Below are 118,489 nucleotides of genomic sequence, written 5' to 3' on the forward strand. Positions count from 1 at the left end.
AGGATACTGTATTCCTTAAAAAAGATTGCTGTACTGATATGTTGCATGAATCGGCTAGAAGATGACCTGCTACTTGAACTTCAATTCAGTTGGGGCATCGAAGTTGAGGCCCTTGCAATAGTTTTTTTTTCCTTCCTGCGGTGACCTCACCGATACAATTGCTTCTTGGAAGGTGACCCTTGGCCATCTATGATTCAAACGGCCAGATGGTCTAAACTGAGCTTGAATCATCTAGAATTAATGCTTTGTAAACGTATCACGTTTAATATCAACATGGTTTTCAATATAGAACTTTGACCACTGCCTTTTTTTTTATAGAAAATGGTAATTAAACGTATCACGTTCATATAGCTAGTCAAAATAGTTTTCTAAATTACTACCCAAAGTATTTAGAATGGATTACTAATAACTAGGACGAGTTGGCAACTTTCAATTGCAATTACAGAGATGACGCATATACATAAGCATCGTCACACTTTCACACCACTGTTGTTAAAGATTAGTGCCCGATAATATATCCGTAATTAAATAGGGGTACCTTTGAGATCAGGGATCGAGTAGGAAACAAGACACACGGTGTATACAGGTTCAGGGTTCCGGTTAGAGTAATACCTTACATCCTGTGTGGATGTTAATGTATATTGATCGTCTCGAGTATAAGCAATGTGGTTAGACCTATTACAATGTGAAAGATTAGATCTCGACTAATCTAGGGTTGGAGTCGTCGAATAACTCCGATTGCTAAGGTCTTGGTCTTGCTTGTGTTGAGATTGTTTCATGGTTCAGCAGAAGTTGTCCTCCGGGGATCAAGGACTCCATCTTATATTGGGGGTTGGGGCACTGCCTTAGTCTCGACTGTAGTCGATAGGGAGTACTTCATCTTGTCAACCAAGGCAAAATAGCAGAATTTGACCTGGATACTAGTCGTACTCTAGTTGGATAACTCAATTAAGACCTTTCTAGTATATGTCTACGAGATCTTCAGGAATATCGGGTCCCGTAGATCCGGATATGTAATATCTGGAATTACCAATCATGCGTACGGTACACCATGTCTGTATACAATGTATTCTTATGTACATATGCCATATAGTTAGATATTCGACAGTAGCTCCCTAACTCTACTCAATGGGGAGGGCTTACATAAGCGCCCACTCGAGTACTGTCAAGTCTGGGTTTGGTCGAGTAAGGTGGATCATTCTTATAGTCGAAAGAATCGAGCAAGAAATGTCATATTCCGAGGAAACGCAATTGGGTCGAGCGCCATGTCGTTGTCCACATTCGAATCTCAAGAAAGGCATGAAAACTCGATTTATTGACACCTGACTATGAGTAGAGTTAAAAAAGAAGTCTCCGAAATTTGAACTGTTGGGTATAGGTGCATTTTAATGGACGTGCAAAGATTCGCACGATGCCATCACCCCGCCTTTCATGCTGAACGAGGCACAACATTAACGGGAGTGGTTATTAAAGAGACAGTAAGTTCTGGCTATTTATCCGTACAAATCGGGATTGTAGCCATTCTTTCATCCTCTCACCATCAGTCTTCTCGAACTAGCTTTTGCTTTTCTCCGCCCAAGCACACGTCGCCGCACAGAAACCTTGCTCCATGTCCTCCAACCCTTTTGTGACCACTGCCGCTCCTTCCTCGCCTGAAAAGAAGTTCGACGCAATGGCTCCCGACACCTCTCACAAGCAATTGGACGAGGTGAAGCTCCTGACAGACGATTGGGTGATTTCGACGATGCAAGAATCGAGGTTCCAGGAACTCAAAGCCAAAGGGATCGGCCCTCCTTGTGAGCTGGCCAACTAGAGACCGACGTCGGGTGAGGAATTCCCCTCTTGCTAGTTTGATCACGAGATTGTGGTGTTTGAGTTGTTTTTTTCAATGCAGTTTTAATGTTCCCCCTTCTAAGTTTCTTGTCAACATACTCGAGTGCTACCAAATTGACCTTCACCACCTGAATCCCAACATGATTACCATGCTTAGTGTGTTTGTTCACCTGTGTGAAGCCTTCCTCGATATAATGCCGAGCCTTAATTTGTTCTAGTATTTTTACTATTTGAAAAGGAATACTGAGAACAAATGTGTCGGAGGCTCTGGCTTTCAACTGCGGAATGGGACAAAGAATTCCTATATCCCAGTTATGCTAACCTCCTCATGGAAGAAATATTGGAAGAAACATTGGTTTCACATCTCTAACCCCGACCCGATCAATTCTCCTTTAGTTTATAGGGGCCTCCATCACCATCCAAACCCGTCTTGATTGAAGAAGCACCACAAATTTGACCACACTGCATATTATGTCAAGAAGATCGGTGAGCTTAGACAGAGTAGTTTAACTGGGTGGCATGTGGCCAAAGACTTCATTAACCAGAGGTCGAGCCCTTTGAAAGTGTGGAATCACTTTGCCTGGGATTATACTGGAGATGATGATAGCTGCCGGGACATGACCGGATGTAAGATTTAGCTAGCATTTTGCTTTTTCTATTGCTTTAGTCGAGCTTTTTCGAGTGACTCTTTCTTCATTTTCTTCATCCTTGTCCATACAAGATACTGCTGGTCGATTGAGCAAACTATTTCCTAAAGAGGTGAATCCATGCTCAATCTAGCCCTACTCCCTCATGAATCCTCGACCATTGGTGAGAATTTTCTTAAGTAAGAAAATAGTGCTGATTATTATTTATTCGACCTGATTTGCCTGTTTGATTTCAAATTCCAGTCTTCCATCAAGACAACAACATCCCCACAGCCAAGGTCCATGTTCTCGAGGATACCTCCTTCTCTGGTGCTAGCGACAAGCAAGGTCCTCACCCTGCAACCAGTGCTGCTGCAAAAGAGACTGAGGCCAAGGGGGAAGCATCAATCAATGGAGAAGCTGAAGGATCTCCTCAATCCAGAAGATTATCTTTACCATCTAATCCGTTGCTCCTCAAGCGCACGTGGAAAAGAAGTCAACTGGTACTGAAATCAAGTCTTCAGGTGATTACTTATCCATCTGCCACTCTGGTTATCGAACATACACTAACTAACACCTGGTCTGTTTGGGTGTTCTTTTCTACAAGAGTCATCCAGAACCATTGCTCGATCGCCTCTTTGAACAACCGTCGCGCTTGACGACTCGGTAAAAGAGATATCTCGATCAAGTTGCCCTCCTTATGTTGGTCATTCTTCTGAGTATTTGCTCGATAGGTACAAAATGATGATGAATCATTGTGGGCTGTTTTTTTTGTAGGCAATGAATGCTTTGGCTTCTTCTGACCCCCTAGGTCATCCCTTCAATACAACTAATCCCAACTACCGGTATGATGAAGAAGAAGATATCGACCAAGAGGAAGAAGTAGAGCATTCTTTCAAGTATTCCAGTCGCCAAAAGGTTTGTTTTGAACATTTGTCTTGACTTGCGGCCTTTCTTTCCCTTCCTTACCCTGTCGATTACAGACCATCACATCCGGAAACATTGAAGGAACGGCTAGTCAACTTGTTCCAGCCTCTCTTGTCATGACACCTCCGCCTCCCCGAGTGGAAAATCCTCCCATGAATGCACCAGAAACAAGCCTGAAGCCCAACATAGCCGAGACCCTTGTATCATCCCTAACTGATGATCCTTGGGTAGTGATAGAAGCTCATATCAAGGCTACAGGTGCCCAGGTAGCAGTTTCCAAAGCTCATTATTCGACGATTGACCATTCTGGCTACCAGAAGGCCCTCAAGGAGAAGGATGTTTTGCTAGCCACTCACCAAGAGAAGATTAACAGTTAGTGTTACACGTAGATCATTTAGTACATGATTCAAACATCGGGCAACTGATGATGAATTGTTTTTGTTCAATTTCCCAACTCTCGAAGCCAACTTGAAGACCAAAAACACTGCTCTAGATGAGGCAATAAAAATTATCACGAAGAAGGATAAATATCTAGAAGACCTCAGGGGAGCTTTGAAGGAAGCAAAAACTGATTGGGACACCATGGCTGCTAGTTGGGACACTACGGTTACAGTGCTTCAAAAGCTAAGGGATAAGACCTTCAACTACATGAACCAATCGGCTTCCATCAGTATTGAGATGATGCTTGGTCTCCTCAAGAGCTACAACCCCAACCTTGACAAATCAGTAGTGATGGAGGGGTTTGAGTGCTCTGCAAAGGAAACATCATACATTATTCAAAGCATTGGGCCTCTGATCCCCGCCTTCGTCGAGTCTAGCACTTAGGTTGCCTGACAAAAACGCAAGTAGTCCTTCTGGCAGATTTTTTTAATTTTTGACTTGGAACATCTTAAACTTGTCTTGTGATTTGGGGATGTCTTTAATATTACTTCTATTTTGCTTGTCTATTATGCTATTGCCTACTATTTTCTTGTCGACAAAATAGAGTTAGCATAAGTAGATGCAATATTAATTATACATGTTATATCCGTCCTTGAAATTGGTTGACTATATATCTGTTGGCACCTGAAAGCTCAACTAGACACACTGTTAAATGCATTGGCTCTCGACTAATCACTCGAGATAACCATAAGAATAAATAAAAGGCTAACACAAAACTAGAAAAAGACAACACGATGGTTTTTGCAAACTTTTACCAACTTGCAAACTTATCCATCATACGAACATGAACTCTATAGAGAACACATATGAGATCGACTATGACTTCAAAACCTTGTGAGTAGTTAAGCATGAGATGTCTAACAATCTCTAGTGTCGTTATGCCTTATGAAGTGTAGTTGTCCGTCACTGATCAAACACATGCCTCTGTTGGTTCTATCCGGTGTAGCCGATAAAATTTTGCAAAAAATATGTGCTCATGAAATATGGTATTATTATGTAGCCCCAGACTCTCTGGTCAAGGAGAAGATTTATTGATCAAAGAGTAAGAAAGAACATACATGTATTGTTGAAAATGCTGATATAGCCCTCGACTCTCTGCTCAATGACTGGGTCAAGTGGAGAGTAAAGCTGTAGCATAGAAAATACGTGATGTAGCCCTTGACTCTCTTCTTGATATGATAAGCCCTTGACTCTCTTCTTGATATGATAATCAAGACAGAGAGGAGAGCTATAGCATTAGAAAAAAAAAATCCAACGTGGCCCCTAACTCTTCGCTCAATGACTGGATCGAATAGAAAGTAGAGCATCAGTGCTAACATTATGCGATGTAGCCCCCGGCTCTCTAGTTGATGTGGCCATAAAAATAGAGAGTAAAGCATAAGCATAGCAATTAAATGATGTAGTCCTCAACTCTCTACTCGATGACTGGATCAAATGGAGAGTAGAGAATAAGCATCAAGTCATTTCCATCAACCATATGCCCGAAGGTGTCAACTCCAGAGCATACGGCTGTAATCATATCATGGTCATCAAGTGAACTCAAATAGTTGGGTAGGTGAACATTAAAAATCCACTCATGTTTGTGCTCGTTTTCACCGTAACTCTTGATTTGATGTTCCATAATGACACAACATCCCACCACACAGTGATTGGACGTGCCATAATATCTTGGCGAGGTCTCAGCTTCCACCTGATGCACCACGCAAACGAGGTGACCTTGAAACTGCAACCGATGCTATATGATCTTGATGGTTCCATTTCCACAGTTTGACTCATTCGCATGACTATAAAGAGAGGGGACCCAAGGACGTCAGTGTTCACCCAAATCTCCTTCTGTTCTTCCCACTCATTGCCCAGTAGTACTCATGAATCTTGAGACCATGGCCTCCACTCCACTGCCATCTCCCAAGCAATGCCCAGAAATCGAAGAAGTAGGATTTCTCTCCCCCAGGTCTCTTGCCATGGTTCCGACGAGAGTCATCATCATCTCCTTCAACGAGGAGTCGAATGAGGGACCTAGGAGGAGAGGATGCAGGATGTCCATCGGTGCTTACATGACACCGATGTCGCAATGCGAGTGACGCAAGAGAAGGGGGCACAAGCTGCACAGGAGGGAGATGAAGACGGGGATGATCTTGATGAGATCATCAACCAAGATATTGATGAGGTCTTCAGTGACAGAGCCCTCGTGTCTCTGGAAGTGAAGAAAGCGCGGTCATCTTCTCTGTCGACAATTGCCATATCGCCTCCGTGTCCCACGGAGGGTACTTTGTCATCGCCAGCGCCAGTCAGCAACTCCAGCAAGGGCAGGGTCTTCACCTCAGTCACTATTCCTAGCATTTACATTGGTTAGCGGCCGGTTCTTAGGGCAATCAGCAGCCACCCTAAGGAGGAGCAGAAAAGGTTCCTCGACTCATTCAAGGGCAAGTAGGACCTTTACTGTTTGCGAGAGCTAGATGAATCCTTTCTATCAACTTTGCACTAGCCACACATGTAAAAAATGTAATAGACTGGTTAGTCTGATTAAATGTAATCGATTTACCTTCAAATTACCTTGTCTATGAATAAAATTGTTGGAGTTGATCGATATTCCACGAGTTTTTGAGTACTTCACCGTTTGGAGTAGATAATCACACTGATCCAGGTCGTGTGACTTTGACTACTATGTTGGATCCTTCCCACTTAGGTTATAACTTATAGCGTAGCCTATTTCTGCACCTTGCATAGGACGAGGTCCTCGATAGTGAGTTTCCGGGGCTAGATCTTCTAATTGTGATATCTACGCAATGCTTGCTGATACCCAGCCACTTGTATGGATGCTCGATCACAATACTCCTTGAGGAGATTGATATCGTCCACTCATAACTACTCTTGCCCTTCTTCTGAGTAATTTTTCATTCGTGGCGACCCAAACTGCAACTCAGTCAGGAGCACTGCCTTGCTCCATAGACTAAAAGGAAAGGGGTTTCACCGTTGTCTCTGTTAGTCGAAGTACGAACAGTCTGTAGTACCAAGGGAAGTTCCTTCACCTAGCGTTTCGAGTAGGCTTTCAACCTGTCAAAGACCCAAGTTTTGATACCCTACAAGACTATACCATTAGCGCGCTCAACTTGACCGTTACTCTGAGGGTGAGCTACTAAAGTGAAACAAGTTTTGATGCCAAATTCTTCACAGAACGCAGTAAAGGTTCCACTTATGAACTGGCTACCGTTGTCTATAATTATTCAATATGGGATGTCATCTCGAGTAATTATGCTCCTTATGAACTTCTTAGCAGCTTCCGCGATTATCTTACTAATAGGTTTGGCCTCGATCTACTTAGTAAACGTGTCGATAGTCACGAATAGGAACTTATAACCACCTTGGGAATGGTCCCAGGATATCTAAGCCCTAGATGGAGAAAGGCCAAGAAAGAGGAATTATTTGCAGAGCTTAAGCTGGCTGAGTGATCTGCCTTTCAAAAAATTGACATCTCTTGTACTTTTTGACCAGCTCGCAAGTATCCTAGAGAGTAGTCGACCAATAAAATCCTTGGCGGAAAGCCTTTTCGACCAAGGTGCGGTAAGACGCATGATTACCACATGTGTCTTCATGGATATCAAGCAATACTTTATTTCCCTCTTCCTGAGTGATGCACTTCATTAAGATTTTGTTACTCACCTTTCGGTAGAGCTTGTCGTCTACCAGAGTGTATAGCTTGGACTTACGAGCAATTTTCTCTATAGACGTATCATCGTCAAGGATCTCTCGACCTTCGCGATAGGCTCAGAATGGCATCATCCAAGTCGGCTCGCATTCGAGTAGTGCAATTTCCATGTTTGCGTGTTCTGCCTCGCTGACCTAACCTGACTGCTGGTTGAGTTGGGCAACATCTGCGCTTGAGGCTACTGAGACAGATAGTTTGAGGAGTTTCTTGATGAAAACTCCCACGGGTGTTGGTGAACAAGACAAAGCGAGCCTGGCAAGTTCGTCGACAGCAGAGTTGTCGTCTCTCCAAATATACGTGAATTTCAGCCCTTCAAACTTTTGCTCAAGCTTTTGTACCTTGCTTAGGTAAGCTACCATGTTGTCGTCCAAGCACTGATACTCCTTTTGCATTTGGTTTACAACTAGTTGTGAGTCCCCTTTCACGAGTAGTCGCCTGATTCCAAGTGACACAGCTATGCGGAGCCCATTTATCAGTCTCTCATATTCTGCAATATTGTTAGAAGATTTAAATTATAATTGAATGATGTATCTAAGTTCGTTGCCCGTTGGAGATTTGAGTACAATGCCAGCCCCGAGCCATGGAGCGTAAGCGATCCATTGAAGAAATGTGTCCAGTGGTCCTCGACCACACTTGGTTTTGTCTTTTCAACATTTGTCCACTTGACGATGAATTCCACTACTAATCCCGACTTCACACTTGTACGCGATGCATAGCCCACGTCAAAATCGTTAAATTCAATTGCCCATTGTACGTTTTTTCTAGTAGCCTCCCTATTATGTATAATATCCTTTAGTGGATATGTCATCACGAAATAATGTCGTAGTCTCCGGAAAGTCATCAGGACTGCGTACAACAACTTCTGCAGCTTCGGGTATCATAACTTGGCATAGTATAGGACTTAGCTCACATAGTAAACCAGTATCTGGACTTTGGCCTTCTTCTCAGGGCATTCCTATTCGACCACTAGGACCATGCTTACAACTTGCGGGGTAGCTGCAATGCACAAAAGAGCTCTCCTTCATCGTTAGGCAGAGTTAGAATTAACGAAGATGATAAATACATTTTCAAATCTTGAAAATCCTTCTTTTCTTCTTCTGTCCACTCGAACTGGTCGTGTTTCTTCAGCAGTTTGAAGAAAGGCATCCCTCGTTCGCCCATCCTGGAGATGAATCGAACGAGGGCTGCTATGCATCGTGTCAACTTCTGGACTTCCTTCAGTGTTCAAGGTGACCGCATTTGATTAAGAGCCTTGATTTTGCTCAGATTAGCCTCAATGCCTCGACTAGACACTAGGAAACCGAGAAGCTTGCCAGATGAAGTGCAGAACATGCACTTCTCAGGGTTAAACATCATGCGATACTTCCTGAGCTTCTGGAATATTCTTTGAGATCGTCAATCAATACGTCTTTGGTCCTAAATTTTACCACAATATCATTGACATAAGCTTCAACATTGTGCCTAATCTGGGGCTGTAAACAATTTTGAATACACCATTGATAAGTGGCACTAACACTCTTTAAACAAAAGACATCTTTACATAGTAAAATACACCAAAATGAGTAATAAAAGCAGTTTTTCTTTCTCATCCTCTATTACCATGCTAATTTGATGATACCCCCGAATAGGTATCTAGAAAATATTGCAAATCACAACCTGCCGTAGAGTTAACAATTTGGTCGATGCGAGGAAGAGAGGAAGGATCCTTAGGACAAGCTTTGTTGAGGTCAAGGAAGTTGACACACATTCTCTACTTGCCATTGGTTTTTTTTGCGAGGATAGGTTTCTCGAGCCATGTAGGATGACGAACCTCTCTAATGAAGAGTTTGTCGACTTCCTCCTGGATGGCTTGCTTTATGTCCTCCATGCATCTTCATTGATTCTGCACCACAGGTTTGGCACCGGGTTGCATGGCTAGTTGATGCTCGATACATCTTGGCTCTCCTAGAGGAAAGTGACAAGCTTGAGTTCCTATTTGGGATCAAGGTCCGCCCGTATCTTGACCGTCTTGGCCGGTTCAGACGGGTGGAGGGGCACAACCTTGACGCCACCACCAACCTTCTTGTCCTTGGCGCTGTCAATGGTCTCATCTTTGATGGCAACGTCAGACTTAGAGGCCACAGCAAAACTCACGAGCTTGGAGACCCTGGCACTGTTTTTGAACTTGGCGGCAGCTTGATGCTTCTGACACTTACACTCTGTATCTACCGAGGTAGTCGCTGCTTAGCAAAAGTGCCTAGTATAGGGCATGCTAGGATCACAATGTACGTTGTCTGATATGCATAATGTACCATATCCATGAACTTGCCTAGCATATGGTGGGCTAGGATCACATTGTACATTGTCTCAAAGTCCGCAACATCGAAGATCAGCTTTCCTATGCGGAAGTTGTTGGGTGCGCAAAACATGACAGGTAACTCGATCTGACCAAGGAGCATGATCGATGAGTTTTGGGTTATACCATGGTGTGAGGGATCGGTGATGTCCTAAGAGGGGGGTGAATTAGGACGTTTAGAATTATTTTGGCTCCAAAAATAATACAAGATAAACCTATATCAATTTCTATCTAAATGTACTCTAGATTTATCTAGTGTGTCTACTCTACCGATCAAAGGACTTGCAACTTATCTAAGAAGGTAAATTGCAAATAAGTAAATGCAGAAACGTAAATAAGATAGAGAGAGCAAACTCGGCACAAGGATTTTTTTCCCGTGGTATCGATGATATAAATGCCACCCCTAGTCCACATTGAAGCTCTACAAAGGATATACTCCGGTCGGCTCCCGGTCACAGCCTTTGAGCTACCGAGTCACAAAGACAAGGTCTCCACCCGGATTAGCCACCAAGCCACCAAGGTAGGTCTCACCACTAGCCTCTCTTTTGGTTCCTCGCTGCCATGATCACTTTGGAGCTTGAGCCACAAAGACAAGGGTCTCTGCGTCCCTGCACAATCGTCTTGCCACCGCTCCACACCAAGTCAGAGGGTCAACAAGCTTGCCGGTGAGTCACCAATACTCCAAGGTGCCAGCGTACCAAGAGGTACACTGTTGGATCACTCATTGATCCACACTCTAGGCAGCAATCACTTAGCAACTCACTCTCTAGGCCTATAAGCACTAATCACTCACTAATATTGTGCTTAATCACCTTGGATGATCACTTTAAGTACTTTGATAGATTGGATGTCTTCTTAGGTGTACATGAACTTCTCTGGACTCCAGCACTCTCAAATGACTGACTGAAGGGGTATTTATAGCCTCAAACTAGCGCACTAGCTGTTAACCCAATGACTCTAAAAATTAACACCGGATGATCCAGTGAGAACAGTAACACCGGATTATTCGGTGAGTACATTCTCATAAACTAGCTGTTGGAACCACACTCAAACCTCTATGCACACCAGATACTCCGGTGTATACTTCATCTTCATCACCGGACTTTCCGGTGAGTATACCTTAGCCATCCGAGCCAACATCTTCTCTGTGTAAATTGCTCCGGTGTATTCTCTTGTGCACATCACTTCATCACTGGACCATCCGGTGCATTATCTTCAGCCTGCCGAGCCAATGCAACCCTCTCTAAAAAATATGCTCTGGTGTACAAATCTTCAAAGCATCGGACCTTCCGGTGAGGTCACTGCATTCTCCCATTTGTCAATAATGCTCCGGTGCATTCCTCCGGTATGTTCAAATCAATCACCGGACTATTTGGTGGGGTCTTCTGCTTCTTTTTCACATTTGCACTATTCATTGTTTGGTGTATTGTCCGGTGTTGCCTTGCTTTGTCACCGGACTATCCGGTGAGGCTTTCATGCCTCTATTTCCCTTTGACAGAGATGCTCCGGTGAGTGCAAATACCTGGAGCACCAGACCTTCTGGTGTAGTCATTTCTCCTGGAACTTTTTCCAATTCAACCAAACTTTGTCCCAGCTTTGGTGGCTTCTTCATGTGTTGCATCCATGAGATCTACTAACATATATTCTTGATAAACATGGTAGTCCCAATGACTATGCTGTCATTAATCACCAAAATCACAATTATAGCCTAATAAGACCATTTTCGCTACACATGGAAAAGCTCAGCTCTTGCCTTGAGCTCTGACCTTTGGATTCTAATCTTGTCTAACGTTTTAGCAAAGATGAGGTTGAGCGAACTACCTCCATCGACCAAGGTTCGATAAACCTTGATACTGAGGACAGTTGGCTGGACCACAACCGGGTATCGACCTGGATGTGGAACCGTGGCTGGGTGGTCAGTTTGATCAAAGGTGATTGGAACCTCCGACCACTTGAGGTATTGGGGAGGCCCAGTCAGAGCCAGGTTAACCTCCCTTTCAGCCGCCTTGAGGGTTTTTTTTTTGCATGTGCCTGCGCTTTAGCACGCTTCATGAACTTGTCAGAAACTCAAAGAATTCTTTGATCGTTTGGATTTTCCGGGTAGCCAGCTTCCCGATCAGATCTCTATCCTTGATGCCTCTCTTGAAGGCAATGATGACCGACCCATCAGAGATATCTGGGATCGTATTACGCCTATTGTTGAACCTTCGAGTGAAGTCCCGAAGAGATTCGTCCTTACCTTAGTTCAACTGATGAAGATCATACTCTGTTCCCGGACGTTCGAATGTGCCTTGGAAGTTAGTGATGAACTAAACCTTCAACTGGGCTCACGACCAGATCGAGTTGGAGGGCAGGTTCAATAACCAGAACCTCGTCATTCCATCGAGAGCGGTTAGTGGGTATTTGGCCATTACATTATTGTCGCCGCTAGCTGCTCGAATAATAATGGTATAAATCTATAACCACTCATTGGGGTTGAGCTTCCTGTCGTATTTCTGGATCAGACCCGCTTTGAATTTCTCAGGCCATCGTATCGATCGGAGCTCAGGTGCAAAGGCTTCGCAACCTCCGTCGAACTCTTTAGGAGGTGATGGGGAAGGGTTATCATGCTTGTTCATATGGATAGGGGAGTCATGTCGACCATCTTGTCCTGGAGATCTATTGTTGTTGTAACGTCGATCGTCTTCTCGGTGCTCCTCACAGCGATTGTTGATCACTTCCGTAAATTGCGCCTGTCGTGAGGGATGCGGTTCCTTAGGTCTTCCTGATTTCTATGCCTATGCTCGAGTTTGATCACCCGAGCTTCTCGCTTGCAATCCCTCGGCTTGGGGGTGTCCGCGTTCGTTGCTCCTCAAACCAGCACCTTGCCAACTGGGGTGCCTAGAGTCGCTATGGTTGTTTACTCGTGCAGCCTGGATCTAAGCCACATCGAGTAGAGTCTTCAGCTGTTGACCATTGGGGTTAAGGGATACGTCAGATTCAACTCGGGGAAGGATCTTAAAATCAGATGAGCACCCTGTATGTTGGCCTCCGGAGTGCTGTGACACCACTGCCAAGGCTTGGATGTGGTTGAGCCGACATCGCCCCGTGATTGCTGTCTCGAGGGAGTTCGTTCCTCGATCTTGGAGTTGTCAGTGGTGGGAGCATCGCCTATCCAAGAGGCATCCCCTCGACAAGTAGTCATTGAATACCAGGGTCTACCTGATTATCCGCACTTCATTGATGATGAGTGGTGTCGGGGATCTGCAAGGCCCCAGTCATGGGCGTCCCTAGCGGTAACTCTCTGGCGACGCCAGTTTCGTGGGTGGTAACCATCGCTACTCGCTCCTTACGAATTCCCACAACGTTGTTTACTATAGTGTTCAAATCTCCCACGTCCTGGTCAACAGGTGTGTTGCCAACTCCTCCGAACATGAATACGAATCGATCTGTGTGACTGCTCTGGCTGTTAATGAAGTTGTCATTGTCACTCTCGTGACCTTCACCGTCGATGTCAGTATCCATGAACTGAAGAACGTTAGGCTTTTGGGGATCCCACTCAAGATGTCTCACTTCGCAGTATGCGTCTAATGGGTTGGACTCGATGATACTAGTGTGGATCAGTCCACCTTGATCGTCTCAACGGTAAACCATAGTTCTGAAGGTGATCTCAGACCCGATAGGAGGTGATGCAAAGATGGTTGCTACCGATTCAAAGTGTTTGTAGAAACCGGTGTCAGAAAATCCGACACGAATGCGCTCTTATGACATGATCGATCCTAAAAAATAGATGAAGGTCTCTACCTAGTGTGTCAGCTGTTGAAAATTAGTGCCTGATAATATATCTGTAATTAAATAGAGGTACCTTCGAGATTATAGATCTAGCAGGAAATAAGACACACAATGTATACAGATTCAGACCTCCAGTTAGAGTAATATCATACATCCTATGTAGATGTTTATGTATATTGATCGTCTCAAGTATATTAGAGGTCTCCGGGGTCAAGGACCCTGCCTTATATTAGGGGTCGGGCACCATCTTAATCTCAACTGAAGTCAATAGAGTCTTTCATTTTGTCAACTAAGACAAATCATCCGAATTCGATCTAGATATTAGTCCTACTTGAGTTAGATAATCTAATCGAGACTTTTCTAACATATGTCTCCGAGATCCCCAAGAATATTAGATCCCGTAAACTCGGATCCGCAATATCCGAAATTACCAAACATGCGTATAGTATAATATACTATATCTATCTATCTATATATATATATATATATAATATTCCCTATACACATATACTAACTCTCCCACTTTCAGCTGACTCCTTTCCATACCTGCTTGCTGCAAATTTAAGACGCCTCTGCAATATCACGAGGACCTGAATCAGTGAGCCGCCGAACGCGAGCGCGGAGTTCATGGCAGACCAGCTCCCAGCTATAGTGCCACCCTGTGAAGTAGAGCTACTAGCCAGCCTACTACGTACGGTACGGACCAGCCGCTCGCGCACCTGGCCGTGGGGCCCGCACGCCAGTCTCCGCAACGCCGGCGACTAGCGCGTGAGATCACGCGCGGCGCGTGAGCTAGCTCTGTTCCGCTCGCTGCAAAAGCCTGAAGGGAGCGGTAGGCCGGTACGCGTCACGGGCACGGGTGATCAGCCGCCTTTTTTCCTTCTTTTTTTCTTCCTTTCAGGGATCCTTTTTAGGTGCTACGCCACAAAGCAAAAGATGCAGAGATGAAGATACTAATATAATGTTTAAATACGTCGACATGGTGCATTGCTTATTTCGAAAATTGGCATCGATTTTAAAGGAGAAAATTTTGAAACGTCCATCATAGAATTCGAACCCGAACATATGTAGATGTTAGATATCCTTATCACCACCAGAGGATCACTGGCCTACTCCCAAAGTTTTCGGTACTAATCATTGTGAAAGGCTTTAGTTTGCTACTCGTATAAGAACTTGCCGCTTGCCGTGACCCACCTTGGTTAGGACGTTGACACGGTATACGAGGTAACATTACTAGCAATTTTAATAAAAATATAATAGCAACTAAATGGATTGTACATTATAAAGTTCTTTTTATGATTAATTTAGCAACCGTACATAATTTTTCTCTATATGTTGATGGTCAAAGCCAACCGGCGAGAATTCTAAAACGGTTTATATTTTAGATTGGAGGGAGAGTACATCCAAGTTGGGAAACATAGCGGATCTCTAGGGCACGGAGGGCAAGCCCTCTAACCTTTGATGTTCTATGAAGAGGAATAAGAGATAGCAGATAGAAAAAATGAGAGAAAGATGAGCCACAATCCATCCAATGTTCTGTCTCTTGTTAAGTTGTTCTGAAATAAAATGACAGTGACACTTAGTTTTATGTCCGACAAATGAAAGGGTACAAGTACAGTACAGCACATGAGTCATGACACGACTCAACACATTTTACGTGTAGACATGCTCCTAACAAGACACTGCACGTATGCGCTGAGGCATATAGCTAATGACAATGCTTAACAAGTGCATATATACGGGCCACACGCATAACAGTGAATTTATGCAATGTGACGCCCCAATTACACGACCAAATTAAGAGGCACGTAGATCATCTTATTACACCACGACATGCTTGCACGCATGCAAACAAGTTCTACGTATGCACACGCGCGCTCCAGCCATGCATGCACCTCAAGGCAAGCTGCCTCCGCCGCGGCCTCCGAACCCGCCGAACGGCCCGGCGCCGGCGACGGCCCCTCCGAACGGGCCGAACCCGGCGACGCCCCCGCCGAGCGGCCCGTGGACGCCGCCGAAGAAGCGGCCGCCGCCGCCGCTATTGCTCCTGGCAAAGACGTCGGTCTTGGCCTCTTCCACGGGGCCGGCGTTGACGTCGTCGTCGCCAGCGGCCAAGAAGGTGGCGGTGTCGCAGTCGTCGCGCGGAACGCCCCTGGCCGCCGCCGCCGCCACGGCGAGGCACAGCAGCAGGGAGGCGATGCACCACCACTTGGCCATTGGCAGTTACGATCGAGTCCCTTCGCGGTAGCTCTGCGAGGTGGCTGAGGTGAGTACGATGGTCGGGGTTCCGGGGAAGAGGGGTGCGAGGATTTAAAGGGGAGGGGAGGAGAGGGACAGGTGGAGAGCAGCAAATAAATGGTGCGCAAGCTAGCAGACGCTCAGGAGGTGTAATAAATCGGAGACGAAGAAGTAGATAGATCGATGAGCAGCAGGGAATATTGTACGGGCAACGAGGTGCTGTAGATAGAATACCAGTAGCCAGCAGTGCTGCTAATATTGCACGGCTGTTGCAGTGGCTTTAATTTGTTGGAAGCATTCGTGACGCTACATTGTAGTTTGGTGGTGCATATGAATCAGGGTGAATCCAAATTTTGCTACTAACAGACTCCTATATACCATATATTGCTTTGAAATTATATAGGTTGCTTGATGTACAATGAATTAGTGTACCGTCATCGTTTTGCCGCTAGCTTTGCCAGTGGCTGGAAGTGTACATGTATATTACTGCATTGTATATCTTATTTGGCCCCTGCTTGAACCCTACATTATGATTTGAGATTTCCTAGTTGTTTGTAAGCGTAATCTAAGTGCCATATATACGATTTTTCCTTTTGAAAATGGACCAGAAGCATAGTAATTTATTAAAGAATAAGATGAGCACCTGAGCCACTCGACCATGTAGGATTCAAACCTGGGTTGTGTAAGGAGGTTAAACAGCTGCCTCGAATCTATCTCGATCGATCGACGAGTAGTTATTGAGGTACAACCAGGGAATATCATATGGGCAATCAGGTGCTGTTGAAGTCTTGAAGGGTATGAATATGAGATGTTATTTGGTTGTAAGAGTGATCTAAGTGCAACATGCATGTATGCTAGCTTTTTTTATTTTTTTTTTGAAAATGTTAGCAATAACCTTGACCAGACCAGTACGGGGTTTTGTGTCTTTGCATGGTCCTGTGTGTTAGTTGCATGTACGTGTAGTAGTACATGCATTTCCGAGTTCTGCATGTATGTAGTTAGCTAATCCAATGCATGTGTTAGTCGTCGGCAGTTGTGTCGTGTGGCTTGTCAACATGACTGGGTCATGGAATGAGTGATAGCTAGCGTATACAACATGGATGCATGCATGATTACTCTATGGGGTTCCATATATAGATCTATCACTGCTAGTTACTTACGAGCTAACAGTGATGAAATATCACTGTTGGTTGGTATCAATGTTCGGCATTAAAAGTCCATTTGAAAAGAACCAGTAGTGATAATTGATTATCACTGTATCCACAGTGATAGTATCACTGTCGATCCTTCTTATAAACCGATAGTGAAACTTAATTATCATTGTTGTTCTAGCCACAAACTAGTATTGATAGTTCATCAAGTACTCAAGTATCATTGTTGGTCCGTGTTACTAACCGAGAGTGATAATGGATAATAGTTTATCTTAAAAAATTATTTTTTTCATACGAAGTCAGATGAGGATAAACTTTATATAAAAATTGTAGCCCTATATGAGATCTACAACTTTGTAGTTGAAAACTTTTCATTTGAAGTTATTTAAATACTTAAATAATTGTTTAAAAATTCAGACATAAGAGATCAAAAGGATTGCAAAAGGTTCCGGGTTTAAGTACTACGAACTGCACACGCGTGAAAATCGTGTGGAAAATCGCACGGGGGTTGCCTAGTCGGGGCAAAAAAAAATTTTGGACCATAAAATGTTGATCAGGGACCGACTATCATTGCCAGCTGAAGCTTTCAGTTAGCAGTGATAACCCCCTTCACTGCTGATCCTCAAGTTGATAGTGATAGTTGGGGACTATCACTGCTCGTTGCTCACTGTCGGCTCTAAAACCGACAGTGAAGGTGATTTTAGAACTGACATTGAAGGTATTTTCTGTAGTACATCAAGTTAGAGGGTCACTTCATACATATAGTGGAGTACTATGCGTGTATTAGTGGCTTACGAATAAGTAGTAGTCATTTATTGCTAGTGCGTTTGAGTCTTAAAATTATGTTTTGCACTATCACAGAAATGATCCACTACTACAGAATGCTTCATTCCAGACAGCTCCAAAACTTTCATGCCAGACGGTTTTCCTTTTGTTTGCTGTGAAGTATTTGTGATGACCCATCCAATGGCAGATGGTTCGGCACCCGTGTGAGATATGTGTCGTCAAAGCAACCAACGACAATAAGAATAGTATGTGATGTCCATATCACAGACAGTTTTTTTGGCAAAACCGTCCATGTTATGTTCATGTCACAAAAGATTTACTCCTAAACCGTTAGTGTTATGTTCATATCACATATGGTGTTTTCCTTAAATTGTTTGTTTTACATCTCATATCACAATCGTTTTAAGCAGAAAACCAATTGTATTTTGTTTTATATGCATTATTAGAATACATATGCATTCATCGCACACGATAGATATGCACATATTTTTATCACATATGTTCATCACGCACAATAGATATACACTTTGCTATTCATCACATTCAAGTCCAAAATGATATAAGCTAGAAATTAAAATAGTCATTCATTCAGTGTGCAATCCTCATTTTGGATTAACTTGTAGCAAATTATTAAAATTATAAGACAAAGGATTACAATGATATTACTTTTCCAATCGGTCTTTGTGGTTCCCGCTTCTCTCCTGCTGCTAGAACTCTTATCACCTGGGGAGAAATCACTTGAGTTGAGAAGGGTTGAATTGAACGCTTCCAAAACATCCACATGATTTACATACCCCATGTAGCAAGCACTCGGGTAACCATGAACCTATTCATAGTATTCTAGCCAAGTTAAGTAAATTCTAGGCTTTCAGCCGTAAAATACGACATAGCAAGCCACTGAAATATGTACATGGGAAATGATCAGGTTTCAATTGATGATATGAAAAGGCAAACATCATTGTCAATAATTAGAAGGGCAAGCTACATCTAGCTATCTAACATGTCATTTTGCAATATGTGACCTCATATCAACGACCCATTTCATAATAATCATATCACCAATATCAAAAAAATTACATAAAAAATATTCAATTGTGCATCAATGGTATTATGGGTAGCGGAGTTCAGGAAATTCACCTAAAAATTAACTAAAATTGGTTAAGAGGCAACTAATCCACTAAAATACTAAAATTCACCTAAAATTTAATCTATAATTGACCTAAAATCATTTTAATTGCACATAAAATAATCTAAAATTATCTAACATCTAACCGTCATTGATCTATGCATCTACTAGCATGGACATCGTCATCCATGCATACCTCAAGGTGGCATGGTGGACGAGGTGACACATTGGCATTGTCATCCATCCATCCTCCTTTCATGCTTCAGTACTCCTCATACTTACGGAATCATCCTTTTCATGTTTACTGAAACCTCTTGCCAGCAGTACTCTCTTTGAATAGTTCATGTCAGTAATAATCACTTTTAGGATTCAATAATACATGTCAGCAAATTGTTCGGTAGTTTCTGGATTCAGTGCTCCTTTTAATACTTTAGTAATCCTCCTTTCTTTTGTATCAGAATTATTTGTTTTCATGATTCAGTCCTCCATGTCAGTAGTCCTCCAGGTCAAAGCATTCGGTAATTCATTTTTTTTTATTCAGTAGTTCATCCTTTAGGGTTCAGTAGTTCGTAATATCAGGATTCAGTAGTTCATGCTATTAGGATTTAGTAGTTCATGCTTTCAGGATTCATTAGTTTGTTATTTGATTTTCAGTACAACTTTCTACTATGCTTCAGTAGTCCTCCTTGAGTGATTTGTTTTTCAGTAGGTCATCTATTCAGAGTTAAGGGTGGGTTCAGATCCTTCATGTATTCGGTAGTTCATCGTTTCGCGGTTCAATAGTTCGACCTGTATTTAGGATTCAGTAATTCTGATGGGATTGAATCACTCAGAGGAGGAGAAGAAGGCAGAGAGTTTCAGTCACGGAAGAGCAGCATGCTTAAACTTTTTACAGGAAGCAAAAAGGTTCCTTTTTATAGATCAAGGAACCGTCAAGAGCACTCTCTTCTAACTATACACGTGTGCTGCTAGAACTTACTACACACTCTGTTTTTCTTACAGCACACAGTACAACACAACATTCTTGAACCATCTTTTAAACAAAGAGGCTTCCAGTACAAGCTTACACAATTGTCTTGGTCAGGATTAAACCAACACTCACCCCCCTAATCCTGACTGAAAAGATTAAGATCCTTGACACCAATCAATTCACGCATTTCTCTAAACTTCACCCTGGGAAGTGCTTTTGTCAGGATATCTGCACATTGTTCTTCACTGCTAACATGCTCCACACTGATTAGTCCTTTTTCAATGCACCCAAGAATGAAATGGAATCGTGTATCAATATGCTTGCTTCTCTCATGAAACACTGGATTCTTCATGAGTGCAATGGTTGATTTATTATCTACTCGCAAGAGTACTGGTCTTGGTTCTTCTCCTGTTGCCTCACTCAGTAAACTTCTCGGCCATATAGCTTGGTAAGCTGCTGCTGTTGCAGCCATGAATTCTGCCTCACATGAAGATAAAGCTACAATTCTTTGCTTCTGAGAACACCAAGTAACAGGTTTACCAGAGTAGTAGAACATCATTCCACTAGTGCTTTTACGATCATCAAGATCTCCGGCAAGATTGCTATCACTGTAGCCTATTAGTTCACCTTCTCCTCCTTTAAGGTATATTAATCCAAACTGGATTGTGCCCTTAACATATCGCAATATTTGTTTGACTGCTTGGAGATGACTTTCCTTGGGGTTTTCCATATATCGACTAACAATTCTCACCGAGTAAGCCAAATCTGGACGTGTATGAGTCAAATACCGCAGACTTCCAATCAAACGGCGATACTTGGTTGAATTTACTGCAGTCCCTTTCTCATCTTTGTTAAGCTGCAACTTTGGTTCCATGGGGTATCTTATAGGATTACACTCAGCCATACCTGACTGTTGCAATATTTTTTTTTTTGGCATAAGCTGACTGTTTCAGGGTGATAGCACCTTCTTTCTGTTCTACCTCAATGCCCAAGATAATATGAGAGTAACCCAAGATCACTCATTTCAAATTCTTTCATCCTTTGTTTCTTGAAATCTACAATTTCCTTTGCACTTGTACCTGTGACAATTAAGTCATCTACATAAACTCCAACAATCAACAACTCACCTTTTTTGCACCTCTTGTATACAGCTTATTCTTGGGGGCACCTATGAAATCCAAGATCCTTTAGAGTTTGATCAAGCCGAGTGTACCATGCTCTTGGTGCTTGTCGTAATCCATACAATGCTTTTGATAGTTTATACACTATCTGCTCATGTCCCTTTATCTCAAAGCCTTCTGGTTGACAGACATACACCTCCTCCTGGAGGTATCCATTAAAAAATGCTGACTTCACATCAAGATAGACTTCCCAACCTTGTTGAGCTGACAAGGCTAACAACAACCTTACAGTTTCAAGCCTTGTAACCGGAGCAAAAACTTCATCAAAGTCTACTCCCTTCTTCTGTACATACCCTTTGGCTACTAACCTTGCCTTGTATTTCTGGACCTGGCCTGTTGCATCCTTCTTTAACTTGTAAACCCATTTGAGACCTATGGGCTTGTGCCCTAGTGGTGGCTCTGTTAATTGCCATGTTTCATTTTTTTTCAATTGACTCTAGTTCCTGTCTCATTGCCTTCTCCCAGTTTGAGTTGCCGGTAGCTTCACGATAAGTAGTTGGCTCATTTGCCGCTATCATGAGTAGGTCTTCGGTATCCACATGAATCTCCTCAGTTTCTGCATAAATCTCTGAAAGAGACCTGTAATTTATCGGGGTACTAGGAGTTGATGGTGTTGTTGTGGGTGTGTCTGGTGCATCTACTGGCATGTTATTATTATTGCCAGGCCCTTGTACTTCATTGTCTGAATTTTGCTCGGGTTGTACACCGTCAACTTCATTTGTAGGTTCTTCTATAGTGATCTCAGTCCACTCTAAACAACTACCGTTGATCTGCTGTTCATCCCAGCTCCACTTCTTATTCTCGTCAAAAACAATATCCCGGCTGACAAATAGTTTCCTCGATTTTGGATCATAGAGGCGGTAAGCCTTACTGCTAGGCTCCACCCCTAAATACATCATTGGCTTGCTCCTGTCATCCAATTTCTTGGTTTGTATTGATGGTATCTTCATATATGCAGTGCACCCAAAAATTTTAAGGTGACCAAGGTGTGGCTTTTTCCCAGTCCAAGCTTCATAGGGTGTGACCCCTGTTAGTGCCTTGGTAGGTACTCGATTTAGTATATAAACTGAGTGCCGTACTGCTTCTCCCCACATCTCTCCAGGAACTTCCATGGACTTTAGCAAGCTTCTTGTCATTGCTAAAACAGTACGATTCCTCCTTTCTACGACACCATTCTGTTGTGGGGTATATGGTGCCGTGAGGTGCCGCTGAATGCCTTCATCTTCACAAAGTGCTGTAAATTGTCTTGACAAGAATTCACCTCCTCGGTCAGTCCGCAACATCTTCACCTTGTGTGCGGTTTCTTTTTCAACCATTGCCTTGAATTTCTTGAATGCTTCAAAAGCTTCATCTTTGGTCTTAATCACATAAACCCACATCATTCTACTGAAGTCATCAACCAAAAGGAAAAAGTACCTGTTGCCGGCAATGGTTTGCGGAGTTATTGGCCCACACGAATCTGCATGCACAAGTTCTAGAGGTTTACTAGCTCGATATTGTGCTTGCAATGGAAATTGCACTTTGTGTTGTTTTGCAACAAGGCATCCTTCACATAACTGTGTGGGATGTTCAATTTTTGGTACTCCCCACACCATCTCCTTAGCCACCATATCTGTCATTGCTTGAAAGTTCAAATGCCCCAACTGGGCATTCCATAGCCATGCTGTTTCATCCAAGCTTGCAGCAAGACAAATTGGTACGGTTGAGTGAAGAACAATTTTGTACAAACGATTACTAGATCGTTGTACTTTCATGAGCAGCCTACCACTCTTGTCATACAGCCAGAGGTATTCACCCAACATCACCATCTTACACCCATCCTCAGTGACCTGTCCCAAGCTCAAAATACTGCTGCATAGATTAGGAATGTAATACACATCAGTGATCAAGCGATGCTCACCGTTTCTGCAGGCTAGCAAAACTGAACCTTTCCCCATGATCGGCATAGTGGAGCCATCACCGAAGCGCACCCTGCCACCAATACATTCATCTAGCTCGGCAAAATAGGAGCACCTTCCAGTCATATGATTACTGGCTCTGTTGTCGAGATACCAAAGTCCTTCATCTTCTTTTGAACTGGTGGCGTACTGGTCCGGCAACACTTTTTCTTCATTGAGCAAAACCATGTCGCGCTTATCCTGTGCACACACGATTAACAAAAGAGCAGGTTCATCTTCGTGGGTACTGGTGAGATTCACTTCTTCATCCCGACGCCTGGTATTGCGACATTTAGAAGCATAGTGCCCAAAAATGCCACAATTAAAACACTTGGCATGGCTCTTGTCCCGGCTGCCGCTGGTTCTGTGAGCACGTTCATGACACGGCGCACTTGAGCTGCCATGGCCACCTCTACCGTAGCCTACAAAGCTTGAGCCGCCGTGGCCTCCTCTGCCGTGGCCACGCCCTCTGTATTGGCCACGTCTGGCTGGAGCCCTGGTGCCGCGTCCCTTCCTGCTCGACGATTCCCCACTACCAATAGCCTTCTGGCGTGCCTGCCACTCAGCATGAGTGAGGAGGAGCTGCCCATCGGTGCAGCTATTACTGTTGTTGGTGCGATGGCGAATACGCTCTTCGTACGCCTTTAACTATCCAATCGCCTCCTCAAACGGCATTGTGTCCAAATTAGAGAACTGCTCGATCGTCGCCACGAGCTGGATGAACTTCTCAGGGACGAAATCAAGCAGCTTCTTGACGAGTGCAGCATCTTCGAGTGTAGCGCTGAGATTACTATATTGGACTACAATCCCGCTCAGTTTTCCGACGAACTCATCAATAGTCTCACTTTCCTTCATGCGCAATGCCTCAAATTCACTCTTCAAAGTCTGCAATCGTGCTTTCTGCACGCGGTCTGCTCCAACATATCGGGTTTTGAGAGCTTCCCATACCTCTTTAGCAGTCTTCTTCTTCGCCACCTGGAGGAGAACATCCTCCGGAAGACATTGGAGAAGAAACACCCTTGCCTTCTTATCCTTCTTCGCCTCCACGGCCACACCGGCCTCCAATTCAATGGCTTCCCAGACTCCCTGGGCGTCCAAAATCGCCTCCACCTTGATCACCCATGCGATGTAGCTGGACGGCGTCAACATCAGATATGGCACACCGCCGGTATCCTTCGCTGCTTGCAGAGGAACAAGCGCCATTGAAGCAAACTAAAACTAAGCACCAGGCTCTGGTACCAGGTGATGGGATTGAATCACTCATAGGAGAAGAAGAAGGCAGAGAGTTTCAGTCACGGAAGAGCAGCAGGAACTAGTTGCAAGCTTTTCCTTTTGCAAAGGCTTAAACTTTTTACAGGAAGCAAAAAAGTTCCTTTTTATAGATCAAGGAACCGTCAAGAGCACTCTCTTCTAACTATACACGTGTGCTGCTAGAACTTACTACACACTCTGTTTTTCTTACAGCACACAGTACAACACAACTTGAACCATCTTTTAAACAAAGGCTTCCAGTACAAGCTTACACAATTGTCTTGGTCAGGATTAAACCAACAAAATCATCAGTAAGAGGGGAATCATCGATGAACATGGGCTTTTCTTCAGTAATTAAAGTTTTTTTCCTCAGTACCATGGTTCTCAACTGTGATGCACTGTGATCCTCTTCCTCAACTGTGATGCCTTGCCGTAGCTGCTGTTGGGATCACGCCAGGAAGCTCCAACCTGCAGCAGGATCTCCGGGATTTGGATCACCACACGTTCAGCAGTTCCTCAGTGACATTGATTTGTGGAGGCTCATAATTGCTCACCTCCAGTGAGGCTCTTTTCAAATAGGTTGCTGGTGGAGCACAAATAGCACATATGCAACCAGATTTTCTGGCCAAATAGCACAAACGAGCTTCACAGGTATGCAACAGTTCAGAGACGGAGGTGAAGGTTGTCGTTGGAGGAGGATTCCACGGATCATGCTGCAGATGGCGCCGTGGCGGCGATTACCAGCGATTTTTGGGCACCGGAGCTGCAGCCGAGGGGCCGATCTTCGCCGTCGCTGCGGTTGGGCAGGCACGAGGACGGCAGGCGCGTCGGGGTCGCGATGGAGGGGCGTGGCCAGTGCTGGGCGCAGCGTGGCCGCGGCGGAGTCGCGCGGGTAGGTGGGCGGTTGCTGAAGGAAGCTCCATTAATTAGTCGCCGCCTCTTTGTTGTCATTGCCGTTGTAGCCCAACTCTTCCTCTTCCTTGAGCTCAGACTTGTCTTGGACTTGGACCTTTCCTCGGGGTCCGAGCCCTCCTCGGCGTATGACTCGTCATCATTGGACAATGGCTTCTCATTGCCATAGCCAAGCTAGATGAAGAGAGTCATCGATCAATTGTTCCTGGCGCCCTCTTTGTCGTAGTGGGAGGAAAACAGCATGTCATAAACACATTTTATTCTAGAGAGTGTAACTTTCTATATAAGATGTAATTAATATTTGATTAGATTTGTTGCACTTACTTGGAAACGAGAAAATGCCATATAATAAATATAGTGTAATATTGTTTAAATGCTCACTATTGTTTTAAAGGTTATGTTTGTCATCACATATTTGGGGAGCAGCAGTTAAATGCAACCATAAACAAAGAAGAAATCCCGCTTCATGTGCACTTTGATAGTTTGGGCATAAGCTACTTCTTTATGTGGATCGTAGTTGTGTTTAGTATTAGAACTTGTATTTTATTTATAAAATTTAGTGGAATTGTCCTTTCAAATACATGATGAATCACTTTGTGATCCTTTTATTCTTCAACAGTAAAAATAATAATATACTGATTTTTCACTCCGATTCTTACTTTGTTCTGAATATATTGTAAAATATATCACTTATATATTATAGGAAAGAGTCTAAATTACTCCTCTGAACTATTCCTTGTGTTTGGATAACCCTCGAACTTTAAAACTATTTATTTAATCCTGAACTTTAGATACCGGCTCACATAACCCCTGAAATAGTTTTTCTCAGTGGTTTTGCTAACGTGACGGTGGTTTCATTGACGTGGTAGCTCACGATGTCATTTTCACTGATATGGCAATGCACGCGTGACAAATAGGTCAATATATCATATTTTTTCTCACTCACCCCTCTCCTGCCAGCCTCTCTCTCCCTCCGATCAACCTATCTCTACCTCTCCTCCCTTCGGTTGGCCTCTCTCTCCCTTTCATTGTCCTCTCTCTCGGACTGGACGACTTAGGGCATATATGACGAGCTCCACCAATATCCAAGCTAATTTGGTTCAAAAACGCACACATGCGAGAGAGATGACGTGGTAGCCACGTCATCAAAATTCCTGTTATAAACCACTCTAGAGGTTATATGATCCAGTATTTAAAGTTCGAGGGTTAAATAAATGGTTTAATGTTAAGGAGATTATTCGGACGCTAAAAATAGTTCAGAGAAGTAATTTAGACTTTTCCTATATTATATAGTCTGACATAACAATATAAGTTTTTTTTTTCCGAACGAGTATAAGTTCCCCTTGACCTCTGATTTTTCCGTCTATGGTGCTTAATTTTTCCTAGTTGTGTCGAAGATATGGTAGTAGGGTGTCACATACTTAACACTACAACTAAAATAATAAATTATAATCCTAGTATTCAGAGAAAGGCAGTGCAATGCGGAGCAAGCGCCCTAGGATTCTTTGGATCAAGAGAGGTACAAAAGGTGGCTCTAGCTGATGCACAAACAGGTTATAGGTTTGCCCCAACTTTAGTCTGCATCTCTTACAATTGAGAAAAAAGGCATATTCACTTGCAGTACTCAAGGACACAAGAAGACTGGTCAAGAAAATAATATATTAATCCAAAGATGAAGAAGGTTCGTCCTTTAAGCGTGGATACAGGTTTTAACCATGAAGCTCCAAACTGCCAAAGGAGCTTGGATTCTCTCCGATGTATGTTTTTTACATATTTTTTTCTCCTCCTCCTCTCTCTTCTTTTCTCGCAAGCGTAGGGTACAACTTTGGGCAGCCAAAGTTGCCCCTCAATGAGGCTCAAAGCAAAGTTTGTTTCCTGAGAATGAAAAGCATAGTAGCTTTTAGGCACTCATGAACTCGATAAGAATCTTTACGATCCCTAAAAACATAGTTTTAGATTATCATCATTTCTCATCAGAGAAAGTTTTGTGTCATGCATGATATGTATTTACAGCTATTGGCACTGAATACCTATAAAGCCCCGACTGGTTATCGGGGAAATGCTCCCGAATAGACGGTCTATAAAGTTGAGCGCACACGTGGGCATAGGTATCCAAATAGTGGTTTATCTCAATGTAAGGCATTATCTCAATGTAAGGCATTAGATATATTCATCTTTTTGAGTAATATGACAATTAATATTACAAAATATATCCTAAGTACATACACATAGAACTTACAAAGCTGATTGATATTCCAAGAGTTTTCAAGGACTTAGTCATCTTTCATTGCCTATACAACCCTGGAGAATTGGATTCAACTACCCTATAAGTACCCTCATACTTTGGAGATAGCTTGTTACTATTTTTCTGACTTTGTACGAGTCGTAGAACCAAATATCTAGGTTGAAAGGATCTTTTTCGGACATTTTGGTCATGGAAGCACCAGAGCATTTGCTGGCATCGTGCCGATCGTGTTAGCACTTGAGTCTTCTTTTCCTCGAAAACACTAAGATCGTCATGTCTTCTCATGATTTTATCCTTATCGGTGTATAGTTCGACGTGGGGAGATTTGATCTTTAGTTTACAGGGTAGCATGGCTTCAGCCCCGTAGACTAGGAAGAAAGATGTTTCACCTATTGCCCTGCTGGAAGTTGTCTAAGTTCCCAAAGTATGTAAGGCAACTCAAATGCCTATGCTTTAGTGTAGGCGGATAAGTGGTTAAACATGTGGGTCTTAATTCCTTGCAGCATGAGACCATTTGCCTGCTCGACTTGTCTGTTGCTTTGTTGATGAGCCGCTAACACAAAGCAGATAGTAGTGCCTAGTCCTTCGCAATAATCAATGAACGTCGCATTTGAGAACTGAGTGTCGTTGTTGGTGATGATCCTACTCGGTACGTCGAATCTTGTCATGATGCTTTGATGATGAACTTCTTGGCTACTGCCAAGGTGATATTTCCAACTAGCTCAGCTTCAATCTACTTAGTAATATATCGATTGCAATAAATAGGAACTTGAAGCCCCTAGGCGCTACCGGGAAAGGCCCCAGAATATCCAGCCCCTAAGTCATGAATGGCCACGACTAGGGAATCGTCTGTAGGGCTTAGGTGGGTTGGTGTATGCGACTGCGGTGGAATTGATAGCTGGAACATGTTTTTACCATCTCGCTCGCATCATGAAGTGTTGTAGAGCAATAGAAATCTTGTCTGAATGCCTTTCCGACTAGGGTTCAGAAGGAAGCATTAGCTTTGCACACCCCTCCATAGATTTCTTTGAGTAGTTCTCTACCCTGCTTCTGATAAATGCACTTCATGAGTACTCTGTGAGCACCTCGTCGATAGAGAACACTGTCCACCAAGGTGTACATCCTGGATTGACGGGATATTTACTCGGATAGTGCATCATCTTCAGCCACCACTCGATCTTGAAGGAACTTACGGATTGGATCCATCCATGAATCTTTGTATTTGATAAGAGCCATGAGTTCCTCCGTGACTCCTTTTAGGGTGTTGATGCCTGGCAAGCCCCCGAGTTGGTTATAGGTCTCGTAGACCTCCACTCCTTTGGTCGTGTCATATGATGATTTCACAGACAGCTTCGAGAGTTTCTCTATGAAAATCCCTGTTTGTCCTAGAAATCGTGAGGAGGCTAAGCGTGCAAGACTATAGGCAAGGCAATTATCCTTCCTAGGGATATACTTGATCTCGAGTTTGATGAATTTCTTTTCTAGCTTCCTCACCTCAGTGAGGTAGTCTGTTATGGTCTTGTCTAAGGTTTGATACTCCTTACTGACTTGCTTGACCACTAACTATGAATCCCCTTTCACAAGAAGATGGTGGATACTAAGAGCAAAAGCTACTCAAAGACTAGCGAGCAGACCCTCATACTCGGCTATGTTATTTGTGGATAGAAAGTCGATCCGCAAAGCATATTGCAGCATTTCTCCTGTGGGAGAGATAAGTATGATTCCAGCCCTTGTGCCTTGGAGCATAAGTGACTCATCAAAGAAAAGAGTCCATATGTCATTATAGCTGTCCTGGGGTTGATCGAGTTCTTTCATTCGGCAACGAAGTCAGCGGGTACTTGCGACTTATTCGCTATCCGAGGTACAAAGTGAACATCGAATTCCCCGAGCTCGACAACCCACTTAGTGATTCGTCCAATGGCATCTCTGTTGTGGAGGATATCTTCAAGTGAGAATATTGATGGTACGATGATCTTATGAGCCTGAAAATAGTGCCTTAGTTTGTGAGATGCCATCAGTATCATGTATAGCATATTCTGCATTTACAGGTAGTGCTCCTTGGGATTGTGGAGTACTTTGCTGACATAATACACCGGTCATTGATTCTTCTCACGCTTGTCGGGCACTTCTGTTTCCACCACCAATAGTCCACTTACGGTACGTGGTCTCGCCGCTATATATAACAAAAGATCTTCATTTGGGTTGGGAGCATCTAGCACAGGGGAAGAAATATACCTCATTAGATTTTTGAACACCTCATCAACCTCTTTGGACCATTCGAATTTGTCATGTTGGCACAATAATTTAAAGAAATGAAGCCATTGATCTCCGAGTTGGGATATGAAATGACTAAGAGCCACTATGCATCCAGTTAGTCTTTGAACTTCTCGTACTGACCTTTGGGGTTGCATTTCTTCGATGGTCTTTATTTTGTCGAGATTAACTTCGATCCCCTAGTATGACACTAGGTATCCAAGTCATTTTTCTGCGTTGACTCCAAACACGCATTTCTCTGGGTTAAGCATGACTCAATTCTTGCATAGATTATTGAAGGTTCCTTGCAGGTCTGAGATGAGATCTTCCTTCTTTTTAGTCTTAACGATGAGATCATCAATGTAGGCCTCGATGTTTCAGTCAATCTAGTCATGGAGAGTTATCTGCATATCTCATTGGTATGTTGCGCTAGCATTCTTCAATCCAAAGGGCATTTTGACATAACAATACACTTCGAAAGGAGTTATGAAGGATGTTTTCTCCTTATCCTCTAGATGCATATTGATCTGGTGATAATCGGAGTAAGCATCAAGAAGGCTTAGATATTCGCACCCGAAGGTGGAGTCGACTATCTAATTTATGCGTAGTAGGGGGAAGGCGTCTTTTGGGCAAGTTTTGTTGAGATTGGTGAATTCCACACACATGTATCACTTGCCGTTTGATTTTTTAACCATGATGGGATTAGCGAGCCACTCGGGATGATCCACCTCTCTGATGAATCATGCCTATAGAAGCCTCTCGATTTCTTCTTTGAACGCTTCATTCTGGTCGGGTGCGAACAACCAGAGCTTCTGTTTGACCGGCTTTGCATCAGGCTAGATAGCTAACTTGTGCTCGACCACCTCCTTGGGGATACCAGGCATGTTGGATAGTTGCCATGCAAACACATCGGTGTTTTCCTAGAGGAAGGTGATGAGCACGAGTTCCAATTTAGGATCCTGGTTAGAGCCAATCCGAATAGTCTTGGATGGCTCCGCCAGGTCCAAAGGAACCATTTTGACTTCACCGTGAGACTTCACGACCGCCTTAGGCCACGAGTTCTTTGTCTCCTTGTCAGGTTGGTGCTACATCGCCATGTTAAGACTCCGCTTGTTGCAACGAATGCCTACCTTTGGGTAGCCCCAAACGATAATGACTTCCTCGAGTCCTGGAATCTTCACGCACTAGTAGGCGTAGTGCGCAACATCCATGAACTTGGCTAGGGTTAGTCATCCTAAGATGGCGTTATACGTCATCTCGAAGTTGATCACGTCAAATAGAATCTTCACTGTTCGAAAGTTGACATGCTTCCTGAAGCTAACAGGGAGCGATATCTAGTCGATGGGCGTGGCTAAAGATCGGGGTACTATTGTATGGAAGGTTTGTTTAACCGGCTTGATGGCAAATTGGGAGATCTATATCGCTTTGAGTGCGCCTACGATAAGGATATCCAAAGAATTTTCTCCATCGATAAGCACACAGGAGACCTTGCAATTATTAATCGTAGGCTCGACCATTATCTAGAAGCGACCTGGCCATACAAAGTTTTCAAGGTATTTATCCTGGCCAAAGGAGATTTTGACATTCGGCCAATTGATGGCCTGACGACCCTTGGTCGATGGTCATCTCTCCTGGCTGGTAGGACATCAAACCCAAGTCATCCTCGCTATTTCTAGAGTTGGAGTCCCTACTCTATGTCATGACCTGGGTCTTCTTTCCCTTGACCTTGTTGATCTAAGCCTTGACCAGTTTCTGCCAAATACGACACTGATGGAGGTTCTAACCATTGATCTGGTGGAAGTTGCACCAGGGCTTGCCATCACGTTCACTAGTGCTCTGCTTGTAAGTCTTGCCCCGAGATGAGCCAGAGCGCTTGTCAGGATGTGTATTTGGAAGATCTGCAAAAACTTCATCAACTTTGTTTTTTTGCCCTTACCCTCCTTGGAGTTCTTCTTGTGCTTGTTCTTTGCCACATCATTGTTCAGTCCGAGCTGAGGGTGTTTGATGCCCTGGTCCCTCTCCTTGATGAACATGAGCACCTCTTCAGCTTTGGGTCGACGATCTTCATGAGTTCCTTGACTGTTTCAGGATCCTTCTTGGTGATGTCTTTGATGCAGTGTTTGCACCTAACCCCTTGAGTAAATGCTTGGATGACATCATAGTTATTTATCATGGGTATGGTGTTCTTGGTATTGCTGAAGCGGCAAATGAACTCATGCAAGGTTTCCTTTTTTGTCTGTTCGCAATGGAAGAGATCATTTTTTGTACCGGGGTTAACGTAGGTACCCTAGAAGTTGGCTCGGAATAGATTGTTGAGCTGCCTCCATGAGTAGATTGTCGGCGGTAGGTTGGTCAGCCAGGTCCTAGCTTCCCCTTCAAGAGTGGTGAGGAGGTAATTTGCCATCACATTTTCATTCCAACCAGTCGCTTGGATAGCCGTAGTATAAATCTAGAGGAACTCAACAGTATTAGTATTCTCGTTCTACTTCATGATTGACCCAGGCCAAAACTGAGCCAGTGATTTCACCTTTTGCAGATTTAGAGTGAAGTCCTGGCACTCGTTGATGGCGGCGCCTTGCGTGGTCCGGGTAGCCACAGGCGTTCTACCAATGAGGGTCGAAGATCTGCCCTATCTTCGACTCAAGTGACATCGAGACATCCTTTGATTAGACTGATGAGGAGCGGTCAATTATTCCTTAGGGGTCTTCGAGTGTCTTTGCCGATTAATGACTTCGCATAGATCATTGATGGGGTGGTCTTTGATCGGCGAGGTCTTGCGGTGGCTAGGCGCTCGGTTGTCTTCCCAGGTCGTCTTGTTCCAAGGATTGTGTTTCTCTGAATCTGAGTCCCCACGAGAAGGGTTAGTGTGTGACTTCCCTCGATTAGAGCTATTCGTGGTAGCGGAAAGATGAGAGTTCTCGGCCTGGAGGATAGCTTCCTTGGTCAGGTTGGTGATCGAGTTGATCAAACCCTTGCCATCGAGGGTGGTCAAATCTGCATTGTGGGGTCGCTTGAGGGCCTCCTGCAGAAGGAGTAGTCTTTACATTGTTGCAGATCTGAAGCGCTAAGCTCCCTGCTGATGGTCAAAAGATTTTAGATCCCAGACTCTGTTAGAATTTGGGATCTAAGGGGCTGTCATCAGTGGAGGTTGGCCATTGTCTCCCGCAGCCAAATCGGTAGGGGCCCATGTGTTTGCGGGATTGTTATCATCATGATCAACTGGACTGGCATCCCTGTCTCCAATGGCAAAGACTTCTTGGGGGTAATCTCCACTAGAGGAGGAGACTAGATCCATTATTGATTTGTCATCGGAGGAATTCTTTAGATAGATACTTCGACAATCCATGTTGTTGAAAGTCGCGGGAGAGGATCCCGACTTGCGGCGATCGTCGCTCTTGCGACTGTCTTGGCAACCGAGCGGTCCGTACACGATGTCATAATCCTTGGTGCACTGGTCCATAAATCTTCTTACCTCATCACTGGAGTCGTCGCCAGTAAGGTCTTCATTGAGGTTCACCAGTCGATCGCTAGCTTGTCGTCGGTCAAGGGGGTGAAGTTTTCATAGAATCCCTCATCCGAGAAGTCGGTCCTTGGTGCAAGTTTTGGTGAAACCATCAGCATGTCGTGTGTAGAAGTTTCAATGCCTTTTGTCATAATACCCATAGATTGCGCTAGCTATCGACGATCAGTGAACCGTCAATCTCACAAACTTATAGAAAGAGTAGAGGATGCTTCTAGTAGACGAATCATAAATCATACACAAAGTTATATACAGGTTCATGCCTTACTTAGGATAATAGCCTTACGTCATGTTGGTCTTGTATTAATATTTGAGACTATTTACAAGGGGTTCTTGACTAGCCTATATATATCTAAACCTAGTCAAAGGGCTCCCTTGTGCATAGTCAAGGAGAGTTGCTAATACAGATCTAAAATACAGAATGCTCGAGGGTTCAAAGCTCCTATAGGATTGAATACTCAATTGATTTCGATGGGCTTGTCCCCCTGCAGGGTTCCCTGGCTCCCTATATATAGAGGCTCATCATATGACTTCAGGAGTTCTTCCTTATCATTCTTAGAGATAAATCTCCCTGTTTACGAGATATCATGGGCATCTGCAGACAGTTTCCATACGTCCAGGAATTCTCTTTTCAGAGATAAAGATATGCCCTGATAATATAGAAAACCCTAGGGTATCCGGGTACGGTAGTTTTATACTACTCATTGTCATATCCATGGTGTACATCCCAACAAGTGGCTGCGAAATTCCTAAACTAATCAGAAGTAACGTCTCAAAGGTCGATGCATGTTTGTTGTTTTTGCACTCATGAAGACTCACATTCATACACAGACATTGTAGTAGAAGTAGGATTTTCATTTAACAAGATTTCAAGCTCTTTTTACATACATGATAAAGAGAATGTACATCCAAAAGAAGCCCTACATTCTAACTCGACGTCGTGTAGAAAGAGAAAGAAAGAGAAGATCAAAAGGGCCCAGAGTAGATGAGGAAGTAGTTGGCTTCTCCGTTGCCGTCATCATCGATGTCGCTTGGGGATGAGGAAGAAGTGGAAGCCTTGGCCCCCTTCTTTTCTCCTCATGCGTCATCATCGCCGAAGTCATCATCACTTGAGGATGAGGATGAAGTGGGAGCTTTTGCCTTCTCCTCAGCAACCGCCTTCTCTTCCTATATCTCTTCCTCCAAGAGATCCTAGTCCACGTCCTCTTGGCTTGGGGACAATTTTGAGCCTCGCTGTCTTGGTCAACCTCGATGGCAGCGGAGCCAGTCGCCACTTCCTCTTCCACCTCCTCATCCTCATCCGAAGAGATGTTGAAAACCTCTATAATGGAGTCGAAATCAGATGGGGAGGGCGATGGAGCTAAAAGGGGACCTTGGTGGCGAAGGCGGAGGACCTATGGTGATGAAATCCTAACCCTAACTTCTCACGAGTTAGATGAGGACAAAGACTCCATGACTAAGTTTGGAGGTTGAAGCAGCAAGAGCTCACCACCCAGGGGTTATAAAGGCCTTCGGGTCATGGGGCGACTGTGGCTCTTTGTCTTAGAGCGTTGAACGGCTGGTGTGGCCGCATAATGGTTCATGGTAAACTAAGTGTTATCCAACCAACAAATCATGTCTTCTCAGCATGCTTGCACAAACAAAGAGGCGGTATCTCATCACATTCAATACTTGGAGTATTCTTTGATGCACGCGGGACAGTTGGAATAGTATCCCAGAAAGAACGAAGCACTACTTCATCATACTCATGCAGTCCCCAAGTGTCATCATGATCTCTTGTCACGTAAAGAATATCTTCACCACCATGCAAAATCTCTACTACAATGGTTCAAATTTTAAATCCTGTCAGAAACAAGTGTTTTCTTCCTGTCCTTTCAAAAGATTGTGACGATATTTATCGGATGAATTGGAATTTCTACCCTAAGGGAATACCTTCTTAGGAGCTCGCTTAAGTACTCAAAAATATTCAGAATCCCAGATAGACGATTTGAGGACTCCAAGAACTCGGTTAGACGTACCATCCTTTCTAGGAACCCGAGTTATAGTCGAGGATGCGGTCGGTTAAAACATTTATCTTTGCTAACTAAGCCTTTGATCCATTGAAGCCTCATTTCACGTAATGGTAGGGGGTTTGACAATAGATAGTATAAAACTACCATACCTGGATACCCTACGGTTTCCTACATTCTCGGGACATATCTCTATCCCTGGGAAGGAAATCCCTGGACGTATAGAAATGCCCGCATATGCTCACGATGTTTGTAAACAGGGAAATTTATCTTTAAGAATGATAAGAAAGGGCTCCTGAAGCCATACAATGACCCCCTATATATACAGAGCTAGGGAACCCTGTGGAGGGCGAGCCCAATCATATCAAGTGAAGTCATTCAAGCTTACAGGAGCTCCGAACCCTCGAGCCTTATGTATTTCAAATTTGTATTAGCAACTCTCTCTGACTACGTACAAGGGAAGGGAGCCCTTCGACTAGGTTTATATCTATCTACGCTAGCTAAAAATCCCGTTGTAAATAGACTCAGAGATTAACACAAGACCAACAGAACGTAGGGCTATTATCATAAAAGAGGCTTGAACTTATATAAAACTCTATATGTGCTATGTGATTCGTCTACTGAAAGCATCCTATACTCTTTCTACAAATTCGTGAGATTGACGATTCACCAACCGTCGACACTTTAGCTCTCCATCTCCACTTTATCTTGTTACTATGCATGATTCGTGCTTGTTTACTGCAGTAAATTTATTGGCTGTTTTTTTTTAGGATGGGGGAAATTGCAAAGCACATATAACTCTTCTGAAAACTAAATATGAAAAAAGAATTGGTATTGATGTTCTTAAGAAATCTGACATGATTTTATCTTTTTTTTTTTGCAGGAAAGATTTTATCTTTTAAAAGCAATCAACGGGCAATTAAGCCTCAACATGTTTTTGTTGCAGTGAAAACGTTATTTGCAAGCGGAGCATGTTAATTGGCAAATCAAAAGCATCTTTAGCAAGTGGGTCTACTTTTCCTTGGTGCTAGGGCACAAACCACAACTAATTTCACATCTCATCACAAGATAAGAAACAAAGCCTGGAAATTATTGGTCACCTTATCTTTACCTGTTCCTCTATAGCAACTTGCAATGTGCTTTCCAAATCAATACAACAAATAGGAGAAAGAAAAAAATGATGAATACTACTACAAACATGTGCAAAGCAAACAAAGGAGCTCTTGCCCACATCTCTGCCCAACCTTTGATGCCTGTTTTTTTGTGAGAAGGAAGCTTTATGACAGTGCTCTCTTTACTCTTTATAAACCACCATCAGTAGAATGACTTTTGTTTTACGACTAAAATCATCTTAAATAGCAGTGCTTAGAACATGACAGGCCACCTTCCCCTAGTTACACAAGCATCCCGGCCAGACCCACCACAAATGCATTCAGCTCCTGTGTTTTTTTGCGTTTCTTCTTGCAACACAATGATCAGATCCACAACAAGTACTTCGGAAACTTCCACTCATCGGGCGCGCGTGCTGCCTATGCTCGGCCTGGTGCTCTTCCTGACTCTCCAGCTCCCCTGGAAGAATGCAGAACTGTGAGCATTTGGAAACAAGAGGAAGAGAAAAATATTGGAACAGCCTGCAAGTGTTGTGTTCAAGGTGACTTATACTTGAGCTTTTGAATAAGTAATAGCTAGTTAACAATGGCCTAGTAGGGTGTACTTTGTTTGACCGCTTCTGATGATTGTTGCCTAACCATTTCAAGTATGATAAGTGCTTGCAGTGTACTCATTAAGAGAGTTGAGTAATAGATCTCTTTTAATGGCTTAGTAGCATACTAGTAGCATCATCATGAGGAACAGGGGAAGTCTTGGTGTAATGAAGACAGATTGTGTGATCATCTCTTTTAATGTTACCATCTCACTATCTTTGTTGCAAACTTATGCTAAAAAAAATTAAATTTAGTTACAACAAAATATATAGTAAACACACTGAAACAGAATAGGCCTGAAATCAGTATTTAAGCAAACTTTTCTTATTGTACGTTATGACTTTTGGTTTAGTCTAAACCAAATACATGACAAAAACAGTAAGGAGCTCTGAATACAGTACTAAGGTCTTCTATACTAAACAAAAGAGTTGCCACAATAAATTATTTCAGTAGACGAGTTAGAAGGATCCATGGAATGGCATGGCAACAGAATTATATATCATCTTGCTTGGCTTTAACGGCATTTGGTGTCAAATGAGAATCTTAATAGATCTGTGAAAGGGCATGACGGTTGAATTGGATTTTGGTATTAAAAAAGATTCTCAAAAGATCCATAGAATGGCATGAAGATATAAGCTTGATTCAAAATGCAAATCATCTCAAGCTCCTCCTATTCAGACCGAATTTGTTGAAACAAAAGAAGAATAAAGAGCAGCACATCTGCACATGCCATGTTTGCATGCAAGAAATGGGAATGGTACCTATTGTGGATTGGATCCGGTCCATTGGGCACCCTCCTCTTGATGCTGCTGAATGTGTCATCATCTCCCAAGTCCTCCAGCGTCCTCTGAGAAGGCAACCTTCCATTGACTCCGATCACCATCTTCCTACCACCTACTGCAGCAAGGCTCACCGGAGATGACACCTTCGCGCTTCTCTCCACCACCAAAGACACCAAAACAAGGCCCCCAAGCAGGATGGCCAATGCCGCCGCCGATGCCCGCCTCGCAGACCCGGCCACCCTGCTCATAATACTACCCTACTTTCACTTGCAATTTTGCACTGCCACTGACACCACCCCTCTATGAGCTGTTCATAGGGTGGTGCAATGCAAGTGCAACGCCACCCTTCAATGTGAGGCCACCAATCTCAGCACAATATATTGTGGAGAGGAAGTGGCATGTAAGTTTCTTGCTGTGTTTTTCTTCAGAGTCTCTTGTTTCTTCAGCAGGTTCTGATGTGCTTTTGAAGGGTCTAATGTTGGGGAGTAGGGCAGAAGCAAAGCAAGCCAGCCATATGTCCTTTACTTTTTGAGCTATGTAATTCCCTTCCTTCTCTTTTGATTTCTTACCTGTTGGATCTTTGAGTGATAGAGAGAATGAACAGGAGTTTAAGGTGGCAAACTGGCAATGCTGTCTGGTCCATGACTATTCCTTGGCTATACTTGAAGTACAACCAAGTTAGAGGATAACCTAGATTACATGAAAGTGTTTAGAATAAAGAACTAAAGGAGAGAACTAATCTTTGAGTAAATCTAGGTGGAGGCATGACAGATGAGAGATTGCACTGGTAAAGTGAGGCCCAAAAGTAGCATCAAAGTGAGAAGCGCCCTCAAGAAATGCACTTCTCCATGCTGCTACTTTCAGGTGATATGTCGCTATCCTCTGTAAAAAAAATGCCACTATCCTTATCTTGACTACATGAATTACACTTTCCTCGTCAGGCCTGAGAAAACATTGTACTGAAAACCCACTGACAGTTGAATTAGTTGAAAAACATTTAGGCTCTAAACTCTTTATAAAGAAGTGATTTATCAACATTTTTTTGCAGCAAACAAAGTTTCTTTAAACAAAAAGCCAAGCTGAGGCAGGAGAGAAAGTGCACATAACTTCTATATTGTGGAAAGGGCCAAAGGAGTTGGTTATTTTTGAGACAGCCTGACACACTGGCTGTCCTGAAATCCACTGTTATGCAAGCCAACAAAATTAAAGTGGAAAATACAGTTGCATTGCTGCCACTGCCAGTCGCAGGGTAGATTCCATTTCTACTGCATCAGTAAATACCAAAAGTTACTTCATCTGCACCTGCAGTAAATTTGACAGTTTCAAAACACAAGAAGAAGAAGCGTCTATCTTTACTACTGTTCACTGCCTGAAAACGCAGATACCGCCTCATTTCATCTTGAAAATTTCTCTAATTATGTACACATCAAGTCTGTATCCTGCTAGTGATGCCCACATTGCATTTTGAAATAAAATGCAGAACAGTCTACGAATCACAGACTTTGCAGCTCTTCCGGCACTGACCAGGCGATCCCTCGCCGCCTACCATGTACACCTGGTTCTTCGCGCACTCGCCGGCTGCAGCCCATTGCGCGCAATTCTCATTCTTGTCGGAGCATCCTTCGGTCCCATCCAGGATCGGCTGATGCTCATAGGACCTGATATGGATCCACTTAGGCGCAGACCATTTTTCGCCTTCGATGACCGGGCAGCTCCCATGGAGGCTGAGTGGGTCCGGAACGCCGTTGACATGAAGGCTGAAGAAGAGCACCGCGTCACCTTTCACCGGCTTCACTGCAACAAGCAATCAACCTTGTAAGTTTCAGACTTCAGAGTCCGATGCCTCAGTTCCTGAGAAGAGGAGCTCAAGCAGACAGACATGTAACAAACTGTGACAATTTGAAAGGTTCCAGATTTTCAGTGTTTCATTGTGAGATGAAACATTACCTGCCAATCCTTTCTGTGCACACTCAGAAAAAGTGTCATCTTTGGGCTGAGACTCCCACCCCTAGATCAGTTTGAACTGGCAATGTCAGCATGTCACAGTAATTCCTAATGCACTTCTAGGGGAGACGCCAAGAACATAAAACCTGCTGGGTACCTTGGCGTTGGGGAACACGGTCTCGCCTCCCTTCTCGACGGTGGACAGATACATGAGCACCGTCGCGTACCGGTGTCCTCCCCGCGCCTGATTGACCTTGTCGTGGAAATAATCGAAGTGCGGGTCATACTTCTGACCGTGCTCATAGCGGAGTATCTGAATGTTCTCAGCGTTCTCTGATGAAACCATCACCGGTTGGTTACATGTCAAAAGGTTGCTCCCTGAACGAACATTCTAAACAGAAGCAAGCGATCTGAATATGCTACTTCACCTTCAGGAAGAAATGTCCATGCTGCAATCCTCTGTTCAATTCTACTTATCACTGGATCCTTCACAAAACAAAATAAAGAAAAGAAGCAATGTATCAATCATCAGTGATCAGAACTGCAGAATCCATTCCATTGTAAAATTCAGGGACAAATTCCTAGCCATTGCTGTTTCCAATGTCTAACTGCTGTCCGCCTGTCCCTACCAAAACTGGTCCTGCCTGCAGCCACTGGGTGCTGTGCCGGGAAGCATCAGTTGCTACAGCCATGGACCATGGATGGCTACTGATCCCTTAGTAACTGCTGTGCAGAGAGGAGAGCAGCCATGACCACTAGTGGTCCAGCGACTGACGCCGGCCTGGATGTTTACGGGTTGCCCCATCAGATTAAGAGCCACTGGTGGTGATCTAAATGTTCAGTAATTGGCACTGCGACCGTGCAACGGTGAGTAGTCGCATTGACCTTGCAATAGCCATGGACACGAGGGAGGTCAGAGAAATTGAAGAGAAGGTTGTTTCTGGAACATGGAAATGTGACCACTGCAGGTAGGAGGCGTCAGAAGTCAGAAGGAAGATGGCGTCCAGGCTTCAGAGATCGTCACAATGGCCCCAGTTTGAACCAAGATAAGGCGAGGTAGAATGGAAAAAGGCTGCAGGGTTACCGATCGAACACATTTAACGATTTGATTTTCTTGCCGAAATGTGACCAAAATTGATTGATTTTTTTTTATTGAGATGCTCGAAATCTCGGCAAAACCTGAAAATATATCAAAAATCGACCAAAGTTCGTCTAAATCCAAATGAATTCAAATTGTTTCGACGGGTGTAACTGTTTTTACGGACCCCGTCGGTCAGGCCACAGGAAATTCATGTCACCGTGTATGTGTGGCTTCATATCTCTATAGTACATTCCAGTCCCTACCTTTACACGTACATAAGTATTCGAATCTCAAATTCAGGTGTTTAATTCGGTAAAAATAATTTGGACACACGAAATATAATCCGGAATTGAACAAAGGTGTTAGAATTCGACTTAAATTCGGAGTATCCGATTTAGAAGAAAAAAATAGACAAGGTGTCCAGCACTCGTGCAGTACCTGGCGCTTGTCGAGGAACATGCCGGAGCTAGTGCGCACCGTGCTCATGACGCTCTTCCCCGACGCGTTGTCCGCCACCATGGACCGCTGCACCTTCTTCTTCCCCTGCTCATCACTCACCACCGGCCACACTATCAGATACATGCGCATGCAACCCCATCGATCGATTACCGGCATATCACCGCCACGGTGCTGAGTTGCTCACCAGCTTCACGAGGTGGTCGCACTCGGCGTCGGAGAGGAACCCCTTGTACACGAAGATCCTGCAGAGCGCACGAAACCACGTCGTCAAGAACCCTGGTACAAGTCCTTCGCTCCTTATATACGTCTCTGGCCTCTACGTACCTTGGCTGCCACGAGACGGCCTTGACACGCGAGGAGTTGAAGGGAGGCGCCGGTGCGACGGCACCGGCGTCATCGTCGTCGGCCGTCAGGAGGAGCACCGCCACGACGCCGGTGGCGGCGAGGACGAGCAGCACGCCACGGAGCTTCATGGCGATAAGAGAAGCAGTAGTGCAACCGTGCATACGCGTGCGACGATCTGACGCGGGCATGCGTGACCGTGATGACTTCGCCTTCTTCGGTCCAGCACGTAAATATACCGACGCTCGAGCCTTGACCGGCGTGCGTTTTCCGGTGGGTTTCTCTTGCGTCGGCGCCGGGGTTTTCGGCTGTCGCGGGAACCGGACGTGGGTTGGGTTGGGTTCACTCGCGCGGTCGCCGGTTGGTGGCCACGGCATGGTGGAACGCGTGCTGGCCTGCTCGCCTGGTCGCCTGGTCGAGGGGCGCGGGCTCGTGGTTTCTGCCCAGACGGCTGGCTAATACCGGAGGCGACAAGGAGGAGCGGTAAAATCAGATCTGCTACTGCTGTACTAACTGTAACATTTTTTTTGACCTATTCACTTTTTTTTTTCCTCTGGCAGCTTGGAGCTGTGCTTTCTCTCCCCTCGCTTCGTTGACTTTTCTATTCGATATTTAATAATTCTGTATGCTTTTAAGTACGTATAGCGTGAAAAAAGACGGTCAAAGTTTGCACAGTAAAGTTAACCGTATACTTTGTGCCTTTGGAGCTATTTTTTTTAGCTACGGTGTTTTCATGTCATCTAAAACTTATGTTACAACTATTGCGTCTTTCTTTTTAGTAAAATCATTGTCATATCGGTCACATATTAGAGTAGAATTGGTTTAGACTTACTGTCTATTTAGTAGAGCTACTAGACTAGTTCTCAGAATTAACCCGTGAAAGTTTTGTCAAATGGCAGTTTACAGTTTTCAACACTTAGAATAATTCTGTAGAAATGATTCTCTAAAATGAACTCGATATCAGAAGCTAAAAAAATAACTTTCTCTGTTTCACTTTTTATACAAAATAATTTTCTACATAGAATTTACCATAGAAAATCACTTTTTATACACATAATCACTTTTCTCATAGAATTAGTTCCCCGAAGAATTTAGATCATGAAAGCTCACCAAATAAACTCATAATAAATAGAATACCTGATATTGATAGTTGAGCGGTGTCAGGTGCCCGATTTTGCAATTAGAGGTTGAAATTAGACTACATAGTTATAGTTGTAATGCAATAATCCTTGTATACACCAAGTGTCTTCCCGCCGAAGTGCCATACTACTTGAAGAATTGCTCAACTGCAAAGCATTGCTGTGCTGGCCCTGGTTTCTTTTCTTTTTCTTTATTTTTTGGGTGGTGGCCTTGGTTTCTTTTCAAGGGAAAGAAGCCGAGAAGGCTCATCACGTCCCATTGCTGCGGCAGTTCGCTTCAGCACTCGCAGACGAAAGATGCAACTCAGTTCCGATATGCGTAACACTTACTTTGTGTGTTTTGAGATTCGTAAACTTAGTAAAATGGTAAAAAATATCATTCCACCTGAACAAACTTATAAACAATTGAAATATTTACATATCATGCAAAATAACTAAAAAGTATGACCATCCCACTAGAAATATACATAAAAATCGAAACATTAGAAAACCAAAAAGTATGACCATCCTACCGAAATAAACACATAGAAAATTAGAATATTTACACATCATTAAAAAAACCAAAAAATTGTAGCTAATAAAACCGTAAAACTACAGCATCCCACCAGAATATGATTGCACCGACATATACATTTACAATTCTACCTTTTTTCAATACTTTTCTTTAGTTTGCTTCAAGATTACACGAAATATGCAGGTCCAGATAACCGGTATGTGCACATCCTGTTTCAAAAATTTCCCTTTGGTCACAGACTCATACACATTGGTGGCGTCATCCCCCAACTCACCACCATCGCTCCTCCCCTCCGTGGTGCTCCACTGCCAACCTCCCCGACCGCTGAACAACTGCTTGCCACCACATCTCCGATCCATCACTATGCACAATGTAGGGTTTTTGCAGCTAACCTAACCACCAGAGCAGAGGAGGGAAGACAAAATCTATCGGCCAAGGCGACATTCAATCCCAGCTCGTATTCCATCGCGCTTGCCTGGAAGTAAGCTAAAAGGAATTGATGACGTCCTAAGAAGGAGGTGAATTAGAACACATAAAATGGATCGGCTCTAAAAACTTCACAAGATAAATCTATATTAATTTCTACCTAAAAATATTCTATGTTTATATAATATGTCTACTCTACCGCTCAAAAGATTTTGCAACTTATAATTAATCCTAGCAAACTACTCTACGAAGGTAAACACGTAAAGGTAATTTACAAGTATGTAAATGTGAAAACATAAAGAAGGTAGAAAGATCAAACTACAAAAGATTTTTATCCTGTGGTATTGATGATATAAACGCCACCCTTAATCCATGTTAGAGCATCCACCTAGGCTATTGCTCTCAATCGATATCCGGTCACGACCCTTGAGCCACCTAAGTTTCAAATAGGTTGAGCCACCAAGCCACAAAGGCAAGGCTCACCATAAGCCTCTCTTTCAGTTACTTGCCGCCGTCTTCACTTCGGAGGTTGAGCCACCAAGCTAAGAGTCTCCGTATCCCCGTATAAACTTCTCACCGCCGCTCCACACGAAGCTGAAGGGTCGACAAGCTTGAGACACCAAGGCTCACGGTGCCGATGAGTCACCAAGACTCCAAGACACCGACATATCACTTGATACAGAGTAGGATCACTCCTTGATCACTCTCTCTAGGCGGCAATACCTAGCAACAACTATATCAAGCCTAAGCACTAATCAGTCCTTAATCTTGTGCTAATTGCATTAGATCATCACTTTTAGCACTTTGGTGACTTGGATGTCTCATCAAGTGTATGTGAGCTTCTCTGGAATTCAGCCTCTTCAAATGACGAGTGTGTGTGTGAGAGGTATATATAGCCTCAACACCGCGAATTAGTCGTTGCTCCAACGGTCACATTTTTCATAAACACCGGATGATCCGACGTGTACCTGTTCCAAACACTGGACCATCCATTGTGGGTCATCCATAGAAACTAGCTGTTATAGCCATAATTACTCCGATGAAGCCTCCTCTATATACGCCGGACTATCCGACGTGTACACATCTATTTTCCAGTGAACACAAGGATATCCCTCTGGACTTTACTCCCGTGAAACCTCCGATGTATTCATCAGACCATCTGACATGTACAACCTTGAACTCCTGTTGAAAGCACTCCAGCGTGTTCAATTGCTTCAGTGCCGGACCATCCAACGTGTAGGGTTTTTCCAAAACTCATCTAATTCATGTTTTTTTAGTTCTATCTTCTCTTCAACTCATCTATATGTTTCTCTAAACTACCTAACGCTAGAATTTCTCAAATGTGCATCTATAAGACCTACTAAAATATATACTTAACAAACATATTAGTTTCATTAACTATATTATCATTAATCACAAAAAATTACATGCATACTAAAAAATCATGTTCGCTACCTAAGCTCTCCTCACCCATCTCCAATTGCACAAATAAACCCGTTCCTCCTTGGATGAGACCGAATCCAGTGAATTGCTTGCCTCGATGGATTGATACTTTTAGGAAATGAAAACCTATTCTAGCCTATGCAGTGTGAGATGCGCGTAGCGGTTTCATTATTACTCCCTCTAGCCACAAATTAGTTTTGTTTTAGGTTATGTGTAGTCAGCCATCTCAAGCTTTGGTTATTTTTTTGAACATATTGAGTTTGTTTTTTGAAAATAATACAGTTAGATTTATCTTGAAAATTACTCGTGGATTTTAGTTCGCATGGCTTGTCCTCCGTATGGCCTAACATGAATCCATGAACCTTGGATTTTGTTGAGGTTTGAATCTGTTATATCGTATATGTGCCTGTTGTTCTTGCAAGAACATCCAACTATTGGCCACTGCAGATCCTGGCCTGATTCAGATTCTGCTATTTCGTCATGTGAAGATCGCCAGCCCATCTTATATTGGTAACAATTTTGCATTCTAATGTTTCTCAACTTCGTAGGTGCACCTTTTCACCACAATTATATTTGCATGTACTGTGTACCCATGCATGTGTTAGATTTAGTCCCACATAGAAAATTAATAATAAAAGAACACGACTTTAAAAGTTAAGGGTCTCTTATCTATCAAGTTAGCCTTTTAGATTGAGTTGATCAGAAACTTAGTCGTGGCTCTAATTGGATCTGTACATATAGCAAGCATATAATATAACGAGCTAGACTAGACTAGGTGAATCCCAGTATCAGGGGTTCAGTCTAGTTTGGTTTGGCCAGAGTATTCCATTAACTGGTTTAGCTTCTGTTTATTCGCGGATGCTGGAGAAGAAAGTCATGTGTAGTTGTTTGTGCCTAATTTCCTGCTGTTTGATTCCAAGTTCTCAACTAGTTTGCAGAGACCGAGCAGCAACAGAAGATCTTCGCATGGCCCCAACAGATTCAGCATTCAGCATCTAATCAGACCGATTAAAAAAAATTGAGAGAAGGGCCCAGTCAGACAACTAAGATCATCAATTCTGTAGTCTGAACACACACAACTGTGTGTATGATAAATAAAATCTCAGATAATCCTTTTATAAACAAGCACCGCCGGTATACCACCCCAACTCACCCATCACAAAATTTCTAGGCCAATTTTTTTTGACGCAGCTATGAATATCTACAGGTATAAAAGAATCCGAAGAACATCGGTCAGGTGTTAGAATCAGCAGCGGAAATGAATCAGCCACCGACCAAAAAGAATGAACGAACCCAGTGACAAGTCCAAAAGAGCGCTCTCCTCCAAATTCGTCCTCAACGTCCCCAGTGATTTCCAGTTGCTCCATAAGCGGAGCTGTGCTTACGAGGTGTTGGCCGTCTCTTTGCTCAGAACAAACAAATAGCCGTGGGTTTTTTCGCCATCGTCATCTCACGTTGCAGCACTGGGCGCTCCCAGACTGCAGTTTCCTCCACAGGCATATCATGTGCTGCGGGGACTGGTAGTGTGCCGTGAAGTAGCCGTTGTAGCAGCCGGACTGGTAGAACCGGATGTCATGTCGGTACACCACGGGATGCCGCGTGTTGTTGAACTTCTCGACCCACATACCCATGCTTACATCCTCCATCTTAAACAGCTGCAAGAAATTGACCACCATTTTGCTATTTTGCTTGTTTGAAAGAATACATGCTAATTAAGTGGCAAGGAAGATATTCTTACCCGAAGTGTCTGATTATCAAATTCAGATACAATGTAGCGTGCAATATCTGCTGAAATTACGTAGCCAGGTCCATTAGCATAGTTTGGATATGCTTCTTCTGGCCACTCCTGCAGAGCAAAAAGATTCATTTTTTGGGATAATATTGCTATCTTTACATAAATTAACTATCTAAAGTTGTCAAGTAGAGCTGCTGTCCACTTATGAAAATAGAAACTAGGATAGAGAGAGGGCTGACAACTAAGATAATACAACTACAGCTGTCACCAGTTTGTGAAATACTGACGACTTGTGAAATAATCTGGATATAACTTGCAAGTCTACTCACTGTTTGTCAAGAAAAAAAATACTTATATAATGCAAGGATTTTTCTTTTGAAGGGATCTAAGCTTAGTGAGAATTGTGCCAGAAAAGGGGAAAATCAGCAAAAGAAAATGTGCCAGTTGGTCAATAGACTTGGTGATTGGCTGACAGCAAAAGAAAACACAGATGCAGGACATCGCATGACCAGAAAACTATTCTTTCCGGTTCCACAATTACACAGGAAACAACAATTTACCTCATAAGTTACGGCCCACTTGCCAGATCTTAATGGTTGATGGAAGTAGTTCATGCTTCCCACATACACACTTTTATCACTCTGAACTTTCTTCAGTTGATCCAGTACTGAATCGATTCTAACAAACGTATCGTCGTCACATTTCATTACATACTTTGCAGGGACGACACGCACCTGCAAACACAAAGAACATTAGCTGAGTATAAATATGAATGAAATTGACCTGTGAAGGAATATAGCAGAGCAGCTAGTATGTAAATATACAATTGCCTGACAAATTGAAATCAATTACCCCATACTCGGCAATGGCAACAGTCTTCAACACAACAAGGTCATAGCTATCAATGAAAGGCACTATAACAATGTCACGGAAGAACTCTGCCTCCTTCTTCAGCTCTGTGTTGACCTCATTTTTTCCATTCTGTTCATTTTCTTAATTCGGTCAGAGTTGTGATATGCAAATGAGTAGTAAAAACATGAGTCAAATGGTAGTTACCAGAGCCACGAAGAACCGAGCTACAATATTGGATGATTTCCTTGTATACATCATCCATGACTTCCTTACCGCCATACGCTCAGCAAAATGGCTGGCTGCTGAAAGAATGCCAATGAAAAGCTCAACAGGTTCAGTTGGCAGTGGTGGGACTCTCCACTGTTCAGACATCTCAAGGTATCTCTCTGGTGCGAAACTAGGATGCGAATTGGGTAAAGAACTAGCAAAAATTGACTCAATATCAATGTCTCCTTTCAGGGACAATCCAGTTGCATCCTCAAGAGTGTAACCCTGTAGAGACAATCAGCTGGCCACAATTAGCTATGCATACCTCTGGAAGCTACTCATGCCACAAAACAAGATGTACAACTCTTTACACAAACTTACAGTGCGGTAAGGAAATGAAGTGACATGCCGCCCATCAACATTGATATGGTAACCTTCCAAACCAGCTGTTAGAGTCATAACAAATAGCTTGCCTTCTGCGAATGGGTAAGGCCAACTGATGTGGACATCTTTTGGTCTACCAATCAAACGTTTCACCCACCATTTCATCTTTGATTCCTCTGACTTCTTGTCATCGTCCCGAATCCATTTCTCACACTTGAGTTGCCCATCAACTGAAACACCAAAGTTACATGTCACATTAAGCATGCCAATTTCGCAAAACAAAGTTTGGAGGCGCATTCTTGAAGTAAAAGAAATCCTAATTTAACTTCAATTTCAAGATTAAGCCTTTTCAGATAAATTGCAAGGAACTGCATTGCTGACTGCTGTAAGGAAAAAAAGAACTTAGGCTCCGAACACCAAAATTTGTCATTGCCGTGGTGCTCGCTACAATGACTCATCAAACATGCTTCACGATTAGTTAGGCGAAAGCTTTAACAGCATAAGATCATCACTAACTAAGACTAGCTGGGCACATGAACTATACAATATGAAAACAAAGGGCACATAACTAAATGAAAATTATTTTTGTTCCCTAAGTCACCCAGTAGTTGGTGCTACCAACCAGGACTCAAACCTTGGTTCTCACAAAAAAAAACGTCTTGCTGTGTCGCTTTCAACGTGGTCCTGAGCGGCCGTGAAGTCGCTTTCAGAGATGCCCCTAGGTGGCCAGCCGCCTTTTCTTGACCTTTAAATGCAATACCATGGTGGGCTGTCTTCCCCCATAGGTCGAGTGTTTTTTAATCAGGAAAGAAAAAGAGAACGAAGCTCAAGTTCCTACTGAGAAGTTACCAAGTCAAACTCTACAGCTCTAAAACGCGGTTGCAGGTCAATGTGTACTTTCAAGCACAGATTTGGAAAATTATTAAACACATCACCATCAGGTCCATCACACCACATTCTCCTAAAACTGAAAAAGAATTCAAACTCCTTTTAGAAATTTCTTGGGCAAAGTTTGTACCTTTTATGCCCGATTCCACCAAGCTACCCTATGTCACGCAATTAAGACCACTGAAGTTGACAGTCTTTAATTTCCTAACTAACGGAACCGAGTCAGAGGTGAACAGTATTATAAACAGTAATTTGCGAGAGAGTAAACAATAATCTCTACTGCTTAAAAAGCACCTAAAGGTTCTTGTTTCGCTCCTATGCGTTCCCGCCCCATCAAACTAGCGTGCTGATTCCACTCCCATCCCCTTCTCTCCTCTCCAGATCACGCAATGCGTCCTATACCATTCCGCTCCGCCTCCCATTCAGCCGGCTGGGCCACATAGTTCCGCGTCCCGCATCTCTCACGCCGTACATCACCGCATCAGCCTCCTCAGCCGAATCCCCAACCCTAGCCCCTTGTCAAGGCCTCCCTTTCCTCGCTGGGGTCCCGCCGCGTGCGCCCTCGCATCCCCTTGGCGCGCCTACACCTTCAGGAGGCGAGGCGGATCGTGCCGGCGAGGAGCGTGGAGCGGAAGAGGAGGATGAGGAGCGCAGCAAGTAGGAGCGGGGGGAGCAAGGCAGGGTGGAGATGCCCCACCGCGCCGCCTATGAGCGCGTCTAGGCTTGCTGGCGGCGGCGGGAGGGTGTGAAGGAGGCGGGATAAAGGGGGCCGATCAAGACATTGTCGTTGGAGAGGGAGGACGACGGGGAGGTGAACGGGGAGCGGCGGCGCGGGAGGTGGTGCGGGGGAGGTGGCGGTGAAGGCGGGGTGGGAGGGGAGAGGTGGGTGAGGAGGGAGCGGAGCGCCGAGTCGCGGTCGGCGAAGGAGGTAAGGCGAAGCGTGCCGGTGAGGAGCGCGGAGCGAAAGAGGAGGATGAGGAGCGCCGCAAGAAGGAGAAAACCTCCCGTCACTGTCCCATGCGGTCACCTCCGCACCTCCGTCGATGGTCGCTTCACCTGCCGTCCCCGGTCGACGCGCGCTTCAATGGCCCCAAAAATGGTTGTGCGACGCAGCTGCACTCGGGAGAGGCGGCGGCTTGCTAGTCCAGCGGGCGTGCGAGGTTGCGGCGACGGCACGGCGGCACCTCGTGGCAGCAACACACCGGATGTGCGGGGAGAAGACAGCAGCTGCGTCCTGGTAGCAGATGGCACGAGCTGGGCGAGTTATCTCTACCGGAGGAGAGAACATGAGGTGCTCGACGAAATGCCTGACGGAAATGTCTGGGTGAGTTTCTGCAGGAGAAAAAGAATTCACCAGTAAGTTTGTCCTCCATAAACTTGCTCGTATATCTGTATCTGTCTGTTAACAGCATAGAAGTAACAAACATCTTGTGGGATGCATATTGCTTTTGATGCTGATTGAAGCATTGCATTGGTTCTCCACTCTGCTGGATCGACGTGTTGAGGTATGCGTGCTTTTTGGACTGCTTAGTAATAAATTTCGACAAGTTTACACAGCTCCTTATGATTTCTTCGTTTAGGATATTTATCAGAAATAGTGGCACCGTGCATTGGTTATGTGAGGCATTACCTGATTGTACGACTACATGTAATGACCAAGATTATCCGTGTATTCCTACAAAAGTGACTCAAGCCAACTGTATGAGTTTCTAAGTCTATCGACAAGTCAACATGCCAAAATTCTAGCGAACTGAAAAATTGCTTACGGTGATCCAGTGGATCCTTAGATTCCTAAGGTGATTTACTGATGTACCGTATCAAGTGCCCTTACACCTTTAACTGCATTTTAATTGAATGCTGATATGGTATGCTATGCAGTTCTGGTGCTATAGTCAACAACATTGATCACTTTGGATGTCATGTAGGTCCCTATTCCGATGATGGCTGGTTTTAGATGAGTCAACAATATTATCGTGTGCAAATTTTTTGACTTACTCCCCTGCGCTGCAACGGGCATTCAACTAGTTTACAGTAAAAGACTGCACACGAGTATTGTAGCGGTAGGCAAAGTCAGGTACTTTTCACCAGGAGCCGGTTCCCTAACTAACATACCACCCATTGCCAATCGTACCAACCTCGATCTATCTCGTTAATTCAGATTCTAAATTAACGAACACGCTAACCAGAACATTGGATGATTAGATCGAATCAAACTAAGCAAAAAAAAAAACGAAATCAAAATTAACCCAACAAATCTGGAGCTCGACTGAGAGGTTGGCAAACTCACCGGTGTCCTCGGCGGGGCGGGACGCGAAGCCCTCGCAGCGCTGCGACTGCCCCCACTGCATCCTGTAGCAGCTGTTCATCTCGATGACAGGCTTGCGGCTGTAGTCCCCGTGGATCCTGGGGTTGAAGTGCAGTATCCTCGGCGGCGCCTCCCCGTCTACCGCCTTGGTCCCCACCAGTTCGATCATGAACTGCGACACCATGAGCGGGGCCTCCCCGTCCTTGCGCTCGGCGATCTTGGGGTCGTACTCGGGCCGCGCAGGCCGGGGCCTGGCCACCACGGTGACGTGGGAGCCCACCGCGAGCCCGCAGGGGAGCTCCATCACCCGCACGCCGTCGAAGGGCAGCTGCTCCCTGTGCACGGAGATCGAGGGGGGGCAGGTCGGCGGCGGCGACGCGGCGGAAGCGGACGCGGAGGTGGGGTCAGAGGCGGCGTCGGAGTGGAGGTCGGCGAGGTGCGGCTTGGCGGCGGCGAAGGCGTCGGCGGCGGTGGCGTCGAAGGGGGTGGCGGTGGCGTTGGGCCGCGGGAGGAGGAGGAGGGAGGAGAAGATCGGGAGAGGGGGAGGGCCCGGGGACGGAGCGGCGGCGGTGGGGAAGGCCCGCCTGGCGGGGCGGGCGGGGGAGAAAGGGGAGGTGAACACCGACGCCTCGAGCTCCCGGCGGCGCGGGTGCTGGATAGGTAGCGCCGCCGCCGACGACGACGACGAAGAGGCGGTTGAGGATAACGAGAGATCGAAGAGGAGCTGGAAGGCGAAGTAGGCGGCGCAAGCCGCGGCGAAGAGGCCCGCGCGGACCATGCGCTTCCTCCTCGGAGCCGGCGGCATCGGCGGCGGCGGCGGCGGAGGGTTCTAGAAGGTGGGGGTGGGAGGAAGCGGAGGAAGGAAGTAGCCGTTTGCCAGGGGGACGGGGACGGGTGGTGGACTGGTGGGTACTAACACCTGATTGGCGTGAGAAAGCTCTGACCGTTGCTGGACGGGGGTGGGGCGGCGCCGCGGCGGTGGCCCAGGGAGGATGGATGCTTTAACGCGGTTTGTTAGGTTGGTTAAAAAAAAAACTCGGTGGTTTTACACTTCTACTGCAGGGTGAAGATACGCTTTGTAGAGGTACAGATTTAAACTGTAGGATGCGCTGGCCAGCTTTGATATTTGGATTACATAATACAATGAGATTTTGTTGGATTGGTTGTGAAAAAATTGAATTTTGATTTAAGAAATATTATGATAGATATTAATGTTTGATACGCTACATCTTATAGTACCAAATATTATTACTATATATACGTGGTGTAAGCGTTGGATTTTGCTTATAGAGAAGAGAATGTAGTTATATAATTAGATGCGAATGTATGTGATGTGGTCAATAGTAATATTTAAATTATACATTGAAATTATTTTTCTCCTCGATGTGTTCTTTTCGTAAGGGAAAAAAGAGATTGGAAAGTGTGTGTATATATATAGAGAGAGAGTAACCGGTAGTATTCACAATAAATCTTTAAAATCTTAAAACCTGATATTCGAAAAGTCCTATAATTTACATGAAAAAAGAAAAAGATCTAAAACACCTCTTTTGATTTAGGGCTGAATTACGACGAAGCATTTATAGTTGCGCAAGGTTTCAAGTGTATTTAAGGAAGGTAAATATATTTTTACTAAAAGTATGTGATACATTTTATGAGATTGGCCGATTCAATTTCATAATATATTGTGATTTGAATTTTATGACATACTGTGATTTGAAGGTCAGTCGGAGTATCGGTGGATGAAATTTGCCCCCTTTAGCTGCATTGTATTTTCTTTTGACGAAATTTTAGCTACGATGTATAGGTAAACTTAGAGCGTATCTGGTTTAACGTCTATACCGCGCCAGGTACGCGTTTGGTTCGATGCCAATCATCGGTGCGCCTGTCGGAGGATTAGCTCCTGTCACAGGGATCCCGAGAGACCCCCTTTTTAGAGATTCGGCCGGGGGGATGATCCTGAATAAGTTCGTCGGAGAAATGAATGAGAGTAAATGCAACAGCCGGTGGTGGGGGACGATTGACCTAGTGCAAAGAGAAATAAATGCACCGGAGTTTTGACAGGTTCGGACCGCACGGGGGCGTAATACCTTACTCCTGTATGGATGCAATAACTGTCCTGAGGGATGTCCCCTGAGGATGTATCTGGTTACAAGAAAAATGATCTATCTAAGAGCTTGAGGCTCCTTGTTCTTCGGCTGGAGCTATGCTCGAGCCTGTTCACAATGTCTCTGTTTGCTTGCTTGGTTCGTCGTGGGGCTCGTCTTCCTTGTCTGTCCCCCTCTGTTCTTCTGGTGTGCCGACTCTTTTATGCACTCGCCGACCACGACATACCCCGAACGGGAAGGAAGGGGTACAAGTTTCAAGACGCCATGACTGAAAAAGGCGTCATCATTTTCTCTGGGTGAAATAACTGGGGCGGTGGGAAAACGCGACGCATGTTCGGTCACTCGTCACTGTGGACGCCCTGGCGACGGGCGCCATTGAGAGGGCCCACCGGGCAGCCATAGAGGCACCCGCGCGTGCCCGTCCTGTCTTGTTCCTCTGCCACGGCAGGGCGGCAGGCGGAACGCCTTGATCCTGGCGATGTTATCCCGAGACACACCGGATGATACGGGACGGGACCCGTGCAATTAATAGCCACATGCCTCTCTGCCAAAGCATGGCAGGGACTGACACTGCGGTGGGAGCAGTTGGGGATGTCAGGCCGCGCACGCTCATTAAATGCGGCCTCGGACCTCTGACTGGTTGACACCTTATCGGCGGGCCCTCGGGGGCCCTTCTGGGTCGTCGGGGCACCGAGTGCTCGGGGGTACTGTTTGCCTCCCTGAGCACCCTCTCCCGAGCACTCTCTCCCGAGCACTTTTGCACTGACCCTCGGGGAACTGGGCGCTCGGGGGCTGCCGCACGCAGCCCCCCAGCACTCTCTCCCGGAACTTAGCTCTTTTGATCATCGGGGGATTAGGGTGCTCGGGGGTGACCGGGCACCTCCCAAAGCACTTTCTTCCTGGTACTTGGACTCTGCGGATCATCGGGGAACTGGGGTGCTCAGGGACCAGAGGCTGTGGCCCCGAGCACCTTCTCCCGGAACTTAGATTTTCCTCATCTCGCGGGAGGGACCTCGCGGGATGGTGACACGTGGTAGACGGCTGGCCTGGCCTCGGACCTCAGGGACCCCCGGTTCCTGATACACCGACAGTGCCCACGGAGCCCTGCCCACGCATAGTTAAAAACGGCGCTCACACCAAGGCGAAATGTGGGCGGACGAACAGGCAATTCCTTGATCACAGAGTTGGCACGCCCTCAAGTTGGCAAGGCTCAGCTAGGCGAAAACCAAACACTTCCTTAAACAAATCAGCTCAGAAGGCGGCAATCGTATGTCACGGCTGTTTGGTGTTGGGGCTGTTCCGTACGACCCGTTGCCGTATCAAGCTAGCACGACGCGCGCGAAGAAATCTACAAGCAGTCAGCCACGCGATGGAGACGGGGAGGGCGAGGCGGTGCGGGCCAGCGGGCTAGCGGCGAGCGGTGTGGTTCCACCATGCTGCCAGATGGTTCGCTGCTGGCGCGTGTCTACCTCGTCAACGTGACCCCTGGCCGGCTGCCCCCCGCCGCGCTCTGCATGGCGGACACGTCTAGACCTGCGGCTCCCGAGGGTGGTGGGCCGCGCACATGCGCGTGTCTCGGCACCAACGGTCGGAAACCCGGGGAGGGGGCGGATCCCGACCCGGCGGCCGTGCGCGTAGGCATTTCCCGTGCGCTTCCAACGGGGCCGTCGCACCCCGTGCTGGCGTGCCCTTTGGTCACATTTGTTGGATTTTATGTGACTTTTAACATTTATTCATAGGTGTATATTGTAATATTTTTCTATTCAACTTAACATGAAAACATTTATTTTAACTTGAGGAATTAATATTTGAGTGTCGAGTATGACTATGCTAGAATACAATACAAGAATTGATTGAAATATACTCCACTAGAATTTATATGATAGAATTGATATGTTTGTTTTGTAAGATCGCAGTCTGTTGACCTATATGATCATATTATAATTAATCTCATATCCAATATAATTATGACATATGATTCACATATATATGCTAGAAACTAATATATAGTAGACTTATATAACTGTTATATCTAATTATGGTTAGAGACATAATTCAGATATCTAACCATTTATCTGAAAAAAAATGTGACAACTAGAAATAAAATCTATAAATAAATCTTTACTCTCTAACCGAGATAAGATAGAGAAACAGAGGATATATCACAGCCAGGTTAACCCTCGTATCTGCGCCGTCGCCGCGAAACGAATTCGCTGCGCAAAAGACTCATCTCTCCACCGCGATAGCGTCCCTCGGGACTCGACGCCGTGATCGCCTGCGTGGGGGTGCAGCGACATGGGCGACAGGGCACACCACGTCACGCGTCGGACTGCCATCACCCGTGGTCTGCCATCACTCGTTCGCGTCGTTTTCGCTCACCAGCGGTGTGCTCCCCTGCCTCTGCCTCGAGATTGTGGACGTGCGGATCGAGGAAAAGAAGGAGCATGTGCTGTGTTGCTGCGTGATCAAGAGACCAACGTGAAGATCGAGGAAGGGAGAGAAGTACTTTGTGCAGCCGCAATTAATTTCCTCGCTTTCTTTACTCATCCGCTGCCACGCTCTCAGAGATCACGGAATGAAATTTCTCACAGATTGAAGGGTACATTTTTTACCCTTCTCTCCATCGCAATGGCATCCAATGATTCAATAGTGTTTTCTCTGAGTTGTTTAGGACTTGCAAATTAGATGGTCTAATTTTACGATTTGAAGAAAAAAAAATTATATTTTTACTTTCTGTTGAGAATATTAATTACGTAGTTGACATGCCTAAACTAGAAAAACCAAATAATAATTCCACTGTATTGAGGAAAAGGTAAGTTATAAAGTAGAATATGAAACTTGGACTAACGATAATAAAAGAGCTCGCATATTTATGTTGGGATCATGGTTGATTCTTTAGCTACTGAGTATGAGGGTTAATGGATTACATGGAAAATTATATGCAATCTAAAAAAGGATTTTTGATGATGTATCTCTCGTAAAAGTATAGTCTTGTTAATTGTTTTGTCTCCACTAAAATGTCTGAATGTGGTTTTATTAATAAGCATGTAAGTAAATTCTGTGTTCTAACAGAGAGATAAAAATTTACAGGCTATCCTTTTCAAGGAGAAGTGAAGTTATAGTTGTTTTGAACTCTTTGTCAAATTCATGCAATTTAAGATTTCTTTGTCATTTTGAGCGTGTACTTAATATGCGTAATTTGAGACATCATCTCCTTATGGAGGAAGATAGAAAACTCTCCGAGGGAAAGAAAGAAACTCAAATAATTTTGAGTTGCACCTGAGAGAGGAAACGTTAAAAAGACTTAGCAAAAGAGGAAGACTAGAAGTGATCTTAGAGATAAGTTTAATACTAGGAAACATGACCTGATGATCGTGGAAATGATAACTCATTTAAGATGAATGATAATAACAAGAAGGATTTTACTTATCACAACTGTTGTCAGATTGGACATTTTAGAGCTGATTGCAGAAAAAAGAAGAAGCATAATGATCAAAAGAAGCAGAACAATCAGCTGGATGATAATAAAGATAATCCTTCGGCTGAAGGTATGCATTATATTTTTTATGTACTGAGTCTTTATTTACTACTACTTTTCAAATTGTTGGGTTGTCAATTCTGGTTTACATCTCATATTGCTAGAAATCATAAGTATTTTACTTCTATGCAATAAATTCCAGGGGGAAATATATATGTACTTAGAAACTAATGCTAAAGCTAATATACTTGGAATTAGAAATTATGTCTTTAAACTCCTTGGTGGAGGAAAATTATTGTTAAAGGATGCATTATACTCGTCTAGTATGAGAAGGAATTTAATCTCTATTTCTCAATTAGAATCAATTGGTTACGATGTACTATTTGGAAAAGGAAGAGCCAAAATATTGTTGAATGGGACATTAGCGCATACTGGAATTCGTCACGATGGTCTTTATTTCCTTGATAATCTATTAGATTGGCAATATTGATTGTTTAGTTGGCGGAGATAATTCCATAGGGAGGAACATTAGTAGTAGAAACACATGCTTGGAATCATATTTATGGTATTTATAACTTGGTCATATATCTAAAAACAAAATTAAGAGCCTTATTAATTCTGGAATTCTAAACTTTAAGTGGGAGGATTATGGTACTTGTGAAGCATGTATAATGGGTAAAATGACTCGTGTGCCTTTTCCTAAGGCGGAAAGATCTAATGAGCCTCTTACTATTATTCATTTTGATATTTGTGGTAAAATATCAATTTCCACTAAAGGTCAAAAGGTTTATTTTATCATATTCATTGATGATTATTCTAGATATGGTTATGTGTATCTTTTTAAATACAAGTTGGAAGGTTTTGATGTGTTCAAGACATTTAAGATTGAAGTGGAAAATTAGTTAAAGAAAAGAATTAAAGTTTTAAGAACTGATCATGGGAGTGAATACAAGTTCAGGAATATTAAATGATTTTTTAAAGAGCATGGAATTATTCATCAGTATACTATGTCATACACTCTGTAACAAAACGGTGTAGCTGAGTGGAGGAATATAACACTCATGGATATGGTTAGGTCTATGATGGCATATTCATATCTCCCTTTGTCTTTTTAGGGTGAAATTTTATATACTGCTGTTTATTTATTGAATCATTCACCATCAAAAGCTATCACAATCACTCCTTATGAGTTGTGGACTGAAAGAAACCCTCACTTTATTATTTAGCTGTTTGAGGTTGTAATGCTCAAATTATAGTGCCAAATCAAAATCGTACTAAATTGCAACCTAAAAACACACTAAAATTTTTTATTGAGTATTCTATGGATTCAAACGGGCATCAGTTCTATGATTCTGAAAATGTCAAATTGGTGAAAAGTACAGATGCAATATTTCTCGATTAGAATGCACCTCGTCGTACTAAATGTGCAAGGGTGGAATTATTGGTAACTCCACAAGAGCCACGGATGGATACATCTGAAATTAACTCAGCTAATGAGGAACATCTAACCCCAGGAGAAAATACAAATAAAACTCCCAACACTAACATGCTTAGAAGAAGTGAGAGGAATACACAAGCACCTTCATATCTAGATAATTATTATGTGTTTCTAGGGAGAGTGCACTCTAAAATTTCAGATTTAGAGGAAGACCCAAAAACTTATAAAGAAATCATTAGTTGTCCTCGATCAAAACTATGGGTGAAAGCAATACGGAAAGAATTAAAATCAATGAGAAAGTATAAAGTTTGGGAACTTGTTACTTTACCACGTAACCGCAAATCTATATGATGTAAATGGATATTTAAAAAGAAATTTAATGCAGTAGGACAAGAGAAAAAATATAAAGCTAGATTTGTTGCTAAAGACTTTACACAAAGGGATGGTTGTGGGTCGCCGGATTGGCTGGTTCTGTGCCGTTGCGTGGTCGGCTTTGGTGGCCTCGCCTCCTTCGGCCCTGTTCCCCACGGAGGGCTGGTCACATGGAGGTCCCGAGCGGGGCGGAGCCAAGCGGCGCGGTCAGAGGGGCAGAGTAGGCGGAGCGCGGTGGTCGGGCGCTTGGAGGAGGGCGTCGAAAAGGAAGCGGCAGCGGCGTGGCGTGGCTTCCAGAATGCACGGGAGAGGCCACTGGCCGCACGATCACCGTCCGACGGATCTCTTTTCCGGTGACGTGGCTTCACGGTCTGAGACCTTTACCCCCGCTCTAGTATAGTGAGATTATGTAGTTCCTGGCGTTTCTCAAACGGGGTCAGTAGTTTCCAGGTAATCAAATTTGTGATGGATCCGACTGCTGCCCCAATATGCCTTGGAACGTTCCTACTACGTTTTCCTCATCTTAAAACAAACAAGCAGTAGAAACAGATCAAAACACACAGACAAGAAAGAAAAGAAAAGAAAACCGGACAAACAGTGTCCGGTAGAGATGTTGTTCCTCGGGCTGTAATACTGTGTCCAATGGATTCCCTTTAGGGGTCAAAATCCCTTCACGACGGGATTTTCGTTCCCTTCAGCGCTCCAACGGATTCCCTTCACGGTTCCTATCGCGAAGGGATTCTCAGGGTCATTCCCTTCAGCACGGGTTTCTCTCTCCATTCCCTTCGCGATTCCCCTCGAAGGGAAGCTGTTGGAGATGAGAGAAAATAAAGGGAATGAAAATGGGGAAGGGAATCGGGAAGGGAATGAAATGAAGGGAATATTGTTAGGAACAGTCTAAGAGCTGCGCGTACGTGTTTAACATGCGCCTCTTCATGTCTCGAATCCCTTGTACCTTCTCCTCTATTAATAAAAAAACTAAGAGACTAGAGAAATAGGATGTCCTAAGTTAATTTCAGATGAGATTTTAAAAAATTAAAAATAAATTATCCATTAATTTTTCTTCTTATTTATTTTTATTAATAATACGGGTTTTATATCTTTAGCTGCTAATAAAAGATAGTAAATTATTTGAATTTTAGAGATTTTTATTAAATAGAAAGGGACTAGTAGGAAAAAGTGATGGAAGAATAACTCATATTTTTTATATAATAAAGATGTACATAATTCTCATATGCATAGGAGAAAAACAAATCATCTACGACGGCCACCTATCCTGCGATACAGAATCACAAGCACTTCATATCACACTACTCACTATACCGTGACACTATGCGCACACAAAAAGAAAAGAAAAAAACGCAAGCTAGTCAGCATGGCATTGGCCAGCCCATTCTTCCTCTTGTTTTTGCCCCTACAAAGTTGCATGGCCAACCCTTGATGAGTTTGTTATAGCACAGGGTGGCAGTGCTCCATCTCCAGCACATTCGCAGACAACAACAACATGTCAGGGTGATTGTTGATTAGCAGAACGGCATGGAATAACAAAACACGGAGGCCATGATTAGATTTGATTGCCGTGGGCGTAAATAGAAAAATAGATAATATATTGACGTATTTACAAATCTAGCATTAGTATTCGGCATCTAAATATCGAAAACCAGATTTCGGAATCTCAAAAACTGAAAACAGGGCGCCCCACCTTTTTCGGCAATTGAGATGCCGAATACGGCACTGATCACCGTATTCGGCAGCTCAGTTGCTGAAATCTCCGTGTATTCAGCAACTGAGCTGTCGAACACTACAAACAGTGCTGTATTCGGCATTACGGAAAGCCGCCAGGCCCACGTGCCATCGTGTCACTGCCGAAAGCCGCTGCCATCTTGTAGCTGCTCAGTCACGTCACGTCGCCCAGTTTCGGTGATGTGAGTTCGCGTGCTGCAATTTTTTTCTTTCGGTCCGTCACGTGGTGATCGTGCATGCTATAAAACGAGGAGAGTAGCAACGCAGCGCAAAGAGAGGAGAGCAGCAGCAGTGCAAAGAGAGAAGAGGAGCAGCAGCACAAAGAGAGGAGAGGAGCAGCAGCACGAGGCGAGGAAAGAAGCAGCAGCGCGAGGCTAGAACCGAGAGGAGCAGCATCAGTGCGAGGCGAGGAGCGAGGAGATGAGCAGCATCAGCACGAGGAGAGGAGCTCCAGTGCTTGTTGAACAATTTAAGAATGTTACCTCCAGTTACAATAAGTACTTAAATTATGTATGTAATTAATACTTAGATTAATAATAGTAATTAGAGTAAGTAGATTATTTAATCTATTTATGTATATTTGTTAAATTATATTAAGTTGGTAAAATAGAGTATTTAGATTATTTGAATAGTTTGATTATATGAATTTCATTAGTCAGTGTAATTAGATTATGTACCTTGTTTAAAAATATGAAATTCATTAGTTAGTGTAATTAGATTATCCCCATGCTATAGTTATATGTATGTCATTAACTAGTATAACTAGATTTTTTACATAATTTAATCAGAATTATTAGAGTTTTTTTATTAATCTTATTAATTAGTGTAATTGTATTTATTTGATTAATACAGGTAATTAGATTAGGATGCTTAGAATAGCGATATCCAGGTCGGGCAACAGTTTCATAATAGGGGGAGGTCATCCACTTTATTAGTAACTATGCTGTCATGATAAGAAGGGACTGTAAGTGCGTTCAGTCTAACCCTACGGAGTATGAAGTCAGGTGTATCAAGCACCTAAATTTTTCTTACTTCGTACGTGCACATAAGCCAAAATATGGGAACTATTTTGTGATTAATAGACACACCCCACATATATACAGCGAAGAGACTATTAGTAATGTGAGCCACGCCGTTAATGCGAGGTTCATAGCCCAACTCCTCATCACCCTTGTTGGCACAAATATTTGTTTGTCCAAAATCGATTATGGGGGAGGTACAGACTAAGTTGGGTATGCTGATCAATTACCGCACCGCATGGCGAGCAAAGTAGAAGGCGTTGAAGATGCTGTTTGGAAGCTTCGAAGAGTCTTACAATTATGCTCCGAGGTTGCTGCAGAAGATTGCCATGACGAATCCAGGGACTCAGTGGGCTATGGCGGATGAGCCGATCAAGCTAGAGGATGGGTCATACAGCACCATGACTGATACCTCATTAGGTTATTCTGGTCCTTTGGACAATGCATCGAAGCTTTCAGACATCACAGGCCGGTTGTATGCATGGATGGCACATTTCTGAGCGGTAAGTACCATGACACCCTTATGACAGCGATGACGGCGAATACAAATAATCAGATCATTCCTGTCACCTTTGCAATGATTGAGAGTGAGAACAATGATAGCAGGCTATGGTTCCTCACCTTGGTGAGGACATGTGTCATGAGCAATAGAGAACGAATTTGCATCATCTCAGACCACAATAAGGGCCTTTTGCATGCATTGGACGTGCTACACGATAGCACAAACTACTCTATAGTATGGTCAGATGTGGAGAGAAGATGGTGTATGCAACACTTGGGAGCGAACCTGTACACAAGGTATCGTGGCAAGTCTCTTGTAAAGAGATTCAAAGGGTTGTGTCTGCAGAACCAGCAGACAAAGTTTAACGAGATATGGAGAGAGTTAAATGAGACCACTCATAAGATAATGGCAAAGCAGCAATCACAGGAGGACAATCTACATACACAAATGGTCAGGGGCCAAACTATCGTTAGCTACTCACGTACTATATTTAGCAAGTGGATAGCAGGGAAGTCGGTGGAGTGTTGGGCCCTAATTCATGACACTCATGGTGCCATGTTAGCACATAGAATTTTAATGATTGTATTTTACCCTTTCTTATGCAAATAGGCCTTCTAAAGTTATTGTATCCCTTGTTAGGTACACAATCATGACAAGTAACATAGTGGAGGAGTTCAACAATATCCTAAAGGAAGTACGGGGCCTCTCGTTGTGTGCTATCATTGAGCTCACATTCTATAGAACTGTGGACTACTACTTTCGAGACTATAGTAGTGCTGCTATAAAGTGTAGCATGCGGTTCGCACCTAGGGTGGAGGAAACCATATCCAAAAGGAGGAGCAAGGCACACTTTCATCGGACGAGGATCCACGACCTGGCCAACAATGACTTTGAGGTCATGTGCCGCTGTAGGTATACATCAGGGTATATTGCAGGGGACACCATGCAACAATGTCAACCTGGGTCTAACGAGGTGAAGTGCACCTGCAATAAGCCAAAACTGCACTATATCCCGTGCTCGCATGTCTTAGCTACTTGCAGGGACATGGGTGACAATGACAGATCACAGTTCGTATCATCGTACTTCACGATTGATGCATTGAGGAGCGCATGGCTTCCAAAGACGCGGTCCTTCAACATCGGAAGAAGCTACTATAGCGAAAATGGCACTATTATGCCATGATTATGATTTTGGTGATTAATGATAACATAGTCAATATGACTAACATGTTTGTCAAGAATATATGTTAGTAGGTCCTATGTATGTAATACATGAAAAAGCTACTGCAGTCGGACAAAGTTGGACTGAATTAGAGATATCCTAGGAAGATTTGCCTCACCGGATGATCCGGTGCTCTGGGTGTTGAACTCACCGGAGCATATTTGACAAAGGGGAGAGAAGCCTAAAGACCTCACTGGAAGGTCCAGTGATCAGAGAAGATACACATTGGAGCATTTTGTCCAGAGAAGCTTGTAACCATTGAAGTTGAAGATCAAAGTACCGGATGATCTGGTGATCAATGTGTTGCACACACTAGACAATGAACAATGCAAAGAGGCAGAATGAAGATCAACGCATCGGATGGTCCGGTGATGAAGGCTGTGCACACCGGAGCATTATTTCTAGAGAGGATTGCATTAGCTCGGTTCACTAAAGTCAACTCACCGGATAATCCGGTGATGATGTAGTGTGCACCAGATGCTTACACCGGAGCAATTTACACCGAGAAGAAGGAAAGGCTCGGATGGTTCAAGATAACTCACCGGATAGTCCGGTGATAGAGATGAAGTATACACCAGAGTGTCCAGTGTTCACAGAGGCTTGAGTGGGGTTCTGACGTCTAATTTTGTGAGAGTGTACTCACCGGATGATCCGGTGCTAGTACTATTATTCTCACCGGATCATCCGGTGTTAAAAACTTTTCTGAGCCATTGGGTTAACGGCTAGTGCGCGGGTTTGAGACTATAAATACCCCCCACTCGGTCATTTGAAGGTGCCGGAGTTCAGAGAAGTTCATGTACACCTAGGAAGACATCCAAGCCATCAAAGTGCTTAAAGTGATTATCTAAGGCGATTAAGCATAAGATTAGTGAGTGATTAGTGTTTATATGCTTAGAGATAGTGTTGCTAGGTGATTGCTGCCTAGAGAGTGGATCAAGGAGTGATCCAACCTTGTACCAAATAGTACGCTAACACCTTGTAGTCTTGGTGACTCGCCGGTAAGCTTGTTGACCCTCCGACTTGGTGTTGAGCGGTGACAAAGTGATTGTGCAGGGACGCAGAGACCCTTGCCTTGGTGGCTCAAGCTGCAAAGTGATCACATCGGCTAACAAGCGGAAGAGAGGCTATTGTTGAGACCTTGCCTTGGTGGCTTGGTGGCTCATCCGGGTGGACACCTTGTCTTTGTGACTTGGTGGTTTAAGAGCCGTGACTGGGTGTTGACCGAGAGCATATCCTTTGTGAAGCTCTAACGTGGACTATGGGTGGCATTCATGCCATCCAACGTGAACATGAAGAGGATCAATGCCAAGGTTGATCATCCTATCTCTATTGAAGACTTGGTCGACACAATTGATCACATCAAGAAGGAGAAGAAGACCAAGATCAAGAAGAGGGAGATAAGGGAAAGAGCCAAGGCACTTGCTAGCATAGGAAGATGGGTAAGTGATGATGAAGATTTAAGATCAAGTGATGAGAGCATCACCATTCATTCCTCCATGAGAAGCTATTCCTCAAGGTCGTCATCACACAAGTCATCATCACACAAGTCGTCATCACGCAAGTCATCTCACAAGTGCATTATCGTTAAATATATGGATATCGATGTAAATGATGATGAATCTAATGAGGATTCTCCTTCCTATGATGAAATCCATTATTTGATCAAGGAGCAACAAAGGACCCTTAAGAAACAATCAAAAGAGCTTAAAAAATTCAATACACTTAATGAAATTTATGTTACCTTTGTTTCTAATTATGAATAATTATTGTGCAAATTCAATTTGGTAAACAAGAAGCATGAAGAGCTTAAAGCTAAATTTGAGTGCATTGAATCTAAAACTAAGATCCCTTCGAAGCAATCTACCTCTTTATTTAATTTCAAGCCTAAGGTAGATGCTTCTACTTCTTGCAATGATTTAATTGATACATCATATTCACCCTTTTGCAATGAGATTTATGTTGAGAATATTGTTGTAGAATTATCTAACAACCTCATTGCACAAGAGAATGATGAGCTTAAGCAAGAAGTGGAGAAGCTCAAGAAAGACATGGCAAGTTTAAAGGGCAAAAGACATATCCAACCTCTTCAAGATAACCGTGCTTTTATGGTGAAGAAGCATACGGAGGGGTCCACTGTGACATGCTTAAAATGTTATCAAGAAGGTCACAAGTCCTTCCAATGCAAACAAGTGAAGGAGACCAATGAGAAGAAAAAGATGACGAACCTCTCCAACAAGATCTCCAACCTCTACACCAAGCCCAACTACAAGAACAATACCAATAGCAAACACTACAAGCTCAAAAAAAAAAGAGAAAATGGCAAGGTGGTTGCACACATGGTTGGGAGAAAGGATTGGAGGTGGAACCAACCTATTTTGGTGCCAAGGAAGTTATCACCGATATGAAGGGGCCCCAATCAGTTTGGGTTTCAAAGAAGACTTAAATCACAAGTCGGCTTATGGATTTGGGGGCTTGGGTTACAAAATGAAGTGAAGATTCAAGCAAAGAAGCCAAATATACAAGGTGGACGCATTGATAAAGATCATGATCATCACATACCCAAATTTCCATCCAAAGATAAAAAGAGATAAATGGTAGCTAGACTTATGTTTATGCGTTTTGTTTTGCATCTAGCTCATTTGCCTTGTCTAGGATTCCATATGCTTATTTCAATCTATTGCAATACCTAGTGTATGTTTTCATATGGCAGTTTGCTTGTGTTTATCTCTAACCCATGAACAACCTACATAGTTTATTAGTTGTATGTTAATTTCTTGGCACTAGTTTTTACAATTGTTATCTTTCTTGTGTCATGATCCAATCTATAGTATAAATTCTAATTGTTATCAATAACAAGTGTATATATATCTCACAAGTATTCAATACTTGTATGCACACATTTAGGGAAGTATATCTTATAGGTTGTGATTTTGAGACTAACATGTGTTTCTAGTGACATCTTCTGTAGTCTCATGAAACAATCAACATGTCTCCGGAGGTATACAATACTTAAATGCTTCAATTGGTATCATTGTTAAATCTTTTATTTACTTAAGCTACCTCCATGCATAATATAGCTTAAACTTCCTATCTTGATATATTGTCTAGTTGACCATATGTTTCTTTCTCATTGTTTGTATGCATACATATAGGGAGAGTTTAGACTATATTATATGAGTTTCATAAATTATGATCCATGTGCTTTGATAGCTTACAATTGGTATCATTTATTTATAGTGATATCCATACAATTGGTATCATTTTATTGGATCATAATTTGTAAAGCTCTCTCCCATGTGCTCTAATATTTTTCTATTGATTTCAATATGTGTTTATAGCCCTTTTTATGAGATTGTTAACAAAGGGGAAGAAGTTTGACGACCAAAGCAAGATGAACAATGCGAGGAGATTGTAGTAACAAGCAAGACATTTAGAAACGCCGAAGTTGACAATAGAAATACCAAAGTTGACAAAGGGGGAGAAGAAAAGATGCTAGGCGTCTAGATTGACAAAAGAGAAGCTCTTGTATATGTCGTTCAAGTAATATAGTGGCAATAGAGAAAGGGAGAGCCACAATAAAGGGGACTAAATGGTAAGAACATGGATCCAAGAAATATGGTAAGACTTTGTGCTCACTTATGATCTTTACATTTGGTATCATTTATTATTTGTTACTTGCTTTAGTTATGTTGTCATCAATCACCAAAAAGGGGAAGATTGTAGCGAAAATGACCCTATTAGATCATAATTGTGATTTTGGTGATTAATGACAACATAGTCAATTAGACTAATATATTTGTCAAGAATATATGTTAGTAGGTCTCATGGATGCAATACATGAAGAAGCCACCGTAGCTGGGACAAATTTGGGCTGATTTGGAGAAATCCCAAGAAGATTTGTCTCACCAGATGGTCCGGTGCTCTGGGGTGTTGAACTCACCGGAGCATATTTGACAAAGCGGAGAGATGCCTAAAGACCTCATCAGAAGGTCTGGTGATTATGGAAGATACACACCGGAGTATTTTATCCAGAGAAGGTTGTAGCCATTAAAGTTGAAGATCAAAGAATCGGATAGTCCGGTGATTAATGTGTTGAACACACCAGATAATGAATAGTGCAAAGAGACAGAATGAAGATAAATACACAGGATGGTCCGATGATGAAGACTATGCACACCAGAGCATTATTTCCAAAGAGGATTGCATTAGCTCGGTTGATTGAAGTCAATTCACAGGATAGCCCGGTGTTATGTCATGTGCACCAGATGCTTACATTGGAGCAATTTACACCGAGAAGAAGGAAAGCCTCGGATGGCTCAGGATAACTCACCGGATAGTCTGGTAATGGAGATAAAGTATACACCGGAGTGTCCGGTGTTCACAGAGGCTTGAGTGGGGTTCCAATGGCTAGTTTGTGAGACTGTACTCACCGGATGATCCAGTGTTAGTACTATTGTTCTCACCGGATAATCTGGTGTTAATAACTTTTCTGAGACGTTGGGTTAACAGCTAGTGTGTGGGTTTGAGGCTATAAATACCCCCTACTTGGCCATTTGAAGGTTCCAGAGTTCAGAGAAGTTTATGTACACCTAAGAAGATGTCCAAGCCACCAAAGTGCTTAAAGTGATTGTCCAAGGAGATTAAGCACAAGATTAATGAGTGGTTAGTATTTATAGGCCTAGATAGAGTGTTGCTAGGTGATTGCTACCTAGAGAGTGGATCAAGGAGTAATCCACCCTTGTACCAAGTGGTATGGCAGCACCTTAGAGTCTTGGTGACTCGTCGACAAGCTTGTTGACCCTCTGACTTGGTGTGGAGCGACGGCAAGGCAATTGTGCGGGGATGCAGAGACTCTTGACTTGGTGGCTCAAGCTCTGAAGTGATCACTGTGGTAAGGAATCGAAAGAGAGGCTAATGGTGAGATTTTGTCTTAGTGGCTTGGTGGTTCATCCGGGTGGATACCTTGTCTTTGTGACTTGGTGGCTCAAGAGCCATGTCCGGGTGCCGATCGGGAGCATATCCTTTGTGGAGCTCTAACTTGGACTAGGGGTGACATTCATGCCATCGATACCACGGGAAAAAGTCCTTATGTCGAGTTTGCTATCTCTACCTTATTTAAGTTTTCGCATTTATATTCTTGCAATTTGCCTTCTTAAATAGGTTGCAAGCATTCTAATCGGTAGAGTAGACACACTAGATAAATCTAGAGTACATCTAGATAGAATTTGATATAGGTTTATCTTGTATTATTTTTGGAGCCGAAATAGTTCTAAGTATCCTAAGTCACCCCCTTTTAGGACGTCACCGACCCCTTCAGCTATAAAGCGATCGAGGGGCCTAAGTGGGTACCTTATCCCCGAGCACGACGCACGGATCCTGAAAAGCCTAGCGCTACGAGGCTGCAAGGTGACATGGATGAAGCAGATGCTGTTGACGGCCTACGCTGGTGCAAACTTTGTAAACAACCTGGCCATGATAGGAGAACTTGCCCGACCCGATAGTAAACTATCAGGCCTCGATCGAACTGTACTGTATTAGAGTTGTTGCATTTTATTTTGTTCTTCGAAGCTATTTGCAGACATGGTTTGTATTGTAAATTGTTATTCACATGTTAGTTGTACTACTTATTTTGTAATATATCATATGGTACTGGCATCACAGATGTTGTATTTTTATTTGAACCATGAAGCTTGTTATTCACCTATTTATTGAACCATGAAGCTTGGAATATATTCTAATCTGTTGGCCACCTATTTCTTGAACCATGAAGCCTGAAATCGTTGTCATGGCTCATGGTGGTCCTCCCGAGCTTCTTCAGCAGCGGTACGATGAGAACCATAGGGGAAGGATGATTTTCATAGGGCAACAGGTACAATGTTTATATGTGCTATTTTATTGCCATGATAATTTGCTACTAACTCAGTTCATGTATTGGATACCTCTTGCAGTTAGATCCGTTGTGAGCCTAGAGTGTCCACAAGATTAAGGAGTTGGACCCTCGATTTCACGAGCCGCTCGCACGAGTAGGACTACTACCTTTCACTCTCATGATGGCCGGATCTCCCATGGGGGGGGGGGGAGGATGGCAGGACACCTCTCCTGTTGATTGAGGAGGTACTGCTCACAGGTCTCATCGACCAGTGGTATCCTGAGACGCACACGTTCCACTTTTCTTTTGGCGAGATAGTTGTAACATTGAGGGATGTGACCATGCTGACCGTGCTGTCAATTAGGGGCACCCCGTTAGTAGTTTCACGACAAATAAGAGAGCAATGGAAGGTTTATGTTCAGGGCAGGTAAATATTGTAGTGCTATTTAAGCTTGATTGGCCCTCTACATATTGTAGGTTTGGGGTGCAATATGATAGGAAGGATGCTGGCTTCTCCATGTCCTGGATTCATGGGTTGCCACAATTCAGTGTGTGCCCATCGGATGCGGATGAGGCTACACTTATACAGTATTATGAGGTATACTTGTACGTCCTACTTGGAGGCATCATATTCTGCAACACGGTAAACGATTATGTCACCCCCCATATTGTATGGTTAGCGAGTCATCTCACGTCACATCCTTATGAGCCGACATTTTACAGTTGGGGATCTTCTATGCTGGTTGCATCCTACAGAAGATTATATGATGTAACCTAGCGATCAAAGAAGAATGGAACTATTACAAGCTACCAACACCTCTTACAGCTATGGAGTTAGAAGTACCTCCCGGTTTGTTGGCCTTGAGTGCTCAAGAGCTACTATCCAGTCCCCATCTCCGATGGCATTGCAGATGACATGAGACCTATGATGGAGTATCGATGGATTCATACCAGGCTAAGATGGAGTCAGCAGCAAGATCATGGTAACTACTCCTGGGTGATTAGTGATCTGGACGTCCTCAGCATCGATCTCGTGGAGTGAGATCCATGAAGTATGACACGAGTGGCTAAAATTGCAGATGGAGGGCTCATCACATCCTCTTGTTGGAGTGATGCAGACTTATGGTTGACCAGATGCTTTTTGCTGTACATGAATAATGTGAAAGTATATTCTCCTAAGCATGTACAAAGGCAATTCGGGTACTGATAGGTGGTGCCAGTACCTCCCCCATGAGACGCCGGATAAGTGCACGAGAAAGTGTGTTATTGTAGGTAGCATTAGTATCTTTTGGCTATCCATGTTAACAAATGATAACTGTTTATGTCCTGTACAGGAGGAGCGCACAGGGGGGCGGAGGCATGCAGGACTGGGTATCCGTGAATGCCAAGCACCTACAGAGCTGGACAGAGTTAGCCGCGGTGGATGTCATCGTTCCTACTGGATAATACGACGACACCACTTACTGGGAGTACCTTTCGTGGTACTGTCTGCGCACACGTGCCACCTTACTCAACGGACGTGTAGAGCTAGCCCCTAGGCCCTTCCTTGAGGATCATTCCCGCCTTCTTCATATTGTGGTACATGATGGGGTACTTATAACGATTTTCATTGGTTGAACCTCGCTATTACTGACATGACCCTCATCTTCTACAGACCGAATAGGCGTATGAGATGCATACGCAGTCGGAGCAAACTTGTGGGGAAGCCAGCAGGTCATCAACGTGGAGGGATCGGAACCCTCTTCGGGACTATATGAGGACGAGAGAGTCTCGCTTCCTATCCGCTATGCGTGGTCTAGGTGGTTGTGCCTCACGATGGAGGGGGTACGACCAACCAGCCATGGACCTGTCCCATGCCTCACATAGTAGGCTCTCGTCCAGTGCCTATGAGGAACCCATTCAGGCACAGTCACGCGCGGCACCTTCGACTTCGGAGTATCATGTATCACGTTCTGGTGCTGAGGGCGAGGAGTGCACGCAGGCGCCTGCACTCGAGCAGTTTACACATGGTACACATGCCCCGTTGTGGACACATCTTCCTTAGACTACGAGGACACCTCCGCCTGCATCATCGACTCATCATGAGGACGTCGTTGACTGCTCGCAGCAAATACCTGACTGGAGTGGCACGCATGCTTTTGACTGTGCTTCTGCAATGCAGGCCGCCAGCTTCACCGATCTCCTCAGCGGACAGTACCTCTAATATCCTGATGCACCTGGGGGGTTCACAGTGGTACCAGCAGGGTCAGTCTTTGACCCACCCGACTCCATTGGAGCATGTTCTAGGGGCATCAACACTTCTGCATGAGGATCCTTCGTCATGGTACATGTAGGGCTGAGTTAGCGGAGTGAGATACACGTTCGGTGGTGGTCTCATAGGGCAGGACGATGATGATGAGGAGCAAGGGCACACAAGGTAGGGGCCAACGCAGGCTGCTGGGATGAGGGCCACACACCCGCCAGACGCTTACACTCCTGAGGATTGCATGTGGCATCATCGTCGTTGAGTAGCCAGTGTAATTTTTTGGTGCACTTGTACTTGTTAATGTAATTAATTTTCATTTATTTAATGTAATTACTTTTCATTTGTTGTTAATGTAATTACTTTTTATTTATGTAATTTTTTGGTGTTGTCTTATTCGCTATATTATAATTTAATTACTTTTAATTTTTTAATGTTTATCAAATAATTATGGCACATAACTTTGTTTTTAAGTTATTTATTAAGCATTGTTATATATTAATTATGATATTTACTACTAGTTTATTGTTTTGTAAATATTCAGGGAGTCGTGCTTTGTTGCAGAGCCATAACGTTGCAGTCAGGGATCAATAAATCTATGGCGGGATCTTCGAGTACAGGCTTTTCATGGACACCTACGACGATCGATATAGCACTTAATGCATCCTTGCAGGTTGTGCGTGAATGGAAGGATGATCCCTTTAAGGAGAACAACCTAATGGAAGTCGTGGCTAAATTGCATACAAGACCCTTCTATTTTGCGTTAACCGCTCCGCTCCAACATATAACCACTGATGACCTTGGGGCCTTGTTGCACGATCGGCGTCAAACATATCTCAGGGTGTGTGAACTGGCCGACCATCCTTCTGTGCTTTATTTCTCTAGGAGGCAAAGAACGATAGTGATATTACCCGACCAGTATGCATCCCACATTCAGGTTCGTCATTTTCTATTTGGTCATCCTACTTATCTTTTTTCCATTGATTCGAATGCTCCTATTTTGCGTTAGGCATTCTCGAAAGACGCATAGTTGATCAACATTGAAATCACAAACTTCTTGTTGATGTATATGCTCTTCGACGGGGGTGTGGTTCCTGGTTCATGTAGAAGATGACAACGGTCAGCGAACCTAAGGGGTGCAGGGACGCCCTCTATTACTCATCCAGAAAATGACGAGGACAATGAATATGATGATTTTATGCCTCCAATACCTCGTCGTTCCAGCAACCATACATGAGAAGATTCAAGGACCATTGTAAGAGGACGTTCACACACCATATCGAGATGGCGTACAACCAACAAGGAAATAGGATGTGGTACTACCGTGATAGCTCAAGATGACGACGACGACGACGATTTCATGCCATAACGACCCCTCCCTCCGTTGCTTCAATCTCCGGAAACATTGATGACCCTGAAAATGATGGTGGATTTGCTGGTACCCATTCTTTCCACTTCCTATCACCACCTCGGAGACGACAACCATCTTACCCTAAAAGCATTGACTAGCACAGCTAGCATTCTTCCGCTAATTTACGTCGCCACTTTCCTCCGCCATCTTGAGATGATGTACGTATTCAACATTTATGCACTATGAACTATGCAAATGCCAGGCATGCCTATTTATTTTGTTTACCTTTCTATTTCATTAGTTCAGTTCGATGGATGTATGGTTAGTGTCTTATATTAACTTAGTATGTTATGAACTATTTGTAAACTTTAGATCTAATCAATATGATGGTAAGTTTATTATTAACGTACTATCCAAGCACAATTCTTTCCAACATATAAAAATAATTACTTAAAAATCTACTTAATTATCGTTTCACCGGACTCGCTCACGTACTCACGAATACACTTCAGTGCATACAAATGACTACTTCATCTCCACCACAAGCTCGTTGTAAGTCAATTATAGTCATTCACAACCACAATTGCAACCACACCCTGCTGCCAGCACAATACCTATATTGTGAGTCCGGCTTTAGACATAAAGTGACCATACGACTCAGCTTTAAACATGAAATGACAACACCTGGCTACCAGCACAGCATCTCTATCATGAATCACACTGTACACATGAAATGAGCACACGACAGTGCTTTAAGCATGAAATGACAACACCTCTGTCGTGAGTCAGGCTTTAGACAAGAAGTGACCACACGACTCAGCTTTAACCACGAAAAGACAACACCAAGCAACAACTTTCACAGGGAATCCTATGCTCCAACCCCCAGCCAAGCCTGTGCACTCAGTTCATGCACCAACCCCCATCCATTATAAATACCCCCCCTCTCATTTATGGATAGACCACTCATTCCTCAACTCTCTCAGCTGTAATATCTTTCTCAGCTCCACCAAGCCCACCCAGGGGGCCGAATCGCTGATGTGCTTCTGTGGTAACCCTTGTAAACTTTGCGAGTCTCAGAATATCTCCTATACATATGACCTATGCTTTTTCATATGTGTTAACTACCAGTACGACAAACCTCGATATGGACCGTATGAGTACCCACCAGTATAGCAATATAGATCACTTATGTGGCACTTTTCATACAATTTCATACTGTCTTACTAATCTCCCCTCTTATTTCATTTGTCTAGTCTCCTCCACCTAACTGTGACTTCATGGAATGGCTAAACATGGAGCAAAATGAGCATCAGAAGCGGTGGGTCGATATGAGTATGAGGTGGAAGAGGGAAGCGTATGAACGTCGGGAGTACAAGCAACAGCAGGAGGAACTATGACTGAAGTGTCAGGAGAAGGAGCGTATGAGGAAGTCAGTGGAGGAGCGCTCCGCGACTGAAGCTCGCGAAGAAGAGAGGAAAAGAAAGCGGGAAAGGGCCCGTTGCGCTAAGATGGAGGGCCCTGATGCCCTGAGGAAGTGCAAATATCCTAGGCGTACTCAGTAGAGAGCGTCTATAATAACCCGATCTATTTTCATTCCCTAAGACATGTTAGGTTTAGCAGCATCATGCTATTATGTTAGTCAATAGGCGTACCGTACATGCCAACATTTGTTTATTATCGTATGTAACCTCCGTACCAGGTTATATGATAATTGTATTTCACAACTACTATTGTTTGATAAATCCGAATTTGTATCATCCTAATGTTACTTCACAAAATTACACCCATCAATTTACATCAAGTGAATAAAGAAATGTGTGGAAAAAAAATCTCTCCGCGCTCCTAATTTAGTTAGCTACCAGTGGGCTGCAAAACTTGCATGCACCCAAAGCACAGACAACATGTGATTCGGCCGACGTGATTTCGACAGCTCAGGTGTCAAATACGGTACTATATGTTGTATTCGATACCTCAGTTGCCGAATACAAAGAGCTTTCGGCACCTGAGGCGCTGAATACGGTGAACAGTGCCGTATTCGGTACCTGAGTTATTGAAATCAGTGGGCCCGAGCTGCTTTTGGATTTTGAGGGACCAAAATCGGGTTTTTGGATTTTGAGTGCCGAATATAGGTGCTATATTTGTAAATACGCCGGTATATTATCTATTTTCGTAAATACAAACCAGCGTATGTTGTTTATTTTTCCATTTTTCCTGATTGTTGCGTGGTTCTAAGCAACAAAAGATTTGATTTTTTTTCTTAAAAAACCCAGTACAACATGCAGACATATGTACACACTCATACTATCACACATACGTACTAACATAATGCCTACTGAAGACTCTATATATGGAGCTTGCTGGAAGATTGATAAGATCATGAGAGTTCCCTCACCATCGATAGGTAGATCACTTATCATATCTTAATAAAACACGTAAGAAACAAACTCTGATAGGTAGGGAGTACAATTAACTCCACTAATCACTGAAGCTAAAGCTTGGGTTAAAAAAAGATTTGATTGGCTATGCAGGAAAACAAACAAAATATTCGAGGTTGTGATTGGATTTGTGTTGGCGTGGACCTGGACCGAATCAGCGTCACAAGGTTTGTATGTTCTTCGGCTGTCGCCAGATCAGCATCACAAGTTTTTTTAGTTTTAGAACAGTGTTAAGGACAAGGCCGAGTCATTTGGAGCACAAGCATCCGTTGGGAACTGGAATTTAGGACGGCCTCTGAAAGTTGGACAAAAAAAAGTACCGTACCATACATGCCAAGTTGCTGACGAGGCAAATGATTCGTTCTATGAAACTATTATGGATTTCTCTGATAGAAAGGCCCACCAGTAGGTGCAATCCATAGAGGTCGTATTTTCAGCGACCTCTGTATGACATATACGTTGGAATTACCACTTGCTAGGAATTTGATCTGAAATATTTTCAGCGAACTATGTATGACATATATGTTGGAATTACGACTTGCTAGGAATTTAGATCTAAAAGACACATGATTTAATATAAAAAAACTCTAATACGTAAGTAAAAAATCTCAAAAGATAAATCTATATTATGATAGCGCAAGATATAAGTACAGAGATTAGCTCATATTTATACACCATGTTCGGAACGTATCCGACTAAAGGTTTTAGTCTATATGTAATTTTGAGACATAATATCTTACAATATTGGAACTTATGGGTCCTGAAGAATGCACGTGAGAGCAACTGGATATAATGCACTATGTACAACCACGATTCCATACAATCAGATACTGCTGTCTCTTGAAGGTTTTGTTTACATGACAGGAGCAAATCCACCAGCTCATCTGTTGAAATGTTTGCTCTGGCAAATCTGGAGCTAAAAACAAGAGTTTCCAAGCATACATTAGCATGAACCACTGGGCTAGAACACGGCAATGCAAATAAGAATACACTGGAACACCTCACTGAAGAATCACAACACCATAATGGTCAGAGTATTGGTCTTTTCGAACTAGAATTTACATCTTGGCATGGCACCGGAGTAAAACACACTGAAGCAGTAATCTAGCAGTCAATGCATCAACTGCATTAAGACGGTGTGCAATTTCACCACAGCATTGATCAGGTGTTACAGCAGGACGACCACCGTGACGAGGCAGCACCAGCCTGATCTGGATCCGGCCTACTGATCTGAATGATTGGGGGCTGAATGGTTCGGCAAAGATTAGAAATAACAACGGATATGGAGATGAAGCAAACGGGAACATGTGTAGGCAAGCCATAATATCTACCTCAGCTGCAGCGGCAACAGTTTCAGTCAACCTTTGCTTTATGTCCCTTGCAATGGTGAAGAATACCTGCTCTACGTTTTGATTTGTTTTTGCACTCTGCATACAATTGGATTGAAGTCTGAAATTGATCGTCTTGGCAAGGTGACAGTTTCAGGATGAAGAAGCGATTGTGACCTTTTGGAGGCATATTACTCAGCTTATGGTAATAAAATCTCACCGTCTCAAAAAATTGCATCCCGTATTCATCTGCGAGCTTCTGACCTTGAGCTGTGGACACCACCTGTTCACATGGAACATGGCATTACTGACATGGACAAGAACAGCCGTAAGTGTCTAACAGTAGGTAATTTTATGAAGATATTTACCCGCTTTGCATCCATATCAACCTTGTTGCCCACCAAGATCTTGTTGACGTTATCAGATGCATGCTGCTCTATGTTGCGGACCCAATTTCTAATGTCTAGAAGTTAATTAAGAAAGACAATCAAGAAAGCTAGTAGTATTTTCATCTTCTCTCAACAAACGGGATGCACATGCACGTTGGATACTGTTGAAGGAGGACTCGTCTGTGACATCATAAACGAGAAGAATGCCCATAGCGCCTCTATAGTAAGCTGCAAAATGGGAAAAAAGAACCATGAAGGAGCAGAAACCTTGCTTACAAATAAACAAAATGAATTGCTACTGTAAACATTTGGGGAATTGTGACACGAGAATATATAAGACTGAGTGCCAAAACAACTTGTTGCTAATTCACCAGCCTATACATGTGGTCATCAATGAAACATTTACAGATAACCGGCATTTAATCGAGAATAGGCATATGCATATGGCCTGCTTAAACTATCAGAAAGCAGGATAGGCAGGTTTGAAATCGAGAAGCAAGAATGCAAAAGGAGCAATTTCACACTTTTTAACACATAGACAAGTAACACATAGAAAAGGGAATGCACCATTTATGCTATATTAGAAATAGTGTGAATACTATTAACATATCATGCTAGATCTACAGCTCAAACTGCATCAATTATTGTTCCTACAACTCTTCACATGAAAGCAGCCAAGGCCAGGACAGTTAGTGGTATGTACAGCCTGAACTTTTGGACTCAGGCAGTTGTCTGTATAGCCTTCATGGTCAAGGCGGGCTTGGGCTCTTTTGGGTTCACGAGACATCAAACAAGTCTCACTAATACGGCACGGGTTAGCCCAGCCCGACCACAAGAGAGTTCTTTTTACCATGCTCATATTCTTTTCTATTCCTCCCTCTTAAAAATTATCAGAAGTGAGTATTTTCATTTTTCAGGAAATAGAAATAAATCTATTATTATCTGAGAATTTTTTCGAAGTTTGGGGTCCTTCTGAAATTCTGGCTATATCTCGGCAGTAGTAGCACGCACATGTATACATGTGTTGTTCACCCATGGCATTGGAGCCCATACCAGCTTGAGGACAAACTGGAACCTGTGGAATGCTATGCATCTACTCAAATGGCAGATTTCTTTAACAAGCTAGGAACTAGAGTTCCAAATATGGTGTTTTATTGAGTTAAGTGAGAGATATTTACTTCATCTTTCACATATAGTCCCACATGAGCATCATAGTAAAAAGGAAAGAAAAAGTAGGTACCAGTTGTAATTGTTCGGAAACGTTCTTGACCAGCAGTATCCCAAATTTGCAGTTTTACACGCTTTCCATCAAGTTCAACTGTCCTAACCTTGAAATCAATGCTTAACAAAAGGAAAAAGAGTCAACTTTAGAATCATGACTTTCACAAGTGAATGTCTAAAAGCGAGAATAATGATGGCTGAGTCCATACCCAATGGTGGTGATAAAACTTGTTGTGAATGTGTCATCGGAGAACCGCAGCAGCAAGCAACTCTTTCCTACTCCTAGAGATAAAAAGGTTGGGCTCATATTAGACTGCATACACTATGTTCTCTGAGAAAGTTGCCTCAACACATAATCTGACCAAAAGGTATTGATTAAGGAAAAAGTTACAGAATACAACACATCGACAAGGATGGGGAACCATGGGTGTGTAAAAGCAACAGCATTGGAGGGGACCTCATGGGATTCTGAATGTCGAAACAAACATTTGATACACAAGATCGATTGCTCCCACTCCTACTGCATGTGACAAATTGAAGCACGCTGAATTATGTGCATGTGTGTGGGCCTGTGGGTGGGTGGGAGGGGGGAGCAATGAAATGTCGCAGACACAAACTCATGGAAATCCTGTTATGCAAATCACCAGGGTCATCCACGAAATGTTCAGTGCAGGATTTGAGCGTTATGATAACATTTTCGAAAAAATAAGCAGCAGTTCCAACAATTTCAGAACAAAGACCATCTATTTAAAAATGTATGAATTTACAGTTGATACATACTACATCAATTGAAGCTAATGATGCAATTGCACGTTGCAAACCGGTGCAAGCTAGCAGCTTGCCAATGATGATAGCACAAGCAGCACGCGCATGACGGGAAGGGACAATAAAGAGAAGATTAAAGTGCCGATATAAAAGTAAGAGGATCACTTAATGTAATAACTCATTTGACTGCCTTGGTAAAAAGTAGAAAAACAAGATAACTGAATGAGGAACAGTTGTATCCCAACTAAATAGATGCTATGTGCAGATGATATGCTGGCCTTTTGTTCTTCCAGTTATCAGAACAAGAAAGAATCTTTATACTGTCCTGATATTTGATCTTGTAAGATATATTGACTATTGAGTGTTTACCCTGACAGTAACGGGGAATTTTCCTAACCTGGTCTTTTTACTATTCTTCTCACTGTGGCTATGAGCACAAATATTTGTGTCAAGCGGTATAAAAGTTGCTGTGCCAAAAGCTAAGTATGGATGCAATCAACTTCAGGATTTGGTATGCACCTGTGCAAGTGTTCAAGGGCCCCATTACCTTCTCGATATATAAGCAATCATCTTATAGTTTACACGGTTGAGATTCACAAGTGTGAAACTGTAATCATGCTAGTAGCTTAGATGCAAACAAAAGGCGGTGAACTTATATTGGATTCTTTTCCCCTCCAAAGCAACACGAAGTAGAAAAAACTTAGATAAAGAACAAACTTGCGCTTCCAGTCAACTGCATGATGGGACACTTCCACCACCTGAACAGGAACAGTGTCTGATCTGGTACAAGTAGGAGTTTAAGACCTAGCCAACAAGCAATGACCTTTGGGTACAACAAAGCAGCAAGTGCTTCTCTAAAGCCCAACAATTCAGACGAACAAATCTCACAACCTCAGTGGAAATGTAAACCTACCCTAACACAGTCAACATTAAGTCCAGTAGAGCATCTCTACGGGATGTCGGGATCCCCATGTTAATTAAGCCATTTTCACTCCTCTCCAATTTTATGCCACCCCAATTTCTAGCCTACCTAAAACAAATTACCTTGAGAAAAAAATTTCCCATCCTATCAGGACAAATTCTTAGCAAATTACAACTTCAAGGAAGGCGTAAACTTTGTACGACAAGAATAATCATGCATGATCGCAACAGAAGCATTAATTCAGGAACTCTTTTCACAAACTAATCTGCGATTTGCCTCCAAAAAAAGAAAAGAAAAAGAGCAAATCTGTCCAGAGGACAAATCCTGCTCTTGCTCACAAAGGACTGCCTGCGCCTCGCTCACAGATTATGTTGCTTGAATCCTTGGCAGCAGTGGTTCCGAGCTACCAGTCCTAAGTCCTTGGAGATGCAAAAGCACTAACGGAAATTAACCGGAAAGAGTACAAGCAACGGCCTGCGCTCTACATCAGTAGGAGGTCGCGGGGAACCGAGCTAATCAAGCAGGCAAGCATCCGACGAGAATCGAAGCCGCGCGGCGAAGAACTGGGTCGGGGGGAGGAGAGGAACGATTTGAGGTAAGGAGCACGCACCGCTGTCCCCGATTAGAAGCATCTTAATTAGATGGTCGTAGTCGCCCCTCGACCTGGAAGGGCCCGCCGCCATGGCCTTCGCCGCCGACCTCACCACCTCGCTTCTTCTCGCTTTCGCGGGGATCTCTCGGGGTCGGACGGAAGAAGCAAGCAACGCAGCAGCAGGAAGCGAGGAGAGGAGGCGTCCAGGTCCAGCTAACTGTACGCGGGAGGGAAAAAAACACAAGGACGAGAACGTAGAGTTGGTCCTGTGCTGTATCAGGACGGTATTTTTGTACTCTTCCCGCCGCGGGCACGTGGAAATTTTAGACTTTTGGCACTTTTTAAAAACCTTCTCTCCGTATGATCTATGAAAAAACAAGGTTTTTATCTTTTTTACGGTGCTATGATTGCTGATGTAGTTGTTAAATAGCATATTATTATTATTATAATAATTGATGTTGCGGTAACTACCATATATCACCATAGAATTCTAACGTAGAAAATTGTATGTATCGGTTACTACGATACCTATTATCACGATACCGTGTTATTTAACCATAGCGCTAAATATCATGACGCCGTTAAAAAATATTCATTTTCAAATATTGTTTTGCATGAGTCTGTTGGTAGAATATGTTTTTAAAAAAATATCAAAATATAAAAATTCTATCGGCCAGGGGCGTACAGATACAATAGAAAGAGCCGTGGCAGTTGCCAGTTGGTTGCCTTGCCTACCTACCATTTCGAACTACTCATGTTCTACTATAAGTTAATCGCGTATCAATTGCAAGTTAGTTTGTTCACAAGTTGATAAGATAATAGTGCTGCTACACTCCTTCTAGCTGATGTGTCGGCTTGTGAAGTAAACATGAATTTGAAATGCTTCAGATTCGTCGGTTAAGCAACAGATCAGTTGCTCCTTCCCCAAATTCAAACACTCGCTCAGTTGCTTGTTCCTTCTGCGATCCATCCCAATCAACCAGACAGATATAGAAACACGCGGCATCCATCATATTACAGGGAAACTAACAGCAAATGCTCGCAATATTCATTTTAATCCTCAATAAAAAATATATACAACTGCCACGCCACGCTTTTGAGCAATTTCTCCCTATCTCACATCACATGCAAAGTCAACAAGGAAATAGTTTGTTTGAAAAAGCCAACTCACGATAATCACAATTTATTCTGAACCATAATCACCGAGAACATGAACCATGCTGCGTTACTCGTTCTGCGAATGTCATCCTTGTTGGGAACGCATGAACAATCTGATTTCCGTCTTGTTAAAACCTTTCGTAAGTAGCATACCATGTTCCTTATCACATCGACAAGAGAATTTTTTGGTGACTATGATCTGAACTCACAAGGAGCATATGTGCATGTAGAACCCAATCAATAACCTACACCAGCATTGACAGATGAGCATGCCACAATGACTCAGCACAAAAACCATGGAAAGCAAAGCTCAAAAGGTGCAGAATACATATCCCCATGCCAGTGCAATGCCCATAACTAAAGCAGCAATCAGAGCATAAAAAAGATGTGAGCTATGTTTGCCAGCTAACCCATGATTATTCTCACAAAAGCAGCAAGAAACATTCTTTGGCCAGTTCACTTGTTCGTCCTTTCCATCCCTTATATAAATCCCTTTATTTCAATCTTTCTTACATATGCCCTTTTGCAGTGGTGGACCCAAGATTTAGATTGGGTATGCAAGATTGCGAAGGAGCGAACTAGCGAAGGGTAATTGAGCTAATGAGTGACTAGATGCGTTCGTGCATGGGCCGTAGGCCGATGGGAGCATGCGGAAGTAAGGATAGGCCGACAATGGATACCTGATAGAAAACTAATGTTGTGAGTTTTAGATCCAATTAGCTATGTACTATACGTATATCTAATATATACTATATATAATCGATTTTTTTCAAAAAATTGGATATGCAATTGCATACCCATGCACTAACGTAGGTCCGCCACTGCCCTTTTGGACTCTGGAGAGCAGTTTCATAGAAATACAGTCACTGTCTTTGCATGTACAACAGTACAAGCATTATACTTCACATATATTCCGGGGTCACAAAGGAAACGAAAGAGTTCATGAGAATGTGCTGGGATCATACCTTTTTGCAAGTATTACTTAGCAAGGAAGTTCGCATGGAAATCAATAGATCGGCCATAATATTCTATCTCAATGAGAAAGTCAGCAAGCAGAATAACTGTATAAATGCAATCTTCCTACATGAATTTTTCCATTTGATGAAACTATGACGGCGGATACATATCAAGCATACAGTCCACGACCTCTTACCGAAAAAAAGGAAGTATACAGTCCACAACACATTTATCAATCACAAACCTTGTTGCTGAAGTAGAAGGTTCCTGTGAAATGTGCTGTGCCATGTAGGGGTTGAAGTTCTGAAGGAGCAACCGTGCAAAAAAAAAAAAAGAGAGCTTAACGTTTTCCAATATGTTGCATCAAGAGAGTTTACCAAGGACATAATTTGTACACAACAGAAAACAAAGGTCAGGTGCTAAAAACACTGATGAAGTCAGGCCATAGCCAAGTTGTTTCACAAAAGAAAAATATTGTGGCAAACGAAATTTACCCTTGATGTACTAATATTGTGGCAATGAGAGCACAAGAGTATACATTTGTATTTTTCTATTATTTGTTCAAATAGTAACTCCTAAACACAGTTTTTTTTATTTGTTCAGTGGTGCCCTCGTAACTCATATCATTACTTAAAAAAAGCTATTTTAGAGACGGTTGATAACTCGTTTTTACAGGCGTTTATCGTATCCACCGTAATCAAATGCCTGTTGATATAGACGATTTTCACAGGCGTAAAAGAGCCACATGTGAAAATCTATTACCACAGACGGTTCATTTAAGAAACTGCCTGTAAAAATAGATTTACACAGGTGGGTCTTTAAGCGGGCCGTCTGTAGAAACCGATCTCCACAGCCGCCTGTAGAAATCAATTTTCACAGACGGATTCTTAAGCGGAATAATTGGTCCCCGAATCAACTTTTTGTATTAATTTTTTTTTACCGACCATGCACCCCCCACGGTCGTAAGTCACAAGTCACGCGATTTTTCACGCGAAATACACGCGCGTGCGATTCTTAGCACTCGAACCCGGAACCCTCAGCTCGCGCGAACCTTACTTACCATCCCACCAGAGAATTGCTAGTGATACTAACACCATATGCAATCTTTTTGATATCTTCTATCTGAAACTTTAAACCATTATTTGAGCATCTAAATGACTTCAAATGAAAAACTTTTCAACTAGAAAGTTGTATATCTCGTCGAGGGCTACAATTTTCATATAGATTTTGTACTCATCCGACTTAGTATGAAAAAGATATGAATTTTTTTAAGATACGCTGGCACTCATTTCTACAGGCTGTGAAACCGCCTGTGATAATCACCATATTTTTAGAGGCGGTTCATGTAAGGAACCGTCTGTGAAGATATATTTTCACAGGCAGTCCATAACTACAACGTACCTCCGCTAACTACACATACAGTTTTTCAAATGAGCCGTCTGTGAAAATGCACTCTAGGTGTCTCGAAAAATAGTTTTTTATAGTGTATGCACATGCTCCACCAAACAAAACCAAAACATATGCATTAAGTTTTATTTTGATGATCTTGCCGTAAAAAAACATAATGAGTCAAAAGACCACAGATTGGGTATTAAGTTCGAAACACAAAAAATAAAATATGCCTATCGAAGCATGGGTGGTTAGGTGTAGCGAAAATGGCTTTATTAGACTATAATTATGATTTTAGTGATTAATGACAACATAGTAATTGGGATTAACATGTTTGTCAAGAATATATGTTAGTAGGTCTCATGGATGCAATATATTAAGAAATCCCTGGAGAATTGATCTCACCGAAAAGTCCGGTGTTCAGGAGTTTGTACTCACCAAAGTATTTGTGCATAGAGGCTGATAGTCTCACTGAATAGTCCGATGCTCTGTGTGTTGAACTCATCGGAGTATTTCTGAGAAAGGGGGAGAAGGCTGAGAATCTCATTGGATAGTCCGATGATCTGCATAGGGTAATACCTGAGCATTTCTTGCAGAGAAGAATGCAAGTGCAGAAGACTGAAGATCAACCCACCGGAAGATCTGGTGTTTGGTTTGTAGCACCGGAGCGTTTCTTGAAGATGCGACTGCAAGTGCTAAGAAATGAATATCAATTCACCGTATAGTCCAGTGATCACAAAGATAGTTGCACTAGAGTATTTTTTAAGGAAAAGAATAGAAGGTTTAACTCATCGGATGATCCTGTGTGAATAAAAATGAACACCGGATTAATGCATCAGAGCATTTTACACAAAAAGGCTGCAAAGGCTCGGATGGCTAAAGATAACTCATCGAAAGGTCCAGTGATTGATTTGAAGGCACACAGGAGTGTCCGGTGTTCACAGAGACTTTGAGTGGAAGTCTAACTGCTAGTTTCTGAGGTTGTACTCACCGAATGATACGGTGTTAGTACTATTATTCTCACTGGATCATTCAATGTTAACAATTTTTTTAGCCTTTGGGAAAACAGCTAGTTGACGGGTTTAAGGCTATAAATACCCCTCCACTCAGTTATTTGAATGTGTGGCATGCTGCTGAAGTCTAGAGAAAGCTCATATATACTTGAGAAGACATATAAGCCACCAAAATGTTTAAAGTGATTATCCAAGGAAATTAGGCACAAGATTAGAGTGTGTTTAGTGCTTATAGGCCTATAGTGAATTGTAGGTAGGTGCTGCAGATTAAAGAAGGGATCAAGAAGTGATCCTAATTTGTACCGAGTGGTACGTTAGCGTCTTAGGGTCTTGGTGACTCCCCGGCATCTTAGGCCTTAGTGGCTCAAGCTTGTTGACCCTCCGACTTGGTGTGGAGCAGAGACAAGAAATATGTACGGGGACACAGAGATACTTGCCTTGGTGGCTCAAGCTCGAAAATAATCATGGTGGTAAGTGACCGGAAGAGAGGCTGGTGGTGAGACCTTGCATTGGTGGCTTGGTAGTTCATCGTGCTTGAGACCTTGTCATGGTGACTTAGTAGCTCAAGAGTCATGACCGGAATAGACTTGGCGACCGTGAGCATATCCTTTGTGGAGCTCCAACATAGACTAGATGTGGCATTCATGCCATCAATACCACGGGAGAAAAACCCCTTGTGCCGAGTTTATCTCTCTACCTTATTTATATTTCTGCATTTACATATTTGCAATTTACCTTGCTAGAGTAGGTTGTAATTTTCTCGAGCAGTAGAGTAGACAAACTAGATAAATCTAGAGTATATTTAGATAAAAATTGAGATAGATTTATCTTGTGAAGTTTTTGGAGTCATTACTTTCTAAGTATTCTAGTTCACTCCCCTCTTAGGACGTCACCATTCCTCACAATTGGTATCAGAGCCTCGTGCTCTTGATAGGTTTAACATCCTAAAGTTGTGACGTCCAAGGTTGGAAAGGATACCATAGTGCTCTACTTTTTGATGGCACAAATTTTCAACGTTGGAAAATTATAATGTCTTGTTGTTTACAAACCAAGGGTCTAGATATTTAGAGAGTCATTGGGGAAGGGATGTGACCTCGCATCACTAATAAAGAGAGGAAATTAGATGCATTGGTAATAAATTCATTTGTATGCCCGGCTCGTTTATCTAACTCTTCGTCTGCCCCCTTTTCTCCATTCACTCCTAATCCAACGCCCACGTGCGATATCCACATTTCTCTTGATCCCTATATATCCCCCTCGTCCTCATCCCTTCCCCATGCGCCAGCTCTCCTCTCCTCCCTCCCTCCCTCCCTCCGACCTCAGCTCCTCTCCTTCGACACCCACGCCGAGAGGCAACCTCGACGCCTCTCGCGATGCTAGATCTCGAGCCAAGACCAGATTTTGACGCAAGATCCACATTGTGAGGACCCGTCCAAACAGTATTCAAATTAATCATCAGGCGGATCATTATTCATAATCCAACCTCGACGATTAACCTGAATACCATTCCGGCAGTCCCGGCACGTGTTTTGTGCCCAAGAATCAAAACACATGCCTCCAACATAGTGCATCACAACATAGCTTAATAAAGAGCAAGTAATAAATATTTATATTATAAATATTAAGCATGCAACAAGTTATCACAATTTACAGCAAAAGAGAGCTAGGAGGAGACTAAAACCTGCTCGACTCCTAACCAGCAAAAGAACTAAGCAGCGGAAGACTAAAAGCTATACAACAAAAGGATATGGAGCCACATGCCCTTAGGCTCCATACCAAGAGCACCGAGTTCGGAGTAGAGTGTGCTACTTCTGCCCGTCACCTTGATCGGCAGGCACAAAGTAGCCAAACATCGCCTCTTCCTCAACGATATAAGTACCTGAAAGCGCACGTATGAGTTCGAAGGTACTCGCAAGACTTAAACCATATAGAGCACATATACATAGCTCAACTCCAGGATTATGCATTGATCATTAGCAAGGATGAACCACAGGTTAAGTAAAATATAAGCACTAAGCATCCTAGACATATGTGTGAGCGACTGAAACTTAACCAAAACATATGAAAACTACCCTGCAACTAACAACTGAACAAGTGTATCTGTAAACAACATGTATATCAACAAAGTGCCACATCATCATCTCCCACATACCAAACCACAAACCATACTCGAAACTCTACGACCAGGTGCAAATGAAACAATAGCATGCTCATGACCGAGAGCGCGGCAATTCGAACTGTTTATACACCCTGCAGGGGATACTCCTGGACCCACATGACTCGGGGACCATACGGCTTGTGCCACCAGCTAAAGTGCACACAAGGGGGTACCCGTGTCAACCTTTCCCAACCAGCCCCAACTGTGTGCGACATGCAACGCTCGGCGTGACGGTACCAGAACTACTCCCGGAGCAAACTAGTACCGCTTACAAGCCTTGCCCGCTTACACCGTCGTTGTTCAGGCCCCACAAAGACACAGCTACGAAGGTATTCGGCTCGCCTTACCATTAGATCGGCATGTGGTGAGTAAGGTAAGTGCTAAAGTCAACTACCACGACGATCGACCTTAAATGATGCAAGCGGTCTACGATGTCCGATCTTTCTCTACCGGCCTACCCAGGGGAACTCCACATCTGGGCAGGACAAAACACCATCCTAGCACCGCCCACATCTCGTCTCATACTCACCACTCATACAACCATCCCAACCTCAACAAGTGTGCGTAACCATAGGAAGGTCCTATGCTCGCGAACAATGGGATGAGCCGTCGTTCGACTTCTACCGAATGACCTAAGCATGGCTAAGCATATAAGTCGAACTCGTGTCTAAACATTGACAACACCTCATGGCTACAAGGAATGTAAATACACAAGTATTCAAAGTAGAAGAATGCAATCGGCATAGGTTCTACCCATTGGTACCCGATACTGACTCACTAAGCATGCATACATACATAAGCATACTTTATCAATTTTAGACTTATCCAATTACACAAGAAGGATCAATATGCTTAGTTACTTGCCTTGTTGTTCAGGTGGATCTCCTTCGCTCTCCTGGAAAACTGGCTCGACGTTCTCTAAAAAGAATAATACGTGCAATGCCATGACTATGGATGAAATACAACAATGCATGCCATATGATGCGTAAAACATGTTAAAAGTGCAAACATGCGAATTAGAACAAAATTGGGACTCAAACCAATTTGAAAAGTTACTGAAAGTGCGGAACCTCCGGACATATGCGGACTATCCGTAAAATTATACGGAACATCTGGACATTTGTGCAACTCAGGTAAACTCCGGACTATCCAGAGAATTCTTCGGATACTCCGGACATGTGCGGACCCTCCGGACTTTGTCCGGACACTCCGGACATTGATAGGAAATGTGTTTTCGCCGATTCGTTGATCGATTCAATTTGAACACTAGACATACTTTACCTAAACATGGTCATACACTATATAAGGGGTTTAGATCCAATTAATTACGCAATGTTAAATATCGAAACCATTTCAATGACTCATTAAACCATAGCGCGTATTTCATTAACTAACGGAATTCAAACACTCATCTCATGTCTCATAGTATTTTTAATATGTAGAGCATGTTAATACAAGGCTAACAAAAGTGGTTTCATAATTTTAGGACATGGCAATAACTAACCGTGACCTAAACAAGCCAAAACATATTTAATTAACTCACTAATTCTCAAAAATATTTTCTGAAGTTCCAACATTTTTAACACGTAGTTCACACTCATACAAAGCTAATGCAACTGGTCTCACGTCGTTTGGAGTTTGGATGAATAAATTATGAATTTTATAAGCCTCAACGCGCCTGATGAATAGTAAATGCGGACCCTCCGCACTTTTCTGCGGAACCTCCGTACTTTTGCGGACTATCCGCACTTTTCTGCGGAGGTTCTGGACTGCAGAACCTCTGGACAATTTTCCGGAGGTTTTAGACTTTCCAGAACTGCTCCCATTTGAGGGGAAACTTTGCCAAATCAATTTGCGATCTTTTCCACTCCAAAGGGGGATATGTTTGGGAGAGTTTAGAGAGTCTAGAACTCAATTAACCACCTAGTAACTCAATTCCTAAATCAAATCTCATTTAAATCCTTATTTTGGTCCAAAACCTCAAAAACTCATGAACTTTGCTAAAACTCGAAATCGATCAACCAAATCACAAATTCTTGTCATGGGGAGCCTAAGAGACTTACTCAAGATACTTGTGGAGTTGGGTGACGTCGGGAAGTGGAGGAAATGCTCGGGAAATGAAGAATTCCGGTGTTCTTCTCGTTTTAACCCTAAACACCAAAACGAGCCAAGAACGACTCAAATCCTCCGAGAATTCGAAAATGAATTGGATGGATGAGTATCTTATGAGCTCTAGAATGCAATGGTAGCACATGCTTACCTCCAATCCTTCTTTAGAGCTCGCATTTTGGAAGAAAAGAGAGAGGGAGTGAGAGGGAGAGTGAGGGGGAGCTCCCTTGCTTCCTTGGTCGGTGGGGAGCACGGGAGTGGAGAGAGAGAGGGGCAGGTGGGGCTGCCCAAGAGAGAGGGAGAGTGGTTGGAGAGTGGGTGAGGTGTGGGGCCCACGGGTTAGAGAAATGAGTCCATTTTCGCCGCGAATTCAATCCTTTTCTGTCCCGAATTTCTATCTCTCATCCAAATGATTTCAAATGAATTGCATTAATATTCCGAATTATAATTACACAAAATTAAACATAATACTTAAAAAGTGTAATTATGCTTAATTGTGTGATTAAGAATTTGGGACGTGACACACACTCATCACCACTGTCATCCCCGACTGCGCTGCCAATGACGAGGGATTCGCCTCCCCCGGATGCCCACTGGTTGCACGCTCGCTACCGTAGTTGATCTCCTCCAAGCCCCCTTCTCCTCCGTGCCCATCGTCGTCATCGCCACTGGTGCCTCCATCCATCATCATGACACTACGCTTCGCCACCGCCTTCATGCCCCGTAGCAGCAGGAGGGGCGACGTGGTCGGGGCAGGGGTGGTTGCACGGTACCTCGCCTGGATCGAGGCAATGTTGGTGCTGACCAAGAGCGTCACTATCACCGCCATCTTCACTGTCGCTGACCTCTCCACCTAGGTGGCTAGATCCGTAGGCGACGGTGTTCTATGAACTCGTGATTGTTAGATCTGTCCACCGCCTTCGTGCCCCTCAGCAGCAAGAGGGGCGGCGCAGTCGAGACAGGGATAGTCGTGTGGTACCTCAGCTCGATAAAGGCAAGGCCAGTGCTGACCAAGAGCATCACAGTCGCCGCCATCTTCACCGTCGCCGACCTCTCCACCCAGGTGGCCAGATTCGCAGATGACAACATTCTATGACCTCGTGGTGGTTAGATCCGGTGGCGACATTGTGGCCACCACTGGAGATGAGTTGCTGGATCTGGTGGAGGTCACCATCACCTCTTGATTCACATGAACAACACCATGGCCGAGGCCCTTAGGCCCTGACCTTAGTGAGCATCCTAAATTTTCCCCATTAGTTTTGATGAATTGGCCCAAGATTCTTGTTTGCATTTCACGTCCATGAGGCGTTTCAGGATGGGGTGATCGTTGATGCATGTTTTGGTTTGTGGATTAGGTGGAAGGGATCGACGAGATCGATAAGACTCTGTGCCTCTCGACATTAGGGAGGTCAACAATGAAGTCAGCGGTGAAGGTGGTCGAGGAGTAGCAGCAGCACAGGAACTATCCCGCGGAGGAGCCAGATGATGACAACCTAGAATACCATGGTGCCAGAGGCAGAGAACCACAGGAAGAGGTGTCCATGTCTAAGAGAATGACAAGGAGGTCCTATCGTGGATGGATGATCGACGAGCACAAGTTCAAGTAAGGGCCTTCTGCATGCTTCAGCAAGGTCGTCAACGCCATGGTATCTACATGCATCGGTGCATACCCACCCAACTGACGATTTTATGGAACATGACATTAGACATTTCTCTATATTATGTGTAAACGATATTGTTTCAGGAATTTTGTGTTCCTAAAATTTATTGTTCTCTCAATATTTTTCTCTTGTTTCCTCATTCGCAAAATTCTCAAGCAGTATTTCTTGTAGATCATGCTGGAGGTGTCATTGCTGCTGAAGGTGGGTGGGTAAGGTGTGCGTACTTATCTACAAAAGTCTATTGCAAGCCATGAATTCTTTAAGTTCATCAATGTTAGCTTCTCCTCATCTGTTTCATGAATTGTAGCTTGCATGCTTATTAGCTCTCCACAGTTCCCGTCAGGTTTCATGGTCTCTTCTTGAAGTTAAGACTTTAGACTAGGAGGCTAGCTAATCAACTAAAATTAGTAAATGCATATTGTTTTCTATTACATGTACTGACCAATTTTTATATATGCCTCAGGTGTTAATATAACAGCAATTACAAAGCCATATGGTTGCAGTTATGATGTACCTCATCTTGCTTCTTGTCTTTTCTTTGCATGATTCATCAGTTAAATCATATCTACATTGCTCTCTTGTTAAAATGAGTGAACTATTGTAACTCAGAAAATTGAGTTGTGGAGGTTAAAGTGGCATGGCATGCCTAAGAGAAGGAACTGAGACTAATGGTTGCACACGCTCAAGATGCAGCAAGCACAAAATATTAACTCGAGAAGCCAATGTTTCATCTATAAGATTGATCGAGACAATGGACCTTCAGTGAGGCATTAGCACCTCTTACTCAAACATGGGGGTCACTACAAACCTAAGAGATGATGAAGTTGAAGAGTTTCTTCATTCAAGTTCTGTTTTGAACTTATGGTCAGGCTAGATGGTCAGGCAGTTCATGTCTCAATTTCTTTTTCCTGGTAAGATTTGATGGGTTCCACATATTGCTAACGAGTAAAGTTTGATGTGTATGGTCATGAGCTAGAGAACTGCTAACACTTCCATCTTTCCTCCGAATGCTTTCTATCATGTAAGTTTCAGCAATGGGCTCATCATTTAGTTTCATGTAAATTTCAGCCGGATTATATGCATCCTGATTATCAAATAATTGTATTGTACCTAATTATTGTACTGTCCCTTATATTGTTGATTACCTTCCTTGAAAACAAAATAATTCCAGTATATTTTGTTCATTTATGATTCCCTTCTGAGATTTTGAAGGATGCTATGCGAGTAGAAAACTCAGCACTCCACTTGGTGTGGTGACAACGATGGCATTAGAGAGATAAGGCTTGTGGGTGGGTAGTGTGGTGCTCGGTGAGGCTGTGAAGGGGTGGCCCATGGCCGATTGGGCATGTTGTGGGTGTGTGATGAGACGAGGTTGAGGTGGGTGCGTTAGGCTCGAGCCCGAGAGGAACATGGGAAGGGTTGAGGCATTGAACGCCTCTACGCTAGGCTAGAGCCCGAGGGGAACTTAGTGAGGGACAGACCTCATGCCTGCCGAAGGGCTTGAGGCATTGAGCTCAGGGAGGGCTTGATGACAGAGGTGCTTGCTTTAGCGAACGCTGGACAGTGTGAGACTAAAAATCCTAAGGAGTGTTTGGACATTATAGCGTAAGCAAGTCCCTTAATTTTTTTTAATATTCCTACCATATTGGGTTTATGCTATTTAACTTACCTGCTCTTATAAGAGCAACGAGAGGATAGACATGAGTATAGGTCTTTTGCAATTATGCCTCATCATTTTCATTTGTACATTTTCATTACCCTGTCAATTTTAATTGAAAGGATGTGAATAACAGGAATAGTGAAATGAGTAGTCTATCGATATGTGCATCAGCATCTCTGAATTAGTTGATTCGCTTAGTGTTTAAAGAATATTCTAGAATCTGTCGCAAAGCATGGGCACTCAGCTATAAGCAATAATTTATTCCTGAATGGTATTCCAATGCCTAACAATTTTGAAAAACTACTTTAAAGCTACCTTCTGGATAAATTCAGGGACTTGACATGACTCAAATTTCCTATCTCCCAATGAGTTTCGGCTCCCATTGCAGCACACATGTGTCAGCTACTGTGGGTCCTTCATTTTTTTCTTTGTTGCTTTAAGATATCTAATTAAGATTTTTCACACACGCTACAATTACATGTGTCATTTCCTCATCTATGTGCATGTCGGCATGTGGACATGTTAATTTTCCTATGCATATTTTTTGGCTAAACCAATCTACTTGTTTGTTGTGCGTTGTTTTTATGAGGGTTGTTTGTTCGCTGCAGGTATGAATTCCAAAACAGTATGATTCAATTGGATGGTTAGTAGATGCATTGCTCGGCTACGCTCAGGGGGCGAAAGACAAGCGTGTGATTGCCTCGATTGATGTAAGCAATAGCTTTTGTATATGCTTGATGCTATCTTGTGCAATTTTTTGTTTCCGTTGCAATGCATGGGTACTCAACTAGTCATCTTTAAATGTTGATGCATTTAATCGTGTTTGTTCTATCACCAATGCACATGATATTTAGACTAGTCTTATTGAAATACATGGAGGTACAAAGGATGTATGCAATAAAAAATATCATGTGCTTGTTACTAAGCTCCATGGCATCAAACAACTACCCCATGAAAATGCTAATGATATGTACTCATATTTGAATATTCTTGTCAATGAGATAAATGGGTAGGTTTGACACCAATTGACTATGATCAAGTGGTAAGAATAATATTTCAAGCTCTTCTTTCAAAGTATAAGTTGATAGTCTTCATCATCTACGACAATAACGATATCAAGGAGATGACTCCAAGTCAAGTGCTCAGTAAGATCACAGCTCATGAGATGACCATGAACATGGGGGGGGGTGAAAGCCTCTTCCTCATCCGATGCCAAGAACCTTGCTCTCACAAGCAAGCAAACACCATGCCCACACATGAAGGCGAAGATGAGGAGGCAAGAGCAAGATTCAAGCTCAAGCGAAGATGATGAAGATGAAGATGAGGATGAAGAGAGAAATGAAGATGATGAGCAAAGCACATCACGTGATGAAGAAATGGACCCCTAAGTGGTCAAGCTCATCTCTCAAGTGGAGGAGAACATCAAGAAGATCAATACTAAGATTGATCAACGAATCTCCATGAAAGACTTGATCAAAACTATTGATCGCATCAAGAAAGAGAAGAAGACCAAGATCAAGAGGGAGATAAGGGGAAGAGCCAAAGTATTTGCAAGCATAGGAAGATGGATAAGTGAAGATGAAGATTAAAGTTCAAGTGATGAGAGCTTCACCACCCACTCCTCCAAGAGAAGCTCTTCCTCAAGGTCATTATCACGCAAGTCATCACACAAGTGCCTTATGGCCAAAGGTATGGATAACGATGTTAGTGATGATGAATCTGATGAGGATTCTCCTTCCTATGATGAACTCCTTCATTTGATCAATGAGCAACAAAGGGCACTTAAAAAACAATCGAAATAACCTAAGAAATTCAATGCCTTCAATGACATTCATGATACCTTTGTTTCTAATTATGAGCACTTATTGAGTAAATTCAATTTGCTAAACAAGGAGTATGAAGAGTTTAAGGTAAAATTTGAGTGCATTGAATCTCAATCTAAGGTCTATTTGGAGCAATCTATCTATTTAATTTCAATCCTAAGGTAGATGCTTGCACTTTTTGTGATGATTTAATTGATTTATCTAGCTCACTTCTTTGCAATGAAATATGTATTGAGATGTTGCTATAAAACTATCTAATAAACTCATTGCACAAAAAAATAATGAGCTCAAGCAAGAAGTGGAAAAGCTCAAGAAGGACTTGGCAAGATTAAAGGGCACGAACCATGTCCAACCTCCTCAAGATAACCATGCTACCATGGTGGAAAAACTTACGGAGGGGTCCACTGTGACATGCTTAAAGTGCCATCAAGAAAGCCATAACTCCTTCCAATGCAAGCAAGTCAAGAAGGAGATCAAGCAGAAGAAGAAATCGATGAACCTCTCCAACAAGACCTCCAACATCTACACCAAGCCCGACTACAAAATCAAGACTAAGAGCAATCACTACAAGCTCAAGAAGAAGAATAATGGAAAGGTGATTGCACATATGGTTAGGAGAAAGAATTGAGGGTGAAACTAACCCATTTGGGTACCCAAGGAAGTCATCAAGAACATGAAAGGACCCTAATCGATTTGGTTCTAAAAAAGACTTGAAGGCCTAGACAGCTATGAGGATTTAGAGACTTAGCTTACAAAATAAAATGAAGGTTCAAGCAAAGAAGCCAAGTGTATAAGATTGGAAACTTTGATGAAAATCATGATCATCATATACGCAAATCACTACCCAATGGTAAAAAATGTAATGGAGATAGATGCAAAATCTTTCAACTGTTGTAGCTCATTTGCCTTGTCTAGGATTATATTTGTTTATTTTAATTTAATGCAATGCCTAGTGCAAGTTTTCATATGATAGGTTGCTTGTGTTTCTCTTTTTTTTATAAGCAACCTATATGATTTATTAGTAGTAGGTTTCTTTCATAGCATTAGTTTCATAATTGATACCTTTTATGTGCTATGAACCAATCTATAGGGTACTCTTCCTATTGTTATAAAAAACAAGCGCATATGTATCGCAAGTATTCAAAACTTGTATGCACACATTTAGGAGGTGCATATCCTATAGGTTATGATTTTGAGACTAACATGTGTTGCTAGATGTATCTTTTGTAATCACATGGAGAAATCAACACGTCCCTAGAGGCATGCAATGCTTAAATGCTTCAATTGGTATCATTGTTAGTTTATTTCTACATTTAAGCTACCTCTATGCATGATATGACTTAAACTTTCTACATCTACTTATTGTCTAGATGTGCAAATATTGCTATATTACTACAAGTGGTATTCACAAATGGGTCTCATTATATGTATGCATATATAAAGGGGAAGTTTAGATTATATCATGTGAGTTTCATGAATTATGATTCTTGTTTGTCCTTTTCAATTTATATTAATGCCTCATATCCTTACAATTGGTATATCTTTTCAATTGGTATCATTTCATTAGATCATGATTTATGAAGCTCCCTCCCATGTGCTCTAACGATTTTCCTCGAGTTCAACATGTCTGTAATCCTTTTTGAGATTGTTGACAAAGGGGGAGAAATTTGATGACCAAAACAAGAAGCAAGATACAAGATACCTAGAAATGACAAAGTTGATAAAGATGGAGAAGAAGAAGATACAAGAAGCAACAAGAGGCACCTAGGTTGACAAAGGGGGAGAAATTCTTGCATGAGTCGATAAATGGAGATAATGACAATGGAGAAATGGGATCCATAACAAAGGGGGATTAAATGATAAGAACATGCATTCAAGCAATGTGACAAGGCTTTGTACTATTTATGATTAGTATCATTTATTATTTGCTACTTGCTTTAGTTGTATTGTCATCAATCACCAAAAAGGGGAGATTGTAGCAAAAATGACCCTATTATGCTATGATTGTGATTTTGGTGATTAATGACAATATAGTCATAGGGATTAACATGTTTGTCAAGAATATATGTTAGTAGGTCTCATGGATGCAATACATCAAAAAGTCATTGTAGCCGGGACAAAGATTAGTTGAATTGGAGTAGTCTTAGGAGAATTGACCTCAGCGGAAAGTCCGGTGTTCAGGAGTTTGTACTCACCGAAGTATTATGCACAGAGACTGATAGCCCCATTGGATAGTCTGGTGCTCTGTGTGTTGAACTCACCAGAGTATTTCTGACAAAGAGGGAGAAAGCTGAGGACCTCATTGGATCGTTTGTGATCTGCACATGGTAACACCGGAGCATTTCTTGCAGAGAGGAATGCAAGTGCAGAGGACTGAAGATCAACCCACCGGAAGATCCGGTGCTTAGTTTGTGCACACCGGAGTATAGCATCGAGCATTTCTTGCAGAGGCGATTGCAAGTGCTGAAGAATGAAGATTAATTCACCGCATAATCCGGTGATTACAGAGATAGTTTCATTGGAGCATTTCCAGGGAAAAGAAGAGAAGGTTTAACTCATCGGATGATCCGGTGTCAATAAGAATGAACACCGGATGAATGCACTGGAGCATTTTATACAGAGAGGCTGCAAAGGCTCGGATGGCAAAATATAACTCACTGGAAGGTCCGGTGATAGATTTAAAGGCACAACAGAGTGTTGGTGTTCATATAGACTTTGAGTTGAAGTCCAATGGCTAGTTTCTATGGTTGTACTCACCGAATGATACGATGTTAGTACAACTATTATCACCGGACTATCCGATGTTAACAACTTTTCTGAGTCATTGGGAAAACGACTAATTGACGGGTTTGAGTCTATAAATACCCCTCCACTCAGTCATTTGAAGGTGTGGCATGCTGCTGTAGTCTAGAGGAAGCTCATATACACTTGAAAAGACATCCAAGCCACCAAAATGCTTAAAGTGATTATCCAAGGCAATTAAGCATAAGATTAGAGAGTGTTTAGTGCTTATAGGTCTAGAGTGAGTTGTAGATAGATGCTGCAGCTTAAAGAAGGGATCAAAGAGTGACCCTTGCTTGTACTGAGTGCTACACCGACGTCTTGGAGTCATGGTGACTTGCCGACATCTTAAGCCTTGGTGGCTCAAGCTTGTTGACCCTCCGACTTGGTGTGGAGCGGTGGCAATATACGTGTACAGGGACGTGGAGACCCTTGCCTTGGTGGCTCAAGCTCCGAACTGATCTAGATGGCAAGTGATCGGAACAGAGGCTAGTAGTGAGACCTTGCCTTGGTGGCTTAGCAGCTCATCATGCTTGAGACCTTGTCTTGGTGACTTAGTAGCTCAAGAGTCATGACCGGAATAGTCTTGACGATCGGGAGTATATCATTTGTGGAGCTCCAATATGGACTAGGGGTGGCATTCATGCCATCGATACCATGAGATAAAAACCCCTTTGTACCGAGTTTGTCTTTCTACCTTATTTACGTTTTCTCCTTTACATAATTTCAATTTACCTTGCTAGAGTAGGTTGCAATTCTCTTGAGCGGTAGAGTAGACACACTAGATATATCTAGAGCATATTTAGATAAAGATTGAGATAGGTTTATCTTGTGAAGTTTTTAGAGCCATTAGTTTCTAAGTATCCTAATTCATCGCTCCTCTTAAGACGTCATCGTTTCTTGCACTAGGCCTATTTAGCAGAGCTTCTAGAACAACTTCCATAGTGGAATCAGTGGGGCTTCTGTCAAACGGCAATTTGCAGTTTTCACCTCACGGAGTGATTCCGTAAAAGTGATTACCTAAAATGAACTCGATGCTAGGAGCTAAAAAAACTAGCTTCTCTTGATTCACTTCCCCTATAAAATTATTTCCTCCATAGAGTTTACCTACATAATCACTTTCAATCCTAGAATCACTTCCCCCAGAGAATCACTACCTCCAGAGAATTTAGATAAGAGAGAGCTCTACCGAACATACCCTAGGTTCGGACATGTGCGATGCTATCCATCAAGTGGGACATAGAGGTCTAAATGTGTCAGTTTCAAAGGTCTAAAGATTAAATACCGGGTATCAGAGTACATAGGTTTAATGGGCTTCTTAAAAAAAAAGAGAGAATATGTGCTAAGAAATTAAAAACACTAGTTAAGTCAAAGTTGTTTACATATTGTTACCTATACACGTATATATTTATTAAGGTCTATAGAAAATACAAGTTGCTATTCGTAATAAGTTACAAGAATAGCCTAAACCTTACAAATTGCCATGTTCCTGATGAGTTGTTTACACAGCTGCAACTCCTATTAGGTATCAGACATATTGGAGGTAGTAATAAATTAATTGAACTTTCAACTCTTATTTACAAATGATATCCTCAGGCATCTCTAGAGCACCTGCGAACTTTCTACCTATATGGTTGGGGTGAATAAGAATATGATTACTATTAGGCACTGGAATTACTATTTGCATGTGGTACTGTTCATTTTAAATCAGATAAGAGTTAGAGATAAGTTAGAGTTGGATTTGAATTAAGAGTCTATAGGCCAGCTGTCAGCTGGCCATAGATACACGACGCTAGCCATGATTTATCAATTAAGTAAGCAAGAGAAATCAATCTAGTTCGTAATCCTCTCCTCCTTTGTCTTCCCAATATTTCAAGTCTCCTCAATATATAGTCTAATTCCTCCTCTAGTAGCCGATACCGTCCGGCTATCCTCCCAGCAGGTGTTTACCTAACATGTGGTATTAGAGACACCAGGTTCCGAATCCGGTGTTCTTCGCATCATGATGAGCTAATTGCTATACCTGGTGACCGAGGAGCGATGAGGTGCTTCACCAGATCTTCGATCCATATGGCGCTAAGGAGGTGTAGTTATTAGTGGTGGTAACACATGTGGAGGTGTTTGTTCGGTTCGGATCAGCACATGACGAAAGTCGAGCTCATGGCGCACTCCACGCGCGCTACATCTATGAAGGTTGTTGCCGATTGGACATCCAGCACATGCAACCAACACTAGAACCTTCACCGGCAGCAACCTTGCCAGTGGCTGCAGAAGTTCAGTTGCGCGATTCCTTGACATTCGGCGAGGGCGCTAGCTCTTAGGCCATCGAAGCTTTAACCAAGCTGGTGGCTGACATGCAAAAACAACTCGACAAATTAGCACAGTAGCTGACTGTCATCAACAAGTGTTCACTAGATACTGCGAGTCAGTTGGCTGCGTTGCAAATTAGCATGTCATCTAGTGTAGCATCTCCTTCACCGACAGATACCTCGACCTCCATGGAGGTCTCGGGCAACACGACAGCTACCTCGCTGACGCACTCCATCCCCACTGCGGGCAACACCACTGGTGTGATTGCGTCGAGAGCGAACACCATCGTCGACACTGAACCACCTACTAAGTGTTTGACATCATGCCCAAGTGGCGGCAACAAAACTACCAGCGCTGCAATCATGTCACCACCAGTGATCATCATCGACGTCAACCATAACGTGGCTACTGCTACTCCAAACAAGGGGACTTGGTAATCTCATGTGAAGGGATGCCATCGCTACAACCATTCATCAACATGAGAAATTCAGGGCTGTAACCATGACCACCACCACAGCTCGAGGATGAGCTATCTTGCAAGGAGGGGTGAAGTTGTTAGATGCAATCATGATCACACAAGGTACTGTTCACATGCGGTATTGAAGATTAGTTAGATTGGTTGTTAGAGATACGTTAGTAGTTTAAATCAGATACGACTTAAAGATAAGATTAGAGATAAGTTAGATTTGAATTAAGACTCTGTAGACCAGCTGGTTGACTATATATGCACAACGCTAGTCGTGATTTATCAATCAATCAAGCAAGAGAGATCAATCTAGTTTTAAATCCCCTTCTAATGTCTTCCCTAATACTCTAAATCTTCTCGATCTATAATTTAATCCTAGCATGTCAGTCTCCACGAGGATAAATCCCGGTGATGAGGAACAATAGTCAAACCTTCTATTTTGTTGATTAAATGAGACTGCCACTACGGATGAGGGTCACATGCTACACGTTCTATTATTGTTATCTCACATGGCAACACTCTGGTCTTCCCTCCAGCAACTTTTGCCACATACATAACATCAGCCTTGGAGATTGGTAATGAGCAGTGTAATAATCATCAATGCATCCAAAATGACAAAATTTGGCACTATGAACATATTCAACAGCTCTTGTCCTATTGAACTGCTCAACCCACAAACCCATGCTCACGTCTTCCATTTTGAAGAGCTGCATAGAGGAATAATAGTTAGATATGCTTTTTCATTACTGTGAGTTGTTATTAGGCATTTTAGACCTGACGAAAGAAATTTTCAGTGTTTAAACAAGAGATTAAATAGGGGTTCATATAATGATGTTTTAGCTATTAGACTATTACTCAAACAATATGGGATAATCACATAAAGTTTGACCAAATAGACATAATATATTGCCTTTTTATTCCTTATTATTGACATATGTTGCCTAATCTATTGTAGAAAATGGTATTCTGCCAATAGTTTTATTCTAATAGTATTTTGGCAAGTGTCCAATATTCAAATAGCATTATGGCAAGCTGTTGAAAAAAAAACAATGGCATGGAGGAGAGTTTTCCCAATAGTAAATTATAAGATTGTACCTTCAATTTTTGCTTTGTGAATTCTGACATTATAAAATCTGCAATATCGGATGATATAACATATCCAGGGCCATTTGCATACGCTGGATACACCTCGTCTGGCCACTCCTGTGAAGTGAGAAGCAACACTATCAATATCCAGACTGAATGCAGAAATATAAAAAATTAGTAGTGTCACTGGGAGTATATAACCTAAAACATCATGACAAACTCACAGTACGCTAATATAATCATGTTGGGACAAGATACAAATTTTCAGATTGTAAACGTAATACTAAATGTTGACCTTTTAGACCAAGAAAGTCTACAACATGAAGACATAAGTAGGAGCCCAACTGATCACGAAAATGCTATCATGCTGCTCAGATAGCTAGAGATGTAACAACTATATGCCAAAATCTTCCATAATTGACGCCTTCAGGAGCCTGCCATCAAGTGCAGACGTGCAATAAGTGATTCGTAACTTTGGTTTATATATCAACCGATTAATAGGCAATTCTGAAAAAATGGATCGCATTGGTCATTCAATGTCCCTATCTTGACAAGGGTGTACTTTGATTTCAGTCTTCAAATCTCTGAAGATAACAGGACATTGGGTGATAGCAGACAGAAAATTGAACTCCAATTCATTTATTGTGAGCCAAGTTAAACGCGTTCCAAACATAATAGAAGTTAGTAGAATCGAACATTAACAAACAATCGAATGCAGCAAACTCTTTACTTTCAGAGAAAAAGTTGCAAACACTCACCTCGATTGCAGAAATAATAAATTCAATATCAGCTGTATCCTATATGAATATAAGTTTGGCCAGTCTTATCACAGGACAAATGACCAAGTAAACTTTTATGGAATCATGAGTGCAACAAAATAATTTAGCTTTTGCTTCCAGCTATGGAAGAATAAGAAATGTTCTGATGGTGCATGCAGAATGTAATCTAACAATTGTCAAACAAAAATCACATAAGCTTTACCTCATAAGTAACGGCCCATTTCCCATGGCGCAGTGGCCTGTGTTGAACATTGATGCTCCCTACGTAGAGACTCCTCCCACTTGGTACCTTCTTAATTTCAGTGACTACTGAATCAAGTCTAATGAAAGTATCATCATCGCACTTCATTATATATTTAGCAGAGACAACACGAACCTGAGCAACCAAGTTCACTACTGTCAGAAAATACCAAGATGACTGCTATAGTAAAACAATGTAGATTAAGTTCAAATAAGAAGAAACTCTCTGTCATACCCCATATTCGCATATTGCAACAGTCTTTAGAACAACTAAATCATAGCTGTCCAGGAACGGCACAAAAACAATGTCCCCAAAAAATTCTGCCTCCTTTTTCAACTCCACATTCACTTCCTTTCTGCCATGCTGGGGTTAAGAAACTCCATTAGCTCAAGTGCACAAAACAAATGAAGTAAGGTGACATCTTGGGTTCACATCACAGGTTTACCAGTGCAACAAAAAAACGAGCTACCACATTTGATGATTTCCAGACAGCGGACATCCATGTCTTCCTCACACCCATACGCTCAGCAAAATGGTTGCCTGATGACAGGATGCCGATGAAAATCTCAACTGGCTCATCAGGCAGAGGAGGGGCCTGCCAAATAGTAGACAACTCCAGATAATTCTGTGGTGCAAGGCTCGGGTGTGTAGTGGGCAAAGACCCTGCAAACACTGATTGCACATCGAGGTCCCCATTCAATGACAAGCCTGTGGCGTCCTCAAGAACAAACCCCTGCAAGAGCCACAAGAAACAAAAGTTTACTATACAGGCAGGCCAAGTATCCAAAACTTCAATTATCCCCCAATCACTAATTCTTTGAACTACTGTAGTACATAGCGCACCACGGTTGACTAGCATTCCCCACCATTTCTTCCTGCAGACTAGATTAAGTGGAGGAACATATGCACTTACAGTGCGGTAAGGAAAAGAAGTCACATGTCGCCCGTCGACGCTAACATGGTAACCCTCCAAACCAGCGCTGAGAGTAAGAACAAATTGCCGGCCCTCCACAAAAGGATAAGGCCAATCGAAATTGACCTCCTTCTTCTGCCCGATCAGCCCATTCAGCCACCACGCTGTCTTCGATTCCTCGGACCGCTCCTCGTCGTCCCGAATCCACATCTCGCACTTCACCAACCCATCCACTGCACATCAACTCATTCATTCAGAACGTGTGAACAACAGAATCCACCTGAACTCACATAACTGAAAATAATGAACCAACAGGGGTCCCCAACCAGTCTCCTCATCGGCACGGGACCTCCAGCCCTCGCAGCGCTGCGCGTTGCCCCACTGCATTCGGTAGCAGGTGTTCTGCTCGACCACCGGCCGGCCGCTCCAGTCGCCGCGGAGGCGCGGGTTGAAGTGGAGGATGCGGGGCGGGTCCTCGCCGTCGACCGTCTTGAGCCCCTGGAGCTCCATCATGAACTGCGACACCATGATCGGCCGGTCCCCCTCCCTCAGGACCGTGATCGTGGGGTCCCGCTCCGCGTGCGCCGACCGGGGCATCGCGGCCACTGTGACGTGGGACCCCAGCGCGAGGCCGCACGGGAGCTCCACTACGGGCCCCCTCTCGTGGAACTCCTCGGCGGCGAGCGCGATCGACTGCGGGCACTTGGTGGTGGCCCTCTCCCCCGCCTCCTCGCCGGAGGGAGGAGCGAGGGCGGCGGCGGCGGGGTCGAGGTCCTCGTCCTCGAGCTCGGCGAACGCGCGGGAACCCGCCGCGACGGCGTCGGCTATGGGCTGACGGAGCGCGCCGGAGCGGGAGGAGTCGACGAGGCGGAGGTCGAGGCCGGAGACAAAGCGAGAGAGCAGATTCCGGCCGCGCGCCGACGGGGCGGGGACGTACGCGGGGCGGGGCTCCCCGGCGCCGGAGAGGTGGAGCTTCCGCGTGCCACCGCCTCCCCCTCCGCCACCTCCTGACACTGAAGTGAAGACGAGCGGCGACTCGAGGACGAGCACGAGGAGAGCGTAGAGGAGCAGCACGGCCACCAGCCCCTCGATCGCGCGCCGGCGGCAGGACCCGCCCCCCGCCGCCGCCGCCCTCATCGCGCCGCAAAGCCCTAACACCCCATTGGAAGGCGGGCGTTGCTACCGTTGTAATATGTATTTGCTCTAGCAACGTATATATATTTATATATAGCATGAGCGCTATTCTAGGCAGTCTATCATCGCTATATAAGGCAGGAAATAATGTCCTACTAGAAAGTAGCGCGCCGTGTGAGGTAGTAGGCTAGTAGCATGCAATTAGTGTATAATATTTTGAATAAAAATATATTATGTTAGATTATGTTTATTGTTTGATAAAGCTTAGTAAAAAATTAGTCACATTCTAAAACAATCAATGTTGTGGCAGATGGTCCATGAAGCATGTAAGTATGATTAAAAAACAGTTTTATTTCAGAGTGTTTGGTATCACGTTGCTAATTCCAATGTTCAATCTGCATAAATCGCAGCCATGTCATCAAGTTGAGCATGGGAGAGTTTTAAGAGTGGGTATAACACTGTAATAGGGGCCAGATATGCTATACTAACAAATGAAATAGCAAGCGCTTAACAGCAAGAAACAAATCAAGTTCAACGCAGATCACTTATCCTCAACAGTCAACAGTTTAAGCAGGCGTTGTAGAAAACATTGCACATAATATATCATCTTAAGATCATACCCACACAGATCATTTACTATGGTAGCAATATGAGCTAAATGATAGAATCAACGAAGTATGAGAGAAGTTTATTATAGACAGGCTTTCTGAAATGCCAGATAAAAAGCATAAAACATAATAGAAAGGCGTGTCAACATGAAACACGGCAATCTGAATCATCTAGCACATCCAACACAATGCTGCTACAAAGCCCAGTCCTCCTTCGAAGAACTCGAAAACCAACCCATGCAACTCAATTAATCAATTCCATCAGGTGACCCAATGTGGAGTTTGCTCTAACCACAGGAATGCTTTGGTTTATTCAAAGATGCATGGCTAAAGCACTATATCAGATAATAATCTTGAAACCCCAGAATTTTGGGCTATCAAAAGGTAACAATTATACGTTATAAAACAGACAGATTTCATCGTCTAATGGAACTCTTCAGATCATACATGGCTAGTAGGAAGATCAGTGTGGATGAGTATCTTAGGATCATATACCATAGAAATGACTGCCTTACTATCGTGGAACAAACTGAAGAAGCAGCAGCAATAAATAAATAGAAAATAGAGACTGGAGCAAGAATGCATAGCCATTCACTTCGGCAGAGTGATCTGTAGTACTTGGCAAACTTTTTGTACTCAGGAGCACCCTCCCCTTTTGCAGCTACACACCTATTACAGAATTATAGTTAGTCACTATCAATGGTTGAAATAACACCAATAAACTCTGAAGAAGTGCAGCCATACCTATGATATTCAATATAGTTTGTGAAGCAATGCCTCGTTTGATTTGTTGTTGGGAAACCATAATCTGCTGGAGCTGTCTCGATCTGTATATGACATATGTTCAATACTAATGGCTATCCCACGGGTCGCGATGCATAGAAACTGAAACTTTTGTTCACTTATGTTGCTTGTTTGTAAAATTGCATGGGTAAGCTCAGTTGTAGCACACAGCTCAAGAGATAAGCAATTAATGGCTTGCGCAGAAGGCGGCGGACGGCAGGCTGAGGCATCTATTCGAGAATCCACTACCGGTGAACCCAACACTACTGGAGGCCCTGTCAGCGTGTAACCACCACGTCCACTGCAAGAAGCCCATAGACCTGGCGTCCTTCACCGAGATCTTCGACGAGCTCCACTTCCAAGAGAAGCAGCCCGACCGAGCCGTCTTGCCATAGCCTGCGCTAGCGCCGGTGCTTCATCTTCCTCCGCACAGAGCGTAGTGGCTCGACATCGCCAAGGCCGATAAGAGCAAGGACGACTCATCGCTGCACGCACTCCTGAGGCCCAAGCTCGCGAGTCCATGAGGAGGAGCATGAGCTTCTCCATGAAGAAGAGCTCTGCATTCATGCTGCGCTGTACCGAGGGGCTCGGCTCCAAGAGCATCACGGACGCCGAGGACATGATCAAGGACGGCGCCAGCGCCGCGGAGGCTGGGAAGGAGGAGGAGGAGGAGGGCAAGCGTTCGCCGTCATTCCCGCCACCGATACGGTCGGTCGGGGAGGGGCGATTCGTGCTGATGCAGGTGGTGATCTCCGGGAAGGAGCTCATGCAGGCATCGTGCGATAACATCACGTCTCTACATCGCCGATATGTTTGTTGCCCCCTGCATCTGTACTCTATAAACGGATATGACACTTGAAAATCTATACTTGTGTTATTATCTAACTCCAATCGTGCAGTTGATTTTCACGCAGATCTCAAGAGGATTCGAGGTTTGGGGAGGTCAGATTCAGTCGGTTGTGAGCTTGGGCGGAGCAGCTAGCACACCGGCCTTACCATCTGTGCGGGGACAGGGACGAAGATGAGAGGATTCCCGAGGCTTCCAGAAACGCTCAACGAGGCGCTCACCGACCGATCCCAATCCGACGACCCACGAATTCTTGCAAACGTGTGTCAACACCTGATCAAGAAAGCCGCGTGCTTTAGGTAGGTAGATAGATATCTTAATGACTCGAATTCTCTTATTTTACAGGGTGACTTCACTCTAGATCTAGCCATTCGCTCTCGTGATGGACATCCTGTGGCTGCAAGACATCATGAACTTGTGGGAAAATTTTGTGGGAAACAAGAGTGCAATGGTGTCATCTCGCAAGGGCTCACAACCAATTCTTCCCTCTTCTCTCGCAAGGTGTTCACAAACAGAAGAACTATTCTTCGTGCTTCATTGGATGCGACAATGGTGACCCAGAGGCGAAAGGAGAATGAGACCTAGATGGGCAGGAGGAGGTTGAATGTGCCAATCATGGCAATCCTTGCAAACAACCGAACGGGAGGAGATTGAACGTGTCGATCGTGGCAATCTCTTTGACTAAGGTATGTGAGTTACTTTCATTTTTATCTGAAAAAGAACCATCTTTGTGTTTAGTTCTTCCAATTTTGTCTAAAAAAGAACCATCTCTGTGCTTAGTTCTTTCAATATTGTCTGCAAAAAGAACCATCTTCGTGCTTAGTTCATCTTTTTCCCTCCCTTTCAAAAGGAGTACAATGGATCCAACTTTGAAGGAGCACCAAAGAGCTCATGCGTTTCAGTGAGCATGGTAGCTAGTTGGGTTCCTCAACTTGGCATGAAGTTTAAGAATGTGGATGAGACTTGAAAATATTGGGTAGCTTATGGAGGTCACATATGTTTTGAGGCCAGGAAGAGGTATACAAATAAAAGGAAGTCTGATGATAATGTTAGATCATGTATGTATGTTTATTCAAATGAGAGTTGTCGTAAACAAGATAAAAGATATCATCTGGTAAAGTGTTCTCGAGCTAAAACTAGGACCAATTGTGAAGTGTGCATGAGTCTTGTACTATACCGAGAGGTGGGAAACTATGACGTGACTGATCTTATTTTAAATCACAATCACATCCTTCACTTGCCAGAAACCTTCCACTTGATGGCATCACAAAGAAAAACTTCAGAATTACAAGCTTTTGAAATTGAATCAGCCGATAACTCTAGAATTGGGCCAAAGCTGCACATGTGGTTGTCTAGTCAACAAGTTGACAGATCATTTAATCTCAGCTACACTCATCGTGATCACAAAAATTATTTGCACACAAAGCGTCAACGTGAGATGGAATATGGTGAAGCTACAAGCATGTTGAGGTGTTTTCAAGACAAAATTGCTGAGAACCCTTCATTCCAATATGCTTTATAAATGGACTATGATGAACAAATAGCAAACATCTTTTGGGTTGATGCACACTTTGGTGGCGTTGTTACATTTGACACTACTTTTGGAACAAACAAGGAGTACATGCCTTTTGGTGTTTTTGTTGGATTCAACCATTTTAGAGAAACCATGGTTTTTGGTGTAGCTCTTTTGTACGATGAGACATATGAGTCCTTCAAGTGACTCTTTGATACATTTCTAAAAGCACATAATGGGAGGCAACCTAAAACAATCTATATAAATCAAGATAGTGCAATGGGAAAATAAATTGAAGAAGTGTTGACAAAACATGGCATGGATTGTGCACCTTTCACATAATGCATAATGACATCAAGCTTTTACCTCAGCAGGAGGATGAAGTTATGAGTACAGGGTCAAGTATTCTATCAAATTTTAGCGCCTACATGTATGAGTATGATGAGAGGGCAACTTTTGAAGAAGTATTTGACACCATGAGGAGCAAGGTGCACAAGTAGACTTGGTTAGATAGTATCTGCAAGTTCAAAGAAAAATGGGCTGAATGCTATATGAAGAATGTTTTCACATTAGGAATGAGAAGTAAACATTTAAGTGAGAACCTGAATAGTGACTTCAAAGACCATTTCAAATTAGATTTTGATATCATTCGATTTCTAAAGCATTTTGAAAGGATGGTGCAAGGAAAGAGAAATAAAGAACTGGATTTAGAATTTGATTCAAGGAAAATGTTACCTAGAATCAAAATGAGGATACCTATTTTGTTGCAAGCAAGCAAACTATACACACCCATTATGTTTGAAGCTTTCCAAGCTAAATATGAAAGATCCATAGTAGCATGAACTAGAGTATTGAATGAAAATAATGAATATCTTGTTGCATTTGGGAGTCTTAATGGAGAATTAACCTATGAGGAGGAGTACAAAGTTATTGGTAACTCTTTGGACCAAACAGTTCTATGCCAGTGCAACCATTTCTATGCTCATACTTTGAAAGTACTTGATTTGCTGAATATCAAGTCTCTACCGGTACAATACGTATTAAAGTAGTGGAAACAGGAAGCACGCCATGGAACTATACAAGATAATCAGGGAAGAAGCATAATTGAAAATCCAAATCTAGCTGCTATGCTACATTATAAATATCTCTCCTACAAATTTCTCAGTTTGGTACATCAAATAGCTAGCTCACCAAAATATTGCCTGTTAGTAGATAAGACACTTGACATCCTTAGTAGGCAAGTTGAAGACAAAATCAATGCATGTAGAAGTACTTCAGGTAAACCTATGTCGATGTTGAGACAACAAATGACTTGATGAGTGGCGCCCGCTTAAAGAAAAAAGAAGTCTGCACAAGAGGTCCAAAGAGAAAAAAACCTGGCTTGATAAGAAGCACAAAGCAAGCAAAAAAGCACAGAGTAAAACTAAACTAGAAGGGGGGAAACACAAGTGACTAAGAATGATGGTGTGGAAGCACAAGTAAAAGAGGATAATGCTTCTAGGAATGATGATGTGGAAGCACAAGTAAACGATATTATTGAAGAATATAGGGTCATCGATAGCTTCACTCAACTATTGACAATAATCTTATTCATATTGTAAACATACAAATTTAGTAATTGTATTATTACTTTTTCCATTAACGTAAGCTTTACAGGGACCAATTACCAATGACCTTAGCACTGAAGAACTATTTTGATGAGTTGATAGCTATATTTTTTTGCAAGCTATTTGCTATTTATCACTCTCCATGATTGTTCTGTTCAACCTGCTGCCTGATATATTTTGCTTGTTCTACCACTTAACTTATTTTGCTTGTTCTGTATGACTGCCTGTTCAAGAGCAAGTGAAACTCTAGTCTTGGGGCTTCGATTCATGTGGGCTTAACTTGATGATAAATGGTGTTTTTGTGGAAAATTGACAAGGAAAACATCTCGCTAGAGCTTTCAATACATGGCTGACGTATTGTGTTTTGTCCTGGTTGGTAGAACGAAAGAAGGCATGATTTCTGTTCGGGATAACACATATATTTGCTTCTCAATGGCTATATTATCTAATTATAAGTCATGATTATTTGGACTTTTGTTACTCATGCCTAGGTTTTTGTTTTCCTTTTTACTCTAGATGACTGTGAATTATGCAAGGATATAAGACTAATAAATCATATTGGTTTCTCTAATAAGTCTAGAATAGCACTCCCAAACATATGTTTGTATCGTTGACCAGAGTCAGATCATGTCAGCTAAAATAAACAAAGCAAAGCTCAAAAGTAGGAAAAACAATACGATGACTACCATCTTTTGGAATCACCAGTTAGGACCAAAATGCTACATCAAGAGATACTTTGTGTTGGTAATTTCAGAAAGTATGAGCAATAGAATGCCTCTATTCGAAGGATTCTGGAAGGGTTGCAATACATCAGTATATCAATACATCACACTACATCACTGACAAAACTAGTGTATATATCAGCTTGCAATCCAGACCATATGTCATGATAGTGAATTAGCAAGCAGCAATCTAGCTATACAACACAACAACTTATCATACATCATTCAAAATAATCTATACAGATCATTCAAAACTCCAACCAACTACCAAATTTGCAGTGTTTTCTCATGTCTGATTGTTCCAGGCCACCGAGTTAACAAGGGCTAAGAGAGCCTCAAAATCTCAAATCCAAGCAGCTCTAGGCTACCACCACCAGTGATGACCAACAATGTTCTATATGATATGAGCATTTGTAGCACTCCTTGTCTCCTTCATCACCATCAAATTGGGAACCTTCTGCATATCTAGAGAATAAGATCATGGGTAAGTATGATGTAGCAAGATGTTAGGTCAGGAAACTACTTCTTCCTGCGGCGGCGCTTCCGCGCGATGGTGCACTCGACGATATTCGTGGTAGCGAAGGGCATGGATGGGGTTGGGGAGGACGTGGGGCGCATTGTCCTCCATGGGCTCCATCCCCTCGGAGTCATCTGCGGGAGGCCACTGCTCCGTGCCTTCGGCCGCTTCGGCGTGGAATGGGGGTGGCACTTGCGGATTTGTAGGGTGGGTTGCGGCGAACTAGGCGGGTGGGAGTGGCAAGCTAGGTAGGTGGGAGCTTGACATGGAGCTCAGTGGTGAGGCTCTCCAATTTGGGGAATTTGGGAGGGTTCAAGGGTTGCTTTAGGACCGGCATTGTGTGGAGCTCACGTTGTTCTAGTAGCGGTGATGGAAGGCTATCGAATGACACGTTCGGGAGGGGAAAACATGATTTGAGATGAAGTCACCCTGTGAAGTGAGAGGATCTGTGCCCATATCTTTAACCACCCCCTATCAAACTCGTAATGGGTCAACAACATTGAGGGTGTGATTTGTTGCCCACATGGATAGTATATGTAGGCTGAAGGGAAGCAGGCTGAGCAGAGTCATATTTATAGAAAAGAAGAGTATTTAGTTGATTGTATCCATCTAGACATGTTGAGCTAGTTTTATATTTGATTGACCGAATTTGAGGCTGCTTGAGCGGATGCAAGAGTTGATATTGTGATTGATTAATTGCATAAAAGTGATTTTGTGACACTGACAAGTGAGCCCACATGCATGAGCGGATGCAAGAGCTTGCATCCACTGGGTCAGGCTACAAAGCCCGGTCTAGGTTATGGGTGTACATTTGCATCAATTGGGCTAGACTGGAATAGTGCATGTGCAACCAAAGAGGCTTCTCTTTGAGATTATATGCATCCTTCAGGTTGGAAAGGTAGAAACTATCTAAGCTCTGGTATGTGCCTTTGTGAGGAAGTTGTTAACTGAATCTCTAAAGGCACATACTGAAGGGAATTCACCTAATCCTGAATATGTGCACATGTATAAGAAACATCAAACCAACACGCCTAATAAGCTCATGCTTCACTGGATTGCGTGCAATGGTGCATGATATCACATATACTCTTAGATAAAAGTGGAATTAGTACAAAAACAAACACACCAACATTTAGCTAAGTGACATCTGCTGTCAATAAAGCAATAGCCAGCAACTCAGCCTCTGCACTCGAGCAAGAACCTATAGTCTGCTTCTTAGTCTTCTGAGCAATGTGGGAAGGACCAAGAAAGACACAATAGACAGAAAGAGACCGGTGATCAGAACAATTACTGGCCCAAGTAGCACCAAAATAGGTCTGGAGCTATAAAGAACTAGAACGCGAGAAGAAAAGACACCGAGAAATGGTCCCACAAAGATAACGCAAGACAGATAGGAGATGACTATAGTGGAGCTGAGACAAACTAACTTAAGATATACACTGCATAAGAAATGTCAGATCAAGTGACCCTAAGGTAAATGAGACTCCCAACAATATGCATATAGCACGTGGGATCAGAAAGAGGCTCAAATTAGTGGCTCAAAGATGAACATTGAGTTCCATGGGAGTCTCAACAATGCAAAATTCATTGATAGAAGCTCGATCAAGGATATCCTGAATATACTTCTCATAGGAGAGGTAGAAACCCTCAGGTATAGATGATATCTTGATCCCAAGGAAGTAACAAAGAGGACCAAGATTAGACATAAGAAACTGCTCAATGAGACATGCGTTGACAAAGGCAATATACTCAGAATCATTTGTAGTAATGATCATACCATCAACATAGAGCATGAGAATGGTCTAACCACGAGCTGGGGTATGGACAAAGAGCGCATGATCCGTGGTGCTAGTAGAAAAACCAGCAACAATGACCACAAAAGTAAAATATTGAAACCAGACATGACGTGAGTCCATATAGAGAGCAACGAAGATGACATAGCATGCCCTAAAAAACTGAATAACCAGGAGGTGGCTACAAGTAGACCTCACCGTGTATCTTTCTATTAAGAAAGACATTCTTCACATTGAGCTGAGAGATAGAAAACTGATGAACGGATGCAATAGCAAGAAGAGTGGGAACAGTGGTCATGTGTGCCACATGAGCAAAAGTCCCATCATAGAGATGATCATCCTGCTGCTGAAAACCCCATGCAACAAGATGAGCTGTGTAGCGCTCAAGGTCGCCGTTAGAGTGGGTTTTAACCTTATAAACCCACTTGAAAGTGATTGGACAGACACAAGGAGGAGGAGGAACAATATCCCACATGCCAGTGCACTTAAGAGCAGCGATCTTCTCTGCCATGGCATATTGTCACTTCTGATGAAGAATGAAATCATGACAAGAAGTAGGCTCAGCTAGAACGACACCAACAAAACCAAAATAATAAGGAGGCTGGATCGACTGTTGGTCTTAAAGGGCTTAGCGAGGTGACTCAGGCGTAGCCTCCAAAAAAGAAGATGACACACTAGGAGAGGACAGATCATCAAGAGACTCAACTACTGACGAATGACATGTGTAGACATGTGTCACAAGAGGCATGTATTCTGGAATAGAAACAGGAGGTATGACATTAAAGATATCATTAGAGGGTAATGTCAAGGGAAATAATCTCGGCTGTGGGATAGTGGTAGTGGTGATGGGGGTATCATGAAAAGTTAGAAAAGTAAGTGGCTCAACCAAAGATGTGGAAGAAACGTCAGAGGATGGACGAGGATAGACAGAATGAGACTCATCAAAAGTGACATCCCAAGAAATCCTTATTTGGCGGCCAACATGATCCTAACAACAATACCCTTTACACTTAACACTATAACCTAGAAACATGCATTGAACAAATTGAGCGGTCAACTTGGTGCACTCACGAGGGGTAAGGAGAATATATCACATGCAAACAAAAAGGCCAAAACTAGAGTAGTTAGGTGTCTTGCCACAGAGACGCCCGAGAGGAATCCCACCCTGAAGAGCAGTCGAAGGATGAATGTTAGTCAAATATGTGGCAGTGGAAACAACTTATGCCCAGAAGTGAAGTGGGATAAATGATGCAATCATAAAAGCACGAGTTGTCTCAACGAGATGTCGATGTTTACACTCAGTAACACCATTCTTAGCATGAGCATTAGGATAGAAGAACTGGGCAAGAGTGCCATGCTTAGAAAGAAAATCACGAATAGCTCTAGAATGATACTCCCCAACAGAGTCAACATGAAAACCTCGAATGGTAGTGTCAAAGTAAGTACGAATCATAGTGGTAAATTTCCTATAGATGGATAAAACCTTGCTATGATGTGATATAAAGTAGATCCATGTGTGGCAAGAGAAATCATCTATAAAAATAATGTAATACCCCCCTTTCAAAATGAAGGGAGTCGGACCCCATACATCAAAGTGAACAAGATCAAAAGGACTCTTTGATACTGACTCGCTAGAACGATAGGGGAGTTGTACCTATTTGCCAATGTTACAACCCTGATACTGATCTAAGGATACACCTCCTGACACAGACCCTAAAAGACCACAATGAATAAGGGTGGAGAGATGTGAATCACAAAGGTGTCCCAAACGATAATGCCACTGGGTGAAGGATGAAATGGATGAAGCAGCTGAAGCAGAGCAAACAAGACTGACTGAGGCAACATAAGGTAGAATAAGCTAATCAAGCTCCCAGAGGCATTAGAGTCATGGCGGCGAGGACCAATACCAACCAGAAGATCTCTGTTGCAATATTGAACACAACAAGAATTAGAATCAAGAATAACATGACAACCATGATCCATGAGCTGGCCCATGGATGTAAACTGCATGGTTAGTTTGGGAACATATGAAACAATATGAACATGAAAACATGAAGATAAAAGGATGCCTCATTGTGCAGAGAGCCATCGACAGTCTGAACAGTAATGGGAATAGATGGAGAACTAATGGAAGAAAGACTTGTGTGATCAAGAGTCATATGAAAAGAAGCACTACAGTCAAGGATCCATGGAGAATCACCTGAGGTGGATGATGGTCCCTCACCAGAAGACTGAGAGGCAGAGGTCGTAGAACCTATGGATGCAAAAGCCATAGTGATAGAACCAACAACGCAAGCAGGTGTAGAGACATCAAGGCAATGAAGCAGCATAAGAATCTCCCGTGTATCAGAACCAGTAAGACTCCGCTGAGAACCTCCAATGCCTAAAGAGCCACCAATACCCTTAGGAGAATGTCTTGTACGATGAAGATCCTTCTGCTTCCCAAAACAATATGCCTTCACATGGCCATCCTTGTTGTAGTACATGCAATGAAGACCATCACTGCCCTTGTCACTCCAAGAAGAAGGTGCCATTGGTGGAGGGGCAGTAGAATGAGATACAAATGAACGAGCAGCCAGAACTAAAGGTAGCTGTAGAAGATTAGCAGCACAAAAACAAGTCTCCTCAACATGAACAATAGTAAGAGCATCGATCAGAGACACAAAGGGAATATGAGCAAGCAGTTGAGCACAAAGATGCTCAATCTCGAACCACAAACGTGTCAAGAAGCCATATGTACTTGAATCTCCAGATGAGTCTTCTGACCATGACAAAACGACACATGCTAGGAGATATATGTGGTCCAAGGGTGTCAAGTTCACGTCACACAACATACATATAGTCATAGAAGTCGCTAACACTCTGGATTTCACGCTTGTGCGTGGTGCGTAGCTTAAGTCAAACTCATTTAGTTCTACCTCCTATTGCACGATTCATCCAGTAGCTTCTCGATTGCATATTACATCCTTCAGCGGGTACATAGTCATGACGGTGATCCTGTGCGTTTGAAAGTAGTGCCGTAATTTCCGGAAAAATATCAAGACTGCATATATCAGCTTCTGTACTTGCGGGTACCGTAGCTTAGCATCGTGTAGAACCTCGCTCACATAGTAAACAGGTTTCTGGACCTTGGCCTTTCTCTTGGGACATTCTCGTTTGACTACCAGTATTATGCTTACAACTTGTGGGGTAGCTGCAATGTAAAAAAAAGAGCTCCTCTTTTTCGTTAGGTGGTGTAAGGATTAATGGAGACAATCGGTACCTTTTTAAGTCCTGAAAGGCGTGCTCCGCTTCTTCCATCCACTTGAACCGATCTTGTTTCTTCAACAGCTTGAAGAAAGACATCCCTCACTCGCCCATCTTGGAAATGAATCGAGCAAGAGCAGTAATGCAACCCGTCAGTTTCTATACCTCTTTCAGTGTTCGAGGTGACCACATCTGGTCGAGGGCCTCAATTTTGAGTAGGTTGGTCTCAATGCCTCGACTTGACACCAGGAAGCCGAGAAGCTTGCCGGACAGCACACCAAACGTGCACTTTTTGGGAGCATCATGCGATACTTCCTTAGGTTATCGAACGTTTCTTCGAGATCGTTAACCAATGCATTTCCGGTTTTCAATTTGACTACAACATCATCGACGTACGCTTGTACATTGCACCCGATTTAGGGTTACAGACAATTTTGAATACATCTTCGATATGTAGCACCCACAATTTTGAAACCGAAAGACATCTTTACATAACAAAATACACCGAAAGGAATAGTAAAAATAGTTTTCTCCTCATCCTCTAATCCCTTGCTAATTTGGTGATACCCCGCATAGGCATCTAGAAAACATAACAATTCGTAGCCTGCCACAGAGTCGACGATCTGGTCGATGCGTGGGAGAGGAAAATGATCCTTGGGGCAAGACTTGTTGAGGTCGGTGAAGTTGATGCACATTCTTCATCTGTCATTGGCCTTCTTGACGAGGACGGGATTCGTGAGCCATGTAAGATGATGTACTTCTCGAATGAAGCCTGCCTTTAGGAGCTTATCGACCTTCTCATAGATGGTCTGCTTCCTGTCTTCCACAAATCTTTGCTGCTTCTGCACCACTCCGTTCCAATCATCCACATGTGATACATTTCTCTCTCCCCTTCTCTCTCTGATGTGTGCTCCTCTTAGCCACACAACCAGCAGCGCAGCCCCTAAAGTAATCTCTCTATGTTAGCATGCATAGCAGCCTGGGCGTCCGGAGAGCGTGACAATTGGTGGCATGATTGTTTTCCTACAAAGCGCCTCTTGGTGAGAGAACGACCCTGTCTGCGAGGCTTCGCTATTCATGGTCTGCCGATTTACTTCGCAGCACTGGAGTTGGCTCTACTGGTCCTTGCACTCACCATGTTGGCGGCACGGCATGGGTTGATCTTGACAACAATGGCAAAGATTCAGACGTGCTAGAAGACATGTTGGTCTTCTACTGGGAGATGAAGTGAGGGGCACTTGAGGGAAGTCCACGGCGAGGAACAACGATGAGCTCGCAGTTTATTTCCTGGTAAACGTATACTGATTTTGTTCCACATATACTAATTCGCTTTTCAATCTTTATTGATTTGCTCACCAATCTGTATTGAGTTGTTTGTCAATCTATATTGATTTGCTCTTGCAACTGATACTAATGTGTTTACTCTGTATTGACGTAATTGTTCTCTGAATTCAAACTGATTTTGATGTACATATTATGCTCTCTGAAGTTGTACCAATTTATGCATAGATTTTTTTTGCATTGTTTTTGTTCCATACAAATTGCTTTGATTCTTGCTTGGAAACATGTGGCAGATTGATTTGATTTTGCTTTCACACGGTTTCTAAATTGCTAATGAAATCCTTTGTGACTGCTTGCAATTTTTAACAAAATTGTTTTTATACACTTTGGTGGAAAGGGTAGAGTTGAACAGGGGAAGAACCGGTGCAGCTTGAATCATGCTTGCGTTGTATAAGATATTACTAAAAAAATAGAAAAGAGAAAGCCTGTTTAGACATTTTTTGCCAGAAAAAAAATATGTGCATGCTATATGACCATAGTATGCACGTGTACTATTCTTTAGACGCCTCCATAGAAAAATGGTGGAAGGGGAAAGGCCAAAGAAAGAAGTGATGGAAGGAGGAAACCCAAAAGAGAAACCAACCACTAGCTAGCTATACGTTGATTGATCTCCAAATAGCCCAGCGCCGGAGATGCCGAGATCGAGAGAAGGGCAAGTTTGAACGGGATCTGATAGGTCAGGGGTATGGTGGTTGCCATTTTGCTACTGTTCTTCCCATATCCGCAAGGTGAGGAAAGAGAGCAATGTTTTGTTACGCACGCGGTGGCACCAGTTGTCCGCGGCGATGCCGGCGAGGTTATGGTGCGTGCGCAACATGGCATCAGGGTTCCACCACCCCGCGGGCACCCGTTTCAAGTTGTTGCCGGACATGCCCAGCATGACGAAGGCCATGGTGTTGTTCAAATTGTCGCCGACTACGCCCACGGCGACGAGTGGGACTGGGTGCCGGGACCGGTGGGCGGAGATGAAGGCCGGGTCATAGAGGAGGGACCGCCACGACCGGCAGACGGCGCGGAGGAGGCAGAGCGGCCTGGCCAGGAGGCGCAGCAGGGCCTCGCGCAGCATGTCGGAGGGAAGGACGCCGTCAGCATTTGAGGTCGCGGCGGCTGGCCTGTGATCCGGCGCCGAGGAGATCGGCGTTGGCAACGCCATTGTGTAGGGCAGAACGATCCGCGTACGCGTTTGGAGTATTTATCTGCGGTTGCCACGCACGGGCAAGCATTGGAGCTCAGGAATTAGCCCAGAGATGCCGAGATCACGGTATGCATGGGGGAGTTTGTGCTGGATCCGATTGGTCCGGCGTGGTCGCCGTTTGTGCTGTTGTTGTTCTTGCCATTATCCGCAAGCTGAAAAAACGAGAGCAATTTGTACCCGCGTCGTACACGTCTCTTTTCATTCAAAACCGGCCAAATGGAAAAATAGTTTCACTAAGGTGGTGTTTGGTCGAGTAATACAAAT

At 43.2% G+C, this 118,489-nt stretch overlaps 7 protein-coding genes and 1 pseudogene across 7 annotated transcripts; 1 reads left to right on the top strand and 7 right to left on the bottom strand.

Moving 5' to 3' along the window:
* Positions 1–15,195: 15,195 nt before the first annotated feature.
* Positions 15,196–16,108, bottom strand: LOC133891432 (uncharacterized). Its single transcript, XM_062332146.1, has one exon. It carries the CDS (start codon positions 15,854–15,856, stop codon positions 15,536–15,538), a length of 321 nt encoding a protein of 106 aa, XP_062188130.1. The 5' UTR covers positions 15,857–16,108; the 3' UTR covers positions 15,196–15,535.
* A 3,938-nt stretch (positions 16,109–20,046) lies between these two features.
* Positions 20,047–20,784, bottom strand: LOC133890200 (secreted RxLR effector protein 161-like). Its single transcript, XM_062330657.1, has one exon. The coding sequence runs from the start codon at positions 20,782–20,784 to the stop codon at positions 20,047–20,049; it is 738 nt and encodes a 245-aa protein (XP_062186641.1).
* A 15,868-nt stretch (positions 20,785–36,652) lies between these two features.
* LOC133891626 (uncharacterized) lies at positions 36,653–38,461 on the bottom strand. The gene is made up of 2 exons (XM_062332355.1): positions 37,683–38,461; positions 36,653–36,787 (listed from the first exon to the last, which is right to left on the bottom strand). The coding sequence occupies exons 1-2, from the start codon at positions 37,949–37,951 to the stop codon at positions 36,748–36,750; spliced, it is 309 nt and encodes a 102-aa protein (XP_062188339.1). The 5' UTR covers positions 37,952–38,461; the 3' UTR covers positions 36,653–36,747.
* Positions 38,462–38,977: 516 nt separating this feature from the next.
* On the bottom strand, positions 38,978–41,921 carry LOC133891625 (probable prolyl 4-hydroxylase 6). The gene is made up of 7 exons (XM_062332354.1): positions 41,512–41,921; positions 41,372–41,429; positions 41,167–41,271; positions 40,076–40,133; positions 39,805–39,980; positions 39,651–39,711; positions 38,978–39,497 (listed from the first exon to the last, which is right to left on the bottom strand). Exons 1-7 carry the CDS (start codon positions 41,904–41,906, stop codon positions 39,190–39,192), a joined length of 1,161 nt encoding a protein of 386 aa, XP_062188338.1. The 5' UTR covers positions 41,907–41,921; the 3' UTR covers positions 38,978–39,189.
* Positions 41,922–46,107: 4,186 nt separating this feature from the next.
* Positions 46,108–52,406, bottom strand: LOC133890849 (hydroxyproline O-galactosyltransferase GALT5-like). Its single transcript, XM_062331454.1, has 7 exons — positions 51,405–52,406; positions 48,227–48,459; positions 47,843–48,130; positions 47,639–47,767; positions 47,347–47,520; positions 46,790–46,897; positions 46,108–46,706 (listed from the first exon to the last, which is right to left on the bottom strand). The coding sequence occupies exons 1-7, from the start codon at positions 52,225–52,227 to the stop codon at positions 46,497–46,499; spliced, it is 1,965 nt and encodes a 654-aa protein (XP_062187438.1). The 5' UTR covers positions 52,228–52,406; the 3' UTR covers positions 46,108–46,496.
* A 23,580-nt stretch (positions 52,407–75,986) lies between these two features.
* LOC133890994 (ras-related protein RABE1c-like) lies at positions 75,987–80,672 on the bottom strand. Its single transcript, XM_062331665.1, has 8 exons — positions 80,434–80,672; positions 78,346–78,418; positions 78,156–78,256; positions 77,078–77,143; positions 76,895–76,989; positions 76,747–76,809; positions 76,530–76,625; positions 75,987–76,443 (listed from the first exon to the last, which is right to left on the bottom strand). The coding sequence occupies exons 1-8, from the start codon at positions 80,504–80,506 to the stop codon at positions 76,360–76,362; spliced, it is 651 nt and encodes a 216-aa protein (XP_062187649.1). The 5' UTR covers positions 80,507–80,672; the 3' UTR covers positions 75,987–76,359.
* Positions 80,673–100,311: 19,639 nt separating this feature from the next.
* LOC133890201 (hydroxyproline O-galactosyltransferase GALT6-like) lies at positions 100,312–104,056 on the bottom strand. The gene is made up of 7 exons (XM_062330658.1): positions 103,246–104,056; positions 102,920–103,152; positions 102,452–102,739; positions 102,241–102,369; positions 101,968–102,141; positions 100,996–101,103; positions 100,312–100,607 (listed from the first exon to the last, which is right to left on the bottom strand). The coding sequence occupies exons 1-7, from the start codon at positions 104,054–104,056 to the stop codon at positions 100,401–100,403; spliced, it is 1,950 nt and encodes a 649-aa protein (XP_062186642.1). The 3' UTR covers positions 100,312–100,400.
* A 1,509-nt stretch (positions 104,057–105,565) lies between these two features.
* LOC133890203 (uncharacterized) lies at positions 105,566–106,876 on the top strand (annotated as a pseudogene).
* Positions 106,877–118,489: the final 11,613 nt, after the last annotated feature.

The sequence above is a fragment of the Phragmites australis genome, chromosome 14 (assembly GCF_958298935.1).
Source record: "Phragmites australis chromosome 14, lpPhrAust1.1, whole genome shotgun sequence".
NCBI lineage: Eukaryota > Viridiplantae > Streptophyta > Magnoliopsida > Poales > Poaceae > Phragmites > Phragmites australis.

What these genes read in the sequence shown, in the direction of transcription:
- LOC133891432 (XM_062332146.1), bottom strand. Translation starts at nt 15,856, where the DNA reads ATGGCCAAGTGGTGGTGCATCGCCTCCCTGCTGCTGTGCCTCGCCGTG.
- LOC133890200 (XM_062330657.1), bottom strand. Translation starts at nt 20,784, where the DNA reads ATGGAACCAAAGTTGCAGCTTAACAAAGATGAGAAAGGGACTGCAGTA.
- LOC133891626 (XM_062332355.1), bottom strand. Translation starts at nt 37,951, where the DNA reads ATGAGCAGGGTGGCCGGGTCTGCGAGGCGGGCATCGGCGGCGGCATTG. An exon ending in CCGGATCCAATCCACAATAG is followed by an intron (nt 36,788 to 37,682) that starts GTACCATTCCCA and finishes GCATTCTTCCAG; the next exon opens with GGGAGCTGGAGAGTCAGGAA.
- LOC133891625 (XM_062332354.1), bottom strand. Translation starts at nt 41,906, where the DNA reads ATGCCGTGGCCACCAACCGGCGACCGCGCGAGTGAACCCAACCCAACC. An exon ending in GCCGTCTCGTGGCAGCCAAG is followed by an intron (nt 41,430 to 41,511) that starts GTACGTAGAGGC and finishes TGCGCTCTGCAG; the next exon opens with GATCTTCGTGTACAAGGGGT. An exon ending in TGTTCCTCGACAAGCGCCAG is followed by an intron (nt 40,134 to 41,166) that starts GTACTGCACGAG and finishes TGTTTTGTGAAG; the next exon opens with GATCCAGTGATAAGTAGAAT.
- LOC133890849 (XM_062331454.1), bottom strand. Translation starts at nt 52,227, where the DNA reads ATGCCGCCGGCTCCGAGGAGGAAGCGCATGGTCCGCGCGGGCCTCTTC. An exon ending in AGTGGGCCGTAACTTATGAG is followed by an intron (nt 46,898 to 47,346) that starts GTAAATTGTTGT and finishes TTTGCTCTGCAG; the next exon opens with GAGTGGCCAGAAGAAGCATA. An exon ending in TTGATAATCAGACACTTCGG is followed by an intron (nt 46,707 to 46,789) that starts GTAAGAATATCT and finishes AATTTCTTGCAG; the next exon opens with CTGTTTAAGATGGAGGATGT.
- LOC133890994 (XM_062331665.1), bottom strand. Translation starts at nt 80,506, where the DNA reads ATGGCGGCGGGCCCTTCCAGGTCGAGGGGCGACTACGACCATCTAATT. An exon ending in GCTTCTAATCGGGGACAGCG is followed by an intron (nt 78,419 to 80,433) that starts GTGCGTGCTCCT and finishes TTTTATCTCTAG; the next exon opens with GAGTAGGAAAGAGTTGCTTG. An exon ending in TTGATATGGATGCAAAGCGG is followed by an intron (nt 76,810 to 76,894) that starts GTAAATATCTTC and finishes CCATGTGAACAG; the next exon opens with GTGGTGTCCACAGCTCAAGG.
- LOC133890201 (XM_062330658.1), bottom strand. Translation starts at nt 104,056, where the DNA reads ATGAGGGCGGCGGCGGCGGGGGGCGGGTCCTGCCGCCGGCGCGCGATC. An exon ending in CTTCTTTTCCTTACCGCACT is followed by an intron (nt 102,740 to 102,919) that starts GTAAGTGCATAT and finishes TGGCTCTTGCAG; the next exon opens with GGGTTTGTTCTTGAGGACGC. An exon ending in TCACAAAGCAAAAATTGAAG is followed by an intron (nt 100,608 to 100,995) that starts GTACAATCTTAT and finishes TCCTCTATGCAG; the next exon opens with CTCTTCAAAATGGAAGACGT.